We start from the raw sequence: 144,179 nt of genomic DNA on the forward strand, positions 1-144,179 counted from the left end.
TGTATCCGTGTCCCCAGTCAAATTTCATGTCAAATTGTAATTCACACTGTTTTAGGAAGGTCCTGGTGGGAGGTGATTAAATCATGGTCATGAACTTCCCCCTTGCTGTTCTCAAGTCATGAGATCTGGTTATTTGAAAGTGTATAGCATCTCCCTTTTCTCTCTCTCTCTCTCTCTCTCTGTCTGCCTCTCTCCTGCTCTGGCCATGTGAGGACCACGCCTGCTTCTTCTTCGCCTTCTACAATGACTGTAAGTTTCCTGAGGCCTCCCCAGAAGCAGAAGCCTTTACAGCCCACAGAACTGAGTCAATTAAACCTCTTTTCTTTATAAATTACCCAGTCTCAGGTAGTTCTTTATAGCAATGTAAGAACAGACTAATACAGCATTAAAGCAGGCATGGGGCCTTTCTGAGTGCAAGGTCCTGTGTAACTGTCCAGGTTTGCTTCCCTTATTCACTTAAGATGACTTTCCTTTAGGCTTTGTTACTAAACTCAGTGAAAATGGCCTCTGAGTCTTCCCAAAGTGTGGTTCAGTGGTTGATGAGATGATTTTTGATGGTACACAGATGGACATTTGCTTAGTGTTATAGTTGTGTACCAATATGCTATGATATATGTAATAGTTATGTAAATGTGCCTTAGAGAAATATAATTTGCACATCAATCAATAATTTCAGGTTTATTACGTTTGGGATAAAGCTAAGTTTAAAAATGGGCCAAATTAAAGAAAAATGCTAAGTAAATAAGAATACAGGTGTTATGCAGATGTTGTAGAAAGCATAAAATGGTACTTCAATAATGGAAATTTGGAAACAATGGAAAACTGGATGACTACGGTGTCCTAATGACCTCAAAAATGTGGTGGCATTCTTGGGCCACACCTGACCTTTGATTTTCTGTTCTGGCTGATCTTTTCTTTGTGTTTTCTCTTTAGACTGGTGAAAGGTTTTCCAATATTGAACAAAGAAAGGCTACTGAATCTGGAGCCCAGTTGGAGGCAGCAGTCACCAATCACCCCCCGCAGATCTCAAAGTCCATGAGCCATTCACCACACCCTTTCCTGGTCCTCTTTTGTACACAGAAAGACTCCTTACCAGGGACAGAATATGTAATTGGAACTGGCCACAAAGCTGTTTCTACCAATTTTCCGGTCAGCCCTGAAGTACTGATAACAATCTTGACGCTCTTTATTCATTATTGTGGGTATCTTTAAAATGTGTGTTTAATAATAATACTTATTAAGTAATAAATAATACTTATTCATTTATTATTAACTCCAGTTATTGTCCTATGCAAATTTATACATGACACAGAAAATTTAGCAAAGATCACTTGAGATTATTGCCTGAATTTGTGCTCTTTATTTATCTAGAGTACATAAAGGGGTAGAATTCCAAACCTTATTTGGTATTATCAACAATCCAGTAAGTATGAGTATGTCCATATTGTAGATGAGTCTCAAGAGGCCAAGTGATTTGCTTAAGGCCAGATAGTGGTCAAGTTTCTGAAGGAGGGTCTATTTCTACTCTTCCAATTGCTAAGTTCAAAATGTTTTCAACATTCTTTGCTTGGACACTTAACACCAGGGCCCCCATATTCCATTCTAGAATGAAGTTTCTTCCTAAATTCACATAGGACTAGCATTCCAAATTCTGAAAGGTGTTAATCTTAGGGATTTAGGGAACAAGTGATGAGAATTTCTGGGAATTCTCACGAATTTCAAAAGTCCTAAGTTATTCTTAAATTATTTCCAACATTCTTTACACTCTTCACTCATTATTATGGATATCTAAAAATTATTTCTTTAAATTATTAATGTTATTTAAATAAGGTAACATTCAGATTATCTAACAAGATAACAGGAGTATACAGAGTCACATATCAATATTACCAATATAAGAACTTGTTTTGCTTCCCAAACCCATTATTTCTTGAAACACTACTCACAGAATTTGTATAAAATATTTAATACAATAAAACATAAAAATATTAATTTTATTTACAAGAATGATTCACCATTAGCAGCATACAAGGCCATGAGCACATAGTTAAACTACAAGCATCTACAAGCAAAACTGATTACACTGTGACCACTTCACTCTTATGTGCTCCTGTCCTGGTAACAAAAATATGAACCTTAAACTTCTGCTCCAAGTGGCATCACTTTCTGAGACTCATTTGACTCAATAAGTTTTCTATGTTGTTTATGGAGTTTAATTCTGTCAGAATATAATATTTTTCACATTTCTCCAATGTTTCAGCTGATTTTTCTTGGGATCTAGGATTTAGAAAAGTATATTCAGGTAGAAGAAATGCTAGGAAGAAATACCTGTTGGGAAACACTACTTAGGACAGGCAGCAATCTGGGGTCATGAGCATTTGGGTACAGCAGTTAGGGCAAATGACTCGTGTTCCAAGAAAGAGAAGGGCAACAACTAAGTGAGGTTTTTTAACAATATTTCCTCCTTTTTGAAATAAAGAGCCTTTTAAGCCTTATGTTAGGTAATGAGTATCCTACATGGAATTAAAATCCACTATCTTCCCAGGAAGAGGTATTATTTAGGAGTTAATTGCTACTTGCTTGTTTAGTCTTTCTGTGGCTGTCAGATTATTCCTGAATGGGAGCCTCATAAACAAGAAGCTTCCTAGCATGTCCTCGCCCGACCAAATGGACATGTGTTTCCCATTTAAACATTTCATTGCCCCAACTGAAAACAAATCAGCTGTGTCTTTCGGATCTTAAGGGGAGAAGGTTGGGATTTATTCCTGGACAAGCCTGAAGAAAACATTACCCTAATGGATGAAATACGTTTGAACAAAAAGACTTTTTAAGTGTTGCATTGGTCTTTCCCAACTTGATCTCCTCTTCCTTGAAAAGAGAGTGCAGAAAAATTCATCAGAATTAGCCTAGCTTTGTCCTTAAATGAGGAGTAATGGACTAACTTTGCTTTGGTTTAGATAAGCTCCAAAAGAAATAGTCACTGTCTCCAGGAATTATTCGCACACCTTCAACAATGTAGTCTAGAAGTCCCATTCTCTCCTGGCGGTATACAGCAATAGAAACCCACTTCCTGTTTTCTCAAGCCAGATTCCCCTATCAATTCAATTTTTCCCAAGGAGACTCTCACTGATTTCTCAATGCTCAATATAGTCAGCAAGAAAATTGGTCCTGGAAAAAATATTTGACTTTCTGCATAGAAAATAATGGTCTCTTTAAGATTGCAAGCCCACTGTGGAGGAATTTTGGCTTATTTTATGTTTTGTACCCTGATGAAGCACAGGAAATAGGAAAATAGATTATTTTTCTTGGCAAACTGGGGGTATGTTTGGTTTAGCAATTGGACAATTTTTAGTTTAAACTGGGCAGCAAACATGAAGCCACTCTCATAACTCTGTGTCAGGTTCTCAAGCATAATTAGGAAAATTTGTCATCACTAAAGGTTTTTTCTGAAATCTATGTGATAGAACTGTGCAGCAAGTAAAATATGATGGGTTTTTTCTTTTTTTTTCTTTTTTGTGATTGATTTTGTCATAAGAAGGCTTAGAACCTCAAAGAAACTTGAGAGATGGCGAGGTCCACAGTGAACCCAAAGAACAACACTTGTTAGCTAACTAGAAGCTGGCATCTTGCTCGCGTTGGTGCCATGCCATTCAGCATTGAAGATATACAAGAATAGTGTAAAAGGGTATTTTAAAATTATTCTTACATGGGTATCTGATTCAAATTTGAAGCGCAGACGTCACTTTTTCATCACTCAAACAGGTGAGGCTCCATCTGGACAGAGTCTGTTATATAATTCTTATTTGAGGCTTGCCCCTAGAACTCACCATACATGTATCTCTTTGCAGAGAAAATTTTAGCAGAACCAATAGGGGTCAATCTGTGATTTTATCTAAATTGTCTTCTAGCTTTTATATTCCATTCTATGATGTCTATCATTTTTAATTTTTTAAAGACTAATTTTTCCATATAATTGTCATTCTGGGATGTACAGTGAGACCTTACTTGGCAAGATAGTTCATATTCATGTGAAATGTAAGCATATTATCTCCATTGAAAAATCTTCCTCAGTTTGTATTTGGTATTGACATTATTGTCTTCCAATAAAAGACTATAGGAAATTTGATATAAACATAGAGATATATTAATGTTATTCACCAAGAGAAGTATATATATTATCAAATATAATAACCAATATGATAATAATGATTATCAGTGCTTGTTGTCTGATGTTAGCCAATGTTCTTTAGGCCTCAAGGGCAGGTCTGCATATATGATATTCTCTGAAGTCATAGTGGGAATTTTGTTTTTGGTGTGGATGTCCAATTAATTGAATTAATCAACATATGCCAACAGTTTGTTTATTACTTTGCAGCTCAATGTATTGATCAACGGCTTCCGTTCCTAGATCCCACATCTTACAGATCAAACCTTACATCATAAGGGCATTCATGGAGCTTCTGTTTCCATTACTACATACTTTATTGGTCTACTTTTTTGTAGATTTATACAATTATACTGTTTTAATCAACTGTATTGAGGCATAATTTACATAAAATAAAATGTACATATTTCAGGAGTACAGTTTAATAATCTTTAACAAATGTATATAGTCATGTAACCACCATGCCAGCCATGATAGGGAACTATTCCATTAGCTAAGACAGATTCCTTATGACCTTCACAGTCAATTTCCCCAACCGAAGCCCTAGGCAACCCACTGGACTTATTTCTACTCCTATAGATTTTTCCTTTCTAGAGTCTCACATAATGGAATTAAATATATGCACTCCTTTGCTTTATCTTCTTGCTGTCAACCTGTTTTTGAGATATATCCATGTTGTCGCCTGGATCAGTGATTTGATCCTTCTTATTGTCATGCAGTAATTCTATTTTATGCATATACCACAAATGTCTATCCACTCACCTGTTGTGGGCATTTAGGTTGTTTCCATTTGGTACTATTATGAATAAAATCGCTACAAACATTTGTGTTTAAGTCTCTATATAACTGAATGTTTTCATTTCTCTTGGAGAAATACTTAGGAATATAATTTGGTTTTATGATGACTGCGTTTTCAGCTAGGTAAGAAACTAACAAACTGCTTTCCACGAGATTATATAAATTTTAATTCCCACAAGCAATGTTTAAGATTTCTAGTTGTTCTACATCTTTACCAATATTTGTTTTTGTCAATCTCCCTAATTTTAGCCATTCTAATGGGTGTGTAGTGGAAGTTAAAACTAGTGAAGAACGTTACTTCAATAACGTTTCATTTCTCCTGGAATTAGGAGCCCACTAACCCATTATCTAACATCTATTTAAAATGAGGACCATCTCAAATGAATCTTGTGATTCAAGTGCATTAACTATATTTTCAAGACTTGGGTCAAAGTGACCCAAGTTACTTTTGGTCAAATATGCCAAGTTACTTTGGCTCACTTTTGGGTCAAGTCTTTAAAAAATAATGCACTTGAATCACAAGATTTTTCACTATTTTGATAAACAATAGAATTTTTTTACCTTTACAGAAGTAATTGATTAAAATATTGAGTAAAAATGTACCTACAACAAAGTCCTCAAGTATGCTAATGAATAAGCATGAACTTTGGGCATGATTGTGCAGACAGTAAAAATTTTTATTCATTTGTACAATGTCATCATCTGTCTCATATTTGTCTATTTTTTCCTGTTGAGAAATGAGAAACTTACTCAAAATCTTCTTGGACATTTTCAGCTTTCAGCCGCCAGCCTAAGGATAAAGACATCAAGTAAAGGAGTACAAAAGCCCCGCCATAATAAATTTCCTCATTTTTTAAAGGCCTCCAAAAATGAAGATGAGTAAGTGTTTTTAGAATCTCCTAATCTATCAGTTTACTAATTCTTCTGACTTAAAGAAGTATAATGAACACATTCTACCCCGTTCGTTCCATATTCTCTCCTCCCCCAACCCCCAACTTTTTACTCAAAAACCTCTGCTCAACTGTTTTCTGGGAAGCAAAACCAAACATGACGAAAAATGTTAGTAAGGGGCTTGGATTGACCGAAAAAACAAACACAGACATCACATCAGTAAATCAATCTGGATTCATTTTTCTAAAAGATCTTTAAAGAAAGTGCTGTTAGGATACCCAGCAGATATTCCAGGACAGAAGGATGGGTAAGTTTCCATACCCTAAATCCTGCGCATTTGTAGATTACAAAGTCCAAGTGAATGACAGTCACATCAGTCTTCAGGTAGCCTAGCTGCTATGCCTCTTCAGGCTATCATATATAAAACCAGAGGCTTGGCGCAGTGGCTCACACCTGTAATCCCAACACTTTGGGAGGCCGAGGTGGGCAGATCACCTGAGGTCAAGAGTTCAAGACCATCCTGGCTAACATGGTGAAACCCCACTTCTACTAAAAATACAAAAAATTTTCCGGGCATGGTGGTACACACCTGTAATCCCAGCTACTCAGGAAGCTAAGGAAGGAGAATTGCTTGAACCCGGGAGACGGAGGTTGCAGTGAGCTGAGATTATGCCATTGCACTCCAGCTTGGGCAACAAGAGTGAAACTCCATCTCAAAAAAAAAAAAAAGAAAAAACAGAGCAGGTCTGAGCACTGAGCATAGATTGGTCCGCATATATGCTTGAGATAATCAAACTTACTACTATACAATATACTATATGATTACTTGGTACAGTTTGGTATAGTACTTTCAGGCATCTCCCTCAGTCTAGGTAGACCAATATGAGCCCAGTCCAGGTACACTCCTGAACTCAGTACAGTGGGATAAAAAATAGGGTTGCTCTGATGTACCCAGAAGCCAAGTCATCAAAACCTTAGATTGGGTGTAGGACTTGTCCCTATACATACATAATAGATACAATGCCTGTTATCTCCCTTCCTTAAAATGTGGAAATGTCTTCCTGGCTCTCCTATTCTGTATTGTCTATGACTTTTCAAACATGGGCCATGATGTTTACCCCATCATATTTCTTTTGTTAATTGTATTTAATTAATTTACAATAAAAATGAGTTCGTTGATATTTAAAATTATATTATAAATAGTTATAAAGATTATGCTTGTTAACGGTATTATTTAACTCTTCTATAAGCTTTCTGATTTTAAATCTTTATCATTTACTGACAGGTATGTTAAAATTTCCAACTGTGGTTGTGGATTTATAAATTCCTTCTTGTGATTCTATTGATTTATCCTTTATAAATCTTAAAGCCTGTTATTAAGTGTTGTTAGGTGTTATCTAAAATTTTTATAGCTTTATGTTGAACAATTTTGTCTTTTTATCATTATCTAATGATCTTCCTGAGCCCTAACGGTGGTCTTTGCATTAATGTCTACATTATCTGTTATTGATGTGGGTAGACCAGATTTCTTTTGCCTAGTATTCATCTGATGTATATTTTCTCACACTTTTATGTTCAAAATTCTATCTTTGCATTTTATGTATCTCCTGTCAACAGCATATTTGCAAAATTTTAAAATTCTGTCTGACCAGCAGCAATTTATTTGGTGTTGGAGTGAAGTGGAGAAGGAGATGCATTCTTTCCCTGACACAGCAAAAGCTGAGTTAGGTACCTAGAGGTACACACAGCAGGGGCTTATGGGAGCCAGCCCAGATATTGGTTTTCTGAGGCTCAGAGGACAATTCTGTATTCATCCATAGGCCTACGATGCCTGCTTTCTGCCTTACTGATGGAAAACCAAGCATTAACTTCAAGTAGGCCCTTTGAAAACTCACCTGGAGCCAGGAAGAGTGGGATTGAGTAGGTCAGGAGAAGTAGGGACTGCTCCCCTGGATGAAGAAATTTCTCCGTAACTAACTGGCTTCTAACACTTCATCCCTGACAAGAAGGGGCATTGCACAAACAGCAGGGAGAGGGGATTTAAACAAAATACTTCCAGGGACTTTTATTCACTCAAAAATTAATTCTACACTCTACTGCTTTGGGGCTAGGCTATTTTGTTACTAGAAAATAGGTTCTTTTGTTAGAGGAAAAAGAAATTCGTCAGAAGTCCTCTCAGTTACTATTCTGTAGACTTTCCGTTGTGCTGAGAAAAGGGGCTTCAAAACTTCTGAGTGCCATTTTTATATGTAAGGGGGAAGAAACCCAAACCCTCAGCCTTGTGTAGCTAAGCAACAGGGAAAACATGTTGTATGTACTTCTGGAAAGAGCAGAGCAGTCACACACATTCCATGTACTCCCTCTTTTCCTTTCTGCAGTTTTCTTCCTCTTCTCACTGCCACATTACCCTCATCTTTGAATTTCTTTTGCTGTAATGCCACACAGAGAACCTGAGCCTCCTGATCTGCAGCCCAGGACTCTTGCCAATGTATCTGAGTTGTCATTTGATGGTATGGAAGGAAAAGGGAGCCTGAAGTGTGACACAGGTACTGTGTTAATATTTCATGTATGTCGTCTCCTTTAATTTTGCCACTAATCTCTGAGGTAGGTATCATTTTACAAAAGAAGAAAAAAGACTCAGGGGATAAGCAACTTGCCCAAGATTACACTGAAAGTAAGTAGCTAAGCAGGAACTAGAACCAAGGTCCATGTTTTTTCCATTACATCATGTTGTCCCCTGAAATTCCCCTCTGAAGAATTCCTGTTAATGCTTGCTATTCTGCAGCAGAATCCTCCCAGACCTCACACATGTACTTCTCTTTTGCCTCGTCTCATGCATCAAAACTATGTCCTATTCCTTTAAGACCAAGCAGTTGTGGAAATGGTTAATAATTATCTCAAGGCATGGGTCGAGCCCATGCCCCCTGTGCAGCAGAATTAATGGGAGACTCCTAGAAACTGCGGTGATGGCAAGAATAAGTCTCTGCTTGTGGCAATTTAGGTACAGTAGTAAACCAAGGGAGACATTTTTGGTAGAAATCTTTTAGACACTTTGACTCTTTTACATCTGAAAGCTTGACTGGACAAGTTGAATTGCATGCAACAAAACTTTCTGTAGTTTTCTTAAAAATATATTACGATTTCCCTCCTCCCTGCTTATCTAAAGCAAAGACAAGGATTGCACAAACATACCCACCCCAATCCCACATCTCCCTCTGCTGAGGTTGTAAAATATACCTGCCCATTCTTTCTTTCTACATTTAACAAATTTTGAACTATAATAATCACAGAGAAGTACAGAGGTTAACACCATAAACATGTTGTACTCACCACCCAGCTTTTATCAAATTTAATATTTTGTCATATTTTATTCTCATATTTTTAAGAAATAAAATATTTCAGATGTATTAGAAGCACCCAGTGTACCTGTCCCAATCCTATCCTCCACCCCCTTGTTCAGAAGCTGCTTTTGCTGAAATTGTTTCTGAAACAATTCAGAAATTTTATGAAATTATTTCTCACTTCTATGATTTTTTTGCATTTTTACTGCATACATATATGTTTACAAACAACATACTATTAGAGTGTGCATTTTTAAACTTTTTATAAAGGGTGGCACATCTTTCTACAACATGTCCTCCCCTAAAAGTTATGTTTCTAAGTGAATAAATGTAGCTGTGTTTCCTTCATTTTCTATTTCTGAATAGTATTCCATTGTTTGAACATGTCACAGTATGTTTATTCTCCCATTGAAGGACATTTTGTTTGTCTCCAATATTTTGTCATTGCAAACCATGCTGCAATGAACATTTTTGTTCATGTCTTCCTGTGCACGTGTGAGTTTCTCTAACTGTCCAGGATTGCTAGCCTTATTTTACCTCTGCTTAACTGAATGACACTAAACAAATAAATATGTGGTTCTAGGAAATAGTTTTCAGATGTCTTTAATTTGTCAATGACCTAGATATCTTCCTTTTAGGAATACTGACTTTTTATAACTAAAACAACAGTTTGAAATATTTTCCATGAACTCCAGAGTGTCAGGCATTAATTTCTTGAAAGGGTTATTTAGTGTATTTATTTGCTATAACATTCAATTTACTTTATTAGGTTATAATCCAAGGGCACAAGGTGCCACAAGACTATGTATTACATATTCAAATATCCAATATGGGAGAATAATTTCCCCTGTTCATTGAGAACTGTAAGTCTATGAGTTACCACAGGGATGTTGAAATGCTGGTGGTACAGAAGGAAGAAAGGCAGAAGGGAAGGGAGAGTAGGAGGGAAGGGAAGGAGGGAAAGAGAGAGAAAGAAGAGGGAGATATTTTTACGTTGGGCTGAGTTGCAGTAACAAATAGACCTTGCCGTGTAATGGTTCAACAGAATGGAACTTTATTTCTCTGTTGTACAACACTCCAGGATGGTTCCAGGTCAGTGAGGGTTGCAGCGTTTCTTTATGCTGTCACTTTTCTGTGTCCAGGCTGACTGTTACTTTACTGTCTTTAAAATGTGGCTTCCAAAGTTGATCAGAAGTTGTCACCTTAGTCAGCCAGATGGAATAAATAACAAGAAGAGTGAATGGGAGGTCTGAATGGGAGGATTGAAATTGTCAAATTCCATTTATGCTCACATTCTATTGGCTAGGAATTAGTCATGAGACCAGATCTACCTGCAAGAGATGCTGAGAAATGAAATCTACCTGTGTGCCCAGAAGGAAGAGCAAATGGATTTTGCTAAAATGCTAATTCTCTCTTCCACAGGTAAGAGGAAAGAAGTTGTTATAGTTTTAATTGAAGTATTTGCAGCAAATATTTGCCAACATTAGTAAGAAGAAATAGGTAATACCAATTGAGCTAAAAACAATTTGCAATCAAAAGTGCTCTCTTTCTTCTTCTTTTCTCTGGTGTACCTGTGCTATTTTTGTCTGCCTACATTTCATTTCCTCATTTATCTTCTTATAACAACAGATCTCCACTACCCAGTCCTCATAGTTTTGAGAAGGATGCAGCCTAAGCCCCCCAAAAAGTGGAGTTGGAAGTAATGGCTGATATGCAGGAAGTTTACTTGGAAACTGATTCCACAGAGCTGGAATGAGGGGTTGAGAGAATACAGGTAAAAAGGATGCATGATCAAGGTGTCCACCACTTCAATGGTGACTGATGGTCAATAATTGTATGCATGTAGATGAAAAGTGGGGAGCATTTATCTATTGGTTTAGTTGAAGTTCTGTCTTCAAAGCTGGTGGAAATATCATGGAGACTGGGTACTGCAGTAATGACTGGGCTGCAAGTGGGGACAAGAGGAGTTGCATTGGCACCCAAGTGGTGTCTTAGACAGGCAGGCAATGCTGGTCTGGCTACTCAGTACACCTGCACCTCCAAGGCACAATGATTGGCTCATGAGTGTACATACAACAAGCCAAGAAAACAGAATTCTCCCTCGGGATTTTTATAATAGCAGCTTGTTTCTAAGAGCCTTCTTCCAAAGCTAAATGGAGGTAAGTCTGCACCTTCAAGCAGCCCCTTTCCCTACTGCAAGGAGAAAATTTGCCTGCAGAGGTGGGAGATGGAGTCCTGGTGACATCAAGTCTCAGTTCCAGGACCTGAGGTTCTCAGAGTTACTCTGATTCTTATAAATCTCCCTTTCATCCTGTGACCACATCCCATCCATCTAATAAATATTCTGATTGACTCTTAGCCTAATTTGAGTTGGGTTGCTGCCACTTACAACTGAAATGTACCTGAACAGAAATGTAAAAATGGATAGATGAAAGTGGAGTGTTACTAAGTACACGCCTTCAAATCTAGGCCTAGATGACCTGTGGTAGTTTGAAGAGCTGGAGGATCTCAATTTGAGGCCAGCTACCCAAGACTCCTGAGTGTCATACTGAGGGTCAGAATCTGCCAAATGGTAGAAACATTTTCCCATTTTCAAACAAAGTCAGGAATTGTGAAACGCAGTGAAAATTATTGAGGCTTAAGAGGAGCTAGAGAAATGACTGCAAATCTTCTTTCCCCAGCCCCTTCCCAATCCCTTCCTGCTGTCCTTGCTCCCCACGGGCCGGAACTCCACTCCCCCTCTCACTGTAAATTACAATCTGCTGGGATCTTGCCTGACAAGGACAGATTATCTCTGCCTAAAACTCTTGTGTCGTTCTATCCAAAGGCAGAAGATTAGAATGAAGCCTTTAAATTGAGGTCCTAGGAATGAGCAGATCTCTGAGTCCTGTCAAGAAAAAATAAAAATAAAAAAATAAAGTGGGGTTGGGATGGGTTCAGGCTCAAGAATATAACTCAACAACATTTCTGACTCAACAATATTAATGTCTAGTTATGGAATCTCCAGAAATTGAATCAAAGAGCAGCCAAGCCAGATCTTAAAGGGTGTATGTCACTCATCCAGGTGGATAATAGAGCAGTGCCTGTTTCCCAGGCCTGGGCGTGCATGGGGAACAAAGGGTGAAGTAGGCAGACGTGTGTGCTGGATAGACTGACCAATGAAACCACTTTATTGTCAAGGAATTGAGTCCTCCGTGTTCCTGGTGTCACATGCTACAGACAAGTGAACACTATATATATATCTTCCCCTTTACTCTTCCTTAAATGAAAATTTTATTGTTGTTAGCCTCTCTTCTCCACACCCATAGGAATGGTTAAAATACCTTAGCTATAGATGACAGGATCATAAGTTAGACCTACAGATCTAACTGAAAAATATGGGTGCCTCAGAGTTCCGAGATAAGTGTTCTTGAGAGTTTTGGGCATCATGTTAAGCAGAGGCACTATGAATGGGAATAAAGTGGTGTGTGTGCTGGGGCCCGCAGCATGGAATGTGTTGAATCTCTGCTGCTTTTGTCAGTCCGTTGTCCCTTTCCTTCCGGTATAGCATTTCCCTTCTTATAGAAGACTGCTCCTGCTCCACGACTATTTCCCTGTGATACTCATGGATCTGCGTATCAGAGTGTCCCTCATAAAGCAGTCTGGTCAATCAGAGGATTCCCCCCTCCCTGACCACAGTGCTAGTTCAGAAAGCCGCATAACCCTAGCCAGGCCAACCAGAATCTTTCCCCTGCATTGTTCTGCTTAGAACCAGCATGGAAGATTCTTTGCCCCTCATTAGAATGTGAATCTCAAGCTGCCACTACCCATACTATTTGTCTGCTCAAAGGCTGATTAGTTGGAAAGAATTAAGATAAGAGAAAGTAAGAGGCCAAAATAAGAGAGGGAAATAGACAGAATGCTGGAGTGTTGAGCTCTTGTCCAGTCTTGTGCCCAGGGAAAGAGTACAAATGGAAGGTCTGCATATTTATATCCATATATTTATGTTATAAATCAAGCTAACAGACTGTTAAAGTATGTTCTAGTCTCCTACTATAACAAACATACCTTCATAATGACTTGAACAACCAGGTTTGCTGTTAGGATTCTCATACTATTTGGATTTTCTTTCCAGAACATGGCAGTGGTGGAGAAGGGGGTTAGACCTTGGCCCCAGCCTGTGGCCTTCCCATTTCTCTCCTCACCCAAGCCCCATTGTGCACCAAAAGTGGATGTGTGTGTGGGGGGTGGGGGCAACTGTAGCACACATAACCCAGGTCTACTTGCACACTCTCACCTCCACCAAAAGTAGCCTTTTGACTACCTCTCAATGATATATGAACCACAAGAAGAGCCTGTTCGGGCCCTGAGAGTGGGCTTGGGATCACTTGTTTAGGGAATTTCAAATCTCAAGTACTGGAGTGTGGTCAAGAACTGGGGGTGTAGGCTCCAGGTGGGCAAACGCAGGTGGCTCCATAAACTCTTTTCTCAGGAGAGGGACACAGTCAGATGAATATAGGTGAGACTCAGGGCATGGCATATGGGCCTTGCCTGACAGAAGGGTAAGGACTTATTGCTATGGTTTGGTTGTGTCCTCACCCAAATCTCACCTCATATTTTAATAATCCTCACCTGTCAAGTATGGGACCAAATGGAGATACTTGAATCATGTAGGTGGTTTCCACCATACTGCTCTCGTGGTAGTGAATAAGTCTCATGAGATCTGATGGTTTTGAGAACGGAAGTTCCCCTGCACAAGCTCTTTTGTCTGCCACCATGTAAGACAACTCTTTGCTCTTTCTTCACCTTCCACCATGATTGTGAGGCCTCTCCAGCCATGTAGAATGTGAGACCCACTAAGCCTCTTTCCTTTATAAATTACCCAGTCTTGGCCGGGTGCGGTGGCTCACGCCTGTAATCCCAGCACTTTGAGAGGCTGAGTCGGGTGGATTACGAGGTCAGGAGATTGAGACCATCCTGGCTAACATGGTGTAACCTCATCTCTACTAAAAATACAAAAAAATTAATCAGGCGTTGTGATGAGTGCCTGTAGTCCCAGCTACTCGGGAGGCTGAGGCAGGAGAATGGCGTGAACCTGGGAGGCAGAGTTTGCAGTGAGCTGAGATCATGCTACTGCACTCCAGCCTGGGTGATAGAGTGAGACCCTGTCTCAAAAACTAAAATAAAATAAAAAATAAATTACCCAGTCTTGGGCATGTCTTTATTAGCAGTGTGAGAAGAGACTAATACAGTAAATTGGTACCAGTAGAGTGAGGTATTGCCATAAAGATACCCAAAAATGTGAAAGCGACTTTGGAACTGGCTAACAGACAGAGGCTGGAACAGTTTGGAGGGCTCAGAAGAAGACAGGAAGATGTGGGAAACTTTGCAACTTCCTGGAGACTTGTTGGATGACTTCGATCAAAATGCTGATAGTGAATGATATGGACAATATAGTCCAGGCTGAGGTGGTCTCAGATGGAGATGAGGAACTTGTTGGGAACTGGAGCAAAGGTGACTCTTGCTATGTTTTAGCAAAGAGACTGGTGGCATTTTGCCCCTGCTCTAGAGATTTTTGGAACTTTGAACTTGAGAGAAATGATTTAGGGCATCTGGCAGAAGAAATTTCTAAGCAGCAAAGTGTTCAAGAGGAAGCAGAGCATAAAAGTTTGAAAAATTTGCAGCCTGATGATGCAATAGAAAAGAAAAAGCCATTTTCTAAGGAGAAATTCAAGCTGGCTGTAGCAATTTGCATAAATAACAAGGAGACAAATGTTAGTCACAAAGACAATGGAGAAAATGTCTCCAGGGCATGTCAGAGACCTTCACAGCAGCCCTCCCATCACAGGCCTGGAGGCCTAGAAGGAAAAAATGGTTTAATGGTCTGGGCCCAGGGCCTCTTTGCTGTGTATAGCCTAGGGACTTGGTGCCCTGCATCCCAGCTACTCCAGCCATGGCTAAAAGGGACCAAGATACAGCTTGGGCTGTGGCTTCAGGGGTGCAAACCCAAAGGCATTGCAGCTTCCATGTGGTGGTGAGCCTGCAGGTGCACAGAAGTCAAGAATCGAGGTTTGAGAACCTCCACCTAGATTTCAGAGGATGTATGAAAATGCCTGGACGTCCAGGCAGAGGTGAGGCTGCAGGGGCAGAGCCTTCATGGAGAACCTCTGCGAGGGCAGTGCAGAAGGGAAATGTGGGGTGAGATCCCTCACACAGAGTGGGGCACTGCCTAGTGGAACTGTGAGAAGAGCAGCACCATCCTCCAGACCCCAGAATGGTGGATCCACTGACAGCTTGCACTGTGCTCATGGAAAAGCCACAGACACTCAAGACCAGCCTGTGAAAAAGCAACCAGGAGGGACGCTGTACCCTGAAAAGCCACAGGGGCAGAGCTGACCAAGGCTATGGGAGCCCACCTCTTGCAGCAGCATGCCCTGGATGTGAGACATGGAAGAAAAGGAGGTCATTTTGAAGCTTTAAGATTTAACTGTGCTGCTGGATTTTGGACTCACATGAGGTCTGTAGCCCCTTCATTTTGGCCAATTTCTCCCATTTGGAACAGGTGTATTTACCCAATGACTATACCCCCATTGTATCTAGAAAGTTACTAACTTCCGTTTGATTTTACAGGCTCATAAGTGGAAGGGACTTGCCTTGTCTAAGATGAGATTTTGGACTTGAACTTTTGAGTTAATTCTGAAAGGAGTTAAGACCTTGGGGAACTGTTGGGAAGGCAGGATTGGTTTTGAAATGTGAGGACATGAGATTTAGAGGGGACCAGGGGTGCAGTGACATGGTTTGGCTGTGTCCCCACCCAAATCTCACCTCAAATTGTAATAATCCCTGCATGCCAAGGGCAGGGCCAGGTGGAGATAACTGAATCATGTGTGTGGTCTGCTCCATACTGTTCTCATGGTAGTAAATGAGTCTCACGAGATCTGATGGTTTTATAAATGAGAGTTCCCTTGCACAAGCTCTTTTGCCTGACACCATGTAACACAACCCTTTGCTCTTCCTTTGCCTTCTGCCATGATTGTAAGGCCTCCCCAGCCCTGTGGAACTGTGAGGCCACTAAACTTCTCTCTTTCATAAATTACCCAGTCTCAGGTATATCTTTATTAGCAGTGTGAGAACAGACTAATATAACTGCCTTAAAAGGACTGCATGTTTGTGTACCCTCTAAATTCATATGTTGGAACTTTAACCCCCAATTGGATATTGCTAGTACGTAGGGTCTTTGGGGGTAATTAGGTTTAGCTGAGGTCATAAGGGTGGAGCCACTATTGTGGAATTGATGTCCTTATAAGAGGAAGAAACTAGAGCTCACTCTTTTTGCCGTGTAAAGCCACAAGAAGATGGCTGTCTTAGGAAAAGGGCCCTCACCAGACACGGAATCTGCCAGCATCCTGATCTTGCATTTCCCAGCCTCCAGAACTGTGAGAAATAACTGTGTGTTTTTAAAGCTACCAGTCTATGGTATCTTGTTATAGCAGCCCAACTTGACAAAAACAGGTACAGGCTTTGTTCCAGGGTCTAGGATCCCTGGGGCTGTCCTGGCTCTGGCAGCATGTCTCAGCTGGGTGAGCTGTCCTTCAAATAAAGCCTCTTTATAAATTTGACTAGTTTGATGTTTCTGCTACTTGCAACTGAAAGAATCCTTATTAGTAAGCTTATAATGCCATGCAAGGGGTTCCATTTTTTAAAAGCATTTATTCCTACCATAACTTGCTAAATCAACCTTACCCCTCCAGCACTCTGGTGAACTGTACTTTTGAAAGTCATGAATCCAATGGCCTTTCCTCCATTCCCAATTAGCTGGCCTTCTCTTTAATATTTTAATATATTAAACATTCCCTTCTTTTTGAAAACCTCTCAACTCTGGAATAATAAATAAGCTTAAATCTCCTCCTATTTTTCAAACAGCTTATTTTAAATACACTTTATTAGCCATCTCCCCAACTAGAGATGTTCTTCAAAGTATAGTCTTCCTCCCTGGCTGAAACTACTTTAAGTCATTTACTGGGAATAATTATTTGAGTCATAATGGCACTCTCTCATTTCAATGAACCCATTTGTTATTGTACCTCTAAGTATCACCTCCTTAAAAATTATTTCAAACTTATATCTCCATCTTCGACTTTGGTACCAAGTCCCATTTTTATGTCTTCACTTACTGGATGCTTACATTTGGATTTTCAGCTTCAATAATACAACAAAAACTGTGCTTATCTTCTGTAGTTTGGTCTTTTCCATTTTGGGTAGATTTTGTCAGTTTTGTCAGTGATTCATTTTCCCAGTCCCCAGGTTTTGAACCAATATTACCTTTGACTCCATTCTCTTTTTCTTGCTATGAAGTCCCAATGATTCTTTCCTTGCAAGATGTTTTCTAATCATCCTTTCTTTTTTGTTCCCCTTGCAGCAACCTCTATATGATCTGCTTCCAGTTCCTGTTCTGCTCTAGTTTACCTTCATTCTTTCACCAGAATAATCCTGCTAAAGTAGCATTTTTTTTTTTTTTTTTGAGACGGAGTCTCGCTCTGTCGCCCAGGCTCGAGTTCGGTGGCGCAATCTCGGCTCACTGCAAGCTCCGCCTCCCAGGTTCACGCCATTCTCCTGCCTCAACCTCCCAAGTAGCTGAGACTACAGGCACCCGCCACCACGCCTGGCTAATTTTTTCTATTTTTAGTAGAGATGGGGTTTCACTGTGTTAGTCAGGATGGTCTTGATCTCCTGACCTTGTGATCCGCCCTCCTCGGCCTCCCAAAGTTCTGGGATTACAGGCGTGAGCCACCATGCCTGGCCTAAAGTAGCATTTTTTCACATGGCTTTTTTCTGCTCAAAAGCCTTCAGTTGATCTCTGTGGCCTGAGGAAAAGTCCAAATGTCTTTGACATGTGGTACCCTGCAAGATTAAGCCTCAACTTGCATCTCTAGTATCTTCCATTCAACTTTAAAATTAACTCTCCATCTTATCCAGGCCCGTCTTGCCATACATCTTTGAACACAAATTCCTCATTCCTATATCCCTGCCTTCACCCCTTCTTCTCCATGCCCTCATTTGAAAAGACATCACCTGTTCTTCACCTGTCCAGATCCTTACTGATGAAATTCAAGTCCCAGTTCCTTTGTAAAACCGTCTCCCACTTCAGCTCACAGCATGTTCTCTCTCTTCCTCTTCTGAACTCCTTTTATCTGTTCTGTTTGATACTTATTAATATATTTTCTTGAACTGTTGCTTATTTTTGCATGCTAGGGTTTTTAAACCAGATTTTAATTGATATGAAAACAGCATTTATGTCTCACAATTTGGTTTTTCTGTCCTCCCCATGACCACACACCCCATGCTATGCACAATGGATGCTTAAGAAATTTTATTTTTCTATTTATTTACTCCAGAAGAAACAGCCATGCTTATATGAAGTCTTTTCCATATGGTGTCCGGTATTGTGAATGTTAAAGATATTAGTTTTAAAAATGCTAAACTCTCATAAAAGTTCCACTCTATTCTCATCTATTATAATAGTAAGTGTCCCCTCTTCTTCCTACCATTGTCTTTGTTTCTGAGGAAAAATAGATTATTTTCCTGTTTTATAGAAAATAATATCACACTCGGATAAAGTTCTCTTGTCTATAAGCCCTTCTTACCTTCACTCTTCTGCATGTAATCTCAGATTCTAGCAGATCTGTGTTTTTGAAGTTCAAAGAGAAAAGAATCAGCAGGCTCAAATGTATATGACAAAAGACATGGTAGTGTCCTTCTTTCTTTTTATTGAAAAGAAATCATTTCTATTCTAGCGCAAACAATGTATATTTTACAACATAAAGCAAGATATAATTTACATATTACATTTCTTATGAGATCTTTATACCCTAAATGTCATTCCCTTTTTTATTAAGTCATGTCTTCTGGTTTAATTTAACCTGCCAAGTACCCTACAAATCAGCATCTTGTTTGAAGGGAGATTGAGGACACAGGCAGATAGTTCCTATGTATTCACCTGTATCTGGTATCATGATGGTGAGGAACAGGGATATGTCTTGACATTTGTGGCCCTGAAGACCTCCACTGACAAGTGGCTTAAGATCCAGAAGGCATCTTTTCCAAATCACATACCAAACTTGTATTTTAAAAAACTGATAATAAATGAACAAAATTGAGAGCTTGTACAACATGTATATTTCTTGATCAAGTGCTTAGATAATACATGCTTATGTTATTGGTTCACCAGCAGTGAATGTTTCTTTGGCTGACCAGCACTGGTTACTCTATGATATTCCCAGATATTGCTTGCTTGAGACATTGGATAAAACCACCCAATTTCACCTATCATTTGGGTTTATGGGTTCAGGCTTTGCTGTTTGCCACTGGAAATGGATGTCTGAATCAAAATTTCAAATGATTTTGTTTCGCATGTCCCTCTATCTAAGGTTTTCCCCTTCTCAGTAAAACCTTTTCATGTATGATTTCTGTTCCCTCCCTATAATTCAAATCTTCTCAGCCATTCTCTCCAAGCTCCAAAGCTCCAAAGTTCACCAGTTTCTTGGATTATACTCATTTCACTTAGAATGTTTCAGTCTTTTGGGATGTACTGTTCCTTCAAAACTTGATAATCCACAGCAACTAATGGGACAAATGGATGAATGGGGGAAATCTTCAGGAAGCAAGTAATGCGTGCTGTTCAGCAAGCCTACATGAACCATTCAGTAAGAAATGTTTTAATAGTGGGTTAAAAGAAGAAGGAATCAATTGGTGAAAGCAAAATGTATAAGATGAGCTTCATTATTATTTAAAGAACTACAGAATCAACATTTGAAATACAATTTCAGATTGGTGGCTGTTAGATTGAAATAACATCACCATTAGCTCAATCTGATATGCCAAGGGAAATACAAATGTGTGCTAAAAGTGCATCTTAAACCCAAAAATCCTTGCCTGTCACTCAGACTACAAAGTTGGCATATTTGACCAAAATTGATCCAAAGTTTTTAATCACTCGCAACTAAAAATTATTAGAACTAAGCTGGTCAGGATGAAAATATAAATTAAAAAATCTGTTCTCTGTGTCTTAAATTATTCTTTGGTCAAATGATGTGATTTTTGAAAGATCTGAAAATATAAACCTATTTCTCATTTCCAAATACAAGGTTATAAGTATGTACAGCAAGGTAGCATTTTCTTACTAGAAAACAAGGCTTTCAGGTACCGTATCATTCCATTAACATTGTACACTTTTATAGTCCCTTTCCTCCCATGGCTACAAAGTGCTGGACATACAGAGAATACAGGAAAGAATAAAGGAGCAAATGAATAGAGCCTCACAACACCCCTGTGAGGTAGGTAAGTATTGTTAATCCCATTTTACAAATGGGTAAACTGAGGCACAGCATGGTAATGTAGTTGGTCAAGTCCACCTGGCAAGTTACAAAAGCATGGCTGGGAACAAAGAAAAAGAAATGAAAGATCGGTCCTGGCTCCCAGCCCTAGACACTAAACTTTATTTCAAAATATTAAAAGATAAAAATAGCCCACAATTGTCTTTTAAATGCTGGAATTTAGAAAAACCTTTAGGTATTCCTCTTAAACATGTGCCTTTCTTTCACATTCCTGCTAAGTGAAGAATGGGTAGATGACTAAATGGTATTCCCTCCTCTCTCTAACTGCAATTCCCATGATAGATCAGATGTATCAGCATTTCACCAGAGCTCAGGCTCCAAACCCAAGGACATTTTTATAGCCTCAAATAGTTTCTCATTCATTTAAAGCCCTAATGTGAAAATGAGAACTGTTCTCAAACAGCTGCCCTATCAATTATTCTGTGGCTTTAATGAAAATTTTGTGTAGAAAAAGAAAAGCAGCAAGATCCCTAATTAATGTCTCATCACTATAGAGATAAGAACAGTGGTGATGGTGTGTAATTTGCTTTTTGTATTGTTTGGGAAATTGCAAACTTAAGCTTGCAATATTTTATATATATATATGAAATATATATATAAATATATAAATATATACAGTATATATATGTGTGCATCTCACTATCTTAAGGCACGAAAGAGATGTGGGCATGCCTTTTACAACTCACTCTTTGTGTTACTAGAGAAATTTCTCTTCCTCTCTCAGGTGAAAAATATTTCTTCTACCAAATAGTCTGTGACAGCAAATCATTCAAAGACAACAAATATCTTTAACTTAAGATGATTGATTGATTGATTGCGTGGGGTGAGGGGTGGTGGTGATAGTGATATAATCTATAGCTTCAAGCTTAAATCTATAGCTTAGATGTAGACCTTAGTGCTTAGAATTAGCCAGACGCAGCCAATTACATTGGATCAGACAGTCCAGTGACCAGATGTTGTGCACAACTATTTTTTCAGAGGCTGATGGAAAAACCTTACCATGACCAACAAAGATGGAGACAATGAGAAAGGGAATTATGTCTGTCCAGCACAGATTCTTCAGAAAGACTTTGGCTTTTCAAAAGCTCCTAGAGCTTCTATAAAGAGAACTGGGAAGAGGACAGGGTAAGGCACTGAGGTTCAAACAAGTCAATGAGGACAGTAGAGGCAATCATTCTGGATATATATATGTATATGGTTTCTTTGGCTGCTGTAGTTTTTTTAAAAACTTCATACAATCATGGGGGTGGGTGGGCTGAACCTAGCTGAAGAAGCCTGGAGTACATTAAGCAAAGCATGAATAGAAAGAAAAACAAAATAAACACACACAGAAACAAGTGGTGGTGGTATCCCAGAGGGAGGAGGAACATTTGTTAACTAATTTTCATTTTGCTCCTCTCCTGCTTTTCTCTGCCATGGTCCCAATATTTTAGTTCTGCTTTGTTTGTTTGTTTGTAATTTACTTTTTTCCCCCAGCAGATGAAGAAATAACAGAGCGGGATAGGTGTCTTATGGTTTTTGATTTCTTCTTAGGCCTGTTTAATTATTTTTTTTCCTCAGTTGACTGTTGGCACCTGGTTCCTCTGTAAACTATATTCCTTGGCCTTCAGTCTCAGGTTGGCAATGCTGTTGGCCATGTTGATGCCCTGTGCAGGGCTATTGTTGGCACATGTGGCAGAATAAGTAGCCATGGCGCTGTAGGGACAAAGGAGAGAGCAGGGAGAATAACAGGCATTAGTTTCACAAAGCTGCAAGTCTGTGCCCCAGATGGATGTACTCTCAGCATGGGGGCAGGCAGGGGCAATGGCTTGGACTAAATGACCTCTAGGGTCCCTTACAGCCCCAGCTTTCCATTCGTCTAAGGTACTTAGAGAAGAGTGGTCATGTTTTGAAGAGCAGGAGAAAGTGGTGTAGAGTGAGGAAAGGGAGGGAGAGGTATTTGTTGTGGTGGATACAGTGAGTAATGATTTATTTCTGGGGTGAGAGAAGAAAGTTGCTCAAGTTGAATAGCAGGTGTTTCATCAGCTGACTTATTAAAACAGTATTTAATCTCTTGTCGTGCCTACCTCCCCAGCCTGTGGGAGCAGTGGGGAATAGAAACAAGCATTTGAAAATAAACTAAAGGGAATTTTGCTCCTTCACTCTAGACAACTGACCTTAATTCTAACACATTTTAGATAACAAATACCATAATAAAATAATGTGCCTGGAGAACCAGTTAAACAACCCAACATACATTCTCTGCCATTCTTAATTTACTGGTTGATAGCACCAAGCATTGCTGAATCAAGAGGTTACTAACCCACCGGCCTTGATTTTAAAACCTCCTCAAAAGAACTTGAATAGCACACACTGCCTTTTGGGTCAGATATTTTGAAAATGTTTAAATCTCCTAGATAAACTATCAAAATCTCCATTTTCAGCATTCTTGACTTCAGAGGTAACTGTTTCTCACTGTCTTTATTGCTGAGAAAAATCTGAAGTTGTTTTTCTTTGTCAGAGATTACAATTAGGACCTAAAAACACCGCTAGGCAGAAATTTATCATTGGTGGGTTTCTGTTAATCGCATCCATGAATCTCTGTTAAAGGAAAAAGAAATGGTTTTATAGACTTAATAGCAAATTACTCTTTCTACTAAATAGTTAAAAGGATACGTATTTTACTTAAATAAAAATGTTTTTAGTTGCTTCTAAGATTAGCAAAATCCCTTTCAAGTCAGGGCTGGAATGAGATAGACTTATAAATGGAATGACATGTGCTCTTCTGTTGCCTGCATTCCAATGGAATTTTGTCAGCCACATAAGAGTTTGTGGTTCTGGGGATCAAGTGACAAGATCAGAAAGAGAGAAAACTAAAGCTACTCCACAAATAGAATATATCATTGATACTTATTTGGGACACCATGGAGTCAAAACTCATAATAACCTATTTCAGCTCAGTTACTAATAATTAACTCAAGAAAATTAAGTTAAGAAATATAATGAGTCCCAGATCACTAGGTCTTTCCAGAAATATACATCTTTAATTTAAAATCTTTATAGCCCTGGTTAAGTGTATGGGTGACTATGTGTGTGTGTGTGCACACATACATGTATGTGTTCTGACACAGGAGACTCAGAAAGGTTTCAAAAGGATCCTACCTTCTTCCAATTCAGTTTTGCCTGCTTCACTCTTACTCATCATTTCATGATAGATGATCTCAACCCTCTAGACAAGGCTATGTTCTTTTATAGCACACTAAACTTTTGCTTTTAGCACTTGATTCAAGTTTAGTTAATAATTTGTTTAGTATCTATCACTGTTTCAACTATAAGCTCCATAGATCAGACACTACATCTGCCTTGTTCACAACTGTTTCCTCAGGTAGAAATGACACCATATCTAGTACCATGTGTTCAATGAATAGACAGATAACTAAGAAATATCTATATATAGTATGATTAAATTGATTCCTGCTCAGTGTCATTGGTTTCTGTCATTCTGCTGTGAGCAATGATTTCTTAAAAAAAAAAAAAATCTTACCAATATGCTTTTATTCATAGGAACTGGTCCTTACTGCCAATTTTACTATCTTAATAGAAAGTGCAAAGTCAGTAGGACATGACAAAATCAGGAGCTGGTGACTGTGTATACTTGGATCCATCAAAAAATATATTTCACAATAAAAACTGAACAAGTTATTAGTACAGTTTAGACTATCACTTCTACCACTGCCTACCAAGGGATAGAAGCAGAAGAGTTCCCAGTTAAGGTAGGTTTAAATTAGAAGTGAGATAAATGACCAGAACGATACACTAAAGTGGGACAAGTTTGTTTTAGAATATACCAAGAAATGTCATTTATTTTCAAAGCCCATATACGTATTATCACTTTGTTCACGGTTCCATTCAAGACCTTATCATAAATGTATGTAAACCCACAAAACCTATATTCAAAAAATTTCTAGGGTATACCAAGAATCCAAAGATCTAAGTATCTGAGAAAAAAAGACTATTGGATTTGGGAAATGTACCTAAGTCATAGATTATTATAAAATCAACCAAGTCAACCTTTCTTAATCAGGTTTCTGTGAGAGAATTAAGCCCTAAAGATGATGCACAATTAGTGAAATTGTAAACACATAGAAAAGAAGCTGGAATTAGGAGTTGTCTGTATTATTTGCTAAGTATTGAGAACAAATTTGAATGGCTTCTGAAAACAGAAACCTAAAACTTATGAGAGAGTATAAAGAAAAATTTTCTTATGCTAAATTGTAGATTGTCATAGAATATTGTGCTTTTAAGTACTTGGTCTAATTTTCTGAAAGATGATGTGTTTTTTGAGATTCTGGACAAGCAAAGTCTGATGTAACAGAAATGTGCCCTTTCTTAGATAATCAAAGCTGTATTCCATCTCTTTAGCCAAAAAGGGAGATTAGAACCTTGGGGAGATTATTTTAGTTTACTGAAGACGCTATTGCTATTTCCCAGAAATGTCTCCTATAATAACAATTACAAGTTGTCTATTGCATAACCGTTTTTGTTGTAGTGATTTCAGAGTCAACTAGCTTTACCACCTGATATTCTAGTCTGAGGACTTAGCAGGGTAACACATTTCTTGGAAATACTGAGTTTCTCTCTCGAATGTAGGCAAGACAGTAATATCCCAAATGAGATGAATGTTAATGCACTTTCTATCTCAAAAACAAATTAATGGGAATTCAGATCATCTATTACGCAGGAGATTGGATATTCACTGGCACATTTTTCACATAAATGGCAGCCTGCTTTTCCACAGTAAAGAACAGTGCCCTCACCTGATTATATGGTGGCATTGTATAAGAACACCACCAGAGGCAAGCCTGTGACAATGCCTTATAGGTATCCCTCAAATTAGTGGATTAAAAAGTAGTTGTTTTTAATGAATGAATTTAGCAATTCCCTAGGAGCTTGATAGGTGATAACATTTTCACTTGATAAATGCTTAGGAAATGTATAAACTTTCAAAATTGATTTAACTTGTTCCAGCATTCCATAGCCATAAGAAGTAGGATAAAAGAACCGAAGCCATCTTATTTCACAGCCTCTTAACAAATGTTTAGAATATGTAATCCTACAAATAGGGATTCCAATAATATTTTGTACACATACTAAATAATTGCAAGTCTGTTTTCCAGTAGTTTGACATGGATCTAGCTTCTCAATTTGAGCTAAGGGTGCCATATAGGCAAGCAGTGAGCAGTCCTTGGATATACCAGTGAAAAGCAAAACTTGTATTACAAGTCAGAAAAGACAGAATTAGTGAGTGAGTACTCTAAGAGTAGCTTAGTCATTCTTCAAAAATGGCATTAGAAGTAAGATGCAGAGGACCTGCCTCCTAAAGTGTCAACAGATGCAAGAGAGCCTTGAGTGGCTGCCAATATGAAATTGTTTGTGACCATCTGCTTTCCATGTCATGGAAACTTCTGAAGTTCTGCTTTAAGAAAAGAAAGAAGAAAGAGAACCCTGAAATATTTTCTTAAAAGTCCAAAGAGGGTAATTAACTGTTTTCAACCAATTTATAGGGCCATTCAGAGCATGTAAAATGACCAGTCCTTCCTATACAGGTTTAAGCTTGCTTGGGTAAAATGGTGAGATTGAAACTAAGTGATTTGTACAGATTAAGCACATGACAACAACCAGAAGCCTGCTTAACAACAACCAGAGATCCTGCCTGTTGGTCTTGCCTTCTAAGTAAAACCCACTTATTCTTGGAAGCGGGGTACAGACATAAGTTCTGGGACTGAGTTTTTAGGCTTTGGCTAAAGCCCCATTTTTAGTTAGTTTTAGTTAAGTTCTTTGTGTCAGTGACCAAGAAACCACGTTACTGAATAAAGTGCGTTGAGAAATTAGAGATTAATAATAAATGCTTGCACCCCATCTATTGATTCAGCTAACCTGCACTGAGCTGACACATTTAAATCAGCTTCAAATGTTTCCATTTCCTTATTTGGAGATTCCTAACAGATGCAGCACAGCCATAGATAGCAGAATGCTAACCACCAGCAGAGGTGGCGTACTGTTTTCACTGGGACGAATCATTTTTTATCATTTCAACCTACCCTGAAAGTTGTGAGGAAAAAAAAAATGTGTTAAAATGACTGTCAAACATTGAGGAAATATGGAAAATACTATTCGTACTACGATTTTAAAGCCAGGAAACATATGGACAACTGCCTCTCTGCTTTCTAAACACCTGTAGTGTTAAGTCCCACAAATCACAAAACAATTGATAGCTTGGGAAAAAAATAATACCTGACTCTATTTTCAACTCTTTGTTTTCTATTTGGCCCTTTGAACAAATGATGACAAGATGTTTACAATTTCACCCTAAAGAGAAATCTGTCAGCCGAGAAGTCTATGAGTTTTCCTGAAATCCTTGGGTTTCACTAGCTCAGGATTTTTCAAAGACTGTAGAGGTTACAGTGTTCAAGACTGTGATGCATAGAAGTTGCAGAAAGTCTCTGGTCTGTTCTTTTGTCAGTGCAAGAACAATGGAGGCATACTTGCTTCACTTGATAAAATGTAATACCAGTTTTCCTAGGGAAATTTACTTTTAAAAAGAGATCTGGTAAATTCTTTGGAAAGGGATCTTTTGTGATTTAAATAACTAACTTCTGTTTCTAACTTCTGTTTGGAAATTCAGAAGTTGATTTTCTAATACGTATATTTATCTCTTAAAGTGAACACACTTGCACATTTCATTGGTAAGCTTTCCGTTTGTACTGTATGTTCAGTGATCTTTCTGTTATGTTTAACTTTTCATTTTAGAAATACTTTTATATATAAAGCCTCTTGTATCTTTCTATTGTTGCAAGACTTTTTTTGAAGTGCACATTGCTAATCAATAGGTTCCAAACACCCCTGTGAAATAAGCAATAGGGAGACTATTGCTAGCTTCATGTTAGATACAAAGCTACATAAGAGAGCAATGATCTGACTGGCCTGAGGAGCAGCAGAAGCCAGGACAAGAACATAGTTCTTCCGAACCCTGTCCCATAACCTACCAAGTCTCACTATTCAAAATGTGTACCAAGTGTCAGCGGCATCAGCATCACCTAGAAGCAAGTTAGAGATACAGAATCCAAGCTCCACCCTGGACTTAGTGAATCAGAGTTTGCACAGTCACGCGATCCCAGATGTTTCCTGTGCACAGCAATCTCTGAAGAGCCCTGCTCTAGACTAGTATCACACTACGCTTCATTTCGTGGACATGCTTTCTTGCAGCTCTGGTTACCAATAATATTCCTCACTTGAGGACTTCACTGCTGAAATTTCTAGAACTGCAACCCCCACTTTCTTAAACACTCTGAATTCCCACTTAAACCCTACCCCAAGCAGCCTCCCTCTTCCCCCTCTGACAAGTTACCTTTTCAGTGTCTTCCGTTAGAATCCGTTATGAAGCCCCTCGTGTAAACAACATCTTGGGAGGGACGAGGATCTATTTTTGAAAGTGTGAAAGGGAGAAATAAGCCAAATGCGTTCAGCAGATGTCAGGCAGCACCATGACCACGATCAAATGAGGGGAGGAGAAGGATGGGGAGGGAAGCTGTGGACAAGGATAGCTGGCCTCTCTTTCACTCATCACTAGCTTTCTTTTAAGCCCAGCCCTCCCTCTGGAAATGGCACTTCAGGTCAATAATGCAAAACCAGGCCATTCACTACCCACTTCACCTAGGAAAAGATGTCTCTGGGAAAATGTTTCTTTCCTACTTCATCTCAAATAACAGTCAAAAGTTCAGAACTTGGTTGATCACTGCTACCCAAGAAGCAAAGCACTGCAAGATTAGTGAGTCTGAATAATTCTGGTGCTTGTGGGTGCTTTCACTCTTACAAGTTGCCTAAGAAAAATAGTTCTGAGTTAAGCAATGGGTGTGTGTGCCAAAAACAAGCTTCCTTTAACTGGCCATGGATGGATAAAGAAGGCACCTGCCAGGACAACAGTGTCCATGTTAGGGAATGCTTTGTCCCTCTGGTGACTCAGTTGCCTGCCTAATGTCATCACCTCTCACATGCTCAAGGGAATGAGTGAGGTCATGACAAGCTATAATTAGAGCAAACTATATGTCCCAGTTTGCTAGGGACAATCCTGGCTTATACCTGTTGTCCTAGTATAATTATTAATAATGCTCCCCTTTCACTCTAAAAAATGTCCCAGTTTGAACAATAAATTACACATCCATCACTCTGGATGTAAAAGACACCCAGAAAAAAGTATGTTGGCTATTTTCCAACCCAAAATTCTGACCATATGCAAATAACTGCTTTTATGCCTTGGTTTTCTCCTTTCTTTTTTCAGGGGATAACTGTGGAAGTCAGCAAACTATCCTTTCTGGCAAAACTGTCTGCTCACTGTCCCTGGCTTGTATGACCAAGCCACATCTATCAGTCCAATGGGATGAAGTCCCCACAGAGTGTGGACCTCAGCTGCAGTCATGCCTCACTGATCTGAGATAGCTCTTGCATAAAAAGGGGATTTTAGATAGTTTTCCAATCTTATACTTTTTTTTACTACTTTCAATACAATGCAAGGTTTAATTTGAATGAAAATATAGTCGTGTGGCTTAACATGCTGGATGAAAACAAGGAACACAAGCATTAGTTCTAATTCTCCTTGCTGAAGACTTAAATTTGGGCAAGTGTTTAGTCTCTTCTTTGGAAGCACAGCTAGACAGAGCTATCACACAAGAGTGTTCCAAGAATTAACCAAGAGAAATGCCTTTTAATGAGTGTCACATGTGAGATAACTAACTTGACATAATAGTACCAACAAGAACAGTGAGTTAATTTTTCATAACACAAAAGGTCTATCATTACCTTTGCTTTGGATCACTTGTTTTTCTTTTTTATTTCCTTAACAATATTTCCTATCAAGCTTCAAAGTGTGAAATCATAACATAGTTTGGTTCTAAACATAGCAGAAAATTCTCCAAATAACAGAATAGCTTTTTTCTACTTTTAGAAATTAACCAAAATATAAACACTTCGTCAACATTGGATCAAAAAACATTATTATTGATTAAATTATTGTTTTAACATCACTTTTCTGCTTATATCTGAAGATTAATTTATTCTTCATACAGAATATGAACAGATTTTATGATTTTCTAAATTAATTTTTACAAATCCAATTTCTAAGAGAGAAATGATATAAAAGCATACCAAGAAATGAGTAAAGTGTACTAGGTTATATGATTTTAAGTGAAAAGAGCAGAATACAAAATAATATATACACTAAGGCTGCATCTATATAAAATATTGAACTCTAATCACAAAAATGAATATACTAGTTATGTCAAGATGGTGAATTATGGATGTTTTTAAAAATGTATCCAGTATTTCTACATATCTTTCCATTAAGATAGAATATTTCCAAAAAAGGCACGCATAAATTGCCATGTTAATAATTTCAGTTAGATGTCCATATACTAAACACGTATGATGCAGACACTGAGGCTCAAATGGCTGAGGTCCAAGTAATATAACCCTTTATTAATTCAGGAATGATTTCATCCCCATTCATGCAGTGTGCTGTGTGAAGCCTCTCACTGGTAAGGACCATGTGGCAGCCATCTGGATTGTTTATGGCTGATATGAAAAGTTCCTATGGAGGACCTAGACAGAAAAAGGGGCAATACTTCCTGGTTGTGACCAAATTCAAACCAGAGATCTTGAAGCATTAGGCTTTGAACCACACCCATTTTCCAAGCCATTTAGCGTGTTCATGAACATACGAAATTTCTCTTATACCAATATTTATAAGAGAAATAAAGCAGCCTTTCATTTATTTAAAATATTAGAGAATATGTGATTTTACAATGGTCTTCAAAAAATGTATTTGTAGTAAATCTTATAAGAGAGGAGTTTAAATTTAAAATAGGGCACACAGATATAACTAATGTTTCAAGATCAGCAAGGCACACCACATCTGAGTGCAATAGGGCCCAGAATAAGACTTTCCTAGACGTAGGGTCTCTATGTGCTAAGACCAAAAGAATTCAGGCTAATTTTATAACACGGAATTAAAACAAATTTCCAAATGCATTTACCATGTTTCTCTAAAGGAACTGATTTGGAACAGAAAGAAACTTTTAGATGAGGCTTTTTGCTTTGATTAAAGCTATGAACCTTTGAAAAACACTTGCATTTCAAAAATGTAGCATTTCATGTCAGAAATTCAACTTCATCTGAGACATAATCTCCTATATTTCATTTAAAACCTCTCCTTAAACCAATAATTAACCTTGACAATAAAAAGGTAAACAAAAGCATAATAAACGAATTTGTGAATAGTTCTTCCTCCACTGAAATCAGCCAGGGAGAACACGTAGGCTTGGCCTGCTGTCTCAGAGTACTCAGGTACATTTTCAAAGAAAGGCACTCTAGACTAATCCAATGGGTTAGGAACTTGTGTCTCAGCTTCCCTTCTGGCAGCCTATATTTTCTGAACAGCATAATAATTAGAGGTTAAAAGCCTCTTTATGAGATTGAAATAGTACTCTGTTGTTTCTTTTAAAATGTTCAACTTTTTAATATAAAAGTTTAGTGTAAATTATACATTCCTTTTTTATTTAAAAGAAACACACACAGACACACACACACACACACACAAATACACACAAACTGATCCCCAGAGAAACCTTCAGACAAGTAGACAAGAATTAGCAATAGATTAGGAAGGCATTTGGCATTATAAGAAATTCACACCTACTAACAAAGAACCTTGGCCATGAAAGCGATCAGAATGAACTTGGGTTTTCTTTCCTTCTCTCTCTGTCATAGTCCCTCTCTTTTTCCTTCCTTCCTTCCTTCTTTCCTTTCTTTCTTCCTTCCTTCTTCTTTTGTTTAATTCAAAGCCAGTTTTACTGCAAAGTTTGCATTTGGCCCTATACTTGGAGTTTTACAAGTTAAGTCCCTACATTTGCATAATACAACGAATTTAGCTTAAATTTGGAAACAGGGTAAAGTTTTGCTCCAGAATTGTTGCAAGAGGAACACTGGGCACAGCTTAATGATCTTTTCTTTTAGATTCTTCCTCATCTTTGAAACCTTTGCAAGAGTTCCTGAGTCCAAGAGGAAATTGGTGAGATAGCCTGCCCCTCTCACTTCTGCCCCAAACCCTGCTCCTGGGGCAGCTTATAATCTCCTGGGAAAATGTGGGGATGTCAGCAAATTGAATGTCTCTGAAGAGATTAACCCAGTAAGAAATGTCAGTGAGCTGCACAAGCAGCTTGAAACATGACCGACCGCTGAGAAACATGTGGAAGTGGAGCAAGGAAGAGTGGGCCAGTCATTCACCTGTACGGAGACGCTGTCCCCCAGGAGAGATAATCGGTGGGTCTCGGAGCAGGACGAGGTACGATGGGCTGCTCCACAGCAGTCACGTCTCCTGAGTAGGATTTGAGGAGGGAAGCATTTTTATTGGCTAGCATGGCTCTCTCATTCCTGCGGAACTTGGCTCTTCGGTTCTGAAACCACACCTGGAGGATTGTTAGGAGGCGAGAAGGCATAAGGAAAGAGAGGAAAAACAAAGAAGAAGGGGTTACATGAAAGAAATTCTGCTTGATTTTACTATATAATGCCTTCCCAAAGAAGATATAAGATGGCTATGGAATTCTCCATAGAACAATAGAAACATGCCATCCGCCTTCCCTCATGAGGGCCATTCTTAAAGGTCAAGACTATTACAACAAGACCATGAAATTCTCCAGTAATCAGGTCTCCAGAGATGGGATCTGTGACTTACCCACGGGACAGCAAAATATGGGTTATAATCCCTGTTACACTTGTAACCAAGAAAAATGAAGAAAAATCTCGTTAGACTTCTGCCACAGAAATAATGACTTTTCTAAAAGCTTTTTCAAAATTCTTCAAAATGTGAAAATTTCATCTGCTTTCATAATAATTATATTTTAAGAAAATTCCCCATCTCCTAAAAGTAGATGTTCCAACAAAGATTTAAGAAGGAAGTGTTTTATTTGGGAGGTGCAAGGAACACCATTTGGGGAGCAAGGAAGTAACAGAGAAGAAAAGGCAGCCACTAAACGGTGTACTACTAAACCGGCTATCTCTGTGGTAGCTCAATCCTGCAGAGACCCTGAAGACTAAGACTAATGTAGAACACACACTTCAGAGTTATCCCTCTTGGGGGTGATAGAGCTGGGTGTGTGTACACTGGATCCTGTCAGTCATTGGCTTTTAATGTTCCAGCACTTCTGGAATGCTGAAGGCAGGGCACTCTCCTGAAGTTCTAGAAAGAAACTGCTGGCACAGAAATGCAGGCACTGAAAGTTGGAAGCTGACCAGACTACACCTAATTGTAGGGTTCAAGGGAAATGGACAGCACTGGCAGCATTTGCTACAACTAATAATAAACCTATCATTTAATTTTATTTATTTTTATTTTATTTTATAAGTTCTGGGATATGTGAGCAGGATGTGTAGGTTTGCTACATAAGTCACACTGTCTCTGTTTGCAGATGACCTGATCCTGTATCTAGAAAACCCTATCATCTCACCCCAAAAACTTCTTAAGCTGATAAGCAACTTCAGCAAAGTCTCAGGGTGCAAAATCAGTATGCAAAAATCACAAGTATTCCTATACACCTACAACAGAAAAGCAGAGAGCCAAATCATGAATAAACTCCCATTCACAATTGCTACAAAGAGAATACAAAACCTGGGAATACAGCTAACAAGAGAAGTAAAGCACCTCTTCAAGGAGAACTAAAAACCATTGCTCAAGGAAGTCAGAGAGGACACAAACAAATGGAAAAACATTCTATGCTCATGGATAGGAAGAATCACTATCACAAAAATGGCTATATGGCCAAAGTAATTTATAGATCTAATGCTATTCCCATTAAATTATCATTCACATTGTTCACAGAATTAGAAAAATCTACTTTAAAATTTATATAGAACAAAAAAGAGCCCATATGGCCAAGACAATCCTCAGCAAAAAGAACAAAGCTGAAGGCATCACACTATCTGACTTCAAACTATACTGCAAGGCTACAGTAACCAAAAAAGCATGGTATTAGTACAAAAGCACACACACAGACCAATGGAACAGAATAGAGAACTCAGAAAAGACTGTACATTTACAACCATCTGATATTCATCAAACCTGACAAAAACAAGCTGTGGGGAAAGGATTCCTTCCCTATTTAATAAATGGTGCTTGGAGAACTGGCTAGCCATCTGCAGAAAACTGAAACTAGACCTCTTTGTTACACCATATACAAAAATTAACTCAAGATACTTTAAAAATTTAAGTATAAAACCCCAAACTATAAAAACTCTTGAAGAAAATATAGGCAATATCATTCAGGACATAGGCATAGGCAAAGATTTCATGATGAAAACGTCAAAAACAATTTCAACAAAAGCAAAAATTGACAAATGGGATCTAATTAAAGAGCTTCTGCACAGAAAAATAAACTACCATCAGAGTGAACAGGCAACCCACAGAATGGGAGAAGATTTTTGTAATCTATCCATCTGACAAAGGTCTAATATCCAGAATCTACAAGGAGCTTAAACAAATTTATAAGAAAAAAACAAGCAATGCCATGAAAAAGTGGGCAAACGATATCGTTTGTTAAGTGTTACTAGAGCTAGGAACTTATATAAGCACACTACATACATTAATTCTAGTCAACATGACAATTCCACATATTAGGTTTTATTATTTCTATTTTACAGTTGAGAAAGCAATTTCAATGAGATTAAATACAGTCATGCACCACATAATGATGGATCTCATATACGATGGTGGTCTCATTAAATTATCAAATTTTTGCAATTTGATATGACTAGATATGCAAATACTTACCATGGTATTACAATTGCCTACATTATTCGGTAGAGTAATATGCTGTACAGGCTTGTGACCTAAGAGCAATAAGCTATACCCTATAGCCTAGGTGTGCAGTCAGTTATACCATCTAGATTTGTGTAAGTAGACTCCATGATGTTTGCACAATGACAAAATCACCTAAAAATGCAGTTCTCAGAACAGATCCCCGTTGTTAAGCATTGTATGACTGTAATCTGTTGAAATTCACATAAATAATAAATGGCTGAGCTTCTGAACTCAAGGACATCCAATTCATGATCATACAACTCTTCTAGAGTGCTATGGAATTCTGCTCATTCATTTACTCGTTCAAGAAATCTTTATGGAGCACCTGCTATGGTCTAGGCCCTGTGCTAAATGCTGGAAAGAGAGAGATGAGAAACTTATTCTCTGCTTTTAAGCAGATCAAAACCTATTAAATGAAGACATGTAAATTTGAAAAACTACAAAACAAGTATTTTAAGTGCAATTATAGAAATGTATAACAAGGTATGGGAGAAGAAAACTCTTTTTGTGGAGTGAGCAGTTGTACAGCTCGAGGGGACAACATACACATAAATTACCATGTGATCGGTGCTCTGTAGAGCTGTTCAGCATGAAGGGCCTGGGTGGAAACTGGCCAAGGTGGAAACTAGACTTGGCTTCCCAGACTCCTGGCTCTTCTGTTTCTAATGTGCCTTCACATTGCTCTTAGAGCTATCATCTTAAATGTTAATATAATCACATTAGTGCCTTGTTTTATATCATCTACTGGCTCCCCGTTACTCACAGAATAAAATAAAAACTTCTTAATCATAGAACTAAGGCTGTTCAGGAATTAGCTCTTTGTCCATCAATCCAGCCACAAACCACATCACTCTAACCTCATACACTGGCCCTCTATGGCTCCAGCCCCTACCCTGTGCTCAAAATTACCTGTGGACTCCTAGATGTGTTAGGCTATTTCCTACCTAAAAATACTCACACCGAGTATTTCCTTTGCCTATTATATTCTTCCCCACTTTGTCCAGGTATCAAAGCCCATATATTTTTTTCAAAGTTCAACTTTGACATTGAACATGACTTAAAAGTCATACTGGCTACACTACTTTGAAGATTTGTCCTGGGAGTTGTTTAATTTCCTGCTCCTTTGTCTCCTAATCAATTGGAGATAACAATATGTACTTACAGGATAGTTTTGAGAGTCGGCCCAGAATTAGTGCCTAATAAACATAAATTCTCTCTCTTTTCCCCTAGGCAGATTAGATCATTCCTTCCTCTGGTCTATCACTAATTATTGTACATTCCACTGATGTAGGAATCATATTATGATATCATAAGTGTATGGTTTGTGCATCTATCTTCTCCACCCCAGTCCAAACATCCTTAAGGAGAGGGTCGGTATCTTATTCATCCCCAGCAAAACAAAACTGGGTTCAAGAGTATAATATGTGCTTGATAAGTGTATGAGGAAAAAAAGAGGAAAAGAAGAAAAAAATAAACTTTGCAAAGATGAATAAAACATGGCCTCCATCCAAGAGGCCTCCTCAGTCCTGTGGGAGAAGTTGGCCCAGATACAACTCAATATAATACATTTCATGTTATGATAAATGCCATAAACACAAAGAAGCCCAGAATCAGAAGGGATTGGTTCAGACTGGGAAGAAGTAGGCTTTCATGGGGAAAGAATAAAGTCATGAAGGGTGAACTCTGCTCTACTCACTTAGGAAATGTTCACTGCTCTAAAAGTCATTAAATCATAACAGGGTGGGAAAAGAGAAATAAAAAATAGTTCCAACATATAAAAAAGGTATTTCCCTGTCATGATAGGGGCAAGAGAGTCCCCCAACCCCAAAATTGGTCTTTCATAAATGTCCACCATTGCCTTCTGCAGGTTTCCTTATTTAAAATTTAGATCTCCTTAGCAAAAGTGGCATATTAGTGTGCTGTGGGTTACTGGACTAAAAGTATTCATTACACCACTGCAAGCTGAGGCGTGGCATAAAAGACATGGGGTTTTTGAGGAGAGAGGAATGGATTTAACAGCACAGTTAGAGATTTGCGGTAAGCAGTGTGGGGGAAGAGGGTGTGGGAAGACAAATTGCATAATCTGCACCGGATGGTGAATGGGAGAGCAAAACTGAGTGTTGTGCCTGTGGGTCACTCTCACTTGAGCCCAAAGGGACACCTGCACTCACACTTCCTCCTAACCTACCCTCAGGGGCCCCACAGGCTCCCATGACTTTCTTCTTTTGTCAGTGACATTTTTCTTTTTTCTCTTGGGGAGTACTTCTTGGTGAGGTCCCTGTTTCCCCATGGGAAAACGTTCACACTTTCTCTTCAGGCTGAAGGGAGTGCCAGGATCTCTGCATCAAATCCACAGTGGTCTCCCACTATGTACTGTGCCTCCTCCATAGACACAGGCCCTAATCAATGAGCTAGGAATCTACCCTGGGGTCTAGCTCAAGTTCTGGCTGTTCAAGAGGGTTATCATTTGCAGAAAGAAATTATTAACACTCAGACTGAACATAGATATACAAACAATAATTTTGTAAGGAAGACAAGACAGATTGGACCTACCCACCTTATCAAAACAGCATCTTGCTACTGGCAATATGGAAGACAAGATCTTTCAGCAGAGACACAACAAAGCACTACTTGAAAAGGCATTTAGCCAGGAGACTCTTATTCATTCAGTTTTTTTGGGGGGGTGAAGGGGAGTGGTAATTAAAAGCATGAACTCTGGATCTGCATATCTGCATTCAAATCCTATTTCAGACACTTCCTAGCTATGTGATGTTGTGCAAAATACTTTGACCTCTCCGTGTCTCTGTTTTCTCATCTGCAAAATGAAGAATACTATCCACATCACTGAATTGGTGTGAGGATGAAATAGATTACTTATGTAAAGAACACTACTTGGCATATAAGGGCTCCAGTAGTGTTAGTATTACATATTGTTATGACTGTTAATCACAGGTTGTATCATGTTCTAGATGTCTGGCTTGCAGTTGGTGTGTCATGGCACTAATGTTAGAAAGAATGGCTATTCTCTTTTTCCTGCCTTTCATGCTCTTACCTTCTTTCAGTTCACAGAGACACTGAAGGAAAATAAAATCATCCACTTAAGTGTGCTCTTAACTCAGTTCCTAAGTATTCATTTCCCACTCCATCAGTGCTCATACTCATGTGTACTGACAACAAGTTTCTTGAAGACTGGGGAGAAGAGCTGAGGTAGGAAACAGAGAATTCATCTCTTTAACCACTTTGAGATCAAATTGAAATCTAAGGGTGCAGAGTAAAATACTCAGATGGACAATGTATATCACATAAATCTGGAAGTGTCAGAAAGAAAGGGGTGCTGGGAGAGGAACCTGTAGCAAGGATTATTCTGCCCTACCTGAAGGCATTCAATTTTATTTTAGAAAATACTTGCTGCCCAAAGAAACACAGCTGGAAACAGGATTCTGTCCTCATGCTGACCATATGTAACCCTTATGAGTACCAGCTCCCATCTGAAGCCTATAACTTGGGTATTATTTGTTTGTTTGTTTGTTTATTTATTTATTTTTGAGACAGGGTCTCACTCTTGTCACCCAGGCTGGGGTGCAGTGGCGTGATCTCAGCTCACTGCAACCTCCACCCCCCAGGCTCTAGCAATCCTCCCACCTCAGCCTTCCAAGAAGCTGGGACCACAGGCACACACCACCATGCCTGGCTAGTTATTTATTTATTTTGTATTTTTGGTAAAGATGAGGTCTCACTGTGTTGCCCAGGCTGGTTTCGAATTCCTGAGCTCAAGCAATGTGCCTGCCTCAACCTCCCAACGTGCTGAGATTGCAGACATGAGCCACTGTGCTGGGCTATAATTTGTGTTTTTAAACAGTCTTCAGAGATGTGCCTCTGAGGAGCGTACTACTTGGTGCCAGCCTCCCACAGCTTGAGTTACCTGCACTCTGGCCTCGGTGAGGTTCACCCGGCGGGCAAGGTCTTCTCGCACAAAAGCATCAGGATAGTGTGTCCGCTCAAAGACACGCTCCAAAGCCTGCAGCTGGCTGCTATTGAAGGTTGTCCTATTCCTTCGCTGCTTTCTCTTCTTTTTTTCTTCTGAGTTCAGCTGATCATCTAGAATAGAACACAATGATGAAAAGAAGCCAAATTCACTGTAGGAGTCCCAGTTAAGACTTTTTTACAGTATATCTATAGTAAGATCTTGCTTCATTTGCTCACATCTTTATCAAAGTCCTATAGCCAAATGCCACTTTGCATGTGCAAACGTGGCCATTAGTGCTTTCAAGATCATATGTCAAGAATCCCAGCAATTCTAATGCTTGGCTGTTGCCTCTGAATCTGGGACAAGACCTGAATTGTCAGAGAGACATTACTTGCATGCTCCTTGATGCCTGTTTGTCAAGGAAAATCTTACCCCTGCCCATGTTCTTTGGACTTCTCTAGAGATAAAGAAAGAAGAGTAGATGGTTTCGTACCTTATTTGTCTTTGACAATATTATGCTCACTCACATAGTTTAATAATCAAGTAAACCAATTATCTCCTGGTTCCTTCTCTCCTAACATATATACATGAATACAAATGTAGAGTTATAGAGATGAAACTATGTTCAAACCACATTACAGGGATTTGTTTTACCATGCACTCTCCTTGAAGCAGCAAGTCATTTCTAACAGCATTCACTCAAGGCTCCATGCTGTTGCAAAGGCAGGCTTCAGAGGCCTCAGCCTAGATCAGGACTAGTGCTACAATGCCATCAACCCAAGCTAAAATTAGCCTGGGGCTTACTCCCTGAGAACCCAAGAACAGGAAACAGTTCAGAAAGATCCCTGAAAATGTTTCACTCAAACTTGAGTTCTAGGACCCTGAGATCTTAGGGACCTTTGAAGAATCACAACTCCATTTTTACATGTCAAGATCCTTCCTTGGTTTTCTCTGAGTTCCCCTGAAGGTAGCCTGGTGAGATAATTGTCCAGGTTGTCCGTAGCAGTCAGAGTGTAGTATGCTCCTCTCCTGCTGCCCCTACTCAGCCCAGTCAGGAGTGATGTATATGTGAAACTGAGTCGAATACCAACTGTGCTGACACCTCCATCAAATTATCACCCTAAGGCCTGAGCTCTGCAGAGCCTGTCTAGGTCCCAGAGATTTGCAACACCATGCTGCTGAAACCCAAGTCACATGCTCCATCTAATGAACTGGACTTACATTCCCCTTAGCTTTTCCCCAAAGAGGCTCAGCCCAAAGAAAATTATGAGGCGCTGGAGTGAGGATGGGGAGAAAAAGGAGAGCTTGGCCATTCGCTATTTAGAAAGTACTTTTGGCGCTCTGTTCTAATATGCAAATTCTCCTGATTCTCTCTGATTATAAACATACAATGTACTCAGCAAAACTATTAGCACAAGTCATGATGACACCTACCTCAGCTCTAATATTGTTTTTATTACAAATTGAGGGAATGATCTAGATTTGTGTATAGAGTCAAAATGTAGCTGAAATCCAGAGGCCTGATAACTGAGGCCTCTAAGTCTTTTGCTAAGAGAATCCTTCTTCATCAATGCTTCCTTACCAGGAATACCCTTGAAGCTTAGAATAGAGACTGCACATTTCTTCTTGATAATTAAAGAACCCAGATATAGTAAATGCTTGTTGAATTTGTTTTCAGGGAAAACGTGAAACTCCTCTTGTCCTTAGAAGACTGTTTCTGTAGAAAAAAATGTCATATGATCTCAATCAGATTCCTCCAGCCAAGCAGCTACCATACCATTCTCTCTGCTTCATGGTTTCGCGCAGTCAACCTTCTCTTTGGTATTTTACATTTGTGGTGCCTCACCTTAGGGCCCAGCTTTGGTGGCACTTCTGTGACACTCAGTAAGAATGTAAGATCAGCTGCATCTTGGAAATGGAGCAAATTTAATAATAATTTTTGAGATCTACCAATGCCTAAAATATTCCAACCAACATCACTGATTATACCACTAGCTATTAGCAAAATTAGTTTGCAATAACATCAGCACTAGAATTCAAACACCTAGGATTAAATACCTTTCAGTAGTTACATTGCACTTGCGTTCTCCTTCCTATTTAATATTTGGAAGCATTCCTCCCATTCCTATTCATTTTTCCAAATCATTTTGTCTCATACTTCAGGTCTTTCTAAGTAATACAAGCCCTTGTGATAGCACAATAATCTGTATTTCATGCCCCCGAAACAGAAGTCTGCAAAAAAAAAAAAAATCCTTAGCTTCTGCACATTGTTTTAACTGAGACCAATTAGACCCTAAGCCATTATTTTTAATCATATAGAGAAAATCCCCTATTAAGCCAATCCCATGATTTGTTTTCTTCTCTCAAAGAAAATTCTTTCTTAGGTGCAACCACAAATTATAAATCTTTTATGTTGTTTTATAAGCCTATTTCTTCTTGTACTGCCAACTGCAATCAAGACCAAGAATATTTTATGTTTTGTTCTTAGTATTACAACCTGCTACATAATCTCAGTAGTTCTTTGAAATATTCCACTGTTCAATCAAATTCCACTGACTGTCCACCATAAACCACCAACTCCCCTGATGTGGGAGTAAGGGGAATGGAGAATTATAGTTTATGACAGGGAATAAATAGCTATGATGACCTGAAGCAATTCCAGCAAAAGTTTCCCAGTGAATGTTCTTGTTGTTTTTAACAAATGAAAACACTAGTTCAGATCATGTTGAAGGTGAGAAAAGACACAAATAACAGGGATCCAGGGAGTTTGGCTCTGGCAAATGTCCTTCAGAGTGCAAGTATAATAGAAAGAGACGATGAGCGGGCAACAGAGACAGCTCGAGCAGCAGTCCTGGGGATGGTCTGTCTTTGCTCACTAATCACAAAGTGTGAGCTCCCTGTTTTACCCTAAGAATGCAGAACAGGACCCAGCATGGTATTTTCAGCAGTACAAAAGGAAACATAAACACTGTAGAGGTTTACAAATGCAGGGCATCTGAAGGACCTGTGATAAACACATTTATCAGATCCTTGGCTCTGGTTGAATTCAGGGGAGAGAAAGCAGTGTATTTTTACTAATTCCAAGAGGGTCATCTTTTCTTGCAAAAACAACTACGGTGAAGGTTGATTTTGAAACATGCTGTCTGATACTGACATCCCATTGGATATTAGGATGCATCTCATTCTTTGGCATTCTAAAACGGGAAGGATTCACCAAGTCGTAGAATAACCAGCGGAAACATGAATACATTTTTTTTTTTTTGAGATGGAGTCTCGCTCTGTCACCCAGGCTGGAGTGTAGTGGCGTGATCTCGGCTTACCGCAACCTCGGCCTCCTGGGTTCACACCATTCTCCTGCCTCAGCGTCCCGAGTAGCTGGGACTACAGGCACCTGCCACCATGCCCAGCTAATTTTTTGTATTTTTAGTAGAGATGGGGTTTCACCGTGTTAGCCAGGATGGTCTCGATCTCCTGACCTCGTGATCCACCTGCCTCGGCCTCCCAAAGTGCTGGGATTACAGGCATGAGCCACTGCGCCTGGCCTACATGGATACATTTTTTATCAAAGTCGCAATATTTCAAATCCAAAGTGTTTATGGATTTTATAATTTTTTTGATGATCGAGTAAACTGAAAATATGTAGTTATTGTCACTCTTAGTAAAAACAAGCAAAACAGCCTTATAAATAGGTGTAGACTTGCTGGGATCATGAGTCATAAAATATTGGCATCTAATGAAACCCATGAAATTGTCTAATTCAACCATCTTATTTTACAGATGAGTTAAATTAGATCTACAAGAACAATGTGACTTGCCCAAAATCACAATGCAGACTTCGGACCTCCAGCCAGAGCGAGAAACCAGGATTCCCAATCCTATTCCACTCTTAAGTGCAGATGACAACATACACGCTGTGCAAGAGAGAAACAACAAAGCATCCGGCACATAAATGGAAACCATTCCCCAGGGAAAATATTTATAGGAAAGACAGATTTTTCCATACTAGCTGTTATAAAGAGGGTCTGAGAAAGAGGGTCGATGAATATCACATGTTGTCCTTTCTACCAGAATAGCCATTAAAAAATGCAACCATTCTCATCTAGGAAGCCATTTTGATCCAGATGTTCTTGCATTCTTCTTTACAATGATATCCATAAGTCCTTGCTTTATCAATTAAATAAGTGCGGGGTTATTTTAGCTTAGTAGAATGCCCCATCTTCTATCTTCTCCCACAATCATAGGAGATGATTTTCACTTTAGGACACAGTTTAAAATCTCTCTGTTCCTAAAACACATCTCAAATCATACCTTCCCTATAAATCTTTTCTGATAGCACCAATTCATATTGATTTCCCAGGCTCTAAATTTATATATATATATATTAGTATATTATCAAATACTTTTTAAAAATTATGGTTCAATATTTTCTATGTAAATATTTTGTCACCTTAATGCATTCAGGTATTTCTATAGAAAAGAGACAGGATTCCTTGACATATTACATTACAGTAAAAGTTGGAAGAGTTATAGTAATGTCATGGTATAGAAGCAGTCCTAGAATATAAGAATTTTAGTGATTTATTTAAAGTTTTAAAGGACCGGGTAATTTCTGAATTCCAATTATTCTTTTTAACAATACATAGCAGGTAATTATGTTAGCATTGTCTTTTGTCTCTGGATAGTTTTACCCGCAGAGGAAAAATTCTTTTGCAGTGTTTCTTTATCAGATAGGATAGTCACCAGATTTAGAGAGGGAAAAAGTCTTGTGGTCTGATTCCTTTGCAAATGTAGGAATTATTCTTTCATTTTTATCCTTTACTAGAAAAGCGGCTGCAGGATACATGAATTACTTAAACCACCAAGAAAATACACAAGAAAGAGGTACTAAAAGAGATGGATGTTTCTAATGGATCACAATGTTAGAATACATATGAAGAACTTCTTGAGAAAAGAAGGCTGTAAGCCCAAGGTAGGGTACCCTCTGTGCATTCAAATATGAGTTAAAGAGAACAATAGCCCTGACCTTGGCTCTAGTGTGAAGTTCACTCTGGACTCCTCATGTGGCTGCTGAAGTTGCCCTAGAGGGAAGGTGGAGAAGAAGGCATAAAGTGCCATCCTCAAGCATGGGGTCCTGACAGCATGTGGCAATCCCTATTCACTAAGGCCTTGCACTCGCCATGGAAGCTTCAGCTAACTCCAACGCCCCTCACCCTCTTCTGCTCTGCATCCTGTGGGAGGAACCTTAGAGATTCCAAATCATTGGTCAGCCAAATGTAATTTAAAGGTACGGTAAAAACATATTTTAGGAATAAAATCTGAAGAAAAATGCGTTTCCTATGCCTGGGTCACATCAGTTTGGGAAAAAATCTGATGCAAGAAGATAAAATGCCAGCTCCAGTAGCAGAAACCAACTACCACATCAAAGCTTGTCATCTGCCTTTTGGTTGAAAGCATGGCAGGCAAGCGGATCTAAAGTGCAGCCTGCTGATCATTTTATGGGCATTGAAGAATGTTTTCAAAGGAACTTATATTGCACAACAGCTACTTACTTTAATGGGATTTGTGTGGTTCAGGCCCTGTAACCTTTGGAAAATTGAAAGGAAGTGTAATTGCAAAAGCCACTAAAAACCGTTTAGCTTTTATTGCAAGGCCTATGAAAAGCAGTGAAATAGAGCTGTGGCATTCATTTGAGTTTCTTTGGCTACACTTAGCATTAACTGAAATTAGGACAGCATCTTTCTAATATGTGCCCTGATAAATGGTACATGGGTAACTTAACCGGGAAAACTGTTGCAATATAGACTGAGCTTAGTGCATCACAATGACCAAAGCCAAGTTTAGCAGCACACCCGCACCATCTCAACAGCATAGTCCTTCAGCGGTCCTCCATCATTGACTCCCAGCAAGTATCAAGAGTGAATAAATCTCTGCCAATACAAATACCCAACTGTGCAGCTATTGTGCATTATCACAGCACAGCTACCTGAACTATAGCACACTAAAGCCCCTAAACTTTGTATGGTGGTCTTTACTGTCATCTTGGTATAGACTTGGTTCATTTTTAGTCAAGTATCAGACTAAGCCTTAGCAAATAGAATTAAAACATCTTATATGTAATTTGGGAAATGACATATGTTCTCTGGAGAACAAAATGCTCTAAGAAGTGTAAAATTACATTATTTTGAATGGTTTTGATCAAAGAGATGAGTCAGTGGCTCTGTGTAAAGCAACAGTGGTTCTGTGTAGACAGCTCAAAATTTAACTCTCTCAATATAGCCAACCCTCCTTTCAAGTAGAAAACACTCAAGAATATGAGGTACTCTAATGTGATTTGCACTGTTTTTAGCTTCTTTGTTATATATTTCCTTTCACCTCTATAGAACAAATACATTTCTATAGCACCAAAAATGTTAACACAATCCATATCACCTTAAGCGCTTTAACTCTCTTAAGACATTTTCCTTAAAGGATTATTGATCAGAACCCCTGAGAATATCCAACACAAAGCAAGGTTTTCCATGTAGTCCCATATTGGAACTGTACTTACTTCTGAGGCTATGTTGATAAATCTCCCCGCCCCACCGCATTATGTGAGCATTTTCCATGTGATGATGAATCTGTTTTAGACTATAACTCCAGAGCACAACATTTGTGTTTGTATTTAATTGAAGCTCTTATCAATGTTCAGTAAGTGAATAATCAGACATGAAATAATAATACTACTAATAATACTAATGTATTCATGAATCCAAAATTTACTGATATGAATAACAATAATGTATTCATGAATATGTTAGAATTCTTACTGTAAGAGATGCATTATTGAACAGAGTACCTTCTCTTTGATAAAGACATGAAATTCTGGCTTCAGATATGTAAGCTACCTCCAATTTTTCTATAGATGTATTACCAGTTTGCTCATTTTTTCAATTCATTGCAGGATGCCAAAAAAGGGGAAAATAAGAATCTTTTTGTCAGACCCGACTAGCTGTAATTGGGATGGAAGCATAGTTGGAAGTGGAGTGGAGTAGAAAGTAAACCAGCTTAGAAATAAGAACAACCTTTGTTCTCATACAGATCCTGCCACTGACTAGCTGTGTGGCCTTGGATAAGATGCTTCACTTGTCTGAGGCTCAGTTTCCAAAATGATAAAATGGGAGTAGGATCACCTGCATCCCGGGGTCATTTGAAAATTTAATAAATGCATAAAAGGCACATAGGCTGACACATAGTAGGCATTTGACAAGTGGTGGATTTTACTGCTACCACTGCTACCATAATGTGTTCTCAAAAATGGGCTGGTCAAAGACATTGCTGCTGTACCTTTACTCTTCTGCTCACTCTTTGTTGTTATTTAGCTGTTCAGTAAGATTTCTATCACAGAATAACTGGAGAGAAAGTGAGAAAGCCATTCAAATACGTTTATATGGCTTGGTCACGTTTGATGGAGAGCATAACAGAACTAGGAAACTGGAAAAATGAATAAAAGCTTTAAAAATCAGCAAGAACTGAGATATGGGGTAGACTCAAAATTGCACAAGCATATATATCATGCACAGGTGTTTGTCCCAAAAGTTCCATTTGGGGCATTTTTTTGCATTATTCAATTCTTGGCTTTCTAAAAAGCCAACTTGCCTTCCTAAATTCAAATTTTGGAAAAAAAAATCTAGAAAGCAAATAGATTCTAGTACTCAGACGGATAAGCAATTGGTACCTTTAACAAATAGTCTCACTAGAAATTAGCTTCAGAAGAAAAGACAGGAAAGAAAAGAAAGCCAAGAGCTAAAGACAGGTTATGAAAATTCAATTATTTCCCAGCCTATTTGCTTTTGGTTAACTAATTTGGTTACCATATGCCTAAAAACACAACAGTTGAGTCATATTACTCACTATTTATTCAGTGACTCTTTTAAAAAGAAATGTCTGATTATTTTGGTAAATTCCAAAAGGATAGGAAGAAACCAAAATTCCGGGAAAAGAGTGACTTCTGACTGAGATATTAGAAGCTTTCTAAACTTGCAATATTCCAGATGTGTGGTCTCCTTGGAAGTGCCTGGTATTTGACTAGGAATTTGACTAGGATTACAAACAGAGCTGAGGATGAGGCATATGCTCTTGTCTTCTTCTGCTGAGGTTTTTTTCCCTTTGCAGTGAGACTGCTGTTACTTCATAAAAGAGACAACATCAATCTTGCCACTACCAGTAGAAACTAGTGTTTTCATGAGAGGCAAGCATCATATCTCACCTTTTTCAATGATTCCTTATCTTTTTGGTTATAATTTTTAATGTTCTAAAGAAAAATCTGGTAAGCACAAGTTCTAAAAAACCAAGACTGGAAGCAGACAGGAATGAAGGAGATATATATAGTTAATGAGTAAGCTCAGCTCTTAGAAGGACAGGAGTGATGGAGCAGAGCTTCTCTGCTTAGATAGAAAGACAGCTACAAGGCATTTGAACTTACGAGAACAAAAGTATGACTTGAATTTTCTTATAATTTTTTATCTTGTGTTAAAAGGACAAGGTGCTTATAGCAGAGAAAGCCACAGTAACAGAGAATTAGCTTTCCATCACAGTAAGCCATAGAACCAAAGGTAATTCTGTAACACTATATAGAATAAATGAAGAGGGCTGAAAAGGATATCAAAGTTCTTCTTGGTGTTACTCCCGTCTTGGATGCCAAATAAATCTGAAGATGAAAACACGCTAAAATGGTCAACATAAGAAGCTTGATATTTTAAAATACTTTTTAGATGAAATAAAATTCTCTTTAAAGAACAAAAATTCAAATTTTATTTAAAAACTAAGAAAAGTCAAAGTGTAAATAGTGGCTTAAAGCTTGACTTTTTTGAGGAAAATACCATTCTTTAACATCCGAAGATTTCAATTTCCGTATCTGTAAAATGGGTTGTTGTCTTAGTCAGCTCAGGCTGCCAAAACAAAATACTATAGACTGGGTAGTTTAGACAGCAGAAATATGTTTCAGAGGCTGGAAGTCTCAGGATGAGGGGGCTGGCCTATTTGGGTTCCTGTTGAGGGCCTGCTTCCTGGCCTGCAAACAACTGCCTTCTTACTATATCCTCATATGGCAGAGAGAGCAAAAGAGAGCAAGCTTCCTGGTCTCTTCTTATAAAGACACTAATTCCATCATGAGGACTCACTCACGTGACCTCATCTACACCTTATTACCTTTCAAAGGCCTTACTTCCAAATAGTGTCACACTGGCGGTTACGGGTTCAATATATGAATTTGGGGAGGATATAAAGATTTAGTCCATGACAACTGCTTTAAGATACAAGTGATACATATATTTTTAAATGATACAAATTGGGAGAACTAGTTGTACACATTTGCTTATATTTTATTGTAAAATAAGTATTATGGAGCAATAGTGGAAATGGCTTTGGATTGGGAATAAGGAGACTTTGATTCTAATTCGGGGGAGTTACTGGGAAAGCCTGTGATGTTAGCCCTCAAAAGTGTCCTAACTGGCATAATTGTAGGTTGGGCTATGGGACTAAGATCTGTTTCAAATTCAGCATTGTGGAGTTATAGGATAGTTTTTACATTTCCAATGCCTAGCCTAATAAAAAATCTTTCAATAATTGCTCATTTAGCGTGATGACTGAATTATATTCTTTTGGTGGTGATGGTGTTGGTGGTGTGATTTTTTACTTTTTTGAGAAAAAGTTAGGCTGGATTTTATCTTGCATAACGGCTGTAATGTAATTACCAGGCCTGGGGAAAGCTTCAATGATTGACATATTCCTCCATGCCCACAGCACTCTGCAGGGATATACTCCAGACTGAAATCAATGTGAATCTTTAGAAGACATTAGTTTACCTCTAACCACAGTCTAGAGAAAGAAGAAACCTAAGATGTTTTTTACAATAACTATAAAGAGTTATTCTATCTTCTAAATTTACTGAAAGGAGATAAGAATAACTACATACTTCATTTCTCTGCCATCTTTGACCTCTTAACCATGAGTCAAGTGGCATCAGACTTGCTGCAAACACTGCCTATATCAACCATTTTAGGCTAATCCCAAAATGGATGCCACTAACAATGGTTACATTCAATCTTGACTTTAGCATCCTCTCACTATCACTTTATTCATTCATTTGAACAAATATCTATTGAGCACCTACATGCCAAGCAATGAGACGCTCTGAGTAGAGAGAAATGTTGTATGTTGTCTACACTTCAAGATACTTACTTTATAACTGATCTGGAGAAAGAAGTCAAAAGCACTTGACAAGTAACATAACAGTAGAAAAAAAAAATATTCTAGTACACTTGGTGGCCATCAGAGCCAGGAATGGGCCAGGAAGGAGGACAAATATACCAAAGAGAGTGCAAGGTTAGAAAACACTGCATGGGCCTCTCTTTGTCATACCTGAAGCTTAGCATCCTGTTCTCAGCTGACCTATTATTTCTCACCCAATCACTCCACTCTAGTTGTATTGCTAATGGTGATAAAAACATAATTTTCTTGTCCTTTTCATTTATACTTTTCTCTGACCTTGTCTTTCTTTGCCTAATAACACATCACAGACCTTACCCATACCTACTAACTTTTACATTAATGGCTCCTTCTCCTTCCCTAAGTCTCAGCTGACCTGTCAGTTCTTTGTAGGAACCTTCTGTGATCAACAATCAGAAGTAGGCTTCTCACTATTCTTCATCCAGCATCTTAACCATCTGCTTTATAACACTTATGACAGTCTGTAATTATTTATGTTGATTGTCTCACACTAGAATATAGCTTCATGAGGGTAGGCACCTTACCTAACTTGTTAACTGTGCTATCGCGGCACCTGACATTAGTCTTCCATATTTTGGGTACTTTTCTTAGAATTATTAAATTAATATGTTAGACTCTGCTTGGTGAAAGTGCCTATTCTGAACAACCTGGTCCATTCACACTCAGCCACCAAACCTGACCACTCAGGGATCAGTTTCTGTAATAAGGTCTTGACACACAAAATTTCCTGCTTACTGCATTTTTGTAACACATGTAAATTCCAGGATCAAGTGTTATGCAGGTTTCTTATGCACTTTCTCAGTGAATGACTTTGCAGCAGTAATTATTCCGATTAGAAAGTAAGCCTTGAAGGCAGGTGAACAAAGTGTGTAGAATAGAGCCCTAAACCTCTTAGTAGTGCTCAATAAATGTTTGACTTTGATAATGATGACACATATGGAATTATTGACCATCTTGCTCCTGGAAAAGACAAAGGAAGTCTCAAAAGGTGTGACCTGATACAGTTATTTCTATGTTCCAAAAAACATATTTAGCTTGAGGTTGTATTTTCTTCTAGTTAGTCATTTCTAGTCACCATGTTTTCTGTTCCCTTTCTCTGGCAAAGGAGCTTGGGCAAAAGCCTGGCTAATTCATTCTCCAATATACAGGAACATTACAGCCTGCCAACCACACCTAAGCCTTAATTATATGGTGATTTCCTCTCCAAGGATATGTGACTGTTTTAACTAGTAAGGAAGCCGATGCACTAAGGTCATATGCGAAAAAAAAAGTTACATTTGGGTAAAACACCCAAAAATTCATGTGGAATAATCTTATTCCATTGAATCATGTCCTCTGTTGTTGAACAGCCCTAAAGAAGTCCTTGTTAATAGTCATTCTGTCTGCCTGGAGTGGAAATCTATGAGTAATCTGTGTGTCACTGTGACTCATGTCGTGGCCAACACTTCCAAATCCTCATCATCCGAAATTTGGCAAGAAGAATTTACACTGCTCAACTCATAACAGGAAGAAAGCAGGATGAAGGAAAGACCTAATAAAAAGTTGTATTGATTAAACATAAAATGATAACCAGAAAAGGAAGATAAGGTTAAGGAAGGACAATGACTCTTTAATCACCACCTGGGTCATTCTGTTCCTTGGCATCTGTTTCCAATATGACTTACATGGCAATTACAGATATATTTCCTCATATAACCTTGGGTCTTTTTTCAGGTTTTCCCTATTTCTAAAAATTTTCCAATTTTTGAATTACTTTGTAAAAGGACTTTGATAGTAATATGTTGAACCAAGAACAAGGACAAACTGGATATACTAGTGTTTAATTCCACTGCAAGTGCATTTCTAACAATTGGTAAAAGTTTCATTTACCAGCCTTCTTATTTCTTTTCTTTAATCTATTTGATTAAAATGACACAGGGTGTAATTATGTGGTTAATTTACTCAGAAGTCAGCACCTTTAAAATACAGTATCCTACTAATAAACTTGAAAATTTCATGGACTCAGGAGATTCTTATAGAAAACATATACTGATTAGGTGAGTAGATGGAAGAAAGGATTTGAGAAAATCAGATTTTATAAACACAGTGTTTGCATTAAGTAAATTAAAGAAGATGTGTGTATGATAACTGATCTGGGCAAAGGTGGGGACATTCTAAGCTACATTTTAATTTTTTTTTAATCAAGCCAAGGAGAGAGTTAAAAGGAAATATTTTCCTTTCTTGCTATTCAGCTGTGTTCTGCAGACCCCTGCTGGGCTCCTTCACTTTGTTCTCTTTGGTTATTTCTATACTACGGCTTTTTAGTAGTAGTGGTCATACTTTCCCTGATGATATCATTAAACTTATTCCTTTACTACAAATCTGTTAGTTTGAGGAGAAAGCTTCTTGGCTAGAAGGATTCTTACAATTTTCTTTCCTAGACACATCCAGGTATCTTTTTTTCTTTTTCTTTTCTTTTTTTTTAAGGACAGGGTCTCACTCTGTCACCCAGGCTGGGGTACTGTGGCATAATCACAGCTCACTCCAACCTCAAATTACTGGGCTCAAGTGATCCTCCTGCCTCAGCCTCCCCAGTAGCTGGGACTACAGGTGTGCACCACCATGCCCAGCAATCTTTTTTTTGGTAGGTTTGGGATCTCACTATGTTGCCAAGACTAGTCTTGAACTCCTAGTCTCATGCAATCCTCCTGCCTCAGCCTCCCAAAGTGTTGAGATTACAGGTGTGAGCCACCGCGCCCTGCTGAGAATTCCAGTTTGAGCACCAGTCTCAGGTCTTCCCAAGACCAAATGGCACTGAGCTTTTCTGGCCATTAAGTGTAGGTGGTCACCAAGTGATACGAATATAGGTAACTTCTTGGCCTGAGAGACCCCATTTTTTATATCAAAACTTATCTCTAATTAATCATAGCCCCAGACCAAATTTATACAATTATAACTTTACACTCTTTCCCACATTTTCAGCAATTCAATGTTAGTAAAGTTTTTTCATAGAAATGTATGAGAAGTCAACTTTATATAATGGGGTATGGGGGAACGTCAGTGGATCAGAAGCCAGACAACCTGAGTTCTCTGTCTCTGGCCCAAAAAAGTCATGTGATCTTGAGACTGTAACTGCCAATCTAGGTTTCTATTACTGTTGCTGTTGAAAAAGGGCATAGTGTTAAATTGTTTTTAATAACTCTTTCTAATTTTAAATTACAAACTCTTCTTCAAGTACTTGACCAATAGATAAATCTGTGCCTTCAAAGAGGTATATACTGAAGAATAATATACTTAATTACTAATTATCTCCATTTTTGGAATCTATGAATTTAACAATGGATTAACTAGATACTGTGTAATTCCATGGATACACATTCCTGTGGTCAAATCTGCAATGTATTTGACTATTTTTAAATAACACTAGTAATGATATTTGCAGATATCAGGGTTATTTCAACATTGCATGAATGCTTATGTTCTTTTAGATAACTTTTAAAGATAATGTTCAGATTTAGCAGGTATTCAAATACTTAACAAGAGACCAGAGAAAACTATCGAAAAACTATTTATAAAGTTCCAGAGTTTTTAAAAAATCTAACATTTAAGGGTGGGGGGCATAATTTCTTATAAAATGTTTGTGTGTGTGTGTGTGTGTGTGTGTGTGTGTGTGTGTCTATGTGGGTATGTGTTTGACTTAGCTCAGAGAACCCAAAGTTGAACTGGTAACAACAGTGCTAGAAACATGAGAACTAGAAGCAGATTCAATTGCTCACGTGAGAAAGAACAACCTCTTGCGATGCAAAAGTTTTACTTGTTTGAGTTCTCTGCATAGCCCACTAAAACTGTTGAGACCTACTGTTGTTACCTAGTACAGTACTAACTGTATCTGGTAGCTCACTTTGACATAGTAGTTTCTGGTCGGAGCTCCCAGACAATAGCTCACATGATATCACTGCCTGCTGAACTTAGCAGTAAACAAAAAATATATATTTTAAGTAGAGATTTCAGGGCCAGGAGAGGTGGCTCACACCTATAATTCCAGCACTTTGGGATGCCAGGGCAGGTGAATCACTTGAGCCTGGGAGTTTGAGACCAGCCTGAGCAACATTGCGAAACCCTGTCTCTACAAAAATAACAAATATTAGCTGGGTGTGGTAGCATGCTCCTGTAGTCCCAGCTACCTGGGAGGCTGAGGTGGGAAGATCACCTGAGCCCAGGTGGTTGAGGCTGCACTGAGCCCATGATTGTGCCACTGCACTCCAGCCTGGGCAACAGAGTGAGACCCTGCCAAACATAGATATATATATATATGTGTGTGTATATATATATGTGTATATATATATGTGTGTGTGTATATATATATAATGTCTAAAATCGAAATAAACCAAGGCAGAGGATGTAAGGTTCCTAGTGAAGTAAATTGCCAGATTATGCTGGTTGGCACAACCATGAACTATATAAATGAGGTCTTAAATTGCTATGTGATGCAAACATGGAGTAGGAAAGTGACAAAGTGGTGACAAAAAAAAAGAATGGGGTACATTTAAGGTGAATCACTAAGGATGTTCTTCCATTAAATTGTGAGAGTTTATATATTGAGACCATTCCACTAGGACCCAAATAACACGTGTGCCTTTGGAACTCTTTGCAGTGTATGTTTCAAAGTTCAGACCAAAGCCACTAGGTAAGTTTTATGGGTCCCTCTAGAAGAGCAGTTTCTTGTCAGGGCTGGAAAAATAATGGCACAAAGCATCCAGTAACAACAGAATCTAGGCCTGTTAGTTTGATCCCAAGATGATGCCTCTTCCAAAAGGAGAGAATCCAGAAAAAAAATTTAGTTCTCCAGACTGAGCGTGAAAGACTAATATTGAAGATTTGGAAATGTTTTGGGTATAGTCTATTACACACCGGGTGCAGATCTGTTGGGGAAAATCTATTTACCATTTTATTTGTTCCAACAAAGACTCTCATGAAGTTGAGTTTCTCCAAGATCATCATTTGTGGAGGCTAAGGACAGGAAACAGGAAAGATGTATGACACCAGCTTTCCAAAGTCTATCTTGCTTCTCAAGGTTCCTTTAAGAACAGAGTACAGCTGAGAAGGCAAGTTTGCATTCAGGCCTATACAACGACTGCAGTGACCAATGGCCAATAAATCAATTACATCTTGTGTACCCTACTTAACCTATGAATATGATGAATATTTGGAGTGTGTTTTTTGTGGTCTCATGCCAAAAGTTAACCACAGCTTAGAGATTCTTGAACTTTAGAAAAATAAGTAGAAATCTATGTCCCCCACTTTATTCTCAGTGCAGTTGGAAAGAATTCCATGAGAGAGAAAATTAATTGTGTTCACAACTTCTCAGCGTTGAGAGGTTGCATTTATATAGGCCTTTCTTTCAAAGATCATAAAACACCTCACGTATGTTATTTCGTTTATATTCTAAATGTGTTTATAGTATAACAAAAGGATACAATACAATTTTAATTTTAAAAAGTGTTAATTTAATAAATTTTAACAAAACTAAGCAAAGTTACATTTATCTAGTTTAACATTTGGGGAAATCAATGTTTAGTTATATTTCAGAATAAAAATGGTCAGTGGGTAAGTTGATTAGTTTTACCTTTAATTAAAATTTTTATTTTTGCTTTGCTTTTCCCAGTACTCTAGGCCACATTAATTATTCTCCTTCTTTAACTCTGAGCTAGTGCTCGATTCACACAATTTAGCACATGGCTGTATATTTCCATGATGTCTTCTTTGTTTTCTATGTATTTTGGTCTCAACTACGTATTCAGGGGGAAGAGCTGACATGGACTGGAAATGACATTAATTAGAAGACAGAGCCTTGAGAGCCAGTCCTGTCACTCACTGTCTTTCAGCAAACTCACTCATCTTGCCTGAGCCCAGGGCATGCAGCTGATATCTGGTAGTTTGGCTACAGAGCCCAAGTTCTGAAATAAAATGTAAAATACCAATGGAAAGTGTCCTAAATGCTTTAAAGAGTTGTTGTGAGGTTCAAGGAAGATGACTTAAAAAAAATACTATTATATAATGTATTATCATTATAAACTCTGTGAAGACAGAGACAATATTTTGGACTTTTCCTATATAATTTCCAGGAACTAATGTAATGTCAAGTCAATATGATTTACCAAGTAAGTACTTAATAAATATTTCTGAATAACAAACAATTATTAAGTACTAACTACTTGCTAAGAACCTCTGTTAAGTGCTACATGGACCATTTCGTATTTCACTACACTAGGAGGTTTTGCAGATGAGGAGACCAAGGCTTAGGGAGCTGATCATCCAGGCCCAGGGCACACAATGGACGACGTCTGGTAGTTTGGCTACAGAGCCCAAGTTCTGAAACACTTGACATTTGTAGAACCAATGATCCTGAAAGAATTCAGAGGTTATAAAATTTTCTTCCTATAAACTATTAAGAAGTGGAAGAACTTTTAAGAAATGGACAGGAATTCGTGACAGTGTATTGGGTATAATTTTAACCCAGAAATTAAATTAGATAGATAAACTTCTTGATATGATTGGATTGCAATTCTATGATTTTCATGAGATGTTTTCTTCAAAGAAATGCCTCTGAGCATTTGATCTGGCTTTGCAAACTGAAGTTCCAGCCTGCAAGATATTTCTGTTCTTCTCTTGATCAAATGGTTATAAATCCCTCTCAGAATAGTGGAAGTATTAATCTGATTATGCACGAAGCCAATCAGAGCAAGATAATTGCATAGATCTACCCATCCATTTCACCCAACATCGTAAATTATTGAAATGCTGCAACCTAGCTTTCTGGGTTTTTTTTATTATTATTATACTTTAAGTTTTAGGGTACATGTGCACAGCTTAGTTACATACGTATACATGTGCCATGCTGGTGTGCTGCACCCATTAACTCGCCATTTAGCATTAGGTATATCTCCTAATGCTATCCCTCCCAAAAAACACTTTCCAAGTTTTAAAAAACACTCTGCTATTGCCATTTATGGGAGACCCACGTTATATTGTCTTTTTGCCTTAAGTACCATAAAAATAAAATTTTAAATTTGAGCGTTTACCCTTTAGAGGGTGCTCATGTGATAGAAGAATGGAAAACGTGATACTTTCTTATATGAATACGGGCAAAAGCCTCAATCCTGGGAACTAGTTACCCTCACTCTTAAGAAATTAAGTTGAATAGTTCTCTTTTTACTTGTTATAAATTACATTTGTTAACAGAAATATGGATCTGCTTTGCCTGCACACACACCCACTATACAGCACTGCCAACTCCATAGGGAGGAGTCTGACAAATCCACTTCTTAAAAGTTCTTCCAAGTAGAGAGTACAATTGTGGTTATTAGAGGCTTGAAAGGGTGAGGGGAGGAGAGGATAGGGAGAGGTTGGTTAATAACAGATACAAAATTATAGCTAGATAAGAGGAGTAATTCTAGTGTTCTAGTTTCAACTAGTGTTCTAGTCTCCAACCCCCAGAGCCATGGACCAGTAACAGTCCGTGGCCTGATAGGAACAGGACCACACAGCGGGAGGTGGGCGGCAGGTGAGTGAGCATTACTGCCTGAGCTCCGCCTCCTGTCAAATCAGCGGTAGCATTAGATTCTCGTAGGAGCAGAAACCCCCCCTATTGTGAACTGCGCATGCGCGGGATCTAGGTTGCAGGTTCCTTATGATAATCTAAATTAATGCCTGATGAGCTGAGGAGGAAGTTTCATTCCAAAACCTTTCTCACCCCCTCCCCCTGCCTTCCCCCATCCATGGGAAAGTTGACTTCCATGAAACCGGTCCCTGGTGTCAAAAAGGTTGGGGACTGCTGTTCTATAGTGCTATCAGGTGACTATAAAATAATTAATGTATATCTTCAAATAGAAAAGAGGATTTTGAGTGTTCCCAACACAAAAAAAGATAAATGTTTCAGATGATGGGTATGCTATTAATAATTACTCTGATTTGATCATGACACATTGCATGCATGTATCGGAATATCATGCTGTACTGTATAAACAAGTACAATTATAATGTGTCAATTAAAAATAATAATATAATAAACAAAATCTATTTTCTGTCTGACTTTAGGACATTTGTAAAACTTGTAGTTGAAGCATTCTCCCTGTGGCAATAACCCTTTTGAATAAAACCTTTTCTTAAAAAAAATTCTTCTACTTCTTAATAGTTTTTGGAAAGAAAATTTCATAAACTCTAAATTTGTAATTCTTGAACAAAACAAGCAAAACATTTGGCCTGAGTAGAAATGGAATGATCAGATGCCCACAAGTTAAACTGATTTCATGCCCAAGGATTATATGAGCCTTTAAACCATGGAATTCAAATTAAGTTGCAGTGACAAATCACAATTCAGAGTTCCTATGTTGTGTTTTCTTTCTATTTAATGTAATATATGCTTACTACTGGTGGTGAGTACTGGCTGATAAGTATGAAAGGTCAATCGTTCCCACAAGGAGCTCAAAATTTAGTGAGGAAAAACAGACATATAAGCGAGTAACTTCAAAAATGAGTTATGTAAGATAATGGAGGATATATATTGTAAAGTTGTGATGCAAAGGAAGGATCAACTGTACCTTAATAGATGAGATAATAGATGAGTCATAAAGAAGAGGAACTAATTGCACTAGATGTTGATGGAAAAATACACATTTTGACCAGTGGAAAAATACTGTTTGTAATGGACAGAGCAGGGTGATAAAGGCAGTATTACTCATTCCTAAAAGTGGATTTTTACCTCATTTATTCCTCATAACAGCCCTATGAAAAACTATGTCACTGTCCTAATTTCAGGAGTTCAGAAAAATAGACTTCTCAGGAATGCAGTGCTGGTAAATGATATGATCATGATTTCCCTATGTTGTCTCAGCCGAGCATTTGGGAGCTTTAAGAAGAGAAGATGAAGCTGTAGTGGGAAAGTAGGGCCAGATGGTAGAGGACCTTTCCCAACATGCTAAGACTCTTTGAACTGCACCCTCCAGGGTAGGACAGTCAGTAATGGGTTTTCAGCAGCAAAGTGGGTGATAGGAGCAGTTTTGTCCCCAGGTAGCATCCTGGTAACTTGGAGTTTGGTTTTGGCTGGGCATGAGACAAACATTAATGCTTTACAGATTCAGAAGGACAGTACTAATAATACAGCCTGTCTGCTACTTTTAATGGATAGGATGCTCAAGGCCTCTCTGATTGCTGAACTTTCACCACAATGTCTCTGTCCCTCATCTCCCACTTTCTCCCCTGTCTAGGTCTGTTTTTAATTCTCCTGGTCATCTTTCTTTCAATCTATGACATACACGTGTATCTAAATTACTAGATAAGTAAAGCAGGAATTCAAGCCACAAGGACATGTCATTTTTTAATGTATGGAAGAGCTCTGAAGGACTTTCCAAATGGTCTGAATATATATCCTAAAGGTTCTCCCACCCTATAATAAAACCTGCCATAACACACTCATCGGCGGTTCTATACTAGCTAGAAGCACCTCCACCTGCCAACATTTCGCCTGAGACCTACTGGACTTCCTGGGCTCGCGAATTATTTCCTATGAATGAGTTTGGCTTGAACCAACTCATTCACAAAAAAAAAATTTCCAAATGCATAAAATTGAATATGGTGTTTCATTTGCTTAAAAAAATGGCCACAGGAGGCCATAGGACATTTTTAAGTTTGTAACTCCATCAATACATTTAAATATGATTATAGGCATATATATGAAAACCCTTGAAATCCATCCACTTGGCTGGGCTCAGTGGCTCACACTTGTAATTCCAGTACTTTGAGAGGTTGAGGCCGGCAGATCACCTGAGGTCAGGAGTTCAAGACCAGCCTCGCCCCATCTCTACTAAAAATACAAAAATTACCTGAGCGTGGTGGCAGGTGCCTGTAATCCCAGCTACTTGGCAGGCTGAGGCAGGGGAATCACTTGAACCCAGGAGGGGGAGGTTGCAGTGAGCCTAGATCACGCCACCACACTCCAGTCCGGGCGACAGAGTGAGACTCCTTCTCAAATCCATTCACTTGCACTTTTGAGGCACACTGGTATTTCTCGGTGCACTTTTGTGTTGCTTTGTTTCATTGTGAAAGGTATGAATCTCAGTTTATATCCAAGCAAGCCAATCTTTCTTTGAGCCCATAGGAACCTGATTTCTCTCCTTTTTGCCATCCTCTGGCACCTTTTACTATAATTTTCCCTTCAGTCTTGTGGTGCACAGACCCTTGGGGAAGCCTTTCCCCAATCCCATTGCCCATAATACAGTTTTCTGTGAACAGACTAGAGAGCCATCTTCTTGCCATTTATCTAGAGGAGCTGTGTGCAAACCAGAGCTCACGAATGGGACAGAGAAAGAAATGAGACCCATTTAAAAACTCAAATAATTCTCATTGCAAGGAAGTAAACATTTGCCCCTCTGAAAGGGTTTTGTAAAAGAATAAAATAAAAAGTAAAATAAATACAAATCCTTATTAATGTTCACTAGAGAAACAGAGGTCTTTTCCACAGAAAAGTCCTTTATGTGCTGAAATTGGCAGCCGGACGGCCTGAGCATTTATCTCCTGCATAGAAAGTGCTCTGTCAGGAAAGCTGTGACTAACAATAAGCTGAAAAACACACCACAGACTTCCACTGTATTTTATTTGGCAGAGAGGAATTATTCCTCAGCACAAAGTATTTGCAACTGGCATCAGTTAAACAAGAAATTACAACCTTTAAAAGCCCTATTTATCATTAGCTGCAAAAGTGCAGACTTCACCGTCAATTACTCTGACAAAGGATTACAGACCATCAACACTGCACACAGGATAACAGTCTTGGCAGCCAAAAGGCCTTGCTGAGGGGAGGATTAGACAGCTAGCTAATAGCCCAGGGCCCCTTCTCCAGAGACCCCCTTGACACTTCCTTAGCCACCCTCCTCCCCTCTCAGGACTGACTCTCCTATCTCCAGCCCTCCTCTCCCTTCACCTCATCCAGTGGAGACTGCTGGACTGACAAGGTTTTGGCAGAAAGATGTGACAGTTGTGCCACCGTCATTTCTTAAGAAACATTAGCCAAATCAAATCAGCAACAACTTTACTCCAGTTCTGCTCTGAATGTGTTCTGTGGATGAAAATGGAAATTACTAGATAGATATCTGAAAGCTGAAGAAATAATATGGTGTTACTCCTCTCAGCTGCTTTGCAAGGCTAAATGGTCAGGAAAAAAAATAGTCTATTTTAATAAGCAAAAGGCCTCTACTGTGATTCTAAAACAACTTTCTAAACCCTGAATAGTGCCTATGTATTCTTGGAAGAAGCCTTTTTGCATTGAGCTGAAGCATTTCCCCATCTTTAAATGATTCCATTCTTTAGGAACTGAAAAATAAAGAGACACTTTGTTTTTCAGTTTTTAATTTTTTTAAAAAGTGTTTTTCTTAAGTGGTTATATAATGGTAAGAAATCTCTTTCAAGAAACATATATAAGTATATAGCCTTATTTAGCTTTAACTTTCCAAAAAAGTACAAGGTAATAATCAGTGTTTCTGTCACCTTGTTGCCAGTTAAGTTAGTTTGAAATGGTCCTGGAGTTTCTGTCAGAGGCACAAAACTTACAGATGATTATTATTCTCTTCAATATTTTTGTTTTTCTTGGCTATATTTGTCTCCATTTACAAATGTGAATAGTTCTTGAGAATAAAGTAAAATAGCGTAATATGTGTAAACCACTTACATATGATTTGGCTCATAGTGTTTAACCAATGATGATGATAATGATCTTGGAGATGATACTAACAAAGATAAAGATGATGATGATGGGGAGGTGGAATATGCAGTATTAAAAGTTATGTTACATAAAGGCCTTTTAATAATACAAAAGAACACAGTGATTCATATATAGATCTAGATCTAGATACATATAAATATATCCAGACCTAGATCTAAATCTATTTATACATGTATATATAGATATACATATTTGTATATCTATATATTTATAGAGAGAACTATTTATACATATTTATATATACATATTTATATATCTTTATATGTACATATTTATATATGTATATATATTTATATATCTATATATGTATATATTTATATATCTATATATGTATATATTTATATATCTATATATGTATATATTTATATATCTATATATGTGTATAGATATCTGTATATGTATATATATGTAAAATATATATATTTTTAAGGATTCCAGCTACAAATATGGTGTATTCTTAACTATATAAGAAAATGTTCAGCAAAAGATTGGAAGAAAGTGTCTTTGAATAATGCAAAGATTAGAAGAAAAACCTCTGAATGATGCAATAATGAAGACTTTTTCCCTTATCTTCCTTTCTATATATTTCTCTAATTCTTTAAGATAAGCTTGTCTTACATTTATTATTAGAAGAAAATAGAAAATACAGGCAAGTAAATAAATCAAAACAAAAATATCACACTTGGAAGATTATGCATTTATAAAACTTTTACACATGCAATATTATAACCCTTCAAGGGAGATCATGTTCCCATTTTACAAAAGTAACTAATGTTCAAAGAGATGAAGCTGTTTTCCCAATGGAAATTAGTTCCCCAGCACAGCCAAAGCTAAGACATGGCTTATCTTACTCCTAGGCCTCTGCGCTTTCCATTTCTCCTGGCTGTCTCCTGCCTGGAGAGCGTGTGCATGCATGTTCACATTCCATATCTTTTCCAGTTAATGTGTATTTAAGAAGTGGCTCTATTCATGTATGAGGCCCCTAATCTCTCCAGATTAGAGAATGTTCCTTCACGTTTGGTCTGCTATGTTCATGAAAACTATCACAGGGCTATCGCTTGTGATGACCTCCTCCAAAAATCACAGGAGTTTGGATAGTTTTATTTAGCTCTATTAAGTTCAAAAAATGTGCCAGGCAGATTCTCAGTCCAAAAATAATCTCCTTTTATTGGTGTTCTAAATTAACTCATGGAGGAATGAACCGAGCTAAATTAAAGCTTTCATACAGTGAGGCCCAGGGATTTTTACTGAGTGGTAAACGTTTTCTTTCTCTGTGAGAACTTTACCATTTCCTTCCTCTAAGAGAGGCTGTGCTTAGAGGCAAAGAAAGTAGCTCAAAGCAGATTTGCGAGAATTCATTTTATTTGACAAAGACTCTTAGTGTAAGCCCCCAGTGTGGAACCTTTAAAATTTTATAGGTTTTCCTACCTTTTAAAGTAATTTGCATGTAAATAAAGGCATATTAATCTCTAGCACAAATGGCAAAATGTGTTCTTTGCCCTTTTTTTTACTGGAAAATTGAATTAGTAAGAATCATTGAGTGAGGTATTTTTACTTATAAACGACTTCAAATAGTTTGACAAATCTTAACCACATCTCTTCTGGACTGCTGGCTGCACCTTATGTTATCTTTTCATAACTATTGGAATACTGTAGCACATTCCTATCTGAGAACTGCATACTAGAGAATAGGCAATGTAAGACATAAAATATAATGTTAAGATTCAGGGTTGCCTCTTTTTCTCTAATATAGACATGTCACGGCTGGTCAAGGTTAATGACGTATTTATCACTATTCTTGCAGTGTGGGGATAACACCCACAGGGTTTACAAATAGACCTAGACAAGCATGCCTGGTTTGTCCTACTGCCATATGGCCTGGATACTTTTCATGTGTCACTCTCTCCTTTGCTCCTGCCTACTTTGCACCTTGAATGAGTGACCAGTGCAGGTGTGAGGCAAATGCTGATCCCTTCTGTCTCTTTTTCTCTACTGGTCTTTGGACATGTCTACTGCTAAAGATACAGAAAACTAAAAGGCCAAACAAAGCCTTTATGTTGAAATGTAGAGAAAAGCATGTTTTATTTTATTTCTCCACACTGGACATCTGGATGATCCTAGAAAAGTCATCCTAAATTGCTACAAGCATGTGCTATGCATTCCATAAAGGTTCCATCAAAGGTCTCAGAGAATAGAGAGGGGGAAAAAAAAGCATACCCAGGAAAATGAAGGAAAAGAGAAAATAAGGATGGGGATCATGATATTTGAAGGAAAAGATGCACGTTCATACTGATCACACAAAGAAATGTGTGTGAGAGTGAGGGCAGGCGCTCAGGGACTCTTTACAGATTTGTTGTTGACTGGAGAAGTGTTTGAACTAATAGGAAATATAATTGATTTGAATTGATATGTTTAATTAAGTTGAAAAAACTCAAGCCTGGCCACATAAAAAAATTGTGGTCTTGATTCTGAAGAAGAAAATACTCTTTTCTATTCAACTGTAACTGAGGATCCCCCACATCCCCAGCAGAGAAGAATAGCCTTTCTCCCCCAGGACAATTACTCCTTCCACCAAGCGTATGTCAACAGACAAATGACACTAGTATCAAATATGTTCTAAAAAGGTTTTGGTAAAAAGAGAAAAACATCCAACTGATTGAAACTTAGGTATGTAGTATTAAAATAGCATCTTGTTTAGAGTGGCTACAACCATAATGCAGCTATGGGAAAGCCATTGGTGGGACATAATGAGCATTATTATGTAGGAGTTCAGTTTCCAGTCACAGTTGTGCAGCTAGCTGGCTGATCTTGTGCAAATCACTTCAGTTTCCTCATTTTGCCAGTAAGAGATTTGGAAGGGCACCCTCTCTAGCTCCTTCTGTCTCTAATAGTTCATGGGGTATGGTTATTGCATTTAATCATAACAACCTCAGATATCTTGCAAATCAGGCCTTCAAGGACATTTAGCAAACCATCTCCACCATCACTGGGGAGACAGACTCTTCCAGGGCAAGTCTTTGCAACTACAAGTAAGGTCAGATCACCGCAGCATATCTCCCAATGCATCGGATTGTTAGACTATGTCAGTTTCTCCAACTTACTACATGAAGAGGCTGACTGACATATTAGAAGCATTGATGGCTTTAGCCTCCTCTTAATTCCTAAGTCTACTGTTATTCTAAAAGCAACAAAATCCTTAGATGTTATCATACTTTTAATTTTTATCTATAAGGCCACTTCAAGCACAGCTGTTACTCATTAGATCCAGTGGCTGAGAGCATTTGATTACTACAGGAAAGGGAAAAAGGAAAATCAGTAAAGTTTCATTTACAATCTGCTTTCATTGTAAAATAGCAGAAGTCCTGAATCAACAAGAAGATCTGCTTGGTACTAAAAGCATAAATATGCTTTCTTAAAACAGCGGTAAATACTGTGGGCACATTTCCCAGATTTAAAGTACTATCCTAATTCTGTCTTATTTTCCCCATAAGTACCCTCATACTTCTCAACCCATGTGACTAGCTTTTGAATAAGCAAATGCAATTATATAGGGAATATGCCTTTCCTAGATGGAAATATAAATTATGCATGCACATACACATAGACATTCACAGAATTTTCATATAAATTTCATAAGAATCATTTCCACTCTACAACGAAAACAGCTGTTCTGTGTGAAAATCTTTAAGCAAGGCCGGATCCTGTCTGCCAGGAATACCGGAGAAGGAATTTCGGCTCCCAGAATAGGTTTGGTTTGATCATTTATAAGCTCTCTTTCAACTCTGAATTCAAAGTTTCTGTAAGTTACTATTTTTTCCGAAATTCATTTTAAAAAAATTGATCAAAACTTTCTACCGTGTTTCATGTGTTGGCAGGTACTATGAAGAAACACAAGTGAGAAACTGAAACCTTATGGTGCTGAAATTTGGATATATTTGCACCTGGGGTTTGGACTCACTTGCACCTGGAAACCAAAGTATGTGGTAATAAAGTTCTTCGTGGCGACAACTTTCCTCCAGGAAAATTGCAAAGTTCTTTACAAAACTAAGCTCTCTTTGCTTCATGGAATCTCTGTGTGGTGAACACATGAAAAAAAAACTAGTAATAAAATATGTATAAATAAGATGGAATTATTGCTCCCAACCATTTTTCTTTGTGGGCACAAACCTTGCCTGAGTTGTATACTATGCAGACCCACTGCCTTGCCACTACATCTCATTTTCCCCATTCAGATCGGATTTCTTAGAGAATAAATGCCCCTCGATCTTGTGTCTCCTCTTGTAAATTTAGTCTGATTCAAGGTCTGAGCTTCTCATCTTTTTGATCCAACTTCCAAAGAAATTTTAAATAATAAATTGTCAGCTTCCATCATACTATCCACACTATCAAATTTCTTATTTCTAATAGTTTTTCTTTTAAGAGTCTAGCTGAGTAAGTTTTATCTAACAGCATACATTTCCAAATTATTTACAACAGTGATTATTGATTTTAGTGGGGGCTGGCAGATAGGGAAAGTGGAAGATCACAGCCCAGCAAAAAAGTCAGCTGTTGTTCTTTCCTGGTACCCTTCATAAGAAAGTCTGTACTGCCATATCAAATATCCTCTTTCCTGAGAGCCTGCCTCTGAGATTGGTATGTGCAGGAAATTACATCATACTAGAATTTGGTCGTACTGACCCTAAGTACACCCGTATTCCAGTGTTTCCCCTTTGACCCCACCTCCCTAATCACATTTGCATGCTGTCCCCACTCTTTATAGTATATTTAGTACCTTTCTACAGCATATTCTATTTTGCGAGTCATTTATCAATGCTAATTCATCTCTTCTCACCCTGATTCCTTTGAGGTAGAGCCCTGTAATTAGTAGTAATAACAAAACCATGGTATTTAGCTTTTCTATAGCTTCTGTCTCCTGAGAATGCTACAAATATTAACAGCACACATTGCAGTCTCCCAAAATTGCTTAGGTCACAGAAGGACTGGGGAAAAATGCTGTGACTAGCCTAAGTGGAATAAATTGAAGGTTGGGTTGGAAGTGAATCAAGATGCTGGTGTTAACATGCCTGAATATTTAGGAAAAGTTCCAGGATCACTTCATGATGAAAAGCAATAAGGCTGTCAAAATTTGTCTGGAATATATATAGGATTAGGCCAAGTCCTAAAATTTCCCAAGGCACCTCAGGGTCAAGGGCTTTCTGCAGAAGGTAAGCCTTTTGATGATATAAAAATTCTAGAAGTCTCAGTTGCAGAAAAATGTGAGAGATGCATGTGCGTGTGCATGTGTGTCTGTGTGTGTGTGAGAGAGAGAGAGAGAGAGACAGGATTTGTTAGTTAGTTAAGGGGTTTTTTCCACTTATTTCCATGAAGATTCTCTATTCAACCCATTTTAATCACCAGTACTTGTTGTAGATTATTACTTCCCATCTTGAAAGAAAAAAAGATTCAACTAGAACAGACTTGGTTCTTAAAAAATAGTAGAACTCTAGTGACCTGAATTTAAAAAAAAAAAAAAACAGCTTTAATTTTTCATCAAATACACACAACAATTTAAGAATAATGTAAGGTGATCCCTTAACTACATTCTAGAAAGTTAGCTACATTGTAAAATATGTCAAGAGTGAATTAAGGAAAGATATCCCGACAGGCTCGCCAATTCTATTTATTGGAATTTTGTAGGCTCTTATTTTGAGTTAAACCCTTCAAATTAAGAATTTAATCAAAAATATTGAAACAATGGAAAATAAATTGGGTTCTTACCCCATAAGGATTTATGTCAGTTATTGGAAAGGGCTTCCTGATCTTGGACAATTGTTATTAATAATACAAATGCATATTTTTCCTGGAAATGTAAACCTGAATAGATCCAACTTCAATTTTGGTCTGCCAGGATAAAAACAACTTTATTATGGAATTGGCTCTTCTCTCATGGCATGACTTTCCATTTGATATTATATTTATGTGTATATCTAGAGTCTAGATTCTAGACCCATATATGACCTCTTAAGTTTCCTAAAGGACAGGGAGCTTTGTATTCCTCATAGCACTTAACACAGTACCAAGCACACAATAACTGTGCATTAAATATTTCTTGAATAAATGTGCTGATAAGGCAGGCTTAGAGAACACTGCTTCCCCTCACCCTAACAGAAGGCCCCATAGTGCTCTGAAACCTGCTGCTGGAACTCTGTTGACCACAACCCAGGGAACAGAGTTAATATTTTCATCCTTTATATTAAACCATTTGGACTATGCTTCATTTTGTTTATTTTCAATACTACCTTTGTCACAACACACAAGAGTAGAAGAGAAAGAGGGAAGGAGAGGAGGGGAGAAAAGGTGAAAAGAGAAGGGAAAAGAAAGAAAGAGAGAAGAGGAAAGAATGAAATTAAAGAAAGCAATTGACACAACAATATATCTGAAAAAAAAACAAAAATATTAAAAAGAACTAAAAAAGGTGGGGGAAGAGAGGCAGGCAAGGAGGGAGGGAGGAAGGAAGGAAGAGAGGGAGAGAGGGAAGAAGGAAGGAAAGGAAAGGAAAGGAAGGAAAGGAAAGGAAAGGAAAGAAAGGAAAGGAAAGGAAAGGAAATGGAAGGAAAGGGAAGGAAAAGAGGGAATAAATTTCTTCTTAGTGATGTCAGAATCCATTTGAGTGGCAACTCTATAAAAGCAAGCTGTTTCTCATTATTTATGTAAGTTTGATCTGATTAAATCCATCAACAGTTTCTAAAAGACATTACTTTATATTTCACTCTCTGGTTGGCTAATAAACATTTTTTAATCCAATCTTTGGTTGCAAACATGCAACCCATCTGCTTTATTTCTTTCATTTATTCATTCAACAAATACCTTTTGCACAACCATTTTCCAGGTCTATGATTGGCACTGGAAAAACAGTGGTGAATAAAATATGGCCCTCACTTCAAAGGCTACATTACCTTGCTCTCTCAATAGCTTTCAAAAACACAAATTAGTGTATTATCCATCCCTAAATTTTGTCAAGCATCTTTTCATTACATTATCCTCTCAAGCCTCTTTTTGTCCATCTAGATAAAACCATGGGTACCTTCTCTTTGGAATCAAGCCTTTTCTGATGGACTATGTCTGACCAGTTCATGCGTTTCCTTATTTTGATGCTCACAGCAAAGACTGCATTGAGCTAACTTACTGTTCTCTCTGTAGTTTCTTACATTTTCTGAAATATCTATCTCTCTGAATATCTTCTAAATTTAATTTTATTGATACCTTCCCAGAGTCACAGTTCCAGGGCCTCTCTGGTACATAATTCAGGTGGCACATATTTAATCTGCCGTGACCCAATAAAAACATTTGAATACTTAAAGTCTAATTTATATTATAATTATTCTTATCTCACAAATTCTCATATATAGGAGGAAGTAGGGAAGTTGAATTTTACCAAACATTTATTTTCTCACATTTTCCAATTCAAAAACTAGGCTGGTAATGTTAACTACAGATTGTGCTTATGAGTATTATTATCAATAAATGCTAAGATCCAACTGACTTTCTCACATGCACCACACACACCTGAAGGGTTCCAACCGACTTTCTCATATGCACCACACACACCTGAAGGGTTCAAAGGAGCAAAATTATTACAATTTCTCTCTCCAAGTCTATTCTAAGTGATGAATATCTACTCATCTGCCGCTATTCAGCTTATAGTTCATATCTCCCATGATGTTTTTCTTTACCCACTGAGCTGACAAGTTCATCCTTGTGACCCTTCTATATCCTGCCTTGATCCTGACTCCATCGCAGAAGCCATAACGTGCAGCTGATTTAGGGTTCATATGTCTATCTCTGCTAAACTCTAAGCTCATGGGGGCACAGACCAGACCTTATCTGATGCAATATTTCTAATACTTATTACAGTGCATAGGACATTATAGGTGCCCAGTAAATGTTGAAAAAATGGGGGGGAGGGGAGGAGTAAGGATCTTATATAGAGTGAAATGCTAACCAAATGCTAGCAAGAGCTAGAGACCTGGCAGCTCTTGAATTTTCCAAGCGATATATTGTATGGAATCTGTTGAGAAAAGTGTTTCATACGGATGAGGAATGCCAATCCAGTCTTTCTCAGACAAAATGGAACCAAATCTTTACAAAGTTTTCTCTTTTTGGATCTCTCTCACACACACATACACACACACGCACACACACACACACACACACAGAGAGAGAGAGACAGACATACAGACAGAGAGAGACGGAATATTACATCTCATCAGTTCGCTCTACAGATGCTTGGTCTTTATGACAACCCAACCTCTGTACCCCATGCACTCCCCACCTGACTCCATATCGCCACCTGGTGCCCAAAAGCAAGAAAACTACCTAAAAAATGAAAACGATTTTTTTAAAGCTGATAAGTATCAGGACCTTGGAACCGTAAACTTTCAGTCTACAACAAAAACAAAAACATGTGCTTCTTGGCATAGACATCTGGTCACAGGCATATAAACATTAAATACACAAATCTTCCTCAAAACTCACCCTTGTCTCCACTCACATCTTTATGAATGTTCTCAATTGTTGCAGCCCCATGGACTGCCTTCCCACATAGATTCCATGATTTAAAACCTTTTCTACTAAATCAACTATATTTTGTCATTTGCATTAAGTAAATTCAAAATTGTCAGACTATGATATCATTTAGCCTGAGATAGCCAGGAATATTGTTCATTCATTGATTTATTCAGCTTTTTAATGAGTCCTTACTTTGTTCTAAGAACAGTACACAGCTCCACAGAAAGAGTCTCACTAAATTATTATCAATCCTGTCAAAAATCTTAAAGTTCTTTTTTTGCTTATAGAGAGTAAACATACATTTTTATTAATCTTTTTGAAATAACAGAAAAAAAATAAAGGTCCTCTATTACTGCCCCAAGAAGTTAGGGAATCTGAGATTGGGAACCAATGGATTAGAAAAGAGCATATTCTGATAGATTAAATACAACTTCAAATCAATAATTCCTGAAGAAAAAGTCTCAAATATCTACGTTTAGCTCAGTTAATCTTTCAACTCATTATCAATATGCTATTGATTGCTAATGTATATTGATAACAATTATATTGTCACAGAACTAAAAACCAAAAGATGTATAGCTAAAGAATAATATGAATTTCACTTGAACTTGAGTCAGCACAAAATTATCAAATAAGTTTCAATACTGAAATTAGCAAGTATATAGTTAAGATATGGGAAGAAAAAAATGTCAATCAGAAATTTCCTGTAAACAGTTCCCAGAACAAAGACAAACTCTTCAAGTTTCACAATTAAATGGGTGCAAAAATCAGTATAACATAGTAAAGTTTTATATGTTAAATATGACCATTTATTTTACTTTGCAAGCACAGCAATTTTATTATTTTGGTCTTATAATGTTCTTTCATCTATGAAATGATATAGTCAGCAGACTATAGGAGGCTTATTTATATGTCTTTATTTAAATAAGTAAATATTCATACCTTTTAAACATAAAATTTTATTGGTAAATAAATTTCATAAATCTGTAAAACCCTGAACATTCACCTGAAATTAATTTTCAAGGATATTAAAAGTTAGAAACTGTTGAAACATACCAGACAAAGCTATCTTTAAGAGTAAATTTTTAAAAATTCCATTACTTTTTCAAATGGGTTGGTTAAATAAAAGCAATTTTTAAGAAAAATAGAAAAAAAAGATACCTTAATTTTCTGCCTCAGTACAGTCCAGTTTCAGAAATATATATTAACACTATATAACATTACATTTTTTGGACCCACTTTGTACTTGGAGTGTTAGTTTTCCTTACATTCTTATTTTATACTGCTTTCTGGGTCCAAAGTCAACAACAAGCTCCAGGATTTATTTCATCTCTCAAGATCTTTAGGGTAATAGAAAAATAATAATAATAGCAACTTTTGAGAAGTATGACAATGAATTTAGAGATCACATAGCAAGCGAATGAATGTATGCCTACATGCTTGACTTCTAAATTATAGAGTAAGCAACACATTGCTTCTCAATCAAAATATTCTTGATGATTAGCTATTTCTCTTTCCTGGTCCTTCTCTTTCTCCTTTCTTTTTCCCCTTTTCCTCACCACAGAGCTTTTTGAATTGAGTAGAAGTATTTGGTCACTTGCTCTTTGACCCTGGTGTCTCCTGAGACTATATATTCATTTTGAGAATGAGTCCCTTTAGTTACCTAAAGTGTCCTCAGACTAAATTGTTTCCAGATGTTTACAAATATTTCAAGGATATATCCACACAGTTTTTATGGCTGAGTGATAACGGACTCCACAATGTCTGTTCAATTGTAAAATAAGAATCAAGTACATGCTATAAAATAACTTCCATTAAGCAGGGACTTGCTACACGCGAGGCACAATGCTAACCACATCCTCTACATTATTTTACTTAATGCTTACAAAAACCCTATAAAGGATGTATTATAATCCTCATTTTAGAGAAAAGGAAAGTGAGGCTCAGAGGGTGACTTCATAGAACAATTAAGTGACGGGAGAAGGGTGCTATATCAAGTCCATGTTCTTAGCCCTTGTGTCCTGCTGCTCTGTCGAAGCAAACGTCATCTACTGTTAGCTTAAGGCAGGAAAGAAAAGACAGAATTCACAAAAGTTGGGGAGCACCCCTGAGCATCCAAACAGATTGCCTTTAAGAGGCTAGAGAAGGAGACTTGTAGACCAAGAGTTCTTGTTTAGTTTCAATAAATGCCTCCAACGGGCTTGTTCACCAAATATGCTTTCAACAGACTGTAAATGTGCAATGCAGACATTTTCTCATCGTTTAAAAACCAGCCTTCACAAATGGGGTTTTGGAAATTGCCTGTTTAGTGTTTATTTTGTTCTTCACTCACAACATTCTGACTTGTAAAATTAAAAAAAAAGAGAGAGAAATCCTAAATGGTCAAGGTGACCTTTTTGTAAAAAGCTCTTCTTATCATAGAAATCTTGCTTTTTGTTTAACCTTGTGGTACTCTGAGGGCGGGGGGCTGGGGGAGGATACTTAATTAGTAAGAAAACTTAAATGATGTGCATTTGGGATGGGATTGGAGAAGCGTCCAGTCAATTCTTGTTTATTCTAACTAATGGAGTGAGGCAAGGCATAACCATTTATAAGGCACTCAACCAATGTTATTATAGTTCCATCTCCCACGTTACATAGTTTCCTCATTTTTGTTTCATTTCCAAATGATTTTGAATCCTCAAAGTGTAGATTATCTGATAAGGAAATAAAGAAACTCTGGAGTGTGCAAGTTAGAGAGAGGTGTCAACTATAGATTTCAAAAGAATACACCAAGTGGTAAATCCATATGCTGGCAATTAAGAGGCGACTCTGTTCTGGAAATATCTCTCATGGAATCGACTGCACAAGCCGCTGCAGCCGCCCGTCTCCTACCAATGCTAAATGTCATCTATTCATGCCACCTCCTTCTCTGTTCTCATCAAACAGCTACCCCCTAAGGCTAGAATTTGAATCAGTGTCAGAATTGCTGACCTTGGCAGGTCACATTTTTCTTAGACCCACTCCCCAAGGCTCTACACAACTCTCAGACTTTTGACCTTGCTGAAAACTATGGGATTATTGGAACAAGAAATTCTATTCCCCATGTCTCTTCCTTCCCTTCTGCTTCCCCTGTGCCCCAGTGCTGCTGTAGCTCCTTTTAAAGAAAAGCTCACTTATGAAGCACAGAGCTGCCTGCTCTTGCCCTCTTAGGTTTTTGGTCCTCTAAGCCAGCATTTTTTCCAAGCTGCCATTTTCCACTCACCAGACAGTATTTTTAAAAAATATCTGAAACGTAAATAGCAACTTGTTTTTTTTTTGTACCCTTAACTAAGGATCTACCAGGCTTTTTTTTTAATGTAATGTTGTTTCAAATCATTTTTAAGTGAGCTTAATGCTGGTGAAAAGTGCCGGATTGACAGCCTTGGAGGCAGACGGTCTACATTTTAACTATAACAGAGTGAAGCAATATTGACTACTGCCAATGAAATTCACAGGCCTCACCCTTCAGTTCAATCTCTTGTGGGAATGAACAGGTATATGTCCAATTGAATTTGCTTGTTTAGTGTTTATATTGTTCTTAACTCTCAGTAGTCTGACTTGTAAAAAAAAAAAATCAATTACACTGAAGTTGCATTCACATGCTGCCTTGGGCACTCAAGGCCTGTCCTTATATACCCTTGCTAGATATGAAAAATCCACCCTCTGAATCCCTAGCAGCTTGTTACCCTCTTATTATATTAGAGCTTCATAGGGGTATTCATTAGACTTCAAACCATATATAACCTTTCCTCCACATTGTGCCCTCTTCAGACTCCATGATTAAAAAAAAGAAAGAAAGAAAGAAAGAAATCAAGCAGGCATTACCGTTTTCATTTTACAGGTAGGTAATACAAGCCAAGAGTGGCAGAAATAGAGGCAGAATTGAAATCTAGATTTTCTGACTCCAAATTCCAAAATCTTTTAGTCTCCATCTATCAAAATGAATACTTTTTAAACTTTCAAGTTTGGATGACAGCACTTTCATTACCAAATCATTTTCCCTCTAAATGTGTCTTGCAGATGGCGTAACAAATCCCCTAGCTTGAGTCAGCCTTCAGAGCACTGCCGGGTTGTTCCTGAGTCAGCTGCTAGCCCACACTTGAATCACCCTTTGACAAGATTTCCCAGGCTGTGGCCTCACCCACCTCACACAGTCCTTGGTGTCCTCCTGCATCAGGAGGTGAGCAAGGATAATGGGTCCAGCCACAAATGGTGTCAACTGGCTTATTCTGACCCAATTTTCTTCTCCGTTCCTTATTTCAGATCATTAATAAAGACATTAGTGAAAGCTCAAAAGAAGAGATAAACCTCAAATAAGCCCTGGTCCAAAACCAATATTTCAGCATCAGAAAAAATATTGATTAAATTTCCTGTGCCAAGAAATTAAAAAACTGGTAGGTTCTAAATTGTAATTTGGAAGTCAGATGACTTTCTTGTTCCAAGCTTCAGTTTACATGAAGTCCAGTTTTTCTTTTCAAATACTAAACTTCTCTGCATGGTCTACCTAATCAATGGCATAACTCTAGGTTTATGCTGATTATAACTTATCCTTTGCCAAATTATTTTTAAAATCATGAAAAATGTTGGAAAGCTCAAGACGCTGAGAAAAATGAAATAGTGAGGCATTTCTTAACTTTCTTCATGGTGCTACAAACTGCAGAATGCTTAAAGTATCTGAGATTCCAAATCTTTTTTTGTGTGTGTGAGATGGAGTTTCACTCTGTTGTCCAGGCTGGAATGCAGTGGCGTGATCTTGGCTCACTGCAACCTCCGCCTCCCGGGTTCAAGTGATTCTCCTGCCTCACCCTCCTGAGTAGCTGGGATTACAGGCGTGTACCACCATGCCCAGCTAATTTTTGTATTTTTAGTACAGATGAGGTTTCATCATGTTGACCAAGCTAGTCTTGAACTCCTAACCTCTAGTGATCTACTTGCCTCGGCCTCCCAAAGTGCTGGGACTACAGGTATAAGCCATCCCGCCCGGCCGATTCCAAATCTTTAAAAGCAAGATGTATCTATACAAATAGTTTATTCTGATAGTATTCCAACTAGTTGTTTCCTATGGGTTTAAAATTCTCATAGCCTGGAATCACTTCGGGGTCATACAAAGTTCCATCTGTAAGAAACTATAAGAAAAGATCTGATTAAGTTTCTGAGATAAAATGTCTGTCTTGGAAAACAGAGGATAAGCCTGAGAAATAGGCATACAGAATAAAAGACAGGAAGAAGTTGAGGTTGCTATTAACATTTTGAGCAGGTGCCACCTGAGAGCATGAGGGACCACTGAGTGACAGGGAAAAGAGGAGGAACAGGATCTATGACCCCAGGAGCAGACATGTTAAAATCATGCTGAATATGAACTATGTGAGGCACAATTTTAGATCCATCTCGCCAGCTGGATGATTGGCAAGAGGTCATGCCATTCACTTCTTTAATATCCTCTAAAATGCTTGGCATGATGCTGAATACAATGCATACTTGTTAACCAAAAAACTGGTGGTGGGTATAATTTTCTGATTTTAGCTCCCCTGAATTTTGGTTACTATTTCATTGTTTGCTTGGAGAAAAGACCTGACTGATTTCTGACCTTTGGCTCCATTAATGCATACACACTAAAAAGAAGAGACTAAGACCTAGGAAACACTAATAACTTCTGAAGACATTTCAGTTACACAAGTCTTCACATATCTGAATTGCAGTCTTTAGCAATGCTGCCTTCTGATGTTTTGCTAAATTACAGAGAATTTTGCAGAATTTAAAGCAGAACCCTTCCTTTCTAGGAAAATTAAAGGCAGTACCTGAATTATAGGCTCTAACCTTTCAAATAACGAAATCAAAATAAATTGCTCCTATTTCATACCCCACTGCACACAACCAACCACTCCTTCTCCCACTGCAGCTGCTTCCAGGGAGCCCACCATGGTAAGGCTTCGAAGTTTGAGAGAAAACCCAGGTATGGAAACAGAGAAAAGATGAGACCAAGAAAGATAAATGTCCTAGGTCAGTCCTCCAGGCCAGGCTGCACAGCCTCATTCATATTGTCCCCTCTTTTCCTCTTTCATTTGCTAAACTCCACTGGCTCCATCAGCCTCCTGAGCCCCTGTAGGAGGCACACTCTGGGTGGCTACCACTGCCGCTCTGTCCTAACCCGTACAGCCAGTTCAAGACACCATCATCTCTCATCTGGCCTGTTGCAATAACTTCCCAACTTCTTCTCCTTCGTCCTCTAATATCCATTCTCCATAAAGCAGTCGGGTTGTTCTTTTAAAGACATAAATCACATTACAAAACTCTCCAGTTTCAATCTCTCCCCTGACTTCCCATTGTCATCACACTTAGAATAGAAACCCAGTTCCTCAGTGTGACCTACAAGTCTCTGTCACCTGGCCCCTACATACCTCTCTGACTTTATCATCTCTCAAAGTCTCATCACTTACTATCTTCCAGTCACATTGACCTTCTTTCTGTTCCTTGACCATATCAAGCTTGTTCCTTCCTCAGGGCCTTTGCACTTGCTGTTCACTTCCTCTGCCTGGAAGGCTTTTCACCCTGCTCTCTACATAGTTAGCTCTCCTTCTTTTCTTTCATATTCCTGCTCAAATAGCCTGTTTCATTTCTTTCATAAAACTTACTAATCACAATTGAATTACTTATCTAGGTGTGTGTTCATTTATTTGTTTATTGCCTCTTTTTCCCAGGAGAATATAAGGTTCAGGAGAAAAAGGAACGTGTCTATTTTATTCACTGCTGCATCCCAGAACCTAGCATAATGACTGGCACATAGTAGGTACTCAAGACATATTTGCCAAATATGTATGAAAAAAAATGAGTGAGAGAAAGAAAAAGAGATGGGCATGGAAGTCTGTTCTACAAACATAACAGATTTAAACCTAGGCCTCCAACTTTGTTATACTAACAAATCCCAGGAGATGGGGGCATGGGGTGCCCAGAGTTTATGGAGTGTTTGCCTACATGATGATAATTCAGTACCTTATTTCCTCTTCAGCTACTGTTCTATGTGTTTATCTTCCTTATGGGGAACTCTAGAGAAGAGGAGTGAGTAGGATGTGACTGAGGCACCAAAACCTCACTGGCATTCTTAAGCCATGCAGTGTGATAATACTATCAAGGGTGACTGAGAACATGGGAGCACACAGAAGGAACATTGAATTCAGACCTTAGAGGTCAGGGGAGAAGGGGTTTGGAGAAGGCTGCCGAGAGACTAAATTCATCTAGTTCTAAATTTTGCCTAAATTTTGGTCCTATACCAGTAAAGAGAGAAGGGCCATCCCTTTCTTCCTCATTCTGAGCCACAAATCTATTTCTTCCAGGATGCAACACACTAGCTGCTTCCATTTACACTACAGTTCAACTGTATCACCCATCCACTAATCTTTTGGAGGTTTCCTAGGAACCTAATCACAAATTAAAACATTGCATTTGGACAAATGAATTTCCAGTTCCAAACAGCCAAATTAGAAACAACTGTCTGAATCTTTTAAATAAGATTATATTCTTGGCTATAAAAATTCATTTCCACAGCAACAGAGAACATAATCAGAAATGTTGAACCTGTCACCTTTTTGTCAGTATTTTACAATTCAATATTAGATTATGCAAATTAGGCGCTTGGTTCCACCTGTGAGTTAAGGTTGATACATAAATATCTGATTTAATCTTCAATAGACTTGTCAAGAAGATATTTCTATTATTCCTGTGATTAGAGCTCATAAGGGCTGGGTGGCATGTTCAAGGCCATACTTTTGGAAGGACCATGGTCAAAATCAACTCCTCACCTTCAGAAAAGTTCTCTGGCTCACCTGTTTCTTCTCTAGTACTATCTTCCAACTCACTTCTTCATTTACATTCACTGAGCCCTGTAATTGACTTCAGTTTTGCTGCTTATCTGACATCTAAATATCTAGTGCTATCAAGAGGGGTTTTTTTTTTGTTTTTTGCAAAGATAACATTTTTTGAAGGATTATTTGCAGTTTTAATTTGTAATTCTAGCACAGTCAGGTACCACAGTTACAAGAGTTCTATGTTCCACTGAATAAATGCCACTGAAAAACCATTGAATTCAACCACTTCCTTCCAATTTTCTAACCACTGGAGAAAAAGTTAGAAGATACTGGAATACAGTAGAACAGAGGGGTCAAGACAAGTTCTGGTTTGTCAATAACTAACTTTGAGGCTTCAGGCACATTGTTCCAACTCCTCTGAGTCTCAAAGCCCTATTGGTAAGGTGGGGGTGGCAATATCTATCACTCAGCATTATTGTGAAAATTTAAACAACATAATTAGTATAAATTACCCAGCACAGTACCTGATCCATTATGGTACTCAGTACACCTTAATTTCTTCCCTTTAGCTCCCTTCTTCCATTAAGAGACCCAAAGGCACAAGTTAAGTGGAATCATTTCTGAGTCTCAAGGTTAAACACAAATAAATATGGAGACAAATCCGAAGTCTCCTCGCTCACCTAAAAACTGCCTTTGTCGTTTCATTGATACATTTTGCATACCCATGGGTTAACAGGAATAGAACCACATTTTACAGTCACATTATAGAAGTCACTCCTACATGGTTCTGGAGTTGTCTTTCTACAGAAGCAATATGCTTGCTACTCAGAAAATGGTATTTTATTTAAACCAGGAAGGCCAGCTGTCTTTGGTAACTGTTCCTCCAAAAGGAAAACTCATTGAGAAGGTGATGCAGCCGGGATAACTTTCAGGACAATCATAACCAATGCCAGCATCTGCAAGGCCTGAACTATGGGATGTTATGACACTTGGTGAATTACTTCTGACGTACTTAATTATGCAACAACAAGATTTGCAGGAGCATAACCACATAGTTCCCCTGAGTATGCTGCCAGTATGCGCCACAAATGATTAAATATAAAATAAACAAGAGCTAACTGTGAATTATGAAGTTGTAATTTCACCAACGGGATTCCAGTGATGTCATAAACCACTAGAGCAAAATTCATGTCACCAAAGGATCCCAGATGGGCTTAGAGAACTGTAACTCAGTAGTGGTCTCTACTACAGACGTGGGTCCAGGAAACCCTTTCACCTCTGTTTTCTGCCCCTTCACATCTCTACAAGTGCCCTTCTTTCTTGTTTTCTTCCTTCAAGTTTTCTAAAATCATACTTATCCTGCTTTTCTAAATGTAGTTCCTTTTAATTCATTCATTGGTCTGTCATTCAAGGCAGATGAACAAATACATCCTTTGGACAACAATTCATAATTATATATACTTTATTAGAAAAAAAAGCCTGATATTTAATAGAAAATCCATTTAGGACAAGAGCCCTGAAACATACCTTAAAAGGGGATATTTGAGATATAACTTTAGCATATGTCAAAACTACTAGTGGAATAAATGCGGTTGTCTTTAAATGATACATTTGGAAAGGTTATGTTGAAATTTCATACACAACCTTTTCAAAAATCAGCATCTGAAAAAGGGGAAAATTAAAACTTGGCTTTATCAGACCATAAAAAAGATAAGTAAACAAAATTTCAAAGTAGAAATATTGTGCTTTATCAACTGTCTGAAAGTAAGAAAGGACTTTGTAAGAAAAGAAGATAAACTTTCATTTAAAAACATGCTTAAAACTAAAATTAAATTGCAAACGTCATCCATGGGGTAGGTTGCCACTTCTTTGACACATGTTTTTTCTTCTAGAATAAGTGCTAACAACCACATAAAATTAGTTTTAATATGTACAACCACAATTTGTCAATATATGACAAAAAATAAAATGCCTGTAATCCCAGCACTTTGGGAGGCTGAGGCGGGCAGATCACAAGGTCAGGAGATCGAGACCATCCTGGCTAACACAGTGAAACCCCGTCTCTACTAAAAATACAAAAAATTAGTCAGGCGTGGTGGAGGGTGCCTGTAGTACCAGCTACTCAGGAGGCTAAGGCAGGAGAATGGCGTGAACCTGGGAGGTGGAGCTTGCAGTGAGCCAAGATTGTGCCACTGCACTCCAGCCTGGGCGACAGAGCCAGACTCCACCTCAAAAAATAAATAAATAAATAAAACAGTTAGTCTTACTTAGAATTTTTACATCCCCTGATAGTTGCCTCACATTGTTTTTCTTGGTTTTATGTGGAGTGCTTAACAAAATGCCAGATGCCTAATAAGTGCTATATATGTGCTCTTTATTTCTCACTTGTTTGTTCACATATTTGTTTATTCAGTAACTGTTTGTTAAGCCTCCTATAATATAAAAAGCACCATGATAAGTGCTCTGAGGCTTAAACTGTTTGCCTCTGCCCTTGTCTTTAAAGCTGTATGTACTCCTTTGAAGAGATGAGACTGACACTTAAGGAGAGTTAAATAACAATGGAACACACAGGATACAGTGGATGTCATGAGGAAAATATTACTCAATACCAATTGCTATGGGAGAAAGTGGTCTAGATCAGTGTTTTCAGACTTTGTGGGATATAAAAATCATCTGGGATATTTAATATGCATATGCTTTGGAGATTCTGATTCACTGGGTATGAGTGGGGCCCTGGAATTTGCATTTTGAGAAACCTCAGTTCATTCTGATGCAAGTGAACCAGGCATCACATTGAAGATATGCAGGATTAGAGTATAAGGACATTAGAGTAAGAATCTCATAATCTGTTATTTCTCTCATTCCTATTCTCTAAATTGTTAGACATGAACTGCACATATGGGAGAGACATAGACAGAAGAAGAAAAACAACGGCCAAAAGAAAATCTTCCTAGATGAGGAAGGGCTTCATGTACTCCAAAGAACAGAGACCCAGAGTTATCTACATCCCCAGTTAGAGATACTACACAATATGATAAAATATTGACAGCATTTTTAGCAAACACACACACAAACACTTTTCCATATATCAGAATGCTATTGCCAAGAGAGCTGTGCTCCTAATCTTTGCCTAACACTCACTTAGCATGTTGGGGCTGACCTGCCCCTTCTCTCTTGCATAAGGCACATGTTAAGCTACTTTCCTAGACCACAAGCACACTAGCCTTGCAATAAACTTGTCAAAGTGCCTCACCCATGGTGACCAGTTTTCTCCACATGTACCACAACTGCTAGCCTTGCTGATCTATTGCTCAAATATGCCAGAGAGATTTAATTGTTGATTGCTTGGCAAAAAAATAGAGTCCTGGATGTTTCATGATATAGAAGTGCCATCTGTATGTCTTCCAGGCTTATCAGATTTCAAAGGAAAATATGTATGAAAACAGGTCACATATCAAATGGAGGACAGAATGTTTATCTTACTCAACTGGTTTAGGAAATCTAAGTTGGCAAAAGAATGGCAACTTTATGTATAATTATAGTTAACATGGTGAGCATTATTCATGTACAAAAAAGTAAGTAAACCCACAGAAATCTCAGTGGAGTAGTAAGGTAGTGCTATGTTAGAGGCACTAAATGACAGAGAGAAATTAACGTAGTCGGCCTCCAGAAATTTACTAGCTATGTCAGGTCTGGAATAAGAAACCTTAACACCTTGTGTCCCAAGCATATGTCATAGAGTCTCTATAAAATTCAGAAGCTAGAGGAAAGGGATTTGTCTTCTTCAATCACTGTAACGTCTTAAATCCCTGTAAAATCTTTAATATTGGTGCCATCCAAAAATATAAAATGATCTGTGTTATTGTTTCATGCTGAGAGAAGAAGGATGACCTAAAGGTGATAACCACAGTCAGGAACTTCTGAGCCAAACTCCTGGCTCTTCCAGATACTCATGGTGTGGCCTTATAAGTATCACTGAAAGTTATGAGGCATCGTTTCTAATTGTAGATAGAAAACAAATAGACTCAATAAGTGACATGCTGTAAGAGTATGGCTTTTGGAATATGCAAATATTCCTAATTTCAATGGCACTAAATGGCCTCCAACATTGATTGGGAAGCCATAGTGGACATATATCCATGCCTGAAATAAGTCATACTAGTCAGAGGTGCTGTGGGGTGAAAATATTGTAAGCAAAATGCCCAGTACCCTACCACCACTCCCACTGAAGGCACTCAAATAAATGCTTGCCCTAAAGGGCATTTATAACAATTTATAATAAAGCATTTATTTGATTAGGGTACTAGGCATTTTGCTTACATCATTTTATTATTCCAAATAACAAATCTGTGTGATAAATATTAATGTGCCGGTTTTATAGATGATGAAATTGAGACACAGAGATTTGTCTAAAATCAATTGGCAGGTATTAATAAATGGTGGAACCATAATTTAACACAGAATTTTCTGAATCCAACGTAAAACACATGAAGACTCCTAACGTGTCTAAATCTAAATTTAAAATATTTCACATTTTGAGATCTTGCTATAAATCCAACAAAATGCATTCTTGTTTTTTTATTGTTACTTGACAACTTAATTTAGAAAATTCTCCATTCACTCCCTTATAGTATGACAACTCACATGCATTTAGCCCTTTATTTCTCAAATATTTTCACAAACACAATCTCTTTCCGACCTGCTGTGTTAGCATGAAGAAGATAGGTGCAGCAGTCACATGCCAATTTTATAATGAAGAACATGAACCAGAGGAATTTAAAAAGGTCTGTGCAGCATGGCAATATGTTATGAAATAGCATGCTAGACTCTTCATTCCTAACTCAGTATGATTTCACCAGATAATAATGCATCTAGAAGAATTTGGCTGACATCAAAGATCATGGAATATAATGAAAAATAAATAAAATGGGATCAGAGCAGCTCCAAGCCACAGTTTTTCTATCTGTAAAATGAAAATAATTACATTAGCCCTACCTTATTTGTTAAAATTGGCTTTATAGAACATAGCAGCATTTGCACATTTTCTTAAAGTTTGTGAAGCAGTTTTATGTTTTATCCCAACTTATCTTTCATATTAAGAATTTTATTAATTCTTTATGACAAAGTAAGTCATCTAAATAAACCAGCAGTCTGAGTATATTAATTCAGCTGAAATGATTATATTTCAAGGACTACATAGATTGGATATCCTGGCCTTCAAGGTAGCTCTGATTCTCCAAATCAAAAAGCCCAAAACAGTTCAGAAAACAGATATTCTCACTACCCAGAAAAAAAAGAACGTTGAGGTAAAGAAAAAAAAAGAGAGAGGGGAGATATAAATTTAAACAGCAGTCCGTATATTCTGAGTAAGAACGATCATACCAGGAAAAATTTCTTCCCTGAGGAAAGCTAAGAACAGACTGTAACAGTCAAATGTGGAGTGATATTATTTTCTATTTCTCTTGTCAGAAGGGGGATTCAGTCTTTGAAATATGGCTAGCAAAACTGCAGATTTTGGTTCCATGATTAATGAACTAAATTACATTTTATTTCTTAAATGTGTTGAGGATTCATCCTGTGGTCTTCCCCTGATCTTGAGGATTAGAACTGTTGAACAGCACATCTGGTTACAGGCCAAGAGCTCTCTGGGTGGTTCTCTTTCTTTCCTCTCTTAGAAATAGGCAACGTGGGGGAACTTCAGAAACTTTTATTAGGCAAGTGTGGTTTTTAGTTTTCAAAAATGGTGTTTACTCTCTCTCTTCTCCCTTTCTCATGAGGAGAAAGATTAATTATTAACATATATGTCATTCATAAGTTAAAATTTCTGTTCTATGGGATTTTACATCACTTGTTAATACTTTCCCTAAATAAAATATTTGTATTCATCAGGCAAATGTTTTAATGTCCACTTACTTGGGAACAATTTTTAAATAGACTTCATAATAATAAAATATGTTGTTTCCCTGAAATTATCACATTTAAAAAAGCTGAGATGCTGTAGATGCTCATGTCTGGGTAAATGCACTATCTTCAATTTTTTATAATTGCTTCTTCCTCTGTCAAACCATACTATCATGTCCTGGAAGATGTCACTATCTTACCTATACCTCTAAAAGGTATAAAGAAATAAATGTCATTTTCCTCCTTCTTTCTTTCAAAAAGCATGTATGAGCCTTAAGACATTTAATTTTAAAAATTCAAGATTCAGGGACCAAGAGTAATAGAAAATTTCTACTTTGCTACAAAATTTTTCCCCCAAAATTTTTGGAGGAGTAGTTCTCTAACTGTGGTCTAAGAACATCCTTTAGGTATTACGCAGGCTTTTCCCATCTCAAAAGAAGACATGTGCTCATATCTAGGGAAGGTTCCCTGCTAGAACAAGCAGAAAAGGAAAAGAAGTTGTTTACTCTGAAGGACTTTACTGCTGAAAATGTACCCACTGGAACTTGAGAAAGCTGGGAATTAACTGATGCCACAGCTTTCACAATCCTTGGAGAACTGTTGTTAGTGTGGTGCATGTTTGTTTAATTTTTCTGATCAGAGCAAGTGGGTTAAATGCTTACGCAGTTTTTTAATTTTAGAGAAACACAGTCTTTGAAAATGGGGTTAAAACTTTTTCCACTGAGTAAAGACAAATCAATAATGAAGAATGTTAATGCAATATGATGCCAATTGTGTAAAAAGTTTAAAAGAAAATATTTTAACACCAAAATATTAATTGTATCTAGCTCAGACTGGTGAAAAATTGGTGTCTTGATAGTCCCGTTTCAATTTTTAAATGTACAATAATACATTTCCAAAAATGAACATGTATTACACTTTGGTATTACTCCTATAATTTAAAAAATTACTTGCCGTTAAGATTACAAAAACAGAGATGGGGAGGAGGGGAGAAAAAAAGGATTACAAAAACAGTAGAAGTATTCTGTACAAAAAAAATTTGCTTACTGCAGCGGTGTTGTACACTGCAGAATACACCTTTTCCCCAAAAGTCTCTAAATCTTAAAAAAATCTAGATAATCATAAAACATTTAGAAAACAATTGAGCACTACTTGTGGAGCCACTGATTGTTATTTCCACAGTAAGTCTTGAGAAAAGAGATTTGTGTGGTCTGGAATAAAGTAGTCAGAGAAGGTTTCGCAAGGAGGTGTGATGGGAGCAGAATCTTGGAAGAAAGCATGGGAAGATTTGCAAAAACAAGGCACAGAGCAAGGATACTTCACATCAGAAGTCAGAGAAGCCAAAATGAGACCAGAGCACATGAAAGGAGACTAGAGCACAGGGAGTTAGTATATTAGTCTAGCTAGCATACTAGGGAACAATAGGAAAACAGTTACAATCTGTGTGTGTGTGTGTGTGTGTGTGTGACAGACAGAGAGAGAGAGAGAGAGGTATCAGGCAGGCTGCTAGAGCAGGGATGGGAAGGTAGACTATCAAGAGTGATTTTTAAAATCAAGATAAACAATTCAATTTTGATGTAAAGAATGAAAAGTGATTGTGAGTTCTAAAGAAAGAACATGACATGATTTTTTTACATGTATTTGTAGAAAAATACACTAGCATTTATCATTTGGAAATTCAACAAATATTCTTTAGGGATCTATTATATCCAGTCTTCGTAACCAACACATTAAGGACAAGCATGGATACAGAGAGTTTCCACAGGCTAGGAGGGTGGTACAGCAGTGCAGATGAGCCAGGATAGAGATTTAAATAGTAGATGAATTCAAATTATTTTAGAAGGTAAACTTGATAGGATTTGGGGATGGATGGAACAGAATCATAAAGGAAGGAGAGTCAAGGATGAGTCTGAAGTGCCTGAGTCTTGCATCCACATGTTACCATATGGGAAAACAGGGAAAGCTGTAGGAGGATCAGATTGGGGAAAGAAAGTTCGTTAGTTCCATGTTTTGTTGATGTTGAGGTCGAAGCACGTTTGTGATGTTCAAATGGAAATGTCAAATAAGTGGCTGCAGATATGGACTGCAGCTCCAATGGAGAGTCTTGAAGCTGTAAACTGGGAGTGGTTAGTATGTAGATGGTTATTAAAATGGTGGGCCTAGAAGATACGTCCTAGGCAAAAGGTATGAAATGGGAAGGGGAGGGTAAAGTGGCTAGTACTTAGGCTAGATTAGAAAGGTGTTCCACCAAGGATGGAGAGGTCATTCCCTCACTTGGTAAGCATTAACTCAACACAGGCAACAATTTAGCAACTGTCCCAGTAGTATACTACTGCTGGAATCTAGACCAGTATTTAGGGAAGCAGCACTGGTAGAAAATGGAAAGTTACAATGTACATAATTATTTAATGTTACCTCCCAGTTTGAATTAATGGTGATATGTGAAAATGCCCAGGTATAAAGGTTTACATTGAATACCTACTTCAATGGGAACTTTCAACTTCATATATTTATGAGTTAGCTGAAAATAAAACAGAATGATATCCAGTCCCCAAAACCTAAATCTCCAGGAAGTCTCTAACTTGGCTATTATAAAATGAATTAGCAGAGAAGAAAAATACATAAAGATACCAGGTATATTACATATAAGTGAGCTCAACAGTCCTCTTGTTTTCTAAGGATCCTAGAAAACAACATTTAGGAGACCTCTGTGGCCTCTAGGTGTCAATTTTCTCTGCAACACAGATTTTCAGCAAACTGTTGAAGCAGAGAGTACCAAAAAAAGGGGAGTAGACAAGGACAGGAGCCTGGGGCACTGACTCTCACCATCCTCCGGGCCCAAACCAAATCTGACAATCCCTTTGAAGACTAACACTAAATTTGTGTGGAAAATAACAATGGAAACTTGAGAAAATGTGGTTCTCTGTATATATCTGAAGTGCTGGCTAGGTCTAACACTTTGCCCATATTCAAGCTGATTGAACTTAGCACATCCTGGCTCAAATTTTGATTGAATTGGGCTCCTCGGCCTTTAAGTTGTATATATGAATTCTCTTTGAAAAGATTTGGCATCCCCGAATATATTTAGAGGACTGGGATCACCCATCTGTTTTTATGCTTATTTATAACTACACCACTTTCCAGCACTGTGAGGTCCTTGAAAATATAATGACATGACTGATGATGAGAAATTAGGTGAATGGGGTGAATGTTCTTATTCTCAGACAAACGTTTGTGGGAAAGCAATTTCCCTTACAGTTCTGGCCTTGTGCTCCTGTTTCTAGTGAACACTCCAGCTCAGATTATCTTGGAAAGTATGTATTAACCATCATCTATGCTATGAAGACAAAATATTCATTATTCCAGTTTGTTACTCTCACCGTTGCCTTGATTTGTTGACCCCCATTGTCAGGGAGTGGTAAGAAGTCGAAAATCCCTAAATTTACAGAAGGGGTTAAAAATTTATCCTCATCTGTCCTGTGAGTCTCTTGAAACTCTTGCCCAAAAATGGAGGATCAGTGGAGGCCAGGAGTCAGATTTGCAGATTGCAAATGGCTTTAGGTACCCAAGTTGCAGGCTCACACAAGATTTGGGGCAGTTATTGTTCTTTCGTGAGGAGGAAAGGTTACCCTGATCCCAGGGCCTAAAACTCTATGGTGCCAAGTTTTCTTTTCTGTCTTAACACTCCAGGCACTGTGAGGGCTTCTGCTGCAGTTTTTCAACGTCTCACTAATACCAGCCACTTCTCCATTTCTCAGATCTGCCCTTCTTTCTTTAAAGACCTCAAGTACATATGCAGAAAAGTCCACACAGCTCCATGGGGACAAATCCTCTCCTCCGCCATGGAACCCAGGCGTCAGTCCTAGCACCCACCAATTCCATCCACGGTCATCTGGCCCCACTCCCCTCCTGCCACCCTGGAACCCCGACCACCCTCATTTGAAAGGAGAAGAGGCAGGCAGCCAATGCTCCTGCCAGCTGTCTACATGTTTCCATTAAGATGCATGTGTGTGCAGCTTATATTCCTATAGTCCCTGAAGTGTCTTCGAGCTATTATTTCCCACGTTTTGTTACTGTCTCTCCTGCAGGAACCCAGAGATTTTTGAAGGCAGGATAGGTACCAGCGCCGCCTGGGAGGAGCGCGCCCCCTTTCGGCGAAAGAGGGCAAGGAGGAATGCGTCTGGAGAGGCTTGCCGCTCATTTACCCGGAGGGAAAGCAGCGCCTGGCTTCGGTGCAGCAGAGAGGAGAACTGCGAAGATGGGGTGGGGGTGTTTGTTTCTTTGCCGAGGCAGAGACCACACCACTATAACCAAAAATACTGTGGGCTCTGTTTTCAACGTTAAAATTCTTCATTAAGTTAATTACTCTTCCACCCATTCCACACCCTCAAGCCCCAGTAAAGGTGAGATCCAAAAAGAGCCCCCTGTTCCGACTCCTATGTCAACTTTATTACTGCATCCGAGTTTCCGTGTATTCTCTCTCTGCCCGTTAAGAAAGTTTCCAATCACTTCGCAGTAACTCGGTGAAAGTAAACAAAATAGGAGTAGAACCTGCCCTTGTCCTTTCTCATAACTCGGATCTTGGGGATTCAAATTAATACATGAATTTCAGATTTATCCCTTTGTAAGAGAGCTGAGCCTGGGCGGACTCAATGATGGTAAAAATAAGCCCCAAAGTTCTCGGGAATTAGAGCTTCTTCATTACGTGGCACAGCTAAGGGACTGGGACATCCAGTACCCGACGAATGTATTCTGGGCATAACTCAGACCCTTATTCCTATATCTGAGAACCGGGGGAACAGAAGAATCCCCAAGCTGCTGGTTGTCCTCAGATTCCTCTAACTCACTTGTGCATCTGATTGATTTATTCTGACACGTTTTCTTAATTTTCTTTCATAAAATTTCCTTAACCAACCACCCTTTGTGCCTTTATTCCCCTCCCCTACGCTAACATGGCCCTAAAATCATCTTCCCAGATATTTTTTTATCAAGAAAAGTAGTCCCAAGGCAAGTGAAATATGGTATTTTTTAATCTTAAAGTTAAAAATCGATACCCCATAATTGTCTGGATGAGTACTTCCTTGAGGCTGCCGCATTAAATTAGAAAAATGACAACGGCAATCTACTAATATTTAGTCCACAGTGGAGAGGTATTACTCAAGAACATCTACACCTGAAAAACAAACCTGCCGACCCTGAACCACTAATGACTTTCTCTGCAATGTATCTCCTAACTTATTGATTTTAGAATAAACAGCATTTGGAGAAAAGGGGGGCATGGCAGCCATTTGCTCATATTATTATTGCTGTTTGAGACTGTTGGGTTTTGAGTGTTTGCCTGCTCACCAAGCCGTTTGATTTTAAAGGAATCCAAATTCTTGTGGATACATAACGTGACATATGCATCCTCTTTATTAATATATTGTTGTAAACGGAGTTAAAGGACATTCAAACAATGGGAATGGTACTCAAATAGCATCAAAGTAAACACAGAATTCGACAAAGGGCGCCCAATCAGATTACAACGGTGTGCACTCACAGGCAGTTCTCTAAATGTTTGGACACGGAGAGTTGGCCCCTTATCCAAACATTGCCTGTAATTTTTTATCTGTAGCTCTAAGGAATAATTTAAGGGTCCTGTTAATTAAACTTACAAAGGCTTGGATAGAGAATGCGAGCCCCCACGTTTTACTTTTTCCTTGAGAGGATACTCTGACCCCCAAAACACTTTCATCACCTGTAGAAAAATAAGCGAAATTCAATCCTTATCTCCGTCTCTACAAACACACTCCAGATTTCAAAAAGTTGTTCCTCGTATAACTTCTTCTAAAGGGGGGAAAAATACATTCATATTTCCAGAGCGGTTGAAAGTGGGCTCGGCCTTGGAACTGGAGGCGCGCTGGGGGTCGCAATGCAGGCACAGGCACGTACAGACCTTTGCAACAATCCCGTACCTGAGGGCCCTAGTGCTTCCGCCAAGGAGGAGGGTTTTTCAGGAGTTAGGGGTCTGCGATGGTGGTATGGTAGGCTGATGGATGGAGCGGGAAACAGTGTGTAGGACAGGGATTGTAAAAGAAACATGCCTTTTAAAATAAAAAATCAGACTGGTCTAGGGATCGTCGTGGTTGAAAATCTACAGTTGTTATTTCTTGGAAAAGGGTCCTGGCTGGGAGAGACATTCAAAGCTGGGTCGGTGGAATAGAAAGGCATCACTGCTTCTGAATGGACTTTTTTTTTTTTTTTTTTTTTTTTTTTTTGCTTGCAGCGGGGAGCCTGAAGGTGACATCTTGTTGGTTTGCAGATGATTTATTCGCTCGTGTTGTAAAATCTAAAATGACACTCCTGGGAAGAGGAAGGAACTATAAGGACCCGTGTGACCCATTGCTGTCTTCCTGAAACCCTGGCGCTCTGACCTGAGTGCACCGGGGTTAGGTGTCTCAGCCAAAATGCAGGACTGCACGACGTCTAACGCATGGGAGAGATGCTCTGAACCATGGGGGTGGGTATTCACTGCATTCCAGAATTGGGTGATCTGGAGGCCCAGTGAGTCCTTCGGACTTCACAGGCCTGTCTCCCCACACTTCAAATTCCAAATCGTCCTTCACCCAAAAGTGGGTAGGAGTCACTGGACTGTCAATTTCCCCAAAATTCTAAGAGAAGGAGGTCACCCGGGCCCCTATCTCTGCATGTAAAATAAACCGAAATCACCACCTCTTGGCTGGCCTTGACATTCAGCTTTGGGGACTTAGTGAGGCACTTAATCCTATGTTTCACCTCCTCTAAAGAGAAAAGTTTCCAGGCCAACCTTAAAGCTATATATTTCATTGGCTCCCCTCTTCAACGAGATAATTGAAGCTCAAATTTAGACTGCCAGCACGGGCTCCAGAGTCCCAGGATGGTGCTGCATAAGAAAATTTCTGGCGCCAGGGTTGTTGCAAACGCTGAGACTCTAGAAGTTGATATTACTGTAATGCGAATTCCAACTTGGGAGCGCCCTAGAAAATGTTCCCGCTCTCCTGGGCGTTTCTCTGGCCTAGAGAAGTTGGCTGGGCAAGGTCCCGAGAGAGTGTGGCTGGTAGATTGGGCAAGCAATTCCTTTGCGCTGCGTTTACACCTCTCCCTTTGTGACAAATCGATTTCCCGCGTCGCTGTTTTGCATTTGCATCCCGCCGCGGCCCGGGAGCCAGCTGCGCCGGGTGCACACTTAGCACCGGCTTGTGAATGTGCGCGTGTGTGCGCGCGTGTCTAATTGACTTTCCGTCTACCTTTTTATGACTACATGTGTTTCCAACAAAAGGTCTTATTAGGACAATCTGGTTTCACTAATTTAGAGGTTGGAAACGTGGAAGGCAGGCGCATTTTTTTTAAAGAGTTTGCAGAAGTTCACTTTAAGAAATGACAGCGGGATGCACTGTCCTCATTGAAGTAGGTCTGCCTATTTTTATGACCTGTTCCTCTTTCCTCTCCCTGATTACCCACGTTCTGCCACCACCCCCATTCACACTCCACAGTCTCCCATTAGCCACTGGATCCCAAACAATGTTAAAGAACTATTTCTTTGAACACTTAATGTATTTGAGCACAGAAGTTGAGAATTTACTAGTTTGGGAGACTCAGTAAAAAGGGAAAGAAAGCATTCTACAGAGAGGACAGTGTAGTGAATATCAACCAACCTGGGAGTGGGGACAGAATTGCTGATGGTGAGTGGGGTGGGGAGGGTCTGGGAGAAGCCCTCACTTTAGACAATACCTACTCCTTCTAACTATATTCGGCCCAGGTTATAGTTAGGAATTTTGCAAAATTAAGAATCTGATATTGAAGATGTAAGTGGAGTTTGTTTTGCTAATTTCAGCTGAAGAGAAAATTTAGAAAGGACAAGGACTGTTTCTATATAGCTAAAAGAGCCAAAGGCTTCTTTTTAATGTTCCCCATCTCTCTTCAGGAGACAATCGTTTCCCACTCGAGTAGACTTCCAGCGGGATACAAAGAGCGCTAGACTCCTGGTTCCATCCCTGTGTCCCTTTGTGGGTGGAGGAGAGTCTGCTCTAGCCATCCTTTCCCGAGACACTCCCCTCTTCCCTGATTTACAGTCTGAGCCTCATTGTCACTGCAAGCTGGAGGCCCAGCTGTCCTGACTTCCAAGTAGCTCACAACAGCTTTCTTGGCAACTCTTGATGGGAGCCCAAGAACTAGGGATGCTGGTAACCCTGGACGCTTGCTACCATAAGACTCATCAGGCCCTCCTATTCTCATGCCAGCGGAGAAAAGAGAGGTTGAGAAAAGTGCTTATAAAAGCAACAAACTATTCGTTAGAACACTACCCTCATCTCTCCAGGAAGCAAGGCCTGGAGTGTGTGTGTGTGTGTGTGTGTGCGTGTATGTGTTTCTCGGCTACTTTCCTAGCTCCAGGTGCCTGTCACTTCGTCCCCATCACCTCGCTCTGCCTTCTGCGGCCTCCTTCCGAAGCTGTCTCTTGATCATGCTTCCTCAGAGCATCCTCTTTCTGAGCCTCAGTTTCCTTTCTGGGTCTTCTCCCCACAAGGCCTCTCTAGTTATTGTAACTCTGAGATGAGCCCAAGTATCACGTGGGCGAGTTTCTAGAGTCTTCTCCCCTTCTCCTGGGACATACAGTCCCCAACTCCGCCCGGGATGCTGAGCTTGTCCTCGAGCGCTCCTGAGGACGCCACGTGCTCCACAGGGCCTCTGAGGTGCCAGGCTCAGGTCTCACAGAAGCCAGTCCCCAGTCCAGGGCAGCCTCCCAGCCACCGCGCGTCGCATCCGAATCTGCTCGGGGGCGCTCCATAGCTAGCTTCCTCTGGCCAGCCCGGCTCCATACCCACTCTAAGGTCACGACGAATCCCGAGCTCCCTTCTCGGGAGTGGCGTCCACTCAGAGACAAACAACGGTACAATTTGCATCCCTCTTCCCCTGCAGCATCTGAGAGCCACCACGGCTGGCTTATTCCCCAGGCTGGCCGAGGCCGCTGGCCTTGGCCCTGGTTTTCTCATCCTCCAGCCTCCTCATAGGGCAAAGCAGCATCTAGTCTCTCCTGCCCCACTCTGGTCTTCTAAGCAGAAGTTTTTTCGTGGTCCTGTTTTCTGTTGTGGGTCCAGCCTCTAGTATCCGAACAGTGGTAAACGCTGCAATTAATAAGTCGTCCTGGCAAAACAGAAACGACTGGACGTGCAGAATTGGCGAAGCTGGGGTCTACACCAAATGCTGTTCTCCCTACTTTTTTTTTGAGACGGAATCTCACTCTGTCATCCAGGCTGGAGTGCAGTGGCACTATCTGGGCTGGCTGCAACCTCCGCTTCCCGGGTTTAAGCGATTCTCCTGCCTCAACCTGCTGAGTAACTGGGATTACAGGCGCTCGGCACTACGCCCGGCTAATTTTTGTATTTTTAGGAGAGAGGGGTTTCACCACGTTGGTCAGGCTGGTCTCGAACTCCTGACCTCGTGATCTGCCCGCCTCGGCCACCCAAAGTGCTAGGATTACAGGCATGAGCCACCACGACTGGACTCTCCCTACATTTTTCGTTTTTCATTTTCCCTGGTAAAACTTTTAAAAACAATCGTAGTATTTCTCAGTGCATTTTGTTAGAACTAAGAGTGCCTATGCAAACACTTAAGTAATGCTGCGGGTGCAGCCTCTCAAGCACCCAAACCCTAAACAGAACGTCTCTGTCTCTGCGCCTAGCTCTTTATGCGGAACTTGGGGACACCTGGTTCTTCATTCCTCAGAGTTGGCCACCTTTCTCTGATGTCCAGGCCAGACTTCCTCATTCAGTTCCTGTAGCCGTCTGCTAGTGCATTGGGTGGATCCGCCCTAGGCCGCTTTTGGGTAAAAACACCCAGGGGCGCCCATGCCGGAACTAAGGAAGCAGGGTGAAGACCAGGCGCCCTGAGCACACCAGAGGCTCTCTCTGCGGCTTGCTTTAGCGTGGCCCGCGGGGCCACCACTGTGCCCGGGCCCTGTTTCCAATTGTTTCTATGTGCAGTTTGATTTGCATGTCTATTCTTTGAGAGTCTGAAATAGGCAATGTTTTGTGAAAATCATAGAATGCTGGCGGGCCCCCTGGTTCCACGATTTCCAAATTTGAAGACAAAATGGTAACCAGCAACTACTGACATAGAAAGCGACCAGCCTCATTTGAGAACTTACAGCTAAGTTCAGACTCTTGCAACCTCGAGAAGAGGGAGTATCTGTACGTATCTGGCCACATGTCACCTGGGATGAACAGGGTGACCGGTCTGTTACAGACTTGGGGACATGGGGATACAATTGCAGTCTCTTTTTAAGGCACTAGCTAAGCGAGATTTTCATGGGTCGCGAGGTTGGTTGGTGAGGATGGGGAAGGGAAACTGGACTTTTCTGGACGTTTAAGAGCCAATAGGGAGAGCTCCTCTAAGGTGACACTGGCCTCCGCACTGAAGCCCGCGCCTCCCGGATGCAGCTCGCCTGTGCGGGATCATGCGGGGCTGGATTTCAGGTTTCACCCGTAAAGGACATTCCCTTTGCTTGGCCTGAGTTTTCCCCAGTCAGCCGGGCTTTTGACTCTGCCAGTGTCAAACCCATTTGCGGTAGAGGCAACAGCAGGGGGCAGAGAGCAGCTCCAGCGTCTCGGGCCGGGCGTTCTCTCGCGGCCTCCCGGTCGCGCCCGGCCTTAGGGTGCCTGCGTGGAGTGTGCAGCCTGAGCAGCGCCAAGTCCTGCTCCCTGTGCCTGGTGCCCTCCCTCAAGCCGTCATACGCTGCCCGAGAGAAGCCCTTCCAACCCGACTCAGCATCTTTAACCTGCTGCTTTCCCAAACAGCGCTGGCTCTCTGAGTTTGCACGCCGCTAAGACCTTTTCCCAGCCCAGCCCCACCGCCCCGCGTGCGGGATGAACCGAGCCGGTGCCTGGCCGAAGTAAAGAGAGTCCGCCGCGGACAGAGTCTCTGCCTGACACCGCAGGGCCTAGGAGTGTCCCCGGACCTTGGGAGCCTCTCTCCAGCGTCCTCCTTGGCTATGCCCTCGGCCGAGACCCGCTTTTCTCATCTGGTTTCCCCTGTGACTGGCCCTTCCTTTGAAGTCTGCCATCACCTCTCCTGGTCCCAGGACCTTGTCTTTCTGGCCGCGGACGGGCTCTAGCTGCCCTACACGGGTCCCCGCCCTCTGTCCCGGGCACACACCCCCGTGGGCATGCGCCCCTCACTCACTGTCCTGCTGCGGGGTGTCGCTGCCGCTGGTGAGTCCCGGCGACTCCAGCAGGCTCCGGCCAGCCTCGCCCACGTTCTCGTCCGCCTGTGCCGCCACCATGTCCCCGGCTTCCTCCAGGTCTAGCAGGTGACTGACGGAGAAGTTCTTTTTCGCCTGCAGGGTGTCGAGGTTGCCCGGGCTGTCCAAGCGGCCGCCCAGCGCCGGTTGCCGCTCCAGAACGTGCCCGTAGCTGGAGGTCATGGTCTCCCCCACCGATCCCACCCACCCCCCTCTTCCCGCTCGAATCAACACCAAACGCTGTGGGCGCGAGGGGGGAGAGGAGCCGAGTGGGGAAGAAAGAGGGGGGTAGTGGAGAGAGAGAGAGAGAGAGAGAGAGAGAGAGGAAGAGGGAGGGAAGGAGAGGAAGGCCAAAAAAAAAAAAAAATTGGAAAAGAGGGCGGGGGACCCCCTTCTGTAGAGCAGAGCGTTCTGCACCAGCCGCCTTCCGCAGCCTTGGTTGCTTTCCTGAGGCCAAGTCCGGCGCGGTCCAAAGAGATAATCCACACTAAAATACAATATTAAAAAGTCACCCTATGTTCAAGTCAGGAGAAAAAAATCCCTTCCAACTCTCCAAAAGTGTCCACACGCACAGACTAAAAATAATAATAAGGGGGAGAGAGGAAAGCGGAGGCCAGCAGGGCGGGGGAGTTAGGCAAACAGAAGAAGAGAGAAGGAGTGGGAGAGAAGAATCAAAGTGAATGGTTTTTTTAAAGGTTAAAAAAGTTATTCCCAGGCAAGAGTTCAAGCACCAACAGAAGAAGGCTTGTTCCAGCTTTAAAACATCTTCAAGAAAACGTGTTCCCCCCTCTCTGCACTCCTGTGGATTCTCAGGAGTGACTAAAGTTTCAGGAGGAGAGGGTGATGTCTTGCAGATGTATTAGAGAGCAGGATTCTCACTTTACTTTTTGTAAAGAGTAAAAAAAAAATAATAAGAAGAATAAAAAAAAAGGCTTCAAGAGTCCGACGGAGGGTGCTGGTGGGTTCCCCCCTTTCCCTTCTGTCTCTCCCCCTCTTCTTGCTGGGCTCCTTTTTCCTTCTCAGTTGGATCAAGAAGCTCTCTGGCACTTCAAAAGGCACAAACTGGCATGCAGAGGAGGCTTTGTAGGGAATACAAGAAAATTGGAGACCCCTGGGAGGGCAGATCTCGACTTAATAGGAGCCTGTAATTACGTGGCAAAGCCTTTGTGCCGTGCCTGACGTTTCACAGACCCCCTTTCTCCATCACAATCTCCTTCTTCCTCCTTTCCCTGGGACCAAAAAACAGTCTGATTAAGAAAACCCCCTTTGCCAACATCAGAGTTAGAGAGAAAGGGAGAGGGAGGGAGCAAGAGAGAGGGAGGGAGAGAGGGAGGGAGGAAGGGAGAGAGAGAGAGAGAACGAGAGAAGAGAAATGAGAGAGGGAAGAGAGCAAGAGAGCCCCTTTGGATTTCTAAAGGTCTAATTATCATTCCCCTGCAATAATATCACGGGGAGAAAAGACAAACTGAAACTCACAGTCACTTCAAACGTGCTGATTATTTTGCTTCGGCATTAACTCCTCCAGATTTGTTTAAGATCCTGTTGGAAAATCTCATTTGCATGTTTTGATAACAGCTGTGGGGAAATTTGGAAAAAATCCGCCACCATCACAATCAAATTTTCTTCTCCTTCTGCCTTCCCCCAAACCCCCACCCCCCCCAAAAAAAAACAATTTTCTGCTGTTCTAATAGTTTTGGGTGGAGTACAGGGAGAAAGTAAGCATATTAAGGCTATTTTTGGTTCCGTAGAGGGAGCCTATTAAATAATGTAGTAAAAATAACAAGAGGGATGATAATGGGAAGCTCTCTCACGCCTCTCGCAAGGACTAAAGGCAGACTGGGGCGATCCAGAGGGCACCGAGTTTATTTGAGGCTTTCCCCGCCATTAGGAATACCAGGGCTAGGGCAATGAGAAAAGTACGTGTTTATTAAACTGGAGGAAAGGACTCCAAATATATATTATAATCTTTCTCCCTACCCCCGCCAATTTTGTAACTTCCACGGTAAGGCCAAAGTTGCTTCCCCAGGCGAGGACGCTAAACCCAGAGGGTCCCGCTGCCCAGATTCTTTGGAGCAGGCAGGAGCACTCCCAGAGGCAGGAGTTGGGGAGGCTTCCGTGCAGTTCTGCGTCCAGCCTGGCTGTGGTGGCGGGAGGACAGAGAGCGGGGGAGGAACCCCCATCTAAGTTTGCGGATAATCCTCTGTCGTCCGTCTGCGGAGCCGTAACCTGACAGAAGACAGAGAGGTGCTGAGCAGTTTTTTCATGACCTGTTGGAATTTGGTAACAGCTTTAACAGTCTCATTAGAAATGAGTTACTATATAACGACTAAGTAAAATATTAATTGCTTATTTGTGGCGTTTTATGTTCTTTAAACGCGCGCGCACACACACACACACACACGCATCCGTACTCCCGCACTCCCTTGATTGCTAGACTTTTTTTTTTTTTTTTTCGTCCTATAGCCAAGAGGCTCGACTGGAGAGAAAGAAGGGTACGAGTGTGTGTAAATGGTTTCTGGGCTCCAAACGGCCATAGTTAGCCCAGAACTTCCAGCCCTGATCTGGGAAAAGAACATTTGATGCCATCAAAGGGCTGCAGATTGAAACCAGATGTGCTCGCCTCGGTTCTTTCCATGCATTTAATTAAGGAGCTGGGATGGAGGAGACTTTTTCATCATTAGCCCACCCACTCCCCCCTCCTCTCGGCGGTCCTTCGCCCTCCCCCCACTCTCCCCGCCCCCACCCCATCCCTTGGCCGCTCGAACCCCCGACCCGGAGCCCAGAGCCCTGCCAGGGCCGCACTGTGCGCCGCGCACGTCGCTCGATCTCCCCAGCGGTACCGGCTCTAAGCAGTAAATATTTGTGTGCTTCTGAGCCAGGGACGCGCGTGGGGGGTGGGAGTGCACGCGGGTGGGCCAGCGCAGAGTGGGAGCTTGTGGGTGCCTTCCTTCGGGATTTCCAACTCAGCTGCCTCCGAGAGCCTAAGCTGAGCGCCGCACGTGCTCTTGCCATCTGCTGTACTGGACGCAATCTAACAGCGCAGAGAGGTTTCCACCCGGCATCCAGTTCGATGTGGGCCGTTTTTCCCTTCCCAGCGGTTTGTCCTTGGAGCGGATCAGTCTTCCCAACACCTCCCTAGAAATAGAGCAGCTCCTTGCCTCTCCCTCCTTTCGCATTCTCTATCCTCATTTACACAGTTGCATTTTAACGTTGCTGTTTTTCCCCTACACAGACCGAATTGCCCGTCGTGACAAAGGTGTGGGTAAGGGCTGGGGACTTTTGGCACCCCCAAGACACGATGTTTCCCCTAAAGATCCAGCGTCCTCAGTCATTTAGGGGGTCAGCGTCCTCAGATCGCCCTTTCGAGGAAATTGCCTTATCCAGGTGAATGGTCAATATGGTTGGGGAACGAGGAATAGCCACAAGCAAGAGAGTTTATAGATGGGCATCCGGAGGCATACGCAGTCGTCTCCGCTGATATTCCGACGCATTCTCTAGAGGCACCGGGTGCTTCTTGAAAATCACCCACTTGTCATTCGTGTTAATATCAACCAATACCACCAATACCAACTAGGATGCTAACGGTTTCAAGAAAAACACCGCACACACTTACTAATTTATGGACTATATATATAATATTATATAATATACATAATGTATAATATGAATTTCTATGTGCAATATTTTCCCCAAATGTCTTTCGGACTGATGGCTCAAATACCTGCCAATGAGCTGGGCTTGTCAGACCTGTGCAGCGCCGCTCCTGCAGCTCTAAAAGCGCAAGGTCGGGGAGCCCACCTCTAGAAAAGGAGGTGGCCTTTGAAGAGTGAGGAACGGAGAGTGTCTTTGAGTCCTAGGAGCTGGAACTCGGGAGCACAGTCCCAGGGTATTCAGGAAAAGGGAAGAGCGGCGTCGGGGACTTAGTTGCGGTCCCCGGGGCGCAAGGGGTGGGGGCGGGGGCTCGAAGCAAGCAGCAGGGCCCTCTCCCGCCGTTCCGCAGTGCTTTTCTCAGAATCCCGCGAGGTCACCAGAGCGCGAAGGCTTGAGGGACTCTTCACCACTCGGGAGAGGCTGCTCTTTCCCGGGATATCCCGTAGGCCTCAGCTGCAGGGACCAAGCCCTGGATTCCTCTAGCCCAGACATCACCGCAGGGAGTTGCGAGGTAGGGTGGGCTGCGGGACGCGTTGGGACGGTCTCCTAGGAAGCAAATCACAAAGGCAAACACCCTGCAGAACTGATCCCCCCACCGCCCCCCGGCTTTTCTTGCTTGTTTAAGTCTTTGTGGGTTTTTTCTTTTCCTTTTTTTCTATTAGCAATTACAAGTGGATTGGATCCACACTCTGATTATGTTTACACACATTTGTAATTTGTTGAGAGTCTGGATTGCAATTTTAAAATATCGGGATAACCCTTCAGGGAAATTCAAGACAGAGCTGATAATGCGTTCACCTCATAAACGACAAAAGGCGTGCTTGAGCTGGAGAAGGCGTTCCCGAAACCCTCTGAGCCGGAGGTGATGCTCTCCCCAGGGCACCCATAGGCAAGCCGGGAGCTCCTTCCCAGAGCCCCATAGGTCGCTGCTCCTAGCCTCTCCTTGACCTCCAGGCTCCAGGTCCTGCTCGCAAGAGGGGTGGAGCAACGGGGAAATTGAAGGACCAAAGTTCTCTGGGCTTGGCTCACGTTGTAGGAACCAGGAAGGCCAAGCACCCTAAGAATTCGAACGACCATCTGGCAGAAAGATGTCAGGAGAGGAGACTTGAGGAAGCTTTAGCGGACAGCACATACTCATCTCCCAAGCAGGCGGCAGGCTTGGCCTGGCATTTAGAAGGTCCTGGAGAATAGCCTGCTGTTGCCCCTGTAGTTCCTTAATCACTACTTTGCTTTCCCCATGTGACTTTTGGGGGTGGGAGAGAGAGTTGGAAAAAGAGAATTTGTAACTCAAAATCTCTGAACATGTGTAGGCCTTTCTTTGGCTTTAGCTTTGACTTCCATCCATCAATTATTATTTTTTGAAGTTTGAAGCCCTGCATGATGTAACTAACCAGAAACTTCTCCCTTATGACCCTTCCAGCATCTGAGACCCACTTTCCAACCATTCCTTCTGCCCTACCTCCTTTACAATAACTCCTGTTTTCGAATTCCTCCCTAGGTAAGTGGGAGCAAAGCTGGATCTAGCAAGGAAACTTGCCAATAGATCAGACGAAGGTAGGAGAGAGGTTTGGTTCCCAGCCATGTGCCTTTGGGTGGTCCTATTAATAGTCAGGTTTGGTACTGATTACTGTCTAGGGTTTCCCTGGCACTGAAAGTTGGCAGAACTCTGCCTTTTCTGGCTAGCAGAATGTCTCCCACCCTAAGCAATTTCCTCTCTGAGGTGGAAACCAGGGGTTGCACTCCCTGACATGTTAATAAACTAACATGATAATTAGGTGACAGGTCACAGGTTCCATGACACATAAAGAAGACAACACCACTCTCAGGCAAATAACATGCTGTGGGAATCAAAATGTTTTCCTTCTCATGGTTGACAATCTAGGACATATTCATTAGCAGTGATATAGGGGAAAAGACAAATGCAAAATGGATTCTGCAGGGTTCCCATATTTTAATGTTTTTAGGATTCTTTATGTCAGGCTTGAAAGGAACTCTCTTTCATCCTTCCAATTCTGATTCTTGTAATAATAAGTGTTATTTCAGGAGCATTTCTCCTATGCTCTATTCTTTATCCAATAGCCCCATTGAATTATTTTGAAATTTTATAATAATCAAAGGAAGTCAGACTAAAAATATATTTCCAAGTAATGAGCTGGTAATTGATCCGCTCTGTTATAGGCTGGGAAGCCCAATATATTCAGGTGGGACCTAGAATAGTTTCATTAAGCCCATCTGCTCCTCAAATCACTGGCTGGACACTGACTTTGCATATATCACCGAGGCAGCTTTAGCTAAAGACATCAGTGACCTGCACATTTACAAATGCAGTAAGTATTCCTCAGGCCTTATTTTGCTAAATGCTTATGCTATAATTGATAGTGTTGAGCATCTTTTTTTTTTTTTTTTTTGAGTATATTTCTCCTGGTCCTCTATTTCTCTGACCACTTATTTTGGTTTTCATAGTGTACTCCTTTTTCTCTGCTCACTCCTTAAATATTTATATTCTCCAGAATTCTGGTCTTCATTTTACTGTCTTTCAAAATAAATAGGTTGTTCTTAGAAGATATCATACTTTTTATGAGTTATGTCTTGGTCTGTTTTATGTTGTTATAAAAGAATATCTGATTGGGAGGCTGAGGCGGGCAGATCACAAAGTCAGGAGATGGAGACCATCCTGGCTAACACAGTGAAACCCCGTCTCTACTAAAAATACAAAAAATTAGCCAGGCATGGTGGCAGACGTCTGTAGTCCCAGCTACTTGGGAGGCTGAGGCAGGAGAATGGCATGAACCCAAGAGGTGGAGCTTGCAGTGAGCCGAGATCTCGCCACTGCACTCCAGCCTGGGCAACAGAGCAAGACTCTGTCTCCAAAAAAAAAAGAATACCTGAGACTAGGTCATTTATAAAGAAAAGAGGTTTGTTTAGCTCATGGTTCTGCAGGCTGAGAAGTTCAAGTATAAGTTCAAGTTCAAGTCCTGGCTTCTGGTGAGACCTATTCTGCTGCATCACAATATGGCAGAGAGGGTAAAAGGGGAAGTGGACATGTGTGAAGAGAGGGAAACCTTAGGGGCATCCCAGCTTATAACAACCTGCTCTCATGAGAATCCATTCTCCTGAGAACTAATTCACTCTTGTGAGAACAAGAATGTTTTTACTAATGCTAGAACAGCACTGAGCCATTCATGAGGGATCCACTGCCATAAACCAAACAGCCCCCACTAGGCCCCACCTCCAACTCGCACACACTAGGGATCAAATTTCAACATGAGCTTTGGTGGCAACAAACAAACCATATCCAAACCATAGCAGTTAACTACCACCTGTTTGCCAATTAGTCCAAAATGTAAACCTTAAGCTTGTCCACCTACTTACTGTCATTTTGTGCAAACTGAGCAAGTTACCACTCCAAGCCTCAGCTTACTCATCTCTCAAATAATGCTTATTATGGCACCTACCATATATATTTGTGAAAATTAAATAAGAATGCAGGCAATCAATTTATCACAGTGCTTAGCATATAGTAAGCTCTGAAGAAAAAAAAGATAGATATCTCCTTGCTGGATCTGCACATTTATTGAAGAAACATAAACTTAAACTCTTGCCCCAGTAGTAAACCTAGGAATTATCCCAAATTCCTTCCTCTTTGATACCACCTCCAGGTCTGACTATATTATCTAGCTAGCATCAATCCTGATGCAAAATAGCCAATACATCCTTATGGAATTGGAACTGAAAATAAAATAATACTGAAGGAGGTGAATAGGCAACACTATATGTGAATATGTATGTATTATATTTATAGTGTGTTCATATTATATAAACATAACAACAGTTAGTAGTCCAGGTGTCTTGCCAGATGCTCTCAGAGGAAATATGAGTATGCAAGTGTCATACTTTCTCTGTCTTGAGGAACCCAAATCTTACTCACCAGGCCGATTCAGATGTACCACAAATGGCTATTGAGAGGATTAAGAAAGAGAATAAAGGAAAAATGCCTTATCATAATCAATACTCAACAAATGTTAGTTCTCTTCCTCCACTCTTTACCTTATGCTCAGATTCTTCTGGGCTTCACAGGATAATAGGAAGCTTAATTCTTGCTATCTTCCTATTTTAGAAAAATCCTTTAAGGATGGGCATATGCATGTAACTTAGATGCTTTAAAATGGGAATGGCTCTAGGCAAGCAGCAGCACACAGAGCTGCAAGAGAAACCAATGCCAACCCCTCATTCCTTTGCAGGAAGAATTCACGCCTGGTAGGTTTTCTTGTGTCTCACTCTGAGAATTTGAGAACCTGCATACTCACCAGATTATTGGCCCTGAATAAGACATCTAAACTGAGATCCCAGACTAGGTTGGTGCCTCTGCAAGCTCTTCAACTTTTGGGCCCTGAAGCTCTGTTTCCAGGCCAGGCAGATGTGAGATGGAATCTAACAGTACAAATACAAAATTCTCTGGACCTGGGTAAGTTAGGCTGATTTGAAATGCATAAGGTTCTTCAGCTGACTTTGGTGCTTATTTATAGCATACCTGGTGTGTGTGCCACTTTAGATAACCTTCCTTGGCTTCCTGCTCCCATAAATCTGGAACCAAGTACAGCCCACTTCTCTGCCTGCTTTCCTCCCCTTCTATAAACCTCTAAATTTCTGAACTTGTCTCTCTCTTTTCTCCAAGATCTCCACTTTTCCTATAATGCTAGCTCACAGGTAAACATCCAAGCTGGTCACAACTTCTTTTGTCCCTTTATACCTGTTAGGTTAGGTATATATTTTACCCTAATTTTTCTTGTTTTTATCTTGTTAAAGACACCCGAATCTGCCTTATTTCAAGTTTTTCTCCACAGTAATTTCACAAAATTTCAGAGACTTTTTTTTCTTTCCTGCCTCAAAGTGATGCTTTGAGATAATGTGTATGTGAGGAACTCAGTGTAAAAGGTATGAGTGTATATAGGACCAGTTACATTTGTCACTACCTCCAGTTGTCATTCTTTCCTGACATTCTTTTCTTGCCTTTATCACTACAGAAAGAAGTAAGGATTTATATAGTGGAAATAAGAAAACTAGCTTTTATTAAAAAGTCTAAAATAATGTGTTATATCAGCACTTTGCAGATCACAAACCTATTATTTCCACATTTTGTTAAGTCACCATTCACCTCTTTATACAATACATACCTTTGTCTTTCATGAACCTGGTACCCAGCTCTGCATTTAAAGCACCAAAACTACCTATCTCCGAAATACATACTGGAAAAAAAAAAACACTTCCTTTTGCTACTTACCCTTTTATTCTTTCCTCTTTCCTGATTTGTTCTTTTGAGCATCATCTGCTCCTTTAAGCCAAAAGTCAGAATTATTTTCTTCAAAATATGAAAAGAGATTTAGTGACCTCTCTAATACTCATTACTATTGTGTGTCTCAGTCTCCATTAAAAATTATTACACAGGATCAAAGATATCAACATTTATATTCTATTTTGGACCAAATGACATAAAGTAGTAGTTCACCATTAATCTTTAACCATTACTAGACACTGTATTACATCCTACTTTGTCCCTAATGTGGTGTAAAGACTAGAGGCTTTAGAGGCTTTGAAAGTTTATTCTTTGCTTCTAACTCTTTAAAGAAATTTTGAGCAAGTAACTTAGTTCCTCTGAGTCTCACACTTTCAGTCTCAGAAGCTCAAAGTACATCTGAAAAAAAAGTAAGGCTGGGAGTGGTGGCTCACTCCTGTAATCCCAGCACTTTAGGAGGCTGAGGGGGGCGGATCAGGAGGTCAGGAGATCAAGACCATCCTGGCTAACATGGCGAAACCCTGTCTCTACTAAAAATACAAAAACTTGGCCAGGTGTGGTGGCGGGCACCTGTAGTCCCAGCTACTCGGGAGGCTGAGGCAGGAGAATGGCGTGAACCCGGGAGGCAGAGCTTGCCGTGAGCTGAGATTGTGCCACTGCACTCCAGCCTGGGTGACAGAGCAAGACTCCATCTCAAAAAAAAAAAAAAAAAAAAGTAAGATAATAAGTAAGACCTAACATAGTGGCTGGCAAGTAATAAATACTCACTAAAAGTTAGTTCAGAAATTCTTTTGGCAATGACGTAGTAGCTTAGAGCAGAAGAGTAGTGCTCCCTGCAAAAGCAACTTAAGAACCTAAAAATATTTATATCTTCCTCACTTCAAATATCAGACACCTGCCAAGGCGATCAAGACTTGAGCAACCGTATATTCCAGACAAGGATGCTCTGAGGTAAGTCAGACTTGTTTCATTCCATTTTTATCCTTGGGTTATCGGCAGCACTTTGGAATAGAACAAAAGACTGAAAAAAGAGATAGTATTTGTTTAAAAAAGGAGAACAGTAGAGATTTATGCAACTGTATGGCTTTGGAGGAAGAGAAATTGGAGTTTGGTATTGATGAGATTTTATAGAGAAGGGAGGCTGAGACAAATGAGACCAACATTCACATCAGTTTTCCCCACAAGGTATTAGCCAATTAAGCTGCATAGGCAAAAGGCTAAGAAGCAGAACATAATGTGAATAATGGCAAATCAGAGATTTTTGCAACTTGACAATACTAAGGAGACAAAAACTGAAGTTCATGTCAAGGAGAAGAATCCGTAAGAAACAATCCAGGCTCTCTGTTAGAAGTCCTGGAAAGCTACACCCTATGAACGCAAAAAAATTGCATGTAGACTGAGCCTTAGAAAGACTGAGTTTAGTCCCAGGTTGGATTGAGCTAATCTGTCTCTCTGTTGCCTTTCAAGATAGGTTGAATCCTCTCTGGAGGAATATAGCACTAGAGTCATTTTTTTTTTTTTTTTTTGAGACAAAGTCTTGCTCTGTCACCCAGGCTGGAGGGCAGTGGTGTGATCTCGGCTCACTGCAACCTCTGCCTCCCAAGTTCAAGTGATTCTACTGTCTCAGCCTCCCAAGTAGCTGGGATTGCAGGTGCCTGCCACCACACCTGGCTAATTTTCATATTGTTAGCAGAGACAGGGTTTCACTCTGTTGGCAAGGCTGGTCTTGAACTCCTGACCTAAAGTGATCCACCCACCTCAGCCTCCCAAAGTGCCGGGATTACAGGCGTGAGCCACCACATCTGGCCTAGAATCATTTTAATGTTTATACAAAATGTCCAACATTTGATAAAAATAACAAAAAAAGGCACCAAAAAATCTAGTGTATTAAAAAATTAGTTTGAGAGAAACAATACACAACAGAAAAAGATGGCCCAGATTTTGGAGATAGCAGACATGGACTAAAAAATAACTAATTAACATAATCAAAGTAATAAATGATAAGATGAGAATTTCACAAGAAAACATGGAACTATAAGAATCAAATGAAATTTCTAGAACTAAAAAATGCAAAAACTGAGCTTAAGAACTCAAGAGATGAGTTTATCAGGATATGTGACACAGCTCAAGAGGGAATTAGTGAGCTGGAAAATAAATAGGTCAGAAGAAAAAACGGAAGCAGAGAGCAAAAATAATGAGAAGTATAGAAAAAAACAGAAGAGATATATATGATAAGATATAGACATACAGATAATATCTAACATCCATGTAGTTGAATTTCAGAAGAAGAATAAAGAGGGGATGGGGGAAATTTAAATAAATTGGGGGTTTGATTAAAATTTGTCCAAAGTTGATGGAAGACATCAAGTCACTGATTCAAGAGGCTCTTTAAACAACAAGATGAATAAATACAAATAAAAGAAAATGATACCTACATACATCATAATAAGACTGGTGAGATACAAACAAAACACAAACAACAAAAAGGAAAAATTTTTAAATGGCCAGAGAAATAAAGATATTTTGGCCCCAAAGTAGCAAAAGCAAGACTTTAGGCTGACTGCTCAACAGAAACAATGAAAACCAGGGACAATGGGATGACATTTTTTAAGTACTGGAAACAAATAACTGCCCTTCTGAAGTTCTATGCCTAGTGAAAGTATCTTTGTTAAAACAAAATGAAGATAGTTTCAGACAAAGTAAAACTTGAGATCAATTTGCTACCAGCAAATTCACACTAAACACTTTCTAAATGATTTTACCTAGAAACATAGAAATTCAGGAACAAATAAAGTGCAAAATAAATGGCAAATATGTCAGTAAGTCTGAATGAATATTGACTGTAAAAATAATAATAACAATAATGTCTTATGGTCTAAATACACTAATTAAAAGACAAGAAGCATCATGCTGCTACAGATTGCTACAAGAGCTACTCCTTAAATATAAAGAAAAAGAGAAGTTAAAAGCAAAAGAATGAGAAGAACATTTTGTGAAAAGATCAGCAAAACAAAGAATATGAGTACCAGAAAAGATAAGCTTAAAAGGAAGAAACAATTTTAGACATGAAAAAGGACATTTAATAACAACTAATAAAGTGAATGTTATAGGAAAACATTACAATTAAACTTTGTATGCATCTATTAGTGTGGCTTCCAAAAATAAATATTAAAAATTAGATGGACCAAGAGGAGAAATATACAAAACCATAATTATAGAGAATATTTAATATATCTTTCTCCATAACATAAAAAAACAAAAAAAATTATTAAAAAGAGGGGAGGTCTGAAAAATACTTGGCCTAATTGACACATATGGAACACTGAAGTCGACTATGATGAACTATGTATATTTTTTCCAAGTGCATATATAACATTGACCAAAATGTTAATGACTATATGCACTGTGGTTTGAATGTTTGTCTCTTTCAAAACTCATGTGGAAACTCAGTCCCCAGTGTAACAGTATTAAGAGATGAGAACTTTAAAATGTGATGGGGCCTTTAAAAGGGTTATGAGGGCTCTGTCCTCATCAATGGATTAATAGGTTTGCAGGAGTGGGTTAGTTATCATGAGAGTGGGTCTGTTATTAAAGCCAGTTTGGCTGTCTCTAATAAGCTCCCTTGCCATGTGATGCCACCTTGGGGGCTCTAAAGAAAGTCTCTACCAGTAATAGGGCTCTCATCAGATGTGGCTCCAAGAACTTGGACTTCCCAGTCACCAGAACTATGAAAAATAAATTTATTTTCGTTATAAATTACCCAATCTCAGGTATTCAGTTGTAGCAACAGAAAATGGACTAAGGCAGAAAAATATATGCAGAGCCATTAAATGAGTCTCAAAATTATTCAAGGCATTGAAACTAGTCAATTAAATGCTCAAGCTAGAACTCAAGTGTAAAATAAAGACATAATCAGAAGAAATAACCAGAAGATTCCAGTATGCTTGGAAATTAAGCTATTTTATTCCATAAACTATTTATCAAAGAAGAAATTTAAATGGAAGCTAGAAACATTTTGGACTACACAATGGAAATCCTACATATCCAACATATAGAATGCATCTAAGGATATTTGTAATGGAGATTTTATAGTGTTATAGTCTTAAGATATATTAGGGAAAAAAGAATTGAAAACTTGTGATTCAAGTATCTATCTCAAAAATATAAAAAACTGAAGATTAAACACTAATAAAGTAGAATAAAAGAAAAAATAAAGATTAATTGAAACTAATAAGATAGAAAAAAAAGGAGGTATAATGGAGAAAGTCCACGAAGCTAAAAGCAGATACTTCGAATAGACCAAGAAAATCAGTAAGTTATTTGCCAGTCTAAGAAAGAACAAAAGAGAAAAAAATGAATTATCAATATTGGGGTAAAAAAGGGGGAATCAACACACATCTCTATATATTAAATAAATCGAGAGTAATTATGTTTTCATTCAAATAAATTTGAAAATTCAGAAGAAATGTACAGATCCTTTAAAAACAGAATTTAATGGCCGGGCACGGTAGCTCACGCCTGCAATCCCAGCACTTTGGGAAGCCTAGGCGGGTGGATCACCTGAGGTCAGGAGTTCGAGACCAGCCTGGCCAACATGGTGAAAACCTGTCTCTACTAAAAATACACACACACAAAAAATAGCCAGGTGTGGTGGCAGGCACCTGTAATCCCAGTTACTTGGGAGGCTGAGGCAGGAGAATCGCTTGAACCCGGGAGGTGGAGGTTGCAGTGAGCTGAGATGGCGCCATTGCACTCCAGCCTAGGCGACAGACTAAGACTCCTCAAAAAAAAAAAAAAAAAAAAAAAGCCGGGCGCGGTGTATCACGCCTGTAATCCCAGCACTTTGGGAGGCCGAGGCGGGTGGATCACGAGGTCAGAAGATGGAGACCATCCTGGCTAACATGTTGAAAACCGGTCTCCACTAAAAATACAAAAATTAGCTGGGTGTGGTGGCGCGCCTGTAGTCCCAGCTGTTCCGGAGGCTGAGGCAGGAGAATCGCTTGAACCAGGGAGTCAGAGGTTGCAGTGAGCCAAGATCTCGCCACTGCACTCCAGCCTGGCGACAGAGTGAGACTCCGTCTCAAACGAACAAACAAACAAAAGAGAATAGAATTTAACAAGATTAACACAAGAATAATTATGAGTAATCTTACACATTTTAAAGAAATTGAATTAATCTTTTCCACTCAGAGATCTTCAGACAGACTCAGATGGCATGAAGGATCAATTTTTTCACTAATTTAAAGAAGAAATAATAGTAATATTATAAATACTCTTCTGAAGAATGAGTAAAGAGGACACATGTCGGCCGGGCGCGGTGGCTCACGCCTGTAATCCCAGCACTTTGGGAGGCCGAGGCGGGCGGATCACGAGGTCAGGAGATCGAGACCATCCTGGCTAACACGGTAAAACCCTGTCTCTACTAAAAATACAAAAAATTAGCCGAGTGTAGTGGCGGGCGCGCCTGTAGTCCCAGCTACTCTGGAGGCTGAGGCAGGAGAATGGCGTGAACCCCGGGGGGCGGAGCTTGCAGTGAGCCAAGATTGCACCACTACACTCCAGCCTGGGCGACAGAGCGAGACTCCGTCTCAAAAAAAAAAAAAAAAAAAAAAAAAAAAGACACATGTCTCAACTTGTTTTATGAGGCCAGCATACTTTGAAAACAAAACCAAAATGGGACATTATAAGAAAAGAAAATCACCAAAAAAGGAAAATTACAGGTCAATATCTATAAGTAAACAAACAAAACTATTATATGAAATACTGACAAATCAAATTGAGTAATATACAAAAATCATAATACTTCACAATCAAGTTGAGTTTATTCCAGGAATGCAAAACTGGTTTAATATTAAAAAGTTAATCAATGTCATTCACCACTTTAAGAGAATAGAAGAGAAAAATTACATGTTTATCTAAACTCGTGAAGAAATAGTATTTGATAAAATTATGCATTCATAATAATTTTTAAAAACCTTAACAAACTGGGGATACAAAACAAGTCCCTCAATCTGGTAAATAACACTTATGAAAAGCCTACTGAAAAAATTATACTTGCTGGTAAAATATTCAAAGCTTTCCCCCCGAGATTTAGAATGAGAAAAGGATGCCTACTAATATCATTTGTATTTACATTCTTTTAAGGCCCTAGGCAGTACAACAGAAAAGAAGAAAAACTAATTTAAAAAATTGGAAAGAAAGAAATAAAACTCTTTTTATGTGAAAATGACATAGTGATATATCTAGTCTAAAGCCACATTAAGATAACATCATACATTCACCAAAATAGTTAAATGAAATAGACAGTGCTTTTAAGAATTTAGAATAGTTTGAACACCACTCTCATACACTGAACTACTCATATACTGCTGGTAACTTTGTACAACCAACTGAAACTCCCATACACTGCTTCAGGGAATGTAAATTGGTACAACTTTTGAAAACCAGCAGCACCTACTAAAGTCAAATATATGCCATGACCCAGACATTTTATTCTGGGTCATAGGTAACAATCCAACAGAAATGCTTTCATACATGTACCCAAAGAAATACACACACACTCACACACACACACACACACAAACAGTAATGCACTATTTGTACCAGACCCAAAATGCAAATAACCCAAATATCAGTATTATGGGTAAAAAGAAATTAATATATTTATATAGTTGAATACTGTCTGCTGCTACATGCAACAACATGGTTAAATCTCACAAAGATAATGTTGATTAAAAAATGACAGGCACAGAGTACAGTTTGTACATTTCATTTATTTAAGAGGAAAAATGGTTCTCTCCATATTCTACTTCCCAAGCTGAAAACATCTCATATTATTACATTTCTTACAGAAACTATAGTTCAAGCAAGAAATCAGAGGCTCAGTTTTTGGTATTTATCTACCACAGAGGATTTCTATAAGAATGAGTAGGAAATGTGAATTTTTATTCTGCTTAAAACAGAATGTTAATTGCTCTAAAAAACATAAAATGTTTTCACAAATTGCCTTCTAATATTTAGCAGGATTTTAACTATGCTTTTTTGTTCTGATGAAATTATATGCTAAGTATATAGCATTGCACACAGGCATCTGAAATATATAAGGCCATGATAATTCTCTCCCAGCTATCCAGTTGTTCACACTGACCTCAATTTTATAACCAAGGAACTGTAGTAATAGTAATAATGGCTTAATGAGTATTTGCTATATGTTAAACACTGTGCTAAGTGTATATTCTTTATCTTATTTAATCTTCACAATAACCCCATAAGGTAAGTTTTACTATTTTCTTTTACAGATAAGAAAATCAAACAAGTAGATTTCCCAGGGGATCGCCCAGGCATGATTAGAATCTGGTTCCCTCTGATGACCAGGCTTGGACTCTTAACCACCTTGCTAGATGGTGTATCATGTCGGAATGCATTAATGATGTAAATTTAGAACAATTCAATGGTCTGAAACTGTATAGGTAAGATTTAGAGTAAATTTAGTCCCCCAAATCGCTCTGTTTCCCTCCCTTAGCCTCTACTCCACCCTCACTTGATCTCCTTGAGTTACTTTGCACTACACTGGCAATTGAAAACATAAAAATATCACAAGGAAGAGGAAAACAGTGATATCTTTGCTTATCTTATTAAAGGGTTCATATCCCAAAGTAGGGTTAACATGGATTGTTTTAGAATCTGTCTAGTTTTTGAATGCTTTTCCTGAAGATGGAGTAAAGAGGGAGGTAATATAGTCAGCATCCAGACTTGCTGTTTTTCTTGGTAAAACAGTGGAAAAGAGGGAATTACAAAATGGATACTTAGCCTATAAATCAGAGACTACTTGTACTTAGATTATTTTTTCTCTTTATCTTTACACCTACCCTATTTTTGAAAGGTATTCGTTCTTTGCAACGAAAAACTCATTTGCCATGTCACATCGGGATGCATATTGTTATCAGTATGTTTCTCAGGTGCTAGGAATCAGGCTCCTCTTTTTGGACAGAAAGGAAGATTTGTCATGGCTCTGCCTCTGGATTGTGTTGGTGAGGTATGTTCTTTCTGGAGATAACAGCTTCAACTGAAAAAATCCGAACTTACATAAGTTGAAGAAAATTTTCAGCTACTGCACCCTACTGCAGTGAGAAGAATAATAAAAACCTTGAACCCATTACTCATGTGTGAGAACAAAGGGAGCTTTATTGAAGATCAAATAAAAAGTATAAATACTGAGTCAGACAGCACAAGAAGTGAGGATTACAATGCTCTTATTGCCCATATTGTTGTTAATGGCATTTGAGATTGAAGGTCCAATATAATTCAACACAATAACCCTTGTATGTCTTGATTTTTCTATATTTGCAGATTCTTAACTATTTCACCTTTTCACCTAAAACTTTATTTCTCAACAAGATGTGTGTCTTCATTGCACTTTTCATGTTTGTTTATCTCAAAGCCTAACCAGCAAAATGTGTATTTTTAAAACAATCCTTCAGGCCTTTCTGAGTTAGACACACATTTATTCACTTACTAAAAAGGTGTCTAGTGCCTACCAATTCTGAGGGGTTAAAAAAAAAAAAAATCAGATCTGCCTACAGTGTGCTCACTATCTAAGAGGGAAGAAAAACAAACTGATATTTGTAAAAACAACTGTGTGGTAGAGTCAATGATTGAACACACTATTTCTCAAATCTTAAAAGAAGTATTTTTTAAAATTTCTATAACATCTATTTATCCTAGCCCTTCATCCATCAGGGCCAAAGGAAAGCCTAAATTAAGTAATTAACAGCATCTCAAACCCCTGGGGAGTGTATAATAGTCTCTCAAAGATAACTTCATCTCTTTCGGGATGTCAATGCTCAGTCTTTCAGTTTGCTTTCCCTTCCTCTGAGTTTCTTCTACAATGGCATTTTAGTACAGCAGATCTTCAGATAATGTCATTTTACTCAATATCATTTTGCTATAAAATTGATGAAGAAAAAATTTGATTTCTGACCAGGGTCATTGTCTGTGTGAAATTTGCATGTTCTCCCCATGCCTTCATGGGGTTTCTTGGATACTCCAGTTTCCTCCCATATCCCAAAGCTGTGCACATTAGGTGAATTGTTGTGTCTCACTGGTCCCAGTCTAAGTGGGTGTGTGTGGGTGAACAGCCCTGAGATGGAATGGCGTCCTGTTCAGGGTTAATTCTCGCCTTGCATCCTGAGCGGCTGGGATAGGGTCATGGGAGGCCATCCATGACCCTGAACTGGAATAAATGGTTTGGGAAATGAATGAATAGACACAAATTATTGTCAAATAAAAATCAGTAAAGTGTACAATAATCATACAATGCATGGCAATAAATGATGCAGTACAAAAGCACTTGGCAAGCCCACCACATTTGTTATTATTTTCTAATGGTGTGTGGGTAGGAAGAGCTCATTACAATTTTTGCTTTGCAAACATTATTCTTTGATTTAACCCACCACCACTATGACCATTGTCACTCAATGATTCGCCAAAAATTGGATAAATACGTGTCTTACTTGCTTTTATTAACCTTTCTTTGACGTATGTAGAGCTCACTTTTATTTCAATGTTTCATATTAGAAGTATTTGGTGTTCTTTTTTTTTAAGAAGCTTGGTGATTTTTGTGTGTATGTGACCAGAAGTATGCCATAGGAACTTAAATCTTGTTTATATCAAATTAGCCTATGTCAAAATTGGTTTTGTTATATGCTGTTTTTCTTAAAGTTACAGTTTTCAAGAACCTATGGACAACATTAAGTGACAACTTACTGTATATCAAGGAGGGGTCTAAAGTCTACTAGAAGCTGGGAAGAGAGAGTCTAACTTCCATGAATAGAAGTTCTATGTTGACTTTTAGTTTCTCTGTGACAAAGTGGTGGGGATCAATCCTTGGGCTCCCTTTTGCAGTTATTATTAATAAAAGTGTTTTTTCACTTAGCTGATCAGTTTATATTAGTCTTCCCCGACTCACTAAGCTCCAGTTCAACTCTCTCCAGGATTGCACATTCCTCTCAATCTGAGCCAGCTGGGTTCAGCTTCCCAGCACTAGTATATTGAGTAGGTCCTCTCACTGTTTACCGCAGCAGTCTCTTACAGGTCTAATGACTCAACTCAATTACCTTTCTCACTCCCGCCCTGCTCCACACCATGAAGCATGCAAACTTCTGGATCCCTTCCATATACTAGAGGAGATGAGGGAGTCTTTTAATGGCTAACTCAGGCCTTACAAGCAAGCCAAGTCTCTCCACCATTTTATTTTGATACAGGATTGTACCCTGTGAGGCCATCTCTTTTCAGAGTTCCAAAACTCTGGTCTTTGGGAAGTAGGGAGACAAGCTCTTGGAGTTAGTGAAAGATGGGGAAGATGGGGCCCCCATGGGGAGAACGTCTGAGGGACAAGGTCTGACCTTTACCTCCTCCTACCTCTTTTTCTCCTTTCCTTCTCATAATCTATTAGACCAATATTAGGCCATATTATTCTCCCTTCCCTGTATGGGAAGGAATTATGCCTATGAATTCTCTCTACCCTTGAGAGCTTGATATTGAGGTCAGCCTGTCCTAATTCTTGATATTATAAAGAAAGTTTAAAAACGGAAATTTATTTACTCTCTCCACAATGCCAGCCTTCTGAGAATACTGTCACAAAAATGACTAAAAAGTCCCATTTTTGGTAGTCAGAAGTTGAATGTCAACTATTTTCTTGCTTTTTTCTTTTTCATTCCTATTTACCACCTTCAGGTAGATTAATATTTCTGAATAACTAGAAAGTTACATGTATACATTAACTTTATAAATATAAATATAAAAGAAATATAAAAGAAAGGTATACATTTTAATATGCATTGTATATTATATTTATATCTTATGACATTAAAAATATATTACACTTCTATAGTTTTATAATATACTATGTGCTATTATATATTATTTAAAAATATATATTATCCCATTTTAAATGTATAAATTACAATGGAAACACCAAGAAGGAACATATAGCTGTATAGAAAACTAGAGAAAGGATTAATTAAATTGCTAGAATTGGCTGTTTCTAATTTTTAAAAATATAGCTAGCACAATCTGGATACCAAAGTCTTAGAGCACAAAAATCAAAAGACTCACCAATTTCCTAAACAAAATATTAACTAAACAACCTAAACTATTTATTAAAATGCCAGGCCATAATGACTAAGCAAAAGAAATGGATGGTTTGATAGCAAAATAGGTATTACCATTATTCATCAAATAAAAAGTATCAGAAGTGATACTTGGATGGCGTTTAATAAAATTGAGCATATATTCTCAATAAAACTTTAAAAAATAGAATTAGAGAGTGACTTTTTAACATGATAAAAATGCATACCTTAAAATGATTGAACAATATCATTCATCATGATGTAATCCTACAGAAATTCTCATTAAAGTCAAGACTAATGAAAGGAGTCTATAATTGCAATGATTATATAAGACTATACAGAAAATGCCAACTAACATGATTAGATAGGGAAACTATGTAATAATGTAATAATACTGGAAAGAGAAAGTAAATTTACCAAATACCATAAAATAAAAAACCAACAAAAAAAGTTCCTTAAAACTAATGAATTCAATAATGTAGTCAGTTACAAATCAAACATTTGAAATTCCAAAGTTTTTCTAGATATCAAATATAGTCAGTCAGAATACATGATGTTAAATAAAATACCCAATCATAATGATAATAAAATTTCAAATACCTAAGTGCAAAATGAAAAAGAAATGTGTAAGGCATACAAAAGAAGACTAAGAAAGCACTGTTGAAGGACATAAAAGAAGATATACCTTGACATGGACGGGCATTTCCTACCCAGATGAAAATACTCAATATATTAAAAATGCCAATTATCTCCAAATTAATCAGTAAATGTAATGCAGTCCCAATAAAAGTTACTTGTTTTGGCCAGGCACTGTGGTTCACACCTGTAATCCCAGTATTTTTGTAGGCCTAGGCAGGTGGATTGCTAAAGCTCAGTAGTTCAAGACCAGCCTGGGCAACATAGTGAGACCCTGTCTCAAAAAAAAAAAGTTCCTTTTTTTTTTTTTTGGAGATCTTTTGGAGAGTATTTTGGTAAATTGTATTAAAAGCATTAAAAAATTGCTATGGCATAATAATCCAGCTTTTAGGAATAAATGCTTAGAACATAATCAAAAAAGAAGACAATGATCTATACGAAGTAATGTTCCTTACAGCATTTTTATAATAAAAAATATGGAAACGACCAAAGAGTCTAATAATGGGGTGATTAAATAAATTATAAATGCAATTAAATATTGTGTAGCTATTAAAATAATGAAGTCAATGGAGTTACTGATTTGGAAAGATATTCACAGTACAGGTGTTACGTGAAAAAAATTAGGCAAGCATATTTATAAACTATGTATTTGCATAGAAATGAGACTGGAAGAAAGTGCACGTGTTGGAATTTTTCATGATTTAATTGTATAATTTTTTGTTTGGTGATTATTTATTTCTTCCAAATTTACATTCATTTCTTGTATTATAAGCAATAAGTAAAAGTAAAATAAAGCAAATAGAAAGGAATTACCCAGGGCTGGGATCAATGGCTCACACCTGTAATCTCAGCACTTTGAGAGGTCTACAAGGGCAGATTGCTTGAACCCAGGTGCTCAAGACCAGGCTGGGCAAATAGTGAGATCTCATCTCTACAAAAAATACAAAAAAAAAAAAAAAATAGCCAGGCATAGTGGTGCATGCCTGTAGTAGCAGCTACCCAGGAGTCTGAAGTGGGAGGATCACCTGAACCCAGGAGGTAGAGGCTGCAGTGAGCTGTGATCACACCACTGCACTTCAGCCCGTGTGGCAGAATGAGACCTTGTCTCAAAAAAAAAAAAAAAATCCTATATCCAAAAAGAAATTAAGTCCTTTCAATTCTCTTTCCTTAATATTGTTTGCCTCAATTCTGTCTCCACTGACTGGACTACTGCAGTAATTTGCTAACTGGTTTCATTATGATCAATATCTCTCCACCATGCCACCAAAGTGGATTTCTTAAAAAGAATATTATCATATTTGTCTCTTTTAATATTATCCAGCGGTTCCTTATTGCCAGTAAAAGAGTGGATGAATATCTTAGTATAGTGATGGCATGCACTTCCTTACATTGACTAGATTAGCATTATCTCCTACCTTCCTTTTCATGTATCAGGGACTTAGCTTGTGCCCTTTACTTGTCTGTAATGGTTATCTCACCTGCTTTGCTAAAGATTAGCTTTTGCTCATTCTTCAGGTGTCAGTTTCAAAGCCACCTCTCACAAAAACACTTCCTGAACTTTAAGGAATACTTCTGGCCCTTCTCATCTTCTTTGCCCAATTTTCTATCTCAGCCCCCACTTTTCTTTCTCTTTATATGCACTTATACTTTGTAATTATATTATTTATCTATTCACATAGTAATTTTTAAAATCTGCCTTCATTAATGTAACATAGTCTTCCTGTGGGCATGGACTGAACATATCTTGTTCACTACTCTAAGGAACTTATTTAATAAATAAAGAGTTGCACCCTTATTCTGATCGAATCTATCTTCAGCTGTATAACTGTGTCAGACTATTTCAGACTCTACTTTCACATTTTTAGTTTTATCTGCTTGTAGAATTTGTCCTTCTCCTGAAAACCTGTATTTGGTCCTATTTCAAGAAATTGACTCAAACTTTACTTCCTCTAGAAATCTTATTTGATCACTCTCATCTTTGGGCCCTGTTGAATCATAGTTTACCCTCTTATCATAGAATATATCAAATTCTATTGCTTTTATTAGTTCACATGTCTATTTTCCCCTGTTAAAATGTGTGTTTCTTCTGGGTATGGAGTGTTTTTATTATCTCTGTTCTCCCAGTGTTTGGCACAACCTGTAGTTGGCTCTCAGGGATCAATCAACGTTGGTTGGATGAACCAGTAAATATGTTTCTGTAACATGATTCATAGCATTTGTAATTAGTATCTTCATTTTATGCCAAATAATTCATATTTAAAATCATTACAAGATTACTTGATTTATAGTAGAAAGAAAAGACAAGAGCTTTCTAGAGGAAATGTCAAAGGACAGTCCATCTCTCTTTTACCAATGGGATGTGTTAAAATAAAGCCCAAAAGATATTCTCCATATATCACCTAATCCTTCATCAAAACCACCAATAATGACAATGAGAAAAAACAGTTGAAAGAAAGGTTAAATTCACTGACATTGTCAACTTCAGCCAAGCACCTATTGTATTGCAGCTGCCTGGACCTTTGAAAGAATTTTAAATGGGCATAGCCTAGAATTCTCAAGTCTTTGGTTTATACTTCATTAAAAAAAAAAAAAAAAAAAAAAACGGCACTGACTTTATCCCTGCTTACCACCTCTGAACTGAAGGCACTTTTAGTTTTGATGGGACCAAGGCTTGGAAACTGGTCTATCCCAGTGTGACTGAAAATCTGTCTCCTTTGGTTTTGGAATCACCATTGTGCATTCTTTCTCCAGGCTCACAGTAGTGATGTTATTTCCTTAGCCTCAGACTCACAGTTATGCAAGGACAGCCTCCAGTACACAGATGAGCATAAAACAGCTATCACTGCAGGTGCAGGGTTGCTTTTATAATGAATTAGTGCCTCCTTACTGGGAACTAGGAGAGTCCTGCTGCTTGACACTTTTTAGTTATTAGGCAATGTCTGAAGGCACCCAATATTTCTATTCCACACTTGCCCTTTTCTGGAGTAGAAAGCAAGTGCTGTAACAGCTGTGTATGTATTTGTTTTCTTTGGGGGCAGATAGAAGCCAAAGAAACCACAATAAAGTCTAAAGCACAGCACTTCCTTCACTTACATAAGGATTACAGAAGCAGGTGCACAGTGTTTGTTTCTTCTGGGTGTAAAATAAGGGATCAGTTTTCATATTAATAATTCATATTTGTTAATTTATATTTCATTTTAAAAAACTTGCACCAACTTAATCTCTGCTCACCCCCTCTGAACTGTAGGTACTCTTGGCCCTGGTGCAACCAAGCCTCAGGAAACTGGCTTATTCCAGTGAGACTGGAGAAAAGAGAACCCTCACATACTGTTGGCAGGAATGTAAATTAGTACAGCTATTATGGAAAACAGTATGGAGGTTCCTCAAAAAATTAAAAATAGAAGTACCATATGATATAGCAATCCCACTACTGGGCATATATGAAATCAGACTCTTGAAGGATAACTGCATTCCTCTGTTCATTACAGCACTGCTCACAATAGCCAAGATGTGGAATCGATCTAAGTGGCCATCAGCAGATGAATGAAGAAAGAAAATATAGTATATATCCACAATAATGTAGTCAGTTACAAATCAAACATATATACAACTACAAATCAAAATATATACTATTCAGCCTTAAAAAAGGAAGAAAATACTGTAATTTTCGACAACATGAATGAATCTGGAGGACATTATGTTAACTGAAATAAGCCAAGCACAGAAAGATAAGTACCAAATGTCCTCATTCCCATGTGAGTGTAAAAATGTCTAACTCTGGCCGGGCATGGTGGCTCATGCCTGTAATCCTAGCACTTTGAGAGGCCAAGGCAGGTGGATCACAAGGTCAAGAGATCGAGATAATCCTTGCCAACATGGTGAAACCCCGTCTCTACTAAAAATACAAAAGTTAGCTGGGCGTGGTGGCATGCACCCGTAGTCCCAGCTACTCAAGAGGCTGAGGCAGGATAATCAGTTGAAACTGGTGTGTCTGGAGTTGGTTCCTTCCGGTGGGTTCGTGGTCTTGCTGACTTCAAGAATGGAGCCATGGACCATCACAGTGAGTGTTTTAGCTCTTAAAGATGGCATGGACCCAAAGAGAGAGCAGCAGCAAGATTTATTGTGAAGAGCAAAAGAACAAAGCTTCTACAGCATGGAAGGGAACCCAAGTGGGTTGCTGCTGCCGGCTGGGGTGGCCAGCTTTTATTCCCTTATTTGTCTCCCCCCATGTCCTGCTTCTGTCCTATCAGAATGCCCTTTTCTCAATCCTCCCCGTGATTGGTTACTTTTAGACTCCTGCTCATTGGTCCATTTTACAGAGTGCTGATTGGTCCATTTTACAAACCTCTTGCTAGCTACAGAGCACTGGTGCATTTTTACAGAGCACTGATTGGTGCATTTTACAAACCTCTTGCTAGCTACAGAGCGCTGATTGGTGCATTTTACAATCCTAGCTACAGACTGCTGATTGGTGCATTTTACAATCCTCTTGTAAGACAGAGAAGTTGTCCAAGTCCCCACTCGACCCAGGAAGTCCAGCTGGCTTTACATCTCACTGGGAGGCAGAGGCAGAGGTTGCAGCGAGCCAAGATTGTGCCACTGTACTCCAGCCTGGTGACAAAGTGAGACTCCATCTAAAAACAAACAAACAAACAAACAAACAAAAAGTCTAACTCCTAGAAACAGAGAGTAAAATGATGTTTAATGGGGGAGATATTGGTCAAATAACACAAAGTTTCAGTTAAACAACAGGGATAACTTTAAGAGATCTACTGTATATCATGGTGACTACAGTTAAGAACAATATATTTTATACTTAAAAATTTCTAGGAGAGATTTTACAGGTTCTCATAAAGAATGGTAAGTAGGCCAGGCACGGTGGCTCATGCCTGTAATCTCAGCACTTTGGGAGGCCAAGGCGGATGGATCACGAAGTCAGGAGATCGAGACCATCTTGGCTAACACGGTGAAACCTCATCTCTACTAAAAATACAAAAAATTAGCTGGGCGTGGTGGCAGGCGCCTGTAGTCCCAGCTGCTTGGGAGGCTGAGGCAGGAGAATGGCATGAACCCTGGAGGTGGAGCTTGCAGTAAGCCAAGATTGTGCCACTGCACTCCAGCCTGGGTGACAGAGGGAGACTCTCTCTCAAAAAAAAAAAAAAAAAAAAAAAAGTATGTAAGGTAATGCATATGTTAAATAATTCAATTTAGCCATCTCACAAGTTATACATATATCAAAACATCATGCTGTACACCATAAATGTATACAATCTTTACTTGTCAATTGAAAAAATGACAACACAAAAAATAATTCACAAGCAGCCCATCATCATGGCCATATATATGGGGTGAGGGCTATCTCAGCTATGCTGCAGAACTCTTTGAAAAGACATACCTGAATTTGCCTCTACTCTATTAACTTGATCATATCAGCATCATTAGCCTTAATCTCATATTTGAGGACCCACAACGTGAAGGGTCACACGTATATGGTATAGATGAAGTCTTCATTAAACTGAAACCCTCAGTCTAAACGTTGTAAATTCCAAGGAGTCAAAAGGGCCAAACAGAAAATATTTTATGTTTTGTTTTTTGTTTTTTTGTTTTGTTCTGAGATGGAGTCTCACTCTGTTACCCAGGCTGGAGTGCAATGGAACAATCTTGGCCCACTGCAACCTCCACCTCCCAGGCTCATGCGATTTTCCTGCCTCAGCCTGCCAAGTGGCTGGGATTACAGGTGCCCACCACTGCGCCTCGCTAATTTTTGTATTTTTAGTAGAGACGGGGTTTCACCATGCTAGCCAAGCTGGTCTCAAACTCCTGACCTCAGGTGATTCACCCGCCTCAACCTCCCAAAGTGCTGGGATTACAGGCGTGCATTTTATGTTTTAGGAATATTTTTCACTTTGCTGTAACCTTGATTGTTCGCTAAGATGAAGAACAGACTGTTCCAGAAATACCCTTTTTTAAATTTACTTTATTATTACTATTATTTTTTTGAGACAGCGTCTTCCTCTGTCACCCAGGCTGGAGTGCAGTGATGCAACCAGGGGGCTCACTTCAACCTCTGCCCCACCCTGAGTTCAAGTGATTCTCCCATCTCAGTGTCCCACCCCCTCAGTAGCTGGGACTACAGGCAGGTGCCATCACGCCTGGCTAATTTTTGTATTTTTTGGTAGAGATAGGGTTTTGCCATGTTGCTCAGGCTGTCCTCGAATTCCTAGGCTCAAGCCTTCCACCTGCTTCAGCCTCCGAAAGTGCTGAATTACAGGCATGAGCTACGCTGCCTGGCCAAGATCCATATCTTGAAGCACCTAAAGACTAAGGCTGGCCTTTTTCATGTTCCACAAACACTCCAAGCTTTTGCCTACCTAAGAGCCATGTAGAATTGCTCGGTCATGGATTATCATTACATTTGAAAGTTTTATAGGTATCACCAAATTGTGAAACACTGAATTTCAGAAGATGTTTCTTACGTAGGACTTTATTTAGATATATGGGTGATACTGTGAACAATACTCTTGACAATGTTTATGAATTAATGCAATAGTGAATTATGTGTTTGAAAGAGACTAATCCTAATCATTACTATTAAATAGATAGAGTTATATAGCAAAAATATTTCTGAAGCCCACGGGGTGGCTATCCAGTTTACTTCTCCTGATAAGTGAAGCATAAGGAGCGTGTGTTGTTTTGCTGCTGTGTTTCCATAGGGTAGCAGCATCCTGACTTTGGCTTCAGTGCCTGAAGCCAAAGAACAATTAATAGAAGGTAGTGTCAGGTTAGGATGAGTGTAGTCATTTGCTAGTGCTGCCATGACAAAGTACCATGAACTGAGTGGCTTAAACAACAGACATTAATTGTCTCACAGCTCTGAAAGCCAGAAGTCTGAAATCAATATATCCACAGCAGTCGTTCCTTCTGAGTATTGTGAGGGAAGGATCTGTTCCAGGCCTCTCTTCTTGGCTTATAGATGGCTGTATTTTCTCTGTGTCTCTTCACATCGTCTTCCCTCTATGTATTTCTGTCTCCTTTTTGCAAAGCACCAGTCATATTGGGTACCAGTGATTTTTCCTTCATTATCTCCGTGAATACTCCATCTTTAGGCCTTTATGAAGGTCCTATTCTGAGGCACTGGATAAGACTACAACATATCTTTTGAGGGGAGAGGGTGAGATACAATTCAACCCAAAACAGTAAGGATGGTCTGAGGTTGGGCAGCCAACAGATGGGAAAGCCAAGATCCAAAAGCAAGGGAGACTGGAGATTTAAGAGAACCCGTTCATGATGGGGTTAAAAGAGCCCTGAATGATCAGAAACTTGGAATAATTCCTAAGCTGAAATGCCAATAACTGCAGTAATTTTTTATGTGATGTCCCTAACAATAATACTGTTTGGGTCAGGAGATTTTAAAGAAGCAAAAAAAAAAAAAAAAAAAAAAAAACCAAAAAAAAAAAAAACCAAAAACTGGAACAAGAGGCCAGACACTGTGGCTCACACCTATAATCCTAGCACTCTGGGAGGCCAAGACGGGCAGATTGCCTGAGTTCAGGGGTTTGAGACCAGCTTGGGCAACATGGTGAAACCTCGTCTCTACTAAAAATACCAAAAAAAAAAAAAAAATTAGCTGGGCATGGTGGCATTTTCCTGTAGTCCCAGCTACTCGGGAGGCTGAGGCATGAGAATCGCTTGAAACTGGGAGGCAGAGGTTGGTTGCAGTGAGCCAAGATCGTGCCACTGCACTCAAGCCTGGGCAACAGAGACTCTGTCTCAAAAAAAAAAAAAAAAAAAAAGGGAAAAAAAAGAAAAAACATTTGAACAAGAGGAGAGCTGCGGTAGCAATGGTGTAAAACAAGGCCAAGTTGTCACTGTTCATAATCAGGGGACTATAATATTATTAATATTAGCATCTTTGACCCCTCTGAACTCCTTATTTGTTCTCGTTTTGATTTTTCTTTCCTTTCGTTTTATATTGAATTAATTTATATTGGGTTTAATCCCAAGTAGTTTTTGCAGCAATAAAGTCTATTTTGCTAAAGACTTCCATGTCCCATGTCTATTAAGTTTCTGAAGATGGTGAATTCTATTAAAAGAGAGCTAGAGAAACAATTCTTCAAAATAATTTGAATGCTAAGTTTGCACTCTTTAAGGGGAAAATAAATTTTTTAAAAAGAGCATAAGAATCTAATAAAAGTGTTGCCATGTCTACAAATTCAGGTCAGAAAGAAATGTTGCAACCTCCCTGTCAAATCAATTTAATTCCTATTTTAAGACTGCAACACATGAGACAAAAAACATAAACATTAATATTTCTTGGACTTCTCCATTCTGGGTTACAGTATAGTTTTTAGATTTTATACAGGGTGAAGACTAGGAGTAAGGCACCTTGTCTTCAGTCTTTCTGCCACATTGATAGCCATGGAAATGTCTTCTGTCCACATGACGCTTTCAGGACCAACAGATTCCTACTGCTTCTGGAATGTTTCCAGCACAGACCCTTTCTTGATGAGATTGCTTGTGTGTTCTTCTGCCTGAGAACTGCTCAGCCAGATCCTCTTGGAGGTCTCAGAACATTTCCTGTGGTGCCCTGAGAAGCAGGATGTTGATCTCTTCTACTCTAACAGCTCACAAATCTCTTTCTTTTCTTTCAACCCACTAGCTCAAAAGGGGCAGGGTGATTTTCAACCTAATGGAAATAATTTTCCGTTTGTTCATGCTATAGAATTTCCTTCTTTTTGCCTCCTCAGCAAACTCCACATCCAATCATTTCCTCTGAAGCTTGGGCTTTTAGAAACAATGGGCAGAATGACTTTGGTCTGTGTTTGCTTCCTTCCTTGCCCTGTATCATCATTCCTGAGTAATGACAGGAGGACTAGCAACCTTCAATGTGGAGAAGGGAAGGTAGAAAATAGAAAAAGGGTATGTTAATATCACAAAATATGTTTCCAGGAGCACAATTAAGGTACAGGTGTTCTCAAACCAGTTACATCTTTACACACAGTCAGTAATAAGCAAGACTAATATCACGGCTAATAGCATAAAGGGAGACCACCAGAGTTAGCCAATGGCTTTTTTATTGTGTTGCTGGGGAAAAGACTCAGTGAAACTTTACCTAATTAAAAGTTACCCATAGCTATTTTCATCTTCTGAAAACAATATGACTTAAACCTCTTCAGTTTAGAATATAATGCCTCTGGAATTTCCCAATGCTTCATTGAGAGTCTGCTTTCTAGCGTCCATACGTTGCTTGTACATCACTGACATCTCATTAATAGCATTAGTAAAGGATGACCCAATGAAAGACTCTCCATTCTATCAAAGCAGTAGATTTTGTGGCAAAAAGAGAAAAAGTAAATTGGAAGTTACAGTTGCCTTCCCAGGGCCTGTATGCCTTAGTCTACATTGTAGTCACCCATGTAAGATGTGCCAAATCAACAATAATTGTTTTTAGAAACAAATGCCAACTTTCTAAGGACCACTCAATTTATTTCATACTTTTTTTCCACAAAAAGTAGACATTTCAGAGTGGCATTATCATCTACCAGAAAAAGTTATCTGATGGCATTTGGCTTACCGGAATGAGAACTCTTTTTAGATTGTTAAGCAGCTACTGACTACTTAACAGTTCTGACATTACACTGAATATAAGCAGTATTGCTAAAAGCCAATACTCATCTGACATAGTGAAATTGAAATTAAGAGCAAAATTATAGAAAACATCAGAATATTATTATTCACTTCTCAGAAACAGTGTCATCTAGGCAGATGGCATGGCTAATTCCTGTAATCCCCACCCTTTGGGAGGCTGAAATAGGAGGATCTCTTAAGGCCAGGAGTTTGAGACCAGCCTGGGCAACACAGCAAAACCCCATCTCTACAATCAAAATAAAAACAAATTAGCTGAGCATGGTGGCACAGGCGTGTAGTTCCAATTACTCAAGAGGCTGAGGCAAGAGGATTACTTGAGCCCAGAAGTTTGAGGTTGCAGTGAGCCATGAGAACACTACTGTACTCCAGCCTGGGTGAAAGAGTCATACCACGTCTCAAAAAATAAAAAAGAAAGAAAGAAAAAAATAAAGAAACTAAAATCAATGTCATCTAAGCACAGATAGATAAACGAATGCTCACTCTTTTCTTAGGGGATGAGCAATTAGCCAAATGCAATAGCATGTATTTATAAATTTTTATATCACAAACTAGACTTCTAGTCTCTGTTCCAGTATGTAAGCTACTTGGAAATTGTCATTCTCATCCTCAAAACAAAGCAACAACAAAAAAAGCTGAACAAACTGAAAATAAACACTCTTCTTATATCCATCAGAAAACTGAGGTCACAGGGCAAACTCAAACTAGAGAAGTAGGTTAATACAAAAAATCACAATGACCAGACCAGAAGCAAAAATCTTCTGCAAGAACCAGTATCAAGATATGAAGATTTCAACTGCAATTGACAAGTTTGTTGGCAGCTCAGTGTGGACAAATTTGAGTTAAAAACTCTAGGGGGCCCAATCTTAGGGGAGCCCCTATTCTTTTGTGAGTTTTACATCTAGAAGCCCTACCAGGTTTTCACAGTGAATATCTGGTTAAAAAAAAAAAAAAAAAAAAAACCCTTCTGTTTCCTGAAGGGTATGGGGAAAGTTTCCATTTAAAATTTGCCCAGATTATTTTGTTCTTCTCAAGCAGGCCTACTCTCATGAAAAACTATTTTACCACAGTTTAATCAATTGGAGGTCTTATCAGAACCTAACTGACCTGAGAGAAATACCCTACTTCAGCTACCTCTAGCCAGTCTTACTTACCAAAGAGGAGGAAAAATTGAGAAGCACTCATGAAGCTCACACCTCAGGAGCACAGGCTAACTAAAAGCCTGAGACTGCATCAAAGGACTGTGGAACACTTACTCTTGCCACTCACCTTACCATCACACCAATAGGGCTCTTGTATAATAATTGGGGGATACAACTAAAAGAACTGGATGTGTCAGACTTTATTTAAGAAGAAATCTGTAAGGAAACTCAGAGACAACCAGAAACACAAATAGAAAAACACAAGAGGAAATGTTAACCTCTGACACCTACAGCTACAGCCTAACTCCTAGTCAGATAAACATAAAGCCTCACAAAAAAGACCCTATCTACCTCTGTTCCATTTACCCAGTATTTCATGTCTAGCTTCCAATATAAAATTGTGAGGCACAATGAAAGACAAAAAAAAAAAATTTGGAAGAGATAGAGCAAGCATCAGATCCAGAGTCAGACATGGCAAGGATGTTGGAATTATTAGATTGGGAATTTAAAACAACTATGATTAATATGCTGAGAGCTCTAGTGGAGAAAATGGACAACATGTGAGAACAGATGAGTGATGTAGGCAGAAAGGAGAAAATTTTTTAAAAGAATCAAGAAGAAATATTAGAAATCAAAAACACCGTAGCAAGAATGAATACCTTTAAGGAGCACTTCAATGAACTGAACACAATTGAAGAATCAGTGAGCTTAAAGAAATGTCAATAGAAACTTCTAAAACTGGGATACAAAGAGAAGAAAAGACAACAGAATATCCAAGAATTGTGGAACAATTACAAAATGTATAACATATACATAATAGGAATACCAGAAGGACAATAAGGACAAAACAGAACAGAAGAAATATTTGAAGCAATACTAACTGAGAATTTCCTAAAGTTAATGATAGACACCAAACCACAGATACAGAAAGCTCAGAGAACAAGTAGGATAAAAAACCAAAATTTACATCTAGGCATATAATTTTCGAACTGCAGAAAATTAAAAACAAAGGGGGAACATCTTGAAAGAAATCAGAGGAAAAAACACCTTACCTATAAAGAAGTAAGAATAAGAATTACACTGGTGGTGTGGGGGTGGTACATTAGTGGGGGGTAGGGGGGTGGGGGTCAGGAGGATTGGGGATGGGGGTGGGGAGTGGGGAGGACGGGGAGGGGTAGGGGGAGAGGGCTGGGGGAGGGGCCAAGGTGGCTGACTAGAAGCAACAGCATTAGGAGGCTCTCATTGAAATATAAAACATAATAAGCTTGTGAATCCTTTACCGGCAACCAAAGTATCCAGGTTCTGTCATCAAAATGGACTCGAGGGCTGGCATGACCCACGGAGACAAGGAAGAACAGTGTGGTGCTGCGGCCCACCTGAGAGCCATAAGGGGAAGGGGAATCGCCGCCCCCCAGCCAAGGGAGGCAGTGAGTGAGCACGCTCCTCAGCCGGGGAAACTGCTTTTTCCACGGAACTGTGCAACCCACGGATCGGAAGATCCCACTTGCGAACCCACGCCACCAGGGCCTAGCATCCCCACCCCAGAATGCGCAGATTCTTACAGCTCCTCAGCTAGAATCTGATCAAGCCTATCGAACTCCCAGGAGGAGGGGCGACCAGCCCCGGCTGTGGCTGCCTGCTGTCTAAGTTGTTTGAGCTCCTTTGGGGAGGGGCAGCAGCCAGCACTGAGACTCACAACTGCCTAACACACTAAGCTCCTTGGGTGGGGGAAGGGCAGCACCCATTTCTATAGCTCCAGGCTGCGCTTTTCCCCTGCTGGAGCCAGGGAGGCTGGATGGCTCAGTCCCAACACTTGTCCCCACAGCCCAACACATCAGCTGGCCTGCGGCCAGAGTGCATCTTCAGGCCTAACCCTGACCCATCCTTCCTCAGTGGGCGGGGCTTTCCTGCAGCATCTGCAATAACTCCAGCCAGAGCCTCAGGGACAGAATCTGGATCTCCCTGGGCCTGAGCCCCTAGGAGGAGGGGTGGCCGCAGTCTCTACAGACCAGTCGACTTAGCCTCTCCTCCTGGTAGTTCTGAGGAATTTGGGCAGCCCAGATGAGTCAGTTCTCCCCACCAGTGAAACACACCCTCTCCACCAAGGGACAAAGTGCTCTGTTAAATAGGTCCTGCTCCCTGTTCACCCAACTGGGTGAGACCCTCCAACAGGGGTTGTCAGACACCCTATACAGGAGCAATCCTACTGACAACAGGTTGGTGCCCCTTGAGATCAGAGGTTCCAGAGGAAGGAGCAGGCACCCATCTTTGCTGTTCTCCAGGATCCTTGAGTGACATCTCTAGACATGGGAGTGAATCAGATAAATAAGGCCTGAAGTGAACCCCCAGAAACTTCAGCAGCCCTATAGAAGAGGGACCTTACCATTGAAAGGAAAACAAGCAGAAAGCAACAACAACAGCATCATCAACAACAACAAAAAGCCCCCACAAAAACCCCATCCAAGGATCAGCAGCCTCAAAGACCGAAACTAGACAAACTCACAAAGATGAGAAAGAATCAACAATACAATGTTGAAAACCCAAAAGAGGGAAATTTATAGCACTAAATGCCCACATCAGAAAGCTAGAAAGATCTCAAATCAACACCCTAATATCACAATTAAAAGAGCTAGAGAGTCAAGAGCACACTAACCCAAAAGCTAGCAGAAGACAAGAAATAACTAAGATCAGAGACGAATTGAAGGAGATAGAGAAACAAAAAACCCTCCAAATAATCAACTAATCCAGGAGGTTGTTTTCTGAAAAAATTAACAAAATAGATTGACCACTAGCTGGACTAATAAAGAAGAAGAAAGAGAAGAATCAAATAGACACAATAAAAAATAATAAAGGGGATATCGCTACTGACCCCACAGAAACAGAAACTAGCATCAGAGAATACTATAAACACCTCTGCACAAATAAACTAGAAAATCTAGAAGAAACGGATAAATTCCTGGATGCATACATTCTACCAAGACTAAATCAGGAAGAAATTGAACCCCTGAATAGAAAAATAATAAGCTCTGAAATTGAGGGAGTAATTAATAGCCTCCCAAACAAACAAACAAACAGGACCAGACAGATTCACAGGTGAATACTACCAAAAATACAAAGATGAACTGGTACCATTCCTTCTGAAACTATTCCAAACAATTGAAAAGGAGGGACTACTCTCTAACTCATTTTATGAAGCCAGCATCATCCTGATACAAAACTGGGAAGAGACCAACGACAACAACAACAAACTTCAGGCCAATATCCCTGATGAACATTGATGCGAAAATCCTCAATAAAATACTGGCAAAACAAATCCAGCAGCACATTAAAAAACTTATGCACCACAATCAACTCAGCTGCATCCCTGGAATGCAAGATTGGTTCAACATATGAAAATCAATAAATGTAATCCATCACATAAACAGAACCAAAGACCACATGATTATCTCAATAAATGCAGAAAAGGCTTTCAATAAAATTCAACATCCCTTCATGCTAAAAACTCTCAATAAACTATATAAATAAACTAAATAAACATATATTGATGGAACATACATGTAAACAATAAGAGCTATTTACGACAAACCCACAGCCAATATCATAATGAATGGGCAAAAGCTGTAAGCATTCCCTTTGAAAACCAGCACAAGACAAGGATGCCCTCTCTCATCACTCCTATTCAACATAGTATTAGAAGTTCTGGCCAGGGCAATCAGGCAACAGAAATAAATAAAGCATATTCAAATAAGAAGAGAGGAAGTCAAATTGTCTCTGCTTGCAGATGACATGATTGTATATTTAGAAAATCCCATCATCTCAGCCCAGAAACTTCTTGAACTGATAAGCAACTTCAGCAAAGAATCAGGATACAAAATCAATGTGCAGATCACAAACATTCCTTTACACCGACAATAGGCAAGCAGAGAGCCAAATCATGAATGAACTCCCCTTCACAATCGCTACAAAGAGGATAAAATACCTAAGAATACAGCTAACAAGGGATGTGAAGGAATGCTTCACTGCTCAAGAAAATACAAGAGGACACAAACAAATGGAAAAACATTCCATGCTCATGGATAGGATGAATCAATATCGTGAAAATGGCCGTACCACCCAAAGTAATTTATAGATTCAATGGTATTCCCATCAAACTACCATTGACATTCTTCACAGAATTAGAAAAAACAATTTTAAATTTCAGATGGAATCAAAGAAGACCCCCCCTCCCATATAGCCAAGACAATCCTAAGCAAAAAGAACAAAGCTGGAGGCATCACGCTACCTGACTTCAAACTATACTACGAGGCTACAGTAACCAAAGCAGCATGGTACTGGTACCAAAACAGACATATAGACCAATGAAGCAGACCGGAGACCTCAGAAATAACACCACAGATCTATAACCATCTGATCTTCAACAAACTTGCCAAAAACAAGCAATGGGGAAAGGATCTCCTATTCAGTAAATTGTGTTGGGAAAACTGGCTAGCCATATGCAGAAAACTGAAACTGGACCCTGTCTTTACACCTTATACAGAAATTAACTCAAGATGGACTAAAGACTTAAATGTAAAGCCCAAAACCATAAAAACCCTAGAAGAAAATCTAGGCAATACCATTCAGGACATAGGCATGGGCAAAGATTTCATGAAAAATGTGCCGAAAGCAACTGCAACAAAAGCCAAAATTGACAAATGGGATCTAATTAAACTAAGGAGCTTCTGCAAGTGAAAGAAAGTATCATCAGAATGAACAGGCAAACTACAGAATGGGAGAAATTTTTGCAATCTCCCCATCTGACAAAGGTCTAATATTGAGAATCTACAAGGAGCTTACAGTTACAAGAAAAAAATAAAAAACATCAAAAAGTGGGAAAAGGATATGAGCAGAGACTTCTCAAAGGAAGACATTTATGCAGCCTACAAACATATGAAGAAAAGCTCAACATCACTAATCATCAGAGAAATGCAAATCAAAACCACAGTGAGATACCACCTCATGCCAGTCAGAATGGCAATTATTTAAAAGTCAGAAAACAATAGAATAGACACTGGCAAGGCTGTAGAGAAATAGGAAAGCTTTTACACTGTTAGTGGGAGTGTAAATTAGTTCAACCATTGTGGATGACAGTATGGCGACTCCTCAAGGATCTAGGATGAGAAATACCATTTGACCCAGCAATCCCATTATTGGGTATATACCCAAAGGAGTATAAATCATCCTACTATAAAGACACATGCACACATCTGTTTATTGCAGCACTATTTACAATAGTAAAGACATGGAACCAACCCAAATGCTCATCAATGATAGACTGGATAAAGAAAATGTGGTACATATACACCATGGAATACCATGCAGCCATAAAAAGGAATGAGGTCATGTTCTTTGCAGGGACATGGATGAAGCTGGAAGCCATTATCCTCAGCAACTTAACATAGGAACAGAAAACCAAACACCACATGTTCTCACTCATAAGTGGGAGTTGAACACTGAGAACACATGGACATGGGGAGGGGAACAACACACACCAGGGCACTTTTGGGGGTGGGGGATGAGGGGAGAGAACTTAGAGGATGGGTCAATAGGTGCAGCAAACCACCATGGCACACATATACCTATGTAACAAACCTCCACGTTCTGCACATGTATCCCATTTTGGTTTTTTTTTTTAGAAGAAATAAAGAAAAACAAACAAACAAAAAAAGAACTACATTGGGCTTATTTTCAGAACGCATGCAAACAAGAAGAGAGTAAAGTGAAATATTTAATGAATTAAAAGAAAAAAACCACCAGTCTAGAATTCTTCATTCTTCTAAAGTAAAAGAGAAAGATTTTCTCCAACAAGCAAAAATTGAGGGAATTTATCACTAGCAGATCTGCCTTGCAGGAAATGTTAAAAGAATTTTTTCAGAAGGAAGAAACATGATATAATAGATACTTGGATCTACATAAAGAAAGGCAGGGCCGGGTGCAGTGGCTCATGCCTGTAATACCAGCACTTTGGGAGGCCAAGGTGGGTGGATCACGAGGTCAGGAGTTTGAGACCAGCCTGGCCAACATAGTGAAACCCCGTTTCTACTAAAAATACAAAAAAATTAGCCGAGCATGGTGGCGGGCACCTGTAATCCCAGCTACTCAGGAGTCTGAGGCAGGAGAATCGCTTGAACCCAGGAGGCAGAGGTTGCAGTGAGACGAGATCACGCCATTGCACACACCAACCTGGGCAACAAGAGTGAAACTCTGTCAAAAAAAAAAAGAAAAAGAAAGGCAGAGTGTTAGAGAAGAAACATATGACAGTAAAATACCATAAACTATGGATCCTCTTCAAAAGATGAGCTTACCTACTTAAATCATTAAATATACAGAACTGAAGTTTTTCTCAGAAGAGAATCATAAATTCTAAAGGATTTTTTTATTTACTCAATATATTATTTTCCTATCAATAATATAGGTCATTTCTAATGGTTTAATAATAGGGTTCTTTATTTGTTCAACAAACAATTATTGAATGTATGCTAAATGCTAGACTCTATTACTATTAATAGAAAAAAGGAACAAAGATAAAAAGAATTATTTCTCCCCAAAAGAAGTATACAATTTAATAAAGCTAGAGAAATGCTGCTTGAAAATTTACTAATACAGTGAGCTGAAATACATAAGTGTCGTATACACAAGTTAAGTGTCACTTTCAGGGAAGCATCTGACTTTAAAGATGTCAGGCAAAGTTCATTAGAGGACACAGCATTAAAACTGAAATCTAAATGTGAGAGGAGTTCACAAAGGGATGATAACTGTGCATGCAAAGGTACAAAGAAGCATGACATGAATCAAAAATGCAAAGTGGCCAGGGGTGGTGTCACACCTGTAATCCCAGTAATTTGGGAGACCGAGGCAGATAGATCACTTACAGACCAGCCTGAGCAACATGGTGCAACCCTGTCTCTACCAAAAAAAAAAAGCCAGGTGTGGTGGCACAGGTCTGTAGTCTCAGCTATTCAGGAGGCTGAGGTGGGAGGGTCTCCTGAACTTGTGAGTCTGAGGCTGCAGTGATCCAAGATCATGCCACTGCACTCCAGCCTGGCTGACAGAGTCAAAAAAAAAAAGAATGCAAAGTGATTTGGTATCACTCAAATTTAGAGAAAAAGAGTGGGGAATGAGGCTAGACCAGTGGAAGTCAGGTAAGAAAAGTCTTACGTGCCTGGCAAAGGGATTGACTTGTGTTTATTTGTTTTTGTTTTTGCTTTTTGAGACAGAGTCTCACTCTGAAGCCCAGGCTGGAGTGCAGTGGTGTGATCTCAGCTCACTGCAACCTCTGCCTCACAGGTTCAAGTGATTCTCCCATCTCAGCTTCCTGAGTAGTTGGGATTACAGGCATGCGCCAACATGCCTAGCTAATTTTTGTATTTTTAGTAATGATGGAGTTTCACTATGTGGGCCAGCCTGCTCTCGAACTCCTGACCTCAGGGGATCCACCTGCCTTGGCCTCCCAAAGTGCTGGGATTACAGGCATGAGCCACTGCGACTGGCCTTTGTTTTTGTTTTTCTATAGACAAATCAGGTTTATTGAAGAATAGTGGATTATAATAACAAAAGCGCTAGGTAACATTTATTGACTGTTACCCTATCCCAGGCTCTGTTCTAAATAGTTTACATTTATTAATTTGTTTAAGCCTCACAATCTGCTGCAAGACTCAGCATGGTTAAGTAACTTGTCCAAAGTCATTCAGCTCAGTGGCAGAGCTGGGTAGGATGTGACGCAGTGGCACTTGTGTTTAGAATTCTCTTTCTGATAGCCATGTAGAAGATGAAGAGGTTGGTGATAAACTCGGGCAATGGTCATGGGGATGGGGAGGAGTAGAATTGACAGAATTCATGATCAAACTGTTGTGTGAGGGCTAGGAGAAGAAGATCTAGGATGACTTTGAGGTTCTTGGCTTGGGAAAATGGAAAGAGATGATGTCACCATTCCAAAAACAGGGAATATTGGGAGGAAAACTGTTCTGAGAATATTTCATTCCCTCATCGATTCATACATTCATCTCTTCAGTCAATATTGTCTGCCTATCCTGGATTAGGCAATCTGTTAAGTATTGGATATACAATGTTAAGCAAATTAGACAAAATTGTCATACAGCCTGCAGTCTAAGAACAAAGTCAATTTCTGAAAACATTAAAGCTTCTATAGGTCATCAAGCTAGGCATTTCTACAAGAAGCCTTGTAGATAGCTTTCAAAATTCCTGTTGATTCTCTAAAATTTACTGGAGACCCAGCCTTTTCCTGGACCCACAGCCATGTCCAGTCCAGGATCAGGCCCTGAAATGTGTCTTGGATTCCATGCGCATTCACTCTGGTCTAAAGTCAACACACATAGCCAGAGGTGGGGTGGCTCCTAGGCTTTGACCAGTACACCTGCAGCAAGCCAGCCTTGGGAGAAAGAAGATTCTATCTCTAAGGGAATATGTCCAGCGGGGCAGATTGTATGTTTAGCTTCAAGAGAAATCTGAATTGGAAGTAGACATGTGAAGGTCGTCAGCATGTATACGGTAGATTAGGCCACTCATGTAAATGACTTTGATTAGAACCAACAGCTGAAGACAGTGCTTGGAGTAGCATTAGGAACAGGTGTCCACAGAAGACTTAGAAGAAAAACCTGGATAGGGAACAGGAAAACCACTAGAATAGTATCACAGATTACCAAGGAGAGGAGAGCTTTAAGAAGACAGTAATGAGTAGAATAAAATGCCCCTGAGTGATATGTAAAGCATAAGCTGACAGTGTCCTGAATATGGGTTCATTTGTACTGACCCTTCATCCATTTATATATTAAGAGTCTTTGCTGGGGATTTTGGTATTGACACAGTAGATTCCACCATTATAATGAACTCTTGGGCCAACATTACACAAGCTCTAGACTGCTTTTGGGCTTGAGGGTATTGTAATGATGGTTAAATTTATAAAGTATTCTTCCAGGATGATTTGTTCAAATCAGAAATCTTAGAAACATATTTGCTGGGGTCTTCAATTTTTTATTTTTCTTCTATCACTTTGAGATGTGATCATAGCCAAAAAGTATAGAAAACAAGATTTTTTTCTTTGGATAGTTGATCTATTGAGGTGGAGTTTTAGTTTGCAATAAATCCAAATTATTGTCAGCTTGGTTATACATTTTAATTTAAAACGTGGTTTATCTGGTCTTTTCACTCTACCATAATAGAATTTTGGCCTCAAAATTAATTTGGCATCCTTTTTGTATAGGTAGCATTTAGCATTCAGGCAGAGCACAGTGGACATGTTCTGTCTTTGCTTCATAGTATATGTGGGCTCAGCTGAAGAGACTTAAATGACTGGGAGTGACTTGAACAATTGAGAGACAGAATCATTTAGAGGCTTCTTCCATGTCTGGGAACTGGTCAGGAATAAATCAAAGCCTGGGCTAAGCAGGGACTGTCACCTAGAACTCCTACATGTGACTATGTGATCTGCATGTTGCCATGTGACCTCTCCATATGGCTTGGGTTTCCTCACAGTATGGTGGCCTCAGGATATGCTGTTGGACTTATCACATGATGACTCAGGATTCCATGAGCAAGTGTTCCAGCAAACAAGGTGCAAATTGCATGACTTTTTATGACTCAGTCTCAAAAATCCTGTGGCACCACAAACTCACCCAAATAAAGAATGAGTACACAAATCGGACCTCTTTATGGGAGAAATGACAAATAATTTACAGTCATGTTTTAAAACTGCCATACTTAACAAAGTTGCTGTGAGAACGAAATTACAACAAAAATAATTAATGAAGATTGGCTAGCTACATATTATGATGTGAGAATGGTATAGAACCTTAGTTAGAAAGACTTGTGCTGGGTTTCCAAAAATAAGAAATCATGCAAAGAACATTATCTGGATTCATTCTTGCATTAAAAAATTATTGAAAATACTGTGGTGAAAAGACAAAGTTCTTGCTCTCATAAAGTTTACATTCTTGTAGGAGGATGGAATGGAGGGAAACAGATAATAAAAAAGTCATAAAATACATGAATAAGATGATTTATGATAGAAATATATGTCTGAAGAAAACAAATTCATTTATTAAAGATTTAGCATTTAGGAGAAAGTTCAATGCTAGACCAAAGGATCTAGCTTATCACAATCATGAAAGTATGGGATATAAATTATATAAGATCCAGAGAATCTACACAAGAAGGAAAAAGATGAGATGATAAAGGTTGAGTGCTGAACAACATTTGCAGGAAGCACAGAATATAAAAACTTGGATATGCAAGTTCAAATGTCATACAAAAGATTGGATTTGAAGCCAAAGAAAAACAGAGCCAAGGGCTAGAAGCAAGGTATAACTGAAGTTGAACAAGAATGAGGTTGATAGAAAAGCACAGTAAAGTTGCTATAATATTTCCTTTTTGGCATCAACTATGTATAGTGGATGAGGCTGATTTAAGGAATTGAGGTGAGATGTGCCATTATATACAGCAGTCTACAAATCATTAAAGAGACATAGTAGAGAGAAGTTATTTGCAAGGCATATAATTGCCAAAGAATTGGCATTTAGAATATATTATAAACTGCTAGAAATTAATTTCACAAAGTCAAACAATCCAGTGGGAAAAATGGGCAAAGGATACGAAAAGAGAAATCACAGAAAAGGAAATCAATCTCCCTATAATCAAGGAAATGCAAAATAAAAAGTACAACAACAATGAAAAGTAATAATAGTGAACTATCATTAAATGGCATCCCACACATACACATAAGTAGACTAGTTTTAGTGGTTACAATAATTAGAAGATATATATATATATACTATCTTGGATAAATGTTAAAACTATGGTAGGGTAAAATCACGTACAAAAATGTAAAACAACATAATATTATCTAAGTAAAATTTTAAAATGTGCAAACGATACTACATAATGATTGCTGATACATCTACAGGTAGTAAGGCATAAAAACAACAACAAAATACACACCCATTTCAGGTACTACCATGGAGAGAAAAAAGGAAATGGAATTGCAGGAGAGGATGGTCTTCTATTGTAGCCTTCAAATATTAATATATCTGCTATGTCTTCTTTCTTACAAAGAAGGTCTTTTTTTTTTTTTTTTTTTTTTTTGTGAGACAGAGTTTCACTCTGCCACCTAGGTTGAAGTGCAGTGGTGTGATCTCGGCTCACTGCAACCTCCACACTCCAGGTTCAAGCGATTCTCCTGCTTCAGCCTCTCAAGTAGCTGGGATTACAGGTGCCTGCCACCAGGCCCCACTAATTTTTGTGTTTTTAGTGGAGATGGGGTTTCACCATGTTGGCCAGGCTGGTCTCAAACTCCTGACATCAAGTGATCCGCCTGCCTTGGCCTCCCAAAGTGCTGAGATTACAGGTGTGAGCCGCCACGCCCGGCAACAAAGAATTAGATCTAAAGCAAATATGATAAGATACTAAACCATGTAAAATATGGCTGGTGATAGTATACTATTTTCTGTTGTTTGAAATATTTTACAATCACCTCTTTTTTAAATATTGGAAACATAAAGCATATGGGTTATTAATATGTAATTCTTTTTTGTGAGACAACTGGGAAAAGCCACTTGTCAGATCTGGCCAAGGAAGATGTGTCTGTCCTTATCCAGTTTGGGTCATATTCTCCTCTAGTAAGACCTTTCCTGTATCGAATAAAGGTCTTGTCCTATACCTTATTATTTAAATTTTTACTTCTATATGTCAGAATTTTAATACTGATTACAGAAAATTCTTGATTTCTCCATTTTAAACATTCCAAAGTTCATACAGTAAATTCAGAGTTTTTTTGTTGGTTTTTTTTCATTTTTAATCAATTATATTTATAAGGAGGTTTGCTTACTGGGAAACACGTATTTTCTGAAAAAAATACTAACTACGAGTCTCTTTGTTTCTTTCTTCTGAGTTTTCAATCTTATTCTCTTTGATGTTATGGTGGGAGATAGGGGATTTTTATTCTTGAACTTTTTGGTGGGAAAAGAATAACTATAAAGATCTGTAAATGACTCATTCATTGTGTAGAAATTATAGACTTCATGATATTTCATTTCTAAAATTATTTAAACATCTAATTCCTACTGCAAAGCAGCATCCTAGGATATGTGTTGGCTCACTATATAGCCTTGTGGACCATACAAGAACACAGAGAACCCCTGGAGAGTCTCATGAAGGAGGTACCATCCTTACCTGAATTAATATAACACTTTTGCACAGGGTAAATTGTTGCCTAAGAGTAGATTTTGTAACCATTTAAATGCCAAATCAAATATTCTACTATTAAAGGGCAGTTTATCCTTTCTCTGTCTTACTCCTAATACCCATAATAGTAACAGTAATTTGGAAATTTCTCCCAGTGGGATTTTGCTCAAGTTAATACTACTAAAGTTTAATTTCTTTTTCTTTTTGGTGATATCTATACCAAGCACTCATGCTTCAGAAAAAGCTCTAAGCTTTGGCTGCAGCAACTTGAGCCTTGCTTTCTGCCATGCACACTGGAATGCACAACTCACAATGGTTTCCAGATATATCAGTTCCCTTCCTGTCTAGGACATTGCATTGCCACATGACCTTTGCCAAGTCACTTCTTTCTGCTCTGCCATAAGGTTGTAATTATGATGATCTCCCTCTTAGAAATGTGATGAGAAGCTATTCATAACAAAGACTGTAAAAACTGCAAACATGATGAGAGAGGCAGATATTAAATGTAGGAAAACGTTCTAAATTGAATATTTACTTCCTGCCTGACTCCACCTGTCCTTAAAATTTATCGATAAAGACAACAGTAGCAAGAGTGCCTGATTAAGCCCTTCTGTTAATGCTATCCACTTAAAATATATTTTTCTGATCCCAAATATGGCCTGGATTTTCAGGCAGATGATATTTGTGTATGTAAGTTATATTTTCATTGTTCTGTCATCGGGCACATGGTCTTTCTTTTTTCTTTCCCAAGAAAACTGAGATCACTTCAATGGTTTTAAATTGGCAATGTGATCTTGTTCAATGCCAGACACATGACATGTTCTAGTAGCCGTCTGGACCTGGGTCTGGGATCATATTCCCCTCTATCCCCAATACATGTTCCAAACACTTGTCAGCATGCTGGAGGCAGAAGGCTTAAAGAGGTGAGATCAGGCCAGGCTGGCATCCACTCTGTAGGATTCAGGGACAGAGTCAAACTTCAAAGTGGTGCAGGAGTGACTGGCAACGCACCAGAGTATTCATGGTAGGTGTAAGGACAACAGGAGAAAAATAAGCCGTCTTAGTACATTTTTTCAAGTTTCTGTTTGTCTTCCATCTGTAGGCTCTTTAAGCTGCCTTCATATTTGGATGTGGAGGTTGAAGTATTGCTGACCAATGCCAGAATCACAGGAATATCCTGCTGTGCTTTTGATCTTCCCATATGACTGAATTTCCTGAATCATCATGTTACTGTGTGTGCACATATGTGCACATGTGAATCTTCTGGCACATCTCCCAGAAGCGCTAGTTCTGGGACAAAGGGTCCATTGGTGCTTTCAGGATGTAATATTGATCACTTTGGCTTTCCTTGGCTCAGAGCCAGACACTTCGTCTCTCACTGCACAAGATGGCTGCCAGCTCCATAGGTTTGTCTTATTGTGATGGCCCTTGGCAGGACTTCCTGAGAGCAGACTAATTTCTGAGAGGCTTTGAAAAATGTTGTTTTAAAGTGGAACTTTGTCTTTTACCAACTAGGGACAGTGCTTGGAATCTTGTTATTGACTTTTAAGATCTGTGGTACATCCTATGTTTAATTATGTAATACTTTCCAATACTCAGTTAAGCAGGAAAGTCAGTGACACAGAAAAACTCACTAGGTTTTTTAATCCCATGGTTTTGCACACTTTTTTACCTAGTATCAGTCTTAGTCAACTCCATAATTTGGACTTCAAACTTAATGATAGTTCAAAAGTCAAATTCACAAGTATGACAGGACGAAATCTCCTAAGTTTTCAAAGTGTTTCTTTCATCTATAGTATTATTAAAATTGTAAAAGCAAAGGATTTAGAAAAAACCTTGATGCCAATGCTTAACCTTTAAAATAATACTAATTGTCAGTGGCCATTAAAATAAAATGTTTAAAACTACTATTATCTTCAGGTAGACATCTTTCAAATCAAGAACATGACTACAAATTTGACCCATTGCAAGTTTCCAGACGACTCAAGGAAAAAACAACACCAGACTCTCATTTTCTCTTCTTTTTCCAAGTACTGTGTCTAGGACTTGACCTAAGCAGGAGTGAAAAAGACAGAGTGTTCTTTCATTTCCTTTCCAGATTTCCATTCTGCTTTCAGCCACATCATCTTCACACACCAAAAATGTGTTGACTGCCTTTCTTCTTAGAAAGAAAGATTAGTCACTAAGCACTCGAGTGTGAATTTATCTCATATATGATTCTTTCCTGTCTCCCAGAGAAATAATTTTATTATTTTAAGAAGGACATAGGAAGGAACACTTGTAGTGTACTTTAAGAGATCACTACATCTATGAGAGGGAATGGCTGAGAACAGAGCATTTGGTCATGTCATAATTTTTATTCCAGTAGTGAGACCCTGTCCCTTGCTACTGAGGTATGTTAGGCTTTGTTAGGAGATGAATTCGCTGTTTTCATTAGCCTCTATTTTATTTGACTCCTGAGAAATGTCCAGAGCAGGTCTTTAACCTAAGCCAAAACGAAATATAATCTGAATTCCCAACATTCCATGTGTAATGGAAAGAGCACATGCTTTGGAATCAGGAAGACCTGGGTGAGCCTCCTTGTTCAGTCATTTACCAGCTGTGTGATCCTGGAGAAGGTATTTAACCTCTTCAAATCTTAAGTTGCTAGTGTACAGAATAAGGATAATGCTACTTAGCTCACGGGGTTGTTGTGAGGCTAAGTGAGATCATAGGTATGAAAGTCTTAACATAGTATGTGACACAGCTGATTTTTAAATAAATTTCCTTCATTGTATGCTCTTAAATGTCAGTAGTCTCTATCAAACCTGGTGGAGCTCTCTTCTTAATGATACTACGTAATCTAAAAATTCAGCCATGATATTTTTAAAAAATTATATTCCATGGTTATGATATCACCAGTGTTAAAATTAAACTTGCGATGACAGCACAGCTGTGAACTCTTTGGGTGTCATATACTTTGGAAGCAGGGCACTGTGACAGTCCTGAAGAAAATGCCATGTTTGCCATTCTTTGGGTGCACTCGTTAGATTCTTGAATTTCCAGACAGAAAAGGCTGATTGTATTTAGCTCATTTACTCTGAAGAGCCTACTTCAAATCCTTTCTTTGAAAGTAGACAGATTATATATAAATGTGTAGTATTATTACTCTATATTCCTATTACTTATAAGTGAACTCAGTAGTCTTTGATATTAATAATAATCTGTTTTAAAACTCATGTTTCAAACTCTCCCAGAGAGAAACTTAATAAACAAAAATTTTGAAATTACAGAGTAAAATAATATGAGTTTGAAGATAAGCTCAAGACAGTCTGTTGACTCAATAGAGTGACATTTTGTTGTTGTTGTTTTCAGAATGACAACAGTATAATGGTAGCAGCCTTGAAAGTCTAGCCATTGATATTTTGACTGAGGAAATCACTCTCTCTCCATGGTCTTGAGAAAACATGGTATTTTGCTACAATCATTACATAGTATGCATGGCACTGTCTGTTTAATCCCACACATCTTGATGTCATCTAGATAACAACAATAAAAACGGGTTGTAATTAGGAATAGGGCTCATGTTCACACAGGCAGTAGTACAGTGAACAGACCATTAGAGCCCAATCAACAATTAAGTAGGCTTGCAATTCAAATTCTTTTTGGCCCTTCTCTCTCATATTTTGAAATCACATTTGAGTTGTTATTTCAGGCAATCATTTCTTCACTATTATAGTATTCAGACTCTGTGCTTGCAAAATATAGGATAATGATTTCATTGTTTTCCTTTCCCTACAAGAGACTCTTCGAGAAGCATGGCAAATAGGAAAAAAAATGAAAATTCATGGTTTTGAGTTCATCTTCAGGTTATATCACAGGAGACAAAGCTTTGCATACAGGTGGTTGTCAGACTATAAAATCTTCAAATCCTCATGGTTGGGACGAAACTTCTTGTATTCCTCATTAAGCAGGATTCATTGTTCAGCTAGCTCCGTGCCACAGGTAAGTTGGACAGCTGAAAGTTTTGAAAATATTCTGGTTTTGCAGAAGGCACATACTTGCATATTCTGCTTACCTTAATTGAAATCAATTTCAGGGAATTTTTTTGTTCATGACACTATATCTCATCTCTCTTCACACTTTCAGTTGCCACATTACTAGCTTCCTTTACTGCAGTACTGTTTATATTCACAAAAGTCAGACCAGTCACCTATTAGTCTCTGACACTGGCACCAAGCGTTGTCTTTCTTCATTCCACAAACACCTACTAAACGTCCTGTGCCTACCTTCTGCTATACTTGGAACATTTGGCAATAAAAAACTAAGTAGAGGACATGCCTCTGTTTCCAAGGAACTTGCCTAAAGAGAAAGCATGATAGTTGCCTTCCATCATATGTGTATTAGTTCATTTTAATGCTGCTGATAGACATACTCAAGACTGGGCAATTTACAGATAAAAAAAAAGGTTATTGGACTTACAGTTCCACATGGCTGGGGAGGCCTCACAATCATGGTGGAAGGCAAGGAGGAGCAAGTCTCATCTTACGTAGATGGCAGCAGGCAAAAGAGAGCTTGTGCAGAGAAACTCCCATTTTTAAAACCATGAGATCTCATGAGACCCATTCACTATCATGAGAACAGCATAGGAAAGACCCACCCCCATGATTCAATCATCTTCCACCAGGTCCTGCCCACAACACGTGGGAATTATGGGAGCTACAAGATGAGGTTTGGGTGGGGATACAGAGCCAAACCATATCAATACAGAATTTAAAAGTTAGAGATGTCCACCTATTATCCAAAATACCATCTACTCCAGAGATCCTAACCTAGGACGCTGCAGGCTGAATCCAACCTAAAGACATGTTTGGTTTGGTTCACACAGTATTTACAAAAACAATTCCACAAATCTTCAATATTTTGAAAAGAAAAGATATTAAATAAAATTCTGGATTTATGATTTTTCTTGAAAAAAATGGAGAGATGTAGCAACACAAGGTCTTCCTTCCCACTTGGCAATAATTGGGTAGAGTGCCTCACTATGTCACAGTGCCCATCACTCTCTTACTGTGTCCTCTCAATTTCAGTAATTTCTACAAATATAGTAGGAAGTTTCTAGCAAACTGGTAACTTGAATGTAGCTTGTTTTCTGTCTTCTTTTGACCGTGGTCTATTCTGCTTTCTGAGCTTCAAGACCACTAAAGCTGATTGATACACTCTCATGCTGGCAAAACTCAAAGGAGTTTTGGACTTTGGACTAAAAGGAGAAACCTGATATAGGGTTTTTTGGTTTTTTTTTTTCTGTGTAGTCTGGGAGAGCCTGGAGATCAAACAGAGATCCTCAAGGTGAAGATTATAAGACTGTGGATCCTGGAAAACAGTTTCTGTTTCTAAAACAGCATAGATCCTTGGAAGAAGATTGGCATTCATTCCATTGAAGGTGCCTGGTTTTCTGACCTTAAAGAACTGAGGACCAAAGCAGGTTGAACTTTCATTGTCCCCAGGACTGGAAAAGAGGAAGAATAGCTCACAGCAGGAGGGTTTTCATATGGTACTTCAACAAGGGCCAGCCCTTTATTTGTAAAGGTTGCTTCACCTTCTACTATAGGGTAGGGTTACAGTAAATTGAAATATTTAAATAACTAGTTTACTTGTGATAAAAAATAATCAATTGAGGAGAGCCTATCAGCTCATGAGAAGAAGATAGGTCATAATGCATAGCACACTCCACATAGCTGCTGAAGGAGACACATAGATTTAAATGCAGCCCCCTCTTTATCAAAGATGGCTGAATAGGAACAGCTCCGGTCTACAGCTCCCAGCAAGACTAATAGAGAAGGTCGGTGATTTCTGCATTTCCAACTGAGATACCCAGTTCATCTCATTGGGACTGGTTAGACAGTGGATGCATCCCACGGAGGGCAAGCAGAAGCAGGGTGGGGCGTCACCTCACCTGGGAAGTGCAAGGGGTTGGGGAACTCCCTCCCCTAGCCAAGGGAAGCTGTGAGGGACTGTGCAGTGAAGGATGGTGCTATCTTGCCCAGATACTACTCTTTTACCGCAGTCTTCACAACTCGCAGACCAGAAGATTCCCTTGGGTGTCTATACCACCAGGGCCCTGGGTTTCAAGCACAAAACTGGGTGGCCATTTGGACAGACACTGAGATGGCTGCAGGATTTTTTTCATACCCCAGTGGTGCCTGGAACACCAGCGAGACAGAACCGTTCACTCCCCTGGAAAGGGGTCTGAAGCCAGGGAGATAAGTGGTCTTACTCAGCAGATCCCAACCCCATGGAGCCCAGTAAGCTAAGATCCACTGGCTTGAAATTCTCGCTGCCAGCACAGTATTCTGAAGTTGACCTGGGATGCTTGAGCTTGGTGGGGGGAGGGTCGTCCATCATTACTGAGGCTTGAGTAGGCGGTTTTCCCCTAATAGTGTAAACAAAGCCACCAGGAAGTTCACACTGGGTGTGGAACACACTGCAGCTAAGCAAAGCCACT

At 39.2% G+C, this 144,179-nt stretch overlaps 1 protein-coding gene and 1 long non-coding RNA gene across 7 annotated transcripts; one reads left to right on the forward strand and one right to left on the reverse strand.

Moving 5' to 3' along the window:
* Window positions 1-18,921: 18,921 nt before the first annotated feature.
* PRRX1 (paired related homeobox 1) lies at window positions 18,922-96,186 on the reverse strand. 5 transcript variants are annotated; one of them, XM_063726503.1, is made up of 6 exons: window positions 95,943-96,186; window positions 95,442-95,504; window positions 93,908-94,061; window positions 38,375-38,550; window positions 31,884-32,065; window positions 18,922-22,262 (listed from the first exon to the last, which is right to left on the reverse strand). In XM_063726503.1, exons 3-6 carry the CDS (start codon window positions 94,005-94,007, stop codon window positions 22,124-22,126), a joined length of 597 nt encoding a protein of 198 aa, XP_063582573.1. In that variant the 5' UTR covers window positions 94,008-94,061; window positions 95,442-95,504; window positions 95,943-96,186; the 3' UTR covers window positions 18,922-22,123. The 5 variants fall into 5 exon arrangements, with proteins under 5 accessions (XP_063582573.1, XP_063582569.1, XP_009239311.1 ...); XM_063726499.1 differs by having other exon boundaries at window positions 95,442-95,540; window positions 95,943-96,087; XM_009241036.4 differs by lacking the exon at window positions 95,943-96,186 and having other exon boundaries at window positions 95,442-95,620.
* A 1,585-nt stretch (window positions 96,187-97,771) lies between these two features.
* LOC103890713 (uncharacterized) lies at window positions 97,772-111,494 on the forward strand. 2 transcript variants are annotated; one of them, XR_655021.4, is made up of 7 exons: window positions 97,772-98,127; window positions 99,115-99,170; window positions 99,795-99,943; window positions 101,858-102,081; window positions 103,801-103,860; window positions 108,100-108,314; window positions 110,208-111,494. It is a non-coding gene; the product is annotated as an uncharacterized LOC103890713 (long non-coding RNA). The 2 variants fall into 2 exon arrangements; XR_008511541.2 differs by lacking the exons at window positions 99,115-99,170; window positions 99,795-99,943.
* Window positions 111,495-144,179: the final 32,685 nt, after the last annotated feature.

Source organism: Pongo abelii, chromosome 1 (assembly GCF_028885655.2).
Source record: "Pongo abelii isolate AG06213 chromosome 1, NHGRI_mPonAbe1-v2.0_pri, whole genome shotgun sequence".
Lineage (NCBI taxonomy): Eukaryota > Metazoa > Chordata > Mammalia > Primates > Hominidae > Pongo > Pongo abelii.

Bases quoted from the DNA above. Each gene is read 5' to 3' on its own strand.
- PRRX1 (XM_002809802.5), bottom strand. From the start codon at position 94,148: ATGACCTCCAGCTACGGGCACGTTCTGGAGCGGCAACCGGCGCTGGGC. The intron at 38,551-93,907 runs GTGAGTGAGGGG...GTTCTATTCTAG, and splicing joins CGACACCCCGCAGCAGGACA to ATGATCAGCTGAACTCAGAA. The intron at 32,066-38,374 runs GTAACTCAAGCT...ACAATCCTCCAG, and splicing joins TCACCGAGGCCAGAGTGCAG to GTGTGGTTTCAGAACCGAAG.